The sequence below is a fragment of the Ptychodera flava genome, chromosome 14, assembly GCF_041260155.1.
Source record: "Ptychodera flava strain L36383 chromosome 14, AS_Pfla_20210202, whole genome shotgun sequence".
NCBI classification, from domain to species: domain Eukaryota; kingdom Metazoa; phylum Hemichordata; class Enteropneusta; family Ptychoderidae; genus Ptychodera; species Ptychodera flava.
This window is the reverse complement of record NC_091941.1, coordinates 8,394,758-8,510,633: the sequence shown is the minus strand read 5'-3', so window position 1 is coordinate 8,510,633 and position 115,876 is coordinate 8,394,758. Positions and strand designations below refer to the sequence as shown.

The 115,876-nt window shown below is 36.2% G+C and overlaps 8 protein-coding genes across 11 annotated transcripts; 4 read left to right on the top strand and 4 right to left on the bottom strand.

The window, feature by feature from the left end:
• Positions 1–612: 612 nt before the first annotated feature.
• On the top strand, positions 613–16,996 carry LOC139149209 (2-oxoadipate dehydrogenase complex component E1-like). The gene is made up of 21 exons (XM_070720783.1): positions 613–914; positions 2,655–2,775; positions 3,272–3,342; positions 3,846–3,949; positions 5,587–5,694; positions 6,017–6,128; positions 7,127–7,288; positions 8,595–8,668; positions 8,978–9,121; positions 9,570–9,761; positions 10,633–10,824; positions 11,198–11,369; positions 11,684–11,745; positions 12,238–12,358; positions 12,723–12,862; positions 13,180–13,336; positions 13,812–14,014; positions 14,291–14,436; positions 15,677–15,840; positions 16,222–16,307; positions 16,793–16,996. The coding sequence occupies exons 1-21, from the start codon at positions 746–748 to the stop codon at positions 16,892–16,894; spliced, it is 2,802 nt and encodes a 933-aa protein (XP_070576884.1). The 5' UTR covers positions 613–745; the 3' UTR covers positions 16,895–16,996.
• Positions 16,997–19,237: 2,241 nt separating this feature from the next.
• On the bottom strand, positions 19,238–23,747 carry LOC139149211 (ribonuclease H2 subunit C-like). Of its 2 annotated transcripts, XM_070720785.1 has the most exons (5): positions 23,443–23,747; positions 22,246–22,320; positions 21,239–21,282; positions 20,005–20,124; positions 19,238–19,448 (listed from the first exon to the last, which is right to left on the bottom strand). In XM_070720785.1, exons 1-5 carry the CDS (start codon positions 23,606–23,608, stop codon positions 19,380–19,382), a joined length of 474 nt encoding a protein of 157 aa, XP_070576886.1. In that variant the 5' UTR covers positions 23,609–23,747; the 3' UTR covers positions 19,238–19,379. The 2 variants fall into 2 exon arrangements, with proteins under 2 accessions (XP_070576886.1, XP_070576887.1); XM_070720786.1 differs by lacking the exon at positions 22,246–22,320 and having other exon boundaries at positions 23,443–23,723.
• Positions 23,748–28,949: 5,202 nt separating this feature from the next.
• On the top strand, positions 28,950–37,541 carry LOC139149210 (coiled-coil domain-containing protein 42 homolog). The gene is made up of 8 exons (XM_070720784.1): positions 28,950–29,157; positions 29,755–29,797; positions 30,485–30,661; positions 30,933–31,090; positions 31,626–31,708; positions 32,311–32,480; positions 32,944–33,054; positions 35,982–37,541. The coding sequence occupies exons 1-8, from the start codon at positions 29,072–29,074 to the stop codon at positions 36,228–36,230; spliced, it is 1,077 nt and encodes a 358-aa protein (XP_070576885.1). The 5' UTR covers positions 28,950–29,071; the 3' UTR covers positions 36,231–37,541.
• A 2,546-nt stretch (positions 37,542–40,087) lies between these two features.
• LOC139149207 (protein salvador homolog 1-like) lies at positions 40,088–51,406 on the bottom strand. 2 transcript variants are annotated; one of them, XM_070720778.1, is made up of 8 exons: positions 51,273–51,406; positions 50,474–50,698; positions 48,443–48,508; positions 47,581–47,688; positions 46,377–46,461; positions 45,954–46,058; positions 45,247–45,464; positions 40,088–43,908 (listed from the first exon to the last, which is right to left on the bottom strand). In XM_070720778.1, the coding sequence occupies exons 1-8, from the start codon at positions 51,361–51,363 to the stop codon at positions 43,652–43,654; spliced, it is 1,155 nt and encodes a 384-aa protein (XP_070576879.1). In that variant the 5' UTR covers positions 51,364–51,406; the 3' UTR covers positions 40,088–43,651. The 2 variants fall into 2 exon arrangements, with proteins under 2 accessions (XP_070576879.1, XP_070576882.1); XM_070720781.1 differs by lacking the exon at positions 47,581–47,688.
• Positions 51,407–51,737: 331 nt separating this feature from the next.
• Positions 51,738–57,930, top strand: LOC139149206 (radial spoke head protein 6 homolog A-like). 2 transcript variants are annotated; one of them, XM_070720777.1, is made up of 13 exons: positions 51,738–51,906; positions 52,057–52,348; positions 52,696–52,757; positions 53,149–53,276; positions 54,126–54,224; positions 54,575–54,751; positions 55,069–55,126; positions 55,325–55,438; positions 55,563–55,802; positions 56,175–56,284; positions 56,598–56,739; positions 57,006–57,123; positions 57,242–57,930. In XM_070720777.1, exons 2-13 carry the CDS (start codon positions 52,089–52,091, stop codon positions 57,468–57,470), a joined length of 1,737 nt encoding a protein of 578 aa, XP_070576878.1. In that variant the 5' UTR covers positions 51,738–51,906; positions 52,057–52,088; the 3' UTR covers positions 57,471–57,930. The 2 variants fall into 2 exon arrangements, with proteins under 2 accessions (XP_070576878.1, XP_070576877.1); XM_070720776.1 differs by lacking the exon at positions 51,738–51,906 and having other exon boundaries at positions 51,913–52,348.
• Positions 57,931–58,910: 980 nt separating this feature from the next.
• LOC139149208 (eukaryotic initiation factor 4A-III) lies at positions 58,911–68,257 on the bottom strand. Its single transcript, XM_070720782.1, has 11 exons — positions 68,104–68,257; positions 67,122–67,194; positions 66,780–66,909; positions 63,566–63,698; positions 63,109–63,189; positions 62,542–62,683; positions 61,547–61,685; positions 61,258–61,373; positions 60,594–60,701; positions 60,343–60,470; positions 58,911–59,856 (listed from the first exon to the last, which is right to left on the bottom strand). Exons 1-11 carry the CDS (start codon positions 68,231–68,233, stop codon positions 59,840–59,842), a joined length of 1,197 nt encoding a protein of 398 aa, XP_070576883.1. The 5' UTR covers positions 68,234–68,257; the 3' UTR covers positions 58,911–59,839.
• Positions 68,258–70,627: 2,370 nt separating this feature from the next.
• Positions 70,628–98,690, bottom strand: LOC139149204 (E3 ubiquitin-protein ligase TRIM9-like). The gene is made up of 7 exons (XM_070720775.1): positions 97,802–98,690; positions 83,613–83,708; positions 82,894–83,127; positions 80,073–80,229; positions 78,251–78,390; positions 77,401–77,539; positions 70,628–74,937 (listed from the first exon to the last, which is right to left on the bottom strand). The coding sequence occupies exons 1-7, from the start codon at positions 98,552–98,554 to the stop codon at positions 74,387–74,389; spliced, it is 2,070 nt and encodes a 689-aa protein (XP_070576876.1). The 5' UTR covers positions 98,555–98,690; the 3' UTR covers positions 70,628–74,386.
• A 2,225-nt stretch (positions 98,691–100,915) lies between these two features.
• On the top strand, positions 100,916–115,423 carry LOC139149203 (rab9 effector protein with kelch motifs-like). Its single transcript, XM_070720774.1, has 12 exons — positions 100,916–101,117; positions 102,536–102,709; positions 103,669–103,924; positions 104,835–105,033; positions 105,472–105,591; positions 106,399–106,589; positions 107,469–107,607; positions 108,022–108,079; positions 108,344–108,435; positions 109,531–109,585; positions 112,759–112,856; positions 113,089–115,423. The coding sequence occupies exons 1-12, from the start codon at positions 101,050–101,052 to the stop codon at positions 113,223–113,225; spliced, it is 1,587 nt and encodes a 528-aa protein (XP_070576875.1). The 5' UTR covers positions 100,916–101,049; the 3' UTR covers positions 113,226–115,423.
• Positions 115,424–115,876: the final 453 nt, after the last annotated feature.

Sequence of the window (115,876 nt, the reverse complement as noted above, 5' to 3'; positions counted from 1 at the left end):
TCAAGCGAATGTGAAACATAGCTGGTGCAGCTAGTCTAGCTAGATGTCTGCAAGGGAGAAACAAACCCTTGTCTCATTTTTGGCCTTGTGTGGATTTCTTGAAAATAATTTTAGAAACAATTTAGAGCTTAACTGCTTCCGTCTATGTGCCCATTATAGCCCATCAATAGTTTCCACTTTATAAATTTGTCGATTGTAGATTTGAATTTTTTATTAGAAATTTTTTAGAAACAACACAGAAGTTTAGCCTTATTCACAAAAGATGACAATTTATATTTGTTTGAATGTTGATGTTTGAGGTTTTTGATCGATTAAATTGATTATTTATTTATTCATTTATTTAGTCAGAAAATCCTAAATGATGAGCCACTATATGTTGGCAGGGATTGTGAAAAAATAAAAATCGTAATAAGTACTCCTTTACCTCATGTTATTTCAAATTTCTGATTGACCACAGAAGCGCGGCACACTTTTTGTCTTGTCATCGCAACAGATAAATTGTTATTTGCACTGCGCAGGGTTTGCCAAGCAGCCAGTGGTCCCGCTCTTGTTTACTTGAAGACCCGGAAGAAAAACAAAAAAATCCCCAGAAGATCTGCTTGGTGGCGCTCTTTTCACTGGATCATGTCGTGTTAGTAGCTGGGCCATCACAGAAATTAAGAAAGCGTGTCGATGTGAGTACTTACTAGCGAGAATTCATTCTGTGATTAGCCCATGCTTTGACTCTAGAAGTACATTTGTCAACATGTACAGAACCGCAGTTCTTTTCCGTAGACATGCACTAGTTGCAAGGAATCTATGCGTCTGTCGAAAGCATGGGCAGCTGTCTGTTACATATGGAGGGAGGCGATCGTACCACTCTAAACATGGCGTGTACGGCTACCAACCGAGGCTTCCAAAAGTTGACTTCAAAGGTAATGACAACGGGGCAACCTTACAAAACTAATCCATGTCGTACACATACTTGAATTTTCATGGCTCTCTCTCTCTCTCTCTCTCTCTCTCTCTCTCTCTCTCTCTCTCTCTCTCTCTCTCTCTCTCTCTCTCTCTCTCTCTCTCACACACACACACACACACACTGCAGGAATCACAGGCATTCGACTCAATGCAAGCAAACCGTCACTGATGCCTTACTAGTTGCATCAGTGATGGTTTGCTTGCATTGAGTCGAATGCCAGGCTTTGGCAAGAATTATTTGGAAGAATTGGAAAGTGGTTGGCCCGAACAATTGATAAACTAAAGTGGGCAATCTAGTATCCAAGAACCGTCTCCCCCCCCCCCCCCTCCCCAACAAATTTTAAGTTTCCAATCTAGTGATTTCGATTAATTCTTGGAGTTGATTCCACCTCATCTCTTGAGGCCATAAACTAATGCACAATAAACTAAACAAAATATTATCAAAGATCTCAACAGCAAAGCATCACATGGCTTTATTGAATGTATTCATGATATTCTCTCATACAGTTGAATCTTATTAACCTAAGATACGTTGTAGAGTTGCAATCACAACATAAGAAATGTACAAATTAAATGGCAGAAATTAAGTTAAATATAACCAATTGTATTATATGGATGAAACAGTCTTAAGTCGATATGAATTGTATTGTCCTGACTAACAGCTGCACTTTTTGAGTGATACCGGTAGTATTCATTTATTTTGATCTACTTAAAAATAGCCAAGTTCAAAAGAAACATAGTGTCAGCTAGTATAAAGTATCACAAACATAAACATCAATAAGTGACTCCCCAATAAGAAAAAAGTGGTAATCGGAGCCTGGCAATTGCCTTGAAAATTTGATGAATTATTCTCTGTTTGTAATTATTGTAACAATAAAGAAAGTGTGATGTTCCATTTTAGCCAACAGACAAAGTCAGAGCAAGTTCAAATTCTAATTAGCTCCATATTGGCACTGTATCTGGTACTTGTCTCTTGAAATTCAATTGAAAGTAGGAATAGTAGAGAACAATGGTTAGCAACAATGCAATTGTTTTGTTTTTAGTTCACTATTTGGTATTCCTTTCACCTGAGCTGTGACACATCCTGTCTGTTGAATAGATATTGTGTAGTGCAAAACTGGGTATTGTCTCAAAATGTACGTTCTATGGGTACAGTATACAGCATCTCTTCCTACCTCCATGTATACAGTAAAACTAAAAGTAACATATAGTAGTTCAAGTACACTGTCCAGTCAAAAATTTTGTTTGGAATTTTTCTGATGCCTACCGGTACAGCATATTAATTGCCTGATATAAGCTTGAAATCAATATGGAACAGTCAGAGTCACAGATGTTGCTTACAGTCCCAAGGAAAATGTATACATTCAGCCATTTCATAGATCTCAACAGTCTCTCCATCAGGGACTGTGATCGACCAATACATTTTTTTAACTATATACAGTGGGCCTATGAGCATGCAGTGGCCCTAAGAATTCATCCACGATGTTATGTCCAGACATGTAACTTGTGATAACAACATATGCATGAAAACCAGCATTGCAATTCATACAATGAACCTTCAGCTTTTCAGAATTTTCAAGTTGTGTAAGAACATTGATAAGAGTTCAGTGCCCCAGTTATCGGTATCAAAAGGCTGTACAGTGTAATTCTAACAAGCCTGTATTACTATGCCTAAAGATTTATCTGGTGCCCTGCAGTTTCAGATTCAGTGATTGCAAACAGAGCAAGCAATGCCAATCTTTTAAGGTTGGTAACAGCATACAGGGAAAATGGACACAAGACTTCCAAGCTGGACCCCCTAGGTTTACTTGAAAGAAGGTAAGAGGCAACCGCAGTTACAGTCTTTTTATCAAAAATCCAAGTCTGTCACAAGTGTTTTAGAACACAATCAGTGATTTCTGAGTGAGTGAGATACAATGTGCAAATTAAATCAAGTCAAGTGATGGCAACCATAGGGCCTCAAACCATTCTTTGACACAAAGTTCAGTTCTTTCATTGAAGCTTTATAATCATATGTTAAACCACAGACAGTAGAATCAGTAATATCGATCATTACAGATGAATTCTGGCAACTTTGACTAAGCATTTTATTGAAGTTTCATTGGTTGCACCAAGTTGAAAGTATCCAATACTGCAATACATTGATGAATCTTGGAAAACAATGAATGCAAAACAAGGTGGAATCTCAATTAGTTTGATTTTTTTGATAGTTTGATAGTTTCAAAATGTCATCGTGGAAGCTGGTATCAAGTTTCTTGTGGATTTAACAAATATCCTGTAACATTTTGATGTCTTTTTTTTCTTGTCCCAACAGGGAGGTGGCTGAGTTGGATCCAAAGATGTATGGCTTGTCAACAGAGGACACAACAGAGTACAATCTTGAAGGTAAAATTTCTCAATTTGCTAGAGTTTAGAATAACAAAACAGTGCTTTAGTTTAGCAAACTGAGTTTATTTATACTCAGTTTGCTAAACTAAAGCACTGTTTTGTTATTATGGACCATGCAATATTTCTGTGAAGCCTGTAGTGGCAATTTGTCTTACTCTCTCAAACGAAGAAATTTCATGCTGTGCATCACTTGATGATCATCATGTGTCTCTGCTACAGTACTTTTGTTGTACTGAAATGCAAATGAGTCTGCAGGTAACATGTCTTTGTACGATACAAAAGCCCCACAAACATTTTGAAATTCTATTGACTTTTCTCTCAATGTTATGTTAAGAAAAATGAGATTGATTGAATTAAAAGATGAATTAAGATTGAAAATTTGAAGTCATCAAGACAAAATTCAAGAATGCAACAATACAGGAAACCTGGTCACACTGTACTTTTTATGAAAAAAAAATTATTGATACAAATTTTTGTGATATATTCCATCATCTTTGTAGGCATTTTAAATATTGGAAAATCATCTGCTACATTGAAAGAGATATTGGAGCATCTAGAATCTATTTACTGTGGAACAATATCAGCAGAGTTCTCACATGTTGAGGTAAGTGTCAAGGTACATAGAAAGACAGTTCTCAAACTGAAGGGACTGTGTGTTGTAGCAAAATGAATATTAGTTCATAGTAAAGAGATTGGTCATTCCCTGTACAAAGGTTTATATTCATACAATCCAGTGGTTGTCATTCCCTGTATAAAGGTTTATATTCATACAATTCAGTGGGTGAATTGATGTATGGGAGCAGGATGTATGGTCCCACACTTACTTCTATAGTTGAATTGGACATGTTGTCATATTTAAAAGGTGAGCTTTTGTTTTGCAGGCCAGCTGTTTATATTGCGAAAGTCCACCTTCTATGCCAATGTGACACTGCCCCATATCAAGAGTATTCTCTCCTACTTAAGGTGGTTGGAAAGGCTATTTTTGCACCAATTCTTTTCTCAGAGTTAATGTCAAGTTTCAAGTGTTAGAATCAAGATATTTAGTTCAAATTTTCAGGATAACTCCCTTAGTTAATATTTTCTCCAAAGAATATAAAACTTGTATATTTGCAGCCATGATTTTGAAATATGACACCAGTAAATATTAAAATTTATTTTTTCATATTTTTTTTACATATTTGAATTTCATAATAATTGGATAGTATTAATATTACCAAATTAGTTATAAATATGTTGACACTATTTATTGTAAGATCTGTACGGCAGGATTTGTAAATAAAGTTTGTTTTTATGATTTTACATGGGTTTATATATCAAAACATTATTAAAAATTCTTTCAAATTTCAAAATGTTATTTTTCAAAAAGTACTTCAAATACAGGAAAATTGTGCCGTACAAATCTTATCTGTAACCTTGTTAATAGGCTGTAAAAATTCCATGTCCATATCTCATTTCAAAGTTGGATTAAATTGGTATACAATTATGTAGGAAAACTGTTATTCTGTCAAAAATGTTGAAAACAAGCCATATTTGCACCCCTCTTTTGAAGTCATAGAGCAGTTTTTTTGGTTAATCTCACTTTTGACACCTCTTTGACACTCAAAGAATCTCAAAATGCATTTACAATAGCAGTCACTCACTCTGAATGCCAGCACCACCTTGTCAAACTTTCCTGAAAAACAGCAAATAATGACTTTCCCTTTTCAAACATTTTATTAAAAGCTAGGGGACCTCTACCATAGTTAATACACTAAGGACTCCCCAACTTCTTCTTATTTGGTCAGTTTTTCAGAAGTTTTAACAGGCTATAACTCTGCAATGCCTTTGTGCCCAAATGTCTAGTTTTTTTTATTCCACAGAGAATGTTGACTACTTTTATATTTTAATAGTTTTGTTGAAATTTATAACTGACGCTCTAGCCTTTCCAACCACCTTAAAATCACACATACTGCAATTATTAGTATAAGGCTGACTCAAGAAAACTACATGAAATTGACTTCAAGAGTGCGCAATCTGAAATCTTGGAAGGCACACCATTTTACAATCTAAAAGTAACTCATACTTCAAGAATCATTAGTAACAATCGCAACTTGTACAGGAACAGTTTTCGCAAACTTTGCATAGATTGATGTTAGTTTGTGGTCAGTGTATCCAATGATGAAGAAATGTTGGCTGATAAAGTTTTGATATCCTGCAGTTCCAGCATGGCTGTAGAATTTTTGTAATTTTGTGCATTTGCAGGATATCAGGGAAAGGGAATGGTTATCAAATAACTTTGAAGAGCTCCAAAATTACAACTTATCTGCAGAGGAAAAGAAAGAACTCGGATTGCTTCTAGCCAAATCTCAGGTTGGTATTGATGAAGGTGTTGAATGTATTAATAATTTTTGAAATGTAGTAAAGTCAAGCAGATACTAAGAAAAGAAGTGCATTATATTATTAAGTTGAAGACACTGTTATCGTGTTTTTTTAAATGACCAAAATTTAGAATCCATTTTTGTCTTTCAAGCCTTTTTAAAAATGAAATTTCTTTAACTGAGCTCTAAAACCATAGAAGGCTAAAATTTCAAGATATTGTGCATCACGTTTGCATCACTTCATCACTGTATTTGTTTCCTCAGTGTATTTGTCACACATTGTAATCAAGACATGGTTTTTGTCTCAATCTTAGGAGTTTGATCTTTTTACGGCAGTGAAGTTTACAACAGTCAAGAGGTATGGAGGGGAGGGCGCAGAGAGCATGCAGGGATTTTTCCATCAGGTTTTTAAAGAAGCGGCACAAAGTAAGAAAAATTAAACAACACTTAAAGAATACATCATTGGTCTTGCCATTGTCATAGTTGATAGAATTTTGAGCTTTTCAAGGCATTAGCTTGGCAATTCTTTGCAGCAACGAATGGTGTGTTTTGTGTTAAGGCCTTTAAATTATTCAAACATGACAAAGAAGTGTATACAATTAACACTTAGTCTACAAAATTGCAAATATTTCATGTCCATCTTCAGTCTTTAAAAGAGTTCAAATATTTCTAGATTTTAGTGTAAACTGCCCTACTGGAGTGACGGCACATGCAATATTTTCATTTGGTGTGTTTGTCAATGTGTTCTTATCAAGTATATTATTGTACTTCAGAATTCTCACATTGCAATCACTCAGTGCATGTGAATGCATGCAAACTACTGTGTTCGAAAAAACAATTGTCTCTAGATGATTTCTAATATACTGTATAGAATGATAAATCATATTTAATAGTGGAATTAATTGTATTTGGAATTTTAAACCAAAACAGTAGTATTAGATTACAGAACATTTTTGCAGGATTTTATATTCCCCGAGGGAGACTGAAAATATATTCAATTTCTGAGCAGAAAGGAGTCATATGTCATCTCTATTAATGGGGACACCACTTTTAACCCATTGACCTTTGAACTTTTCACCCAGTTTGCTAAATAGACATACAATCAGTCTTTTGAAAATTGTTGGTTAAATATACTGTTAAAGTGTAAGGTTTATTGAGAATTTGTACAAAAATTGTGCTCACAAAATTGTATGGTACTTGCTGTTATACAAGTTGTGTGCAGCTGACAGATTAGAGTGCATCTGTGGCTGTGGGTGTGTTACACAGTAAAATGATATGTGTGTCATTGAGAAATGCATGATTGCTAATCAGCTGCTTGGAATCCCAAAGTTAACTTTACATATTTTGCAAAATTTTGAAATAGGTCCAGTATATGTACTGTAGGTCAAGTATTTATACTGATGAATATTGGTTTTTGCTGACAGATGAAATTGAACAAGTGGTGATGTGTATGCCTCACAGAGGAAGAAATAACGTATTGACAGGACTTCTAAAATTCCCGCCGATGACAATGTACAGGAAAATGAGGGGTCTGAGTGAATTTCCAGAAAATGTTCAGGCAAGCGGTGACGTACTCTCCCATCTAAGTGAGTTGAACCCTCAGTTTTAATGAATTGATTCTTAAAGTCATGACACTGAGAAAGTTAAATATTATTTTAGCTATGGCAGATATAAGCATGGTCCCTCTTGGAGATTTTATCAGACAATGGCATATAAGAAACAGTGTTTGCACTGTTGAAGTGCTGCCAGACTAAGGTCAATTTTGCTATATGTTTGGATATGGCATAGACATTACTTTTAATTTTACCGATCGTACATCCTTAAAGAAAGTTTGAGCAAATAAATTAAATTATTATACTTTATTAGCTTACAGGCCACCGGCCCATTGCTTGGAATATATGACAAAGAAATATTACATATCATGATTACACCAAATAAATGTATTACAATGTAAGGAAAAGAAAAGTATTGATCTTACACTTCCATAGCTTCTTTCCTTAGTTCAAATGCTTTATAAATAAACTTCCCTAAATTACAAAGAATTTTGCTATCTTTAGTAGTAAAAAGCCGTATGAGAGTTTGTTGTCTTCGATTTTCATTCGCCCAACATGGCAAAAACTTCTCTCTCAAATTTTGAAAGAGTGGACATTCGAAAAGAAAATGAAATTCGTCCTCAACAAGACCTTCATGACAAATTTCGCAGAGTCGCTCTGTGCGATCGAGACCCCTACTACGACCTGATTCAATAGCAAGCTGGTGACTGGAACATCGTATCTGTGATAATGCTTTACGGTATTTATTTACTGTGACAGTTGATATATAACTTTCAAAATTCGGACGAAACTTAATCTGACAAAGTAAATTCAATCGGCTCATGCTGGACATTTCCCCCCACCATTTTGTTGCCAGCTATCTTTCATTCTTTGTGTAAAAGTAAAAATAAAATTACGCTCGTTTCCAACACCTTGGTTGATCCATGCATGACCAAAACCATATCTGTTCAGCATTTCTCTAATATGCGTTACCCAGTTTATTTTACCTCTATCATCTTCTCTTAGTAACATCAAGTATGAATGTTTTGCAATGCGACTATCTGGCATGGTCAGAAGTTTTAACCACCATTTTATACAACGAGTAAATGTAGAAATAAAGACTGGCATTCTCCCAAGCTCAGCAATCACAGCAACATTGGGAGTACTCCTTTTTACACCCAAATAACGTTTACAGTAATTATAATGAACTCTCTCTATACAGGTGTACATTTGATATCCCCAAACTTCTGAGGATATGGCATAGAGAAAACAACTGAAACAGACAACTTTTTGCTTATCATCTTCATCAAGATGTCTCTTTTAATCTTTCTGTGTTCCTTTCATCATTTTTTGTTTTCAGCAAATTCTGTGGATCTCCAATTTGAAGATAAATCCGTGCATGTTACCATGATACCAAACCCGTCTCATCTGGAGGTAATGTCTGTTTGTGACTTCATGATGTCAGAATGTCAGAACAATAAAGGGAGGAAAAATTACCAAATTGCCAGTGGGATATGATAGATACTTGAATCAATACAGATAAGTATTTGTTTCTCTGCAAAGAATGTACAACAACTTTTTCCTAAAAATGTATATCTTTGCAGTGTATGATACACTATATAGCAAAATATTCCAAATTCTATATTTCACTTTTGTGTTTTCCAACTACACTGAAAAACGAATTTTATTTATAAATGTTTGGTTTGAAAGTAAATTGCAACTGTGTTTATTTTCATTTTGCAGGCCAATATTCCAGTGGCAGTTGGTAAAACAAGAGCAAGACAACAATCTCTGAAGGATGGGGATTATTCAAATAATGCCACAGCAAGGCTTGGCGATAAAGTACTCTGTCTTCAAGTCCATGGAGATGCTGCTTTCTGTGCACAGGTGAGAAAGTGATTGCAGCACAGCAGACCACACTGCAATGGGGGTCAGGTAGGGAAAACAGAGAGATATTCAATGGTCATTAAGATATTATACTATCTCATTTATTGTATTCCACAACAAATTAGGAAAAAGCTGAAATTTTTAAATCAAATTTCATGTATGTAAAGATCTTACCAAAAAACTTGTCAGCTGCTCATAAGGTGAAAGACGGAAAGGGATGGTTATAAGGTACGTCAGTGTTTAGCCACAATTGCTTTGGACAACATCAAACACAGCATCTTATCAATAATGAAATATTTAGGACCCAAAAAAATATTGGTCACCATGAACAATCTCTTGTCTCAACTTTTAGCAATTTTTTGACATTTTTAAAAATTAAAGACTGCCATTAATTTGGTTCAAGTCATACATTGCTGATATTGATAGAAATTTCTGTATAATTTTACAGGGAATTGTGGCAGAGAATTTCAACATGGCATACTGTCCACACTTTGATGTTGGTGGTTCACTGCATCTGATCGTCAATAACCAGCTTGGCTTTACCACAGAGTCCCAGCAGGGTAGATCTTCCATGTACTGCAGCGATGTCAGTAAAATCGTCAACTGTCCCATCATTCATGTCAATGGTGACCACCCTGAGGTAAAGATGACTTGGGGAAGGATAATAATGTCTTGTATCTAGTGTAATGTCTCCTACATCACTTGAAGGGGACAAAGTCACTATCTTTACAAATGGTGTCAGTCATTCTTGCTTCATGTGAAAATTTATTTATGTTGTTCTGCTTAGTGAAACATGCTGAATTATCAATCATTAGACCTCTACTGACACCTTGCCTACAGACATAACATGAAAGTATGATGATGTTGTAATTTTGGTATGTACCATAAATAATGTCATCAAAGCACTTATTGTTTTATTTACAAGACAGAAGGAGTAGAGATCTGACAACTGACAATTTAGCATGTTTTAATGAGCAGAACAACATGATTAATAGTTGTTCACATGGAACAAAAATAACTGAAATAATTCGAAACGATAGCTGTTTTGTCTCTTTACAATTCTCACTTACATACTTTTGGAGTCTAGCTTTTCACAAGTGGTGTTGCACCTGTTGTAGTCATCTCTAACTCTTTCAACTGCCCTGCCTTCTTGCGTTTCTCAAAAACATCAAAATACTAGCAGTAACAACAAGATAAGGAGGAAGAGAGAGTAATAATTGTATATTAACTGTATAATTACATCACTATCAAAAACTGAAAAAAAGGCAACTATTGACATACCACTTGTACATCATAAGACAAATCAACAAATGAAAGGAGAGGAAATTTAACCAGTCTCTTCCATAATCTCTTCATTTTGTGGTCTGACAGTACAAATGATAAAGATGGAGATGTAATAGGGTCAAGGTGCCATGTTAAATCAAAAATAAAATCGACATTTCCATCAGCACATTACCATTTTAAATGTTCCTTTTGCCCTAAACTTATAAGACCCATTCTCCCTGACACAGGATGTGGTCCGTGCCTGCAAACTTGCCATGGATTACAGGCAGGAATTCAGGAAAGATGTCATCGTTGACTTGGTGTGCTTCAGGAGATGGGGACACAATGAAATCGACGATCCAACTTTCACGCAACCCTTGATGTACAACGTCATTCATAACAGACGCAGTGTCCCTGATGAGTACCTGGATCAACTTGAGGTTTGTATCGATATTACTGAAGGGTAGATCAGCTGTACAAAGCTGTGTGTCCAAGGTGGCCATGCATAACTCATGATAGACTCAATGAGGTATATAGCCTAGGTCAGTGTGTCCTAAACTAATGATAGTGACCACTAACCAATAAATCATGCCACAAAGATTGTTTCATCTCTCAAGCTAACTAGGTAACATGTAATGATTAATTTTAATGAGCTAAAAATGTTGCATCATATTCCCAGAATTTGGCCTCATGTTACTCATTAATTGCTTCAATTTTCAATTCTGCAAAGGAAAGTGAAAAGGAAAAAAATACATAAGTTGTGATGATGATTTCATGTTCACAAATTCTATATAATTATTTTGTGGTTTTCAGAGAGAGGGTGTCTGCAAGAAGTCGGAAATCACATCCCAAGTAGCAGAGTACCATGCAGACCTGAATCAGCAACTTTCACGAGTTGATCAGCATGTACCCACAGCCAATCATTTAGAAAAACAATGGAGTGGATTTATTCAGGCACCAGCTCACATCACAATGTGGGACACAGGTAATCTGTTACTGGAAGAATATTCACCAAATTTTGCTTGGTAGGTGTGATTGAATGATAAATTTGTTTTTATGAATCAGAAAAATGTGGTTTCAATGTGATGTTCCTTTTCGTTGTGACAAGTGACAGCTGACCAATTAACCATCTGATAAATATTGCACCGTTTTCCAATCTGATAGGTTAATTTATGCAAAAAATTAAAGGAAGAAAGAGACGTACTCTGAAATTTAGGACAACTAAACAATAAGATGCACACTACATAGACTATATAACAAAGTGTAACTTACATTTTGTTGTAATTGATATATTTGCAGGAGTGGATAAAGACATTCTGAAATTTGTCGGTGGAAAATCAGTTGATGTTCCTCCTGAAGTGGTGAGTGGTATTGGGAAAGGTTAAACATATTCACAAAACAAGTAGTTTACATTTGTAAGTCATTTCTTATTGAAAAAGTAAATTATATCCACTAATTTTGACCCTTGTAGAAGTCTGAGTTATAGAAAGCATTGTAGTCATTCCATAGTGTATTAGCAAAAGGAGAATTACCCAAAGTCAAATGAGATGGACAACAATATTTAGATTGAAAATGTTGTCCGGTAACAGTGATTATAATGGAAGAATACATGAACTGTGTATTTCCATGGTTTAAAAATATACTATCATCATTATTTACACCATGAACGTTAGTTTTGCTGTTAGTCAATCATACTTTAGGCCTGTATTCAATCAAAGAAGTGTTCCCCTCTAAAAATTAAGGGAAATGCAATCTGAAACTGCAATCACACAAGTTTTTATTTTCACTCATATTGCATGTGAATAAATTAATTTCCAAAGACTCACAATTTTCTGTAATGTCTGTTATTCTAGGAAGTCCATGCAAAGCTTGCCAAGGCACATATTGGAGCTCGACTACAGAAGATTCAAGAGGGTTCTGACATTGACTGGGCAACGGCCGAAGCATTTGCAATTGGATCACTGCTCTTCCAAGGTAACTAACAAACAGCAGCTGACATAAACATTGAAAGAATGAGTGTTATGAGTTCTTGTCAGGTGTCACATTGCAAAAAAGTTGGAAGTGTGGGCAACCACATAAAGACCCCACACTGTTAACTTTGGCATTGTTGCAGACTTGAGCACACTTTAAAAGTAATTTTATCACAATTGTGAAAAACGTCATATAAATTAAAAGCTGAAAATACCAGTTTGAAAGGGTACAGTAACTCCATTTTGAAACATTCTCTATCCAGAAACACATCCTCTTCTGAAATTGTCAGGCTTCTCCCACATGCAGACTACTTTTCTACTCACCAAAAGTCAAGTCTAACAGCAGTGACATCAATATTTGATATCAGGTTTTAATGCCAGGATAAGTGGTCAAGATGTCGGCCGTGGTACATTCAGTCATCGACATGCAATGCTGGTGGATCAAAAGACAGATAAAATACATATTCCACTGAACCATATGGTGGAGGAGCAGCAAGGATTTCTTGAGGTGAGTCTGGAAGAAACCTTAAAACAGGTGATACAATTTCCCAAATAGTAATTTTGAGACGTTGACATCGACCACTTGAGTTGTCAGTCACCAATGGTTAGCAAAAGTCACTGTAACAGTAACATCAATATCGGGAACACAGTAACAGGTATGATTGTATTTTGAATATTCAAATTACAATCAAACTCTCAAGTAAAGGAAAAAAACAACAAAAAAGTTTCACTAACAGAAGAAATCCATAGTCATTTTATCTTTTTACGTTCATATCAAACAGAAGCCTTGCAAAGTTTTATGTATTACATCATTTTTCCCTCCAGGTGGCCAATAGTTCACTATCAGAACTTGCAGTCCTTGCCTTTGAGTACGGTATGAGTATAGAGAGTCCCAATTCTCTCACTATATGGGAGGCCCAGTTTGGAGATTTCTTTAATGGAGCCCAGGTCATAATCGACACCTACGTGACTACAGGAGAAAGTAAGTATTCTGATTGTATCAGAATCCATGGTCAACTTCTTCATTGGAACATGGAATGAAGCATGATTTCACCAAGTCTGTAAAATGGACACTCTCTGCGTCAAATTGTCCCCTAGATGATGAACAAGATTTCGGGATTTAAATTTTATATTTTATAATGGAAGATTTGAATTGCGAAGAGATATGTTTCCATCATGGAAAAGAAAATATTTTAGGATATTCAAAAATTTGATCAAAAGACACAGACATGTAAAGCTTTGATCGGACAAGAACACAACATGGAACAATAGATGCACAGTTCGGAACTATGTCAAAAACATACCCTTTTTGGCTTTAAACGTGAATACAAGGAAGATATATAAAAAATAATGAGAGACAGAATAAGCTTCCCCCAGTTTTCCTTTTGAAAAACTCGAAGTCTTACAGGTTATTCATACATATGTGATAAATATGTACTTTCATTTTTTTCTTCAAGCAAAATGGCTTCTTCAATCAGGCCTGGTGATGTTGTTACCGCATGGCATGGATGGAGCAGGCCCTGAGCATTCCTCATGTCGCATGGAAAGATTCTTGTTGCAGTGTGACAGCAAAGAAAATGGCATAGATGGTGACAATGTCAATATTCAGATTGTAAACCCTACCACGCCAGCTCAATACTTCCACCTCCTTAGGAGACAGGTGAGTTTGATCTCCTGAACAGCGCCCTCATGTGAAGAGTACTGACAATAATGATTCACACATGATACTCTATGAAGCAAATTAGTCATTGGGATGTGGAACATGTATTACCAACCAACGTAATAAGGTCTTTTGTTAAGAAAACTTTTAAACCTCTGACCTGAACAATGTAACCTGTAATCTGTATATCATGCAACATTGTGTTTTAAACAGTGCCTCAGCATTTCATTGATTTTTTCCCTTTTATTTTCTGTTGCATGTTTTCAAAATCATCAGATGGTACGTAATTACCGCAAACCGCTGGTGGTTGTTGCACCCAAGATCCTTCTTAGACTTCCAGCTGCCACTTCAGATTTGAAGGATATGATGCCCGGCACATCCTTCAAGCCAGTTGTAGGTGATAACAAGGTCAATCCTGCTGGGTAAGGAATCCCACTGAATAAAACTTTTGGAACAGTAACTCTCGTATTCAAATATGCTGTTCTTTTGTAAATGTTCAAGACTTTGTTTTACACATTTATTTTTCATTGCCATGGTTGAAATATCTGATATTATCACAGGAATTATTATTGGATGTTTGCCATTATTCTGCAACATCACATGCCAGCCAAGGAAGTAAATGCCAAAAAGAAATACAGTATTCTCAAAATATTAACCTGTTAGTATAAAATACAACCTACTGAAGTGATACAGTATCTTACAAATGACTGACTATTCCAATATCAGACTTAAAGGGGCAGTTCTCAATCCCAAGTTCTTGCATAAGTAGTTGTTTACATTGACTGTTTATGTGATTTTAGTCCTTTGTTCTCCTTTTAGAGTTGTGCACAGTTTTGGTCAGAAATAATAGTGATAAAAAACCTGCCCCTCTAACAACTAAAACAAACACCACAGTACATGTGTGTACAAATACACTAATATGAAAATGTTTCGAAGCCATTTAAATGTTTAATCACATAAATTATTTTTAGCTCATATTTGGTTTTGTATATAAATACCAAAAAGAGCTTATATGATGAGTCGGTGGCGTCTGTATGTCTGTATATTTGTGGGTATGTATGTGCGGATGTATGTCCGTCACACACAAAGGCTCCCATACCGCCAGAGCTACCATCTCAGTATTTGGTGTACAGGTAGATGCAGGGGTTGAGATGTGAATTTGTTCAAATGAACACGTCAGTGTCAAAAATGTGCAAATGAGGTAAGAAAAAGGGAAATCCTGCAAATGTGCAGGAGTGATGGCATGCCAGTAAGAAACAGGCAAACTCCACTGATCTTGAGTCATTTCCTGTCATTGTTTATGAACTGTTACATATTAACAGACCAGCTGCAACCATAGACAGTAGAGGGGGGGAAGACCGTCTATGGTCAAACTAAGAGGGGCTTGTTTCTGCTATGCATGTTGCTAAAGTTGACTTCCAGTACCTAAAGTTTCAGACCTTAATTACTTTTGTCATTCTTGTTTTGCTGGTTTAAATGTTTCTTGTTGTTTTTCTGGTTGTACTGTGCAGAAATCATTGTCGTAACATCAACGTAGAATTTTCCTCCACTGGACAGATAGAAACAACATTTATTGTTGATCATTGGTAACCCATACTGGTATGTACCAATTCTGATCAAATTTGAGCGACACCGTATAATTGCGGTATTTTTATTTTTCAGCGTGAGCAGAGTCCTATTTGTGACTGGCAAACACTATTATGCACTGGCTAAACAGAGAGAAGCTTTAAAAGCTGACAATGTTGCTATAATAAGGGTGGAGTCTCTCTGTCCTTTCCCGGCTGTTGAGCTCAGACAAGAAGTTCAGAAATACTCCAAAGCTAAAGGTAAAATATGTCCATGAAAATTTCTGATATAGAAATGTAGATTTCATTAGACATATAGATGTTCTGACCCATTGGCAGGTTTGATCTGTCTCTGTTGGTACAAGTTATTGGAAATAATGTGTAAAGGCTTTCTCTATCTCAAAATTTAAAAATATCCGTAATGGTGAATGTTTTTGTTTTCAGAAATGCAATAAATAAGTGTCAATATTAGGTTGGATTTTAAATCTCTCCTTCATCAACTTGATCAAGCTGTTGTGAAACAGGATGCACAATGATGCTCATGTTGAAGTTGACTGCACTTGCAAACACCATAACATTGTCTGAATATTAATTCATAAGTAATTTGTGATTATTGATTTTGCTTTATTTTGTTCCTGGCAGAGTTTATATGGTGTCAGGAGGAACATCAAAACAGTGGTGCATGGACATTTGTGAATCCACGATTCCAAAACAATGTTGGAATCAAGGTAAGAAATTCACAGCTAACAGTGTAGCCATATGTTCATCAGTATCTCCAAAATGTTTAGTCTATAAAGTTTCTATTTAAGAAGTGCATGTTAATATCACTGAATTAACTTTACGAAAAATATCCATGTTTTAATCAAGATGAATTGACCTTTTATCAAGGTATACATTTGAAAATCAGTGTTTTGAATTTTTTTCCTGTGCTTGAAAATTTGGTTTAAGTTAATCATACAACTCTTCACCAGCCATTTATCACATTTGTATCATTGTGGAATTTTCATGTATAATGTAGCTATCTTCAGTCCATAACCCCATGAAAACTATGGATTCCTATTTCAGGAAGTTCTGCACACATATGTGATTTTAATGACACTAGAAACTCTTAAACAATTCATGAGTCGTGAAATGATGTATGCCTTTGAAATTCAAGGGTCTAACTATCAACATATATCTTATTTATATTTTGAATATCTTTGTATTTCACCAGCTTGCATATGTTGGTCGTGGACCCCTTGCAACACCAGCAGTTGGCATTGCCAAGATACATCAAGAAGAAGCCAAAGATGTTATACAAAAGCCATTTCAATGATACATTAAAAAGCCATCACAAATTTTCTAGTCACAATATTATGTGGGATCTGTGTGTTCTAAATGTCAGAGAAATGAGAATGATTCTGTTTTGTGTAAAGAAGAGCTGTTTCTTTGTCTTTCCTTGTTTCTGGAGTTTCAGCGTATCATATACGCGTCACATTCTGTTGTATATTTCATTGGTTATGTTTGTGGTCAAAAGTACTTTTGGTCCTGAGGGCATTGTGACACTGCTATTATTGTTTCAAATCAAATCCAATCACTACAGAGGAAAAAACGAAAAATGCATAAATTCCCTTTATTCCTCACTAAACAAATTACTTTTGAGCCAAAAAAAGGTGAAGTTCGTTAACTTTTTTTAGTAATCTGGAAATACAGTCATCATGACTATAGAAGTATTATCTTACCAGTACCATTGCTTTATCCACACTTCATAGAGAGACTATGCTTTGTCATCCATCTAAAGAGGATACCAAGTCTGCATTCCAGCAGCGAGAGAATATAGATATGCTTGTATGAATTAAACGATTGACATGTACAGAAATTTGTAAAAATATCAAAGTGTGTGTGTGCTGTTGTTGGATATTGTATATGCAATCAAGATAAGACGTATGTGGCAGCAAAATTTTTAATTCTAATCATGTGCAAAGTTTAAATTTTTTAGTAATCATATAATGTGGATATTTCTTCTACAAAACTATTAACTTATCAGTCAGGGAGAAAACTCATCATTGACTGTCATGTAGTGTTGCATTTATGGATATCGATACCTTCTATTGTGTTTTTGTCTGTCTTGAAACTCGAAGAAATTGTTTTGCCCATCTTGAAATTCTAAGAAATTCATGTTTACAGAGAACACCACATTAACCCGTCAAGCCATTTAGCAAAATGCCTAGTGAGACAGGGAGTCATTTGGCCAGATAACAAATAAATTGGCGATCAACTTCACTGGTTGGGTACAGCAATTGCAAACACTAAAATCAGCGGGTAATCTCAATCGGTGTCAATTGTGAATTATTCTTCATTCGATTCAGTTTATTTTCTAAGATACACCATGAGAGAAATGATTTGTACCACTGTGTGATGTTTACGCAGCCTATAGTATCAGTATCAATTTTATGGCCAGAGTTGGGCTTCCTGCTGACTTTTGTATTACAATCGCTGTACCAGACCACTGGCCGAATGACTCTGTTTTACAAGGCATTTTGCTAAATGGCTTGATGGGTTAATGTGGCGTTCTCTGTAAGTTCTGTTTCAGTATTACACTACCTATGGCTCCTAGCTGTTGAATGTAAGTTTTTTGTTCCATGTGAAAACTTACACTAGTACCTGAGAATATTATATATATAGGAATATATGAAAGTTAGTGGCTTACTTATGATACAAACACAGAGGTTACATTGCCAGTGAATTTTGATTAAATATCAAACTGCCTTCAAGATGAAAAAGTGGGTCAACAGGGTTTCAGACAATTAAGAAAATATTAATACAGGAGCAGCTTGGTTTGTGAACCGTGAATCTATATTTAGAGCAATAAACATTATTTGAATGCTATCAAATCTGGCTCCAGCCTTTAGATTTTACGTAGCTGCAGGATTTTGTATGATGGGATATGCAGAATCTTGATCTTAAAATAAAGCAATAAACCAAACCTAACGACCATATATGACAAGATTTTGATCAGTTGACAATATGTGTGCCTTTAGCGCACACATATGGAGTGAACTTGTCATAACTGAGTGGTATAGCCATTGCTGATGTGTCTTATTGCTATACAGTAAATCATAATAGTATATAGAAATTCCGGCATAAAACATCAAAAAAGGAATTTTTCTCTCACAGAGCTGGTATTTGTTCAACCATGCTATATTACAGATATAGAAAGGTTATTTTCACATTTAAAGTAGTCAGAATGCTGTATTTGCACCATCAATAGACTGGTATGATATGTTCATTTAGTATGCATTTATGCTGATACTTCACTCTACCTGGTAATTAACACTGTGATCAAGGTATATTTGAAGTGGGTGTCTTGCTTGGAACCAAAATCCTCGATAAGAAATACCTGGCATGGTCAAGTTAATTTGCATGTATATGCATGATACTCCTTCACCATTCAGATTTTGTCCTTGTATGTTTGTTGGTTAAATGTGTCCACAAGTTTCAACTTCCAACAACCTATTTTGTCCATTTATTTTGATTTCATTGTCAGATGTCTGCACTTACAAATTCTGTTTAAGAGAGGGGGTTTGAGGTTAAATACAATGAGTTTTGTTTACTACGCATGTTTAGTAATCCACAGATCCTCAGAGAGTAAGGATAAAATCACTGGCAGAAAGCTGAATATGTGAAAAGTTTTCAGTTTAATCTTAAAAGACTCTTTGACAAAAGTTCAAATTAACATTGACAATGTTTCCCAAAGAAAACGAATAAAATTGCAAATGAAATGTCCGTGTAATGTGACAAAACTCTATTCTCTGATGTTGCTATCTCTTGCCAGCGACACTGCCTTGACTGTCCTGCAAATTGTTGTCTGTGCTCACTGGTGAGTGAATCTGTTGGGGGAAGTAGAGTACACATCTTGTAAAATGCAGAGTCATTGTACATCTACCGGTATTTCTCTCTGGGAACTGTTCACAGCTTAATTCTCTTCACTAAAAAGAGTACTAGTATATTGCAACCAGAAGTTCCAGAAGTTATGTGTAAAAGGATGCATTATACAATCTTTTGATGTACACGTTTGTGGGTAGCAGTATCTTTGTTCTGATTTTGTTCACAAAGAAGACTTATTTAGGATCTGTACAAATTGGAAATGCTTTGTCAAAATGCATTTCAGAGATACTGTTAATTTCACAAACTTTGAATCAACAATCAGTTGTGAGTCTGTCTATTTGTTTACACAATATTTCTGCAGTGTCTGATGACAAAACTGAAACTTGGGTGATGAAAAAAGCAAAGGTTGATGCAAGGACACTCAGAGTACGGGAAAGTCACACTGTTCTTTCTGAATTCCTGTACCCTCATTCAATGGATGGTTTTATAGAAAAGATCAATTTGATCTGTGATTGAAAGTAGCTGTTTAGTCAATTTGTAGAGATGTTCCATACTTACTGCAGCAGCTATTGTTGGCCAAACCATAACTTTATTTAGTTTGTCATTTACTGAAGGCTCCTTGTCCCAATTCCAATATTCAAACCTTTGAAACCTGTGGACAACTTTGAAATGCCGATCCTGTAAAAAATCACCATTTATAGTCATTAGCAAAATGTCAATGTGCAGCAAATAACTCTTTCAGTGAGTGCTTAAAGTATTTGACATTCTATGAAAGCATTCGTGCCAGCTCGAGGGAAGAGTTACAAGTCTTTGTACACCAACATGACCAGTACAGAATTTTGTAATGATGACACCATTCTTTGAAAGATGATGGATCTATATTTTACCATTTATGCAGCTTTTGTTGCTTCATTTGAATGGGCAACCCCTGCTGTAAGCCTATAATCCCAATTGTCTGTTTCTGTTGTCAATCAGATCTAAAATGAGCCTATCATAGACTAGACTTTGCATCTCATTTGAACAATAATTTAATTCACACACAAATTATGATTACACAGACAAAGAACAAAGCATTGCTGTCCTTGCCTCATGGTTTCAAATATCGGCATGATGATGAATCTACTTGAAACACAAAAAGGCACATGAGCTGCAACTTTTGGCATTATTTTCATGATTTTATATTTAGATTAAAATTAGTTCAGAGAAATGTTCTTATTCAGAGATGTTTACTCAAGTATAATTATCCACTGAGTGGGACTGCATGGGGAGGTTAAAGTAAGACAAATAATAAACGGGTGCTGCACCCAAATGTGGCCACCTCCATACCAGTACATGATGAACAGCGTAAATGGTGCAGGTACACGTTTGAATATTTACAAATACAACATGGTGCAACCCACTGAAAGGATGGAAAGGATTCACTCCACTTTGACCAAAAAATCTCCATTTTTCACATAACATGGAAAGATTTTGAAAATGGCGGGAAATTTAAATGAACATAAATCTGTTCAATTTCTTATTCTGCCACAAGCAAACGTTGTTGAGGCATAGTTAATGACTATATCCTTTAATTTGCAGAGTGCAATGAATATATGAGGAAATTGAAGGTACCTTGAGGTTGGACAATTTCGCAGAGTTGCAGCTCATCATGGGCCTTTAAAGCAAGCTGATTACTATAATTATTAAGTATAAATGGATTATTTCCTGTCTACCATTCGGTGTTTTAATAGTTATAAAATGTCTAAACAAACCTCTTCCTCATTCTTTAATCCTTTGAGAAATTGAACCTTACCTCATCTTCAAGGAAAGGCTTTTTGTCTTCTTTTATAACTAATCCTGTATAAAAAAAAAATTAACATATGACTGGATATTGTCACATAAATTCAGATTATAAGGAATTATAATATGCTTAGTTGGAATCCAGCGAAATGATTGGCTGGAGCTTGGGGTAATATTCTTAACAGGAAGACCTGCACGCTGTGTAACAATTTTGAGCTTGCGCAAATTTCAAACTCAAGCTTGAGAACTCAATGTGCCATAATGTCGAACAAGTCTATGGCTAGCGGTTTGAGATTGATTTTGATTGTTAAATTTTAGTCTGGTACAGCTCGATGAAATCACAAAGGAAGAGTTTCTATAAGCAGCGACGGCGATGTGACAACATAATTTTTAAAGTTCTTTTAGAGCGTTTTTTCAAGTAAAATATTTCAATTCGATGTGTAATTGCGATATCGGCGTGTTGCATTACTGTATTGTATTGAATCAACTGTGCACAAGCGCACATTCTGAAACATTCTTTTTAGAGTTTGTGTTGAGGCTGAACCCTCCTTCCAACTAAATAACGACATGGTCCACTTGTATTTAACTTTAGCATATTATAATGAGGTTATAAACTGTGCACTCGGGTATTTGGTTGCAGATATAAGAAAGACGTTTGGGTGAAATAATCACCTCGCTTAGTTCGGTGATTATTGCCCCGCCAAATATGGTAATTTTTACCCCAGAGGTCTTATATCCACAACCAAATACCCTCGCTTGCTCTTTAACCTCTAAATATATACTAACTTAGTTCACATTTGTAAAGTGTGAAGTTTCAAATGCATCATAAATATCAATAAACTTATGGAGACTGGGGCTTTTTGAAAGATAATAAGTTTGTTGCATAGGAATAATCAAAAACATGTATTCTACAACGTAAAGTTACATGTCAATGAAACTGCCCCTTAGTATGACCAAACCAAACATACAAACTGAAGTCGTCATAGCCTGTATATAAAAGTTTATGAAATTATTATATACCTGTAAATTCTTCAGGTACATCCACATTGATACCGTGTAAACTTCTGCCTCGTATAGATGCTGACATTGTTTCTCCTTTATGAATAAAATTTGCACATAATACTGTGAACCCTCTTTTTATCAGACATGACGTGGCATGTGTCACTACTAGTAAGTAATGAAGCATGTCCATTGCTTTATGTTACAACTGTACTTTGAGTTCTATGAGGTGCCTTGAAGCTTTCGCACAAAGTGAACAAATCTGAAATGCTGTGTATGATACGTGGTCGACAGATTTGGTTGAAAACTTTACTAAGTGGAATGAGTCAACTTTAAAAAGTCTGATAGGGAACAACTATAAGCACTTGAATTGTATTGCACAGATTTGATTTCCTTTTTCAAAGAAATATATGGTACTGAACAAACATCAGTTTTAGGATGTTTGATGACAAAGCATTTGTAACAAAAGAGTTATTGGTCAGGTGGCGATATTTCTTTCAAAAATATCACACTGAGATATTGCAGCAGTCAATGTAATCCCCAAGGGACCCAACCTCAGGCGATACGGTACAAGTGTGGGAAATTTGACCCTGTTTGCCATGAAACTATGCCCGAGGGGGTGGGGAAACTGCCTCAGAATCATATTGATCCCCCTAGTCACTGCGAGCAAATAAACCAATCATTATTACTTGCATGGACAAACGCAGAATCTATGAATGCCTCACCCATTGGGGTGGGGTAAATGTGGGGGATTTACTTGTTTTAGGTGGGGATTTTCCAGATTTGACAAATTTCATAAGACTAATTTCAAAATCCCCCCACTATGCCCCGAGATGGGGGGGGGGAGTGGGGGTTGACATTGACTGCCGCATAACGTATTTATCATCATCAGTCTAAATGTATTTTAAGTAAACAAAACGTAGCCTAATTTTTTTCAAGTCCCACTGAATTCCTCCAATCTGATTAAATTCCGATATGGCAATGGGTCGGGCTTTTACGCTTTCGTATTGTGTCGTTTTTTTCTTCGGTCCTCCCTGATACCTCCCTCAACGTAAAACAGTGAAAGACCAACCCATCTCTACATCGGATTTTAATTAGATTGGAATTCCTCCCGCCCCATCCTCCAGAGGTGTTTGTTGACGCAGCCTAAAAATACTTTTAAAAATGTCGGTCTTGTAGCATGTTTGAATTGATACAACTCAACTGATGCTATCTCACCTTTTTCTTGCCCAAGATCTCGTATAGAGTTACGAAAATATTCGTTCACTTTGGCTTCGCCATTGTGCTCAATCTTACATGGAATGTAGGACATTCGAACGGAGTCGGACGCTGCCCTATCAAGCGAGTGTCTGTCGATGTAGATTGACATTGTCGCTGTTACCATAGACAGGAGAAGCCAGACTACTTTACTGATTGAGCACACAACCGATCGCAGCTAGAACCACCTGATGTTTTGGTATTGAATATGGCGCGAAATAATTGACCTGTAATGATTGACCTGAACCTGTATGACCTCTACGGACTTTCTTCAATATCCCTTATAGAGTTTATGATAGGCGCGTTTTAGCAAGGCCATCGTTGCTTCTACCAATCGTATCTACTGTTACAAAGTTGACATTACCATAGTCGGACGTTAAGGGCGCTGTGCTGACACTAATACAGTTCAAGTAAACATGTTCCTGTAAAAGTTGTCTGTGTTCACGTATTATAAGTATTTATTGGTCATGAATCGCCTGGACAGAGCAAAATGGGCTCGCAGAGCTTCAGTTGTGTACGCCCTTGGCGTGTGGACCATATTGGGATCGCTTTTTTACCGATGGCGCTATGGAGACGGTTTTGCCATCACACGAACAGAGGAAGACAACATGTCAACAGAAGAGAGAGAAGAATTGTTGGAACAACGTAGTAGAGAGCGCAAGAAAAGTAAGTGGCGGAATTTTTTACTCTGATGTTACTTACACCCGTTGCCACTCTGCTGTTGATTAAGCCCACTTGATGAAGTCAGAAATTCTGTTTGTACTAAGGCAAAACTAGCTATATCTGGTGTTGGAAGTTAACCACGATTGGCACCCTGTAATCTGTATTCAAGATTGAGATACAAGGTAACATTACCATGCACTGGTCCATACACAGGGGGCTCTTCCACCTTGTTTTATTTGTGTGTGTGTTTTTTGTGTGTTTGTGTTTGTTTATTTGTTATTTTTAATAAAATAATGGCGAAAAGCTCTTTTGTTTATATTTGTCAATAAAGAGTGGTTTATTTATTTATTTATTTATTTATTTGTTTGTTTGTTTGTATGTATTTCCGATGGTTAGGGTTAGGGTTAGGGTTAAGTTAGGGTTAGGGTCAGGGTTTGGGCTAGGGTTAGTCACTCCCTCTATATTACCAGACTGGTAATATAGAGGGAGTGACTAGAGTGACAGAGCCATAACTCATAATTTCCACCAGTATCATTCAAAGTTGGTACAAGGACATTGACCTATTTCATGCATATGTTCGTCAATTTGCTTCACATCATGTAGCAGTATAATGTCAATTTTTGAAGTTTCGTAATTCGGCTGATATGTCAAGAAATACTGCATCAAATTTCATGAAACTTGGTACAGATGACATTGCTTTAACAGTGAAAAAGACATTTATCAGTGTCATTTTAATTAGTTTGTAATTGCATATGTAATGAACTTTCCTAATTAGAGTGATATATCCACAAATACTGCATCAAATTTTATGAAACTTGATACAGATGTTGATCTCATAGTGTTGTAAATACTGCATCAATCTTTATGAAATATGGTACCAGTGATAATCTGTTAGTGTTAGGATAGTATGCAAAAATGTTTAGCAACATCCTGTCAATTAATTCCTAGTTGACTCATTTAATGACCGTTTGTAATTAGGATGGCAGCCTACATTGGTTTTATGTTTTCACCACCATGGAACATATTCTTGGCCATTGAGCGCCATCTGTATCAAAGTATTTTTATCTCAGACCTAATTAATGAAGAGGACTCTATCCTCTCTGAGGACTTGTAATCAAAGTCCCCATTAACAAGTGGGGACTGTGTCATCAATGATGACGTGTTTTTTTTTCAAAACTGCTGATCAGACAGCTTTAATATTTGGTGTACAGATCCCTAGGATGGCCTTAGTGAGATAATTTCATACAGTCAGGAAATACTTAATTTTGTATCCATGGCTATAGTAGCGTCAGGGACATTGGCCCTATGTTTAAGAATAGGTGCCAATCGTTAGCTCTGATTTACAACCCTTGGCAGGGTTTGTCTTTATACAAGCAGAATTTCTGACCGTATCAAGTAGGCTTAATCAACAGTAAAGTGGCCACGGATGTACCTATTTCCATTCATGCTATCATCTCTCTTTCTGGTTTCAATTGTGTCTTCAAATAGAGTTGTGTAGTTCTGGTCTGATCATGATTCATGGTATACAAAAGTTACCGTACATGTATATTTTGTACACTGTGAATTATAGTGCTTTATAATTTTACTATGCCAGATTTCTTGCTTAGAAGCAAGCAAATCCCTCTTTTCAAATTTAACATCTTTAGTGCCTGACAATGTGAAAGTTAGTGCATTTTTGTACAGTCTAATGGTGCATATATATTTTGTCTACCAGGAGAATATTGCTGATTTTATTTATTTATTATTTATCTTATTCATTTATTTATTAATTTTTTCCACAAATGGGTACAGTTCAATTACCAGGTCAAATCTTGTTTATTGAGCACTTAAGGAACCTTTAGTTAGTGCCTGACAATGTGAAAGTTAGTGCATTTTTGTACAGTCAAATGGTGCATATATATTTTGTCTACCAGGAGAATATTGCTGATTTTATTTATTTATTATTTATCTTATTCATTTATTTATTAATTTTTTCCACAAATGGGTACAGTTCAATTACCAGGTCAAATCTTGTTTAATTGAGCACTTAAGGAACCTTTAGTTAAAACTTTTGGCCACAAGTTCCATCCATTTAATAACCTTAAATATATTTGAATATTTTTAAGATACTAAACTTGAGGTGCCGTTATTCATTGTTTTCATTGGGGAGGGGGGCACTCATAAAAAATGTGCAGCCAAAACTGTGTAGCTCTACTGTAGCAAGAATGACTGATATGTGTCGTTTACCATACACAGATATATGCAAAGTTGCAGTGATAAAATAATTTTAATATCGAAGGTTATAATATTTGTAATATTTTTGTGGACATGTTTATCTGAAAACAAGGTTTCATCAAATTCAGCATGAGCAAAATATAATCTATGTTTGAAGCAGTAGGATTTTTGTGCCAGTCCATTTAAGTATCTCGAGGAAATATTTAGAAAGGGCATACATTTAATGAACCTTTTAATCTTTCATGTATTCAGGAATTCAAGAGCTTGCTGAGGATGTTGCAGAAATATACACACCAGTTGAGTTCCTTGGTTGAAGAAAGAGTAAAGAAGACCAGTGCAAACTAAATAGACACATCTGTTTGGTCAATATATACTGGTGGTCTAAATTAAATATGGCAGACAGAAGAGACGTTTTCATTTTTCTGGGCATACTGCCAAAGATTGTGATCAGATAAAGCATACAATGCATTTATGATTTGTGGAAATTGCATGATATGGTGGTCTTTGGTAAAAGAGAGATCCTGGTTCATAGAAATTGCTCTACAATGTCTTGATCCTCAGTCTGCTGCCCTGCAACTTGTGTTTCCAACCCTGTCTCTCCCATTTCCATGTGAATGTAGTTGTCCAATCACAATCTTTTTGACCACACTACACAACCATTACCTTATTTTTTTTCATTCAAAGATGGGTATCTGCAATGGGAAATACAGTTGGGGGGGGGGGGGGGGGGGGGGGGGGGGGGGGGGGGGGGGGGGGGGGGGGGGTGGTGGGGGGGGGGGGGGGGGTTGGGTTTAAAGGTTGAGACTTTGGTATTAGACTGTGCAGGCAGTGGCTAAACTGAAATCAGTACTTTTATTGTGGCATTCCACATTAGATGCATGTTCCTATTCATCAAAGTTACCAAATGGTTCGTTGATAGAAAATGATCATGAAAGATATCAAGCCTAGATGTAAAGACGAAGAATGCCTCCTCATGGGAGCTCATGCACATTAAACGTGCAATAGAAAACATCAAATGTGGCTTATATGTGTGCTGTAATTTATTTTTTACCAAATTTTATGGTACTTTCAATCATGGAGAGGATAGATAAGTAAGTTTTGTTCAAAGACAAATTTTGATGTTTTTGTTGCTGAAAAGTAAGTGAATTGAGACTTTGAAAGAGATTTACATGTTCTTGTGTATTAACTCATATTTATAATGTTTCAAGGAAAGTTTGATAAAATTTTTAAACATTGATTTTTTGATGCAATAAAGAGACGCTATTTTTGTACTGTGAATTTGAAACTTTAGAGGTTAAAGTGATCTAGGATTAAAGTTAATGTCCTGTAGCCATTGATAATCATGTGACACCAGATTTGGGGTTGAGTTGCTCTTTAAAATGATGTGACTCAGGATTTAGGAATTTGATGTTATGTTTCTCAGATTTGGACAAACTCAAATGTCACAATACTCCGAAATTCAAGTGACAATTTTCCGTGTAGGACATGAATTGTTGTCTTGAGTAAAATTGATCACTGTTTTAGAGGACATAGTTACTGTCTTTAGACATTACCAGCAGCATCTCTAACACCCTGATAGTTAGGTCAATAAACCAAACCTGTGACCCTACTGTCAGAAGAGTCACAGAAAACCGATAATTTTTTGTTATACATTGATAATATAAATATTTATAGTCTATCTGCTGGTCTGAGAGACCTTCACCCTTGGTGTGTCAAGGACACCATAGATATATTTGATTTCTATCATCTCATCCACTGACAGTATGTGAACTTTATAGTTGATAAAACAACTAGAAAACAGCTTTTGTCGTTATCAATTATCAGATTTTCTAAAGAACTGAAGTCTGCCTAGAAAATGTATCACAAGTATGGTCAGTGTCTTCCATACCATACATGCCATTATTATTTTTATCAAAGCGAATATTCAAATGAGATGTTTTCAGTTCTTGTTGCCTTTATTGAGACTATACATTGTGAATGTTCCTTTAATGTAAAAGTAATAAAATCAAATCAGTATACATTCTTGAAATGAAGTTAACATTGGTTTCATTAGCTTATATATGCCAGTATCCTTCTCTTTCCCGATTTCCATAATCAGAAGAAAATTTTTCAAGAAATGAAACCATCAGATATACAAATTTGAAAGTGCATGTCTAATTCAATATATATATATAATGAATCAAGACACTTTATTAATTATGCCCCAAAGGTATTACACAACAAAGTTGCAACATGCATGAGTATTACAGTTTTGACCAATTTTGAAAACTTGTGAACCCAGAAAACAGGAAAGGGAGTATCGTATCCTTCCCCACAGTATGGCCATTGCAATGAAAATATAATACAGTACAGCAGCGTTTGAGTGTTGAGCACCTGTGCCCTTCCCAATAACAAAGATATTTTAACATGGCAGTTTCCAACGTGATTTTTGCTTGAAAGGTGACCCGTGTTTCGCGCGCACTTGTGTCGGCGTAATAGCCACTGCAAACAAGCGAACATCTGTCTGTGTGTGAGCAGATGTCATGTTAATCACCCATTAGTTGATCACGTGACTGCATCGGTCACCATGGTGGCGCTCACAGATCCTACCCGTACACACCTTATTTGCATAACTAAAGTCTGTTAGTACTGATTGTTATGGGTCGAGACATCGGAGGACTGCTTAAACTTTAAGAGAATTCGAAACATTTTGCGGACACTGGTCATTCTAAATATGACAACAATGGAGTCCGGATCTTACAGATTAGAACTGGATGAGCAGAAACACAACGTCTTCGTGACACAGCTTGGAAACAGAGAGTAAGTTGATAATGCACTGACTTGTGTACTGAAGCCATACAAAATGCTGTATTACAACACGCAACGTCGAGCGTCCAGAGGCTCCCCCTTACAGGGTTGCCAAGTTGTGGAAATATTTTAGTGCACGATTCTTTCCAAATCTTCGCTAGTAGTTTCTGTTGCAAAAGCGTGAACATTGTCTTCCCGATGTTAATAAACGTTCAACTCGGAGATGTGGTTTATATAGCGGGAATTTACACTGATTAGGTATGGCGGTTGAGTCAAAGACGGCAGGCACTTCGTCAGTGGACGAACACTTTCCATCTACCCTTTGTGAAACATGTTCTTGAGCTATATTCTTGTATTGAAATTGAATGAACGTTGAACTTTTTTGCGAAGCTAATATGCAAAAAACGTCATATGTCGACAGGACATTCTCGCACTATATTTTACTTTCGACATATCCTCAATTAATCCAAAATGATAAGTGTAAGGAATTGTAATCTTTCATGCAACTATTGTTATCATGGACAGCGCTTTACAGTTGAATACGGTGTTCTGTCATGAATGTTAATTTAGTTAAATGAATTGCTAATTTTTTCCACCCATGCCATTCAGGGATGAAGAGGAAGATGTCCGCAGGTATCCTGTGGTCAAAGAGGTAAGCCACTGATATCATTTATGGTATTTGTAGTATATATTCCCTTCTATACAATCATTTTTCCAGATAGAGATAAAATATGTAGTATACTAGTATTTCCTTCAAAATTACTTTGCAGAGTAAGTTTGCAAATTTGGAACGTGTGATATCTCCTTTTACTTTATGGGTATCTTTTTCATGGAAGAGGTATTAAAATTTGGTAAAATTTCCGCACTTCAAGAAGTTTGCTCATTATGCAGTGAAAAATGGTCAGGGTTGGCAAACGTAGCGGTAATAGTAAATATCATATTGAAGCATCTTTTTTCTTGGCTTAAATAGTATATGTAAGACACCATCTCATAGCATTTCAGTTTTCTGTGTAGGATGTAGTCGCAATATTTATTCAAATGATGTTCAATTTCCACTCTGAAAATAAGCTAGTTTTCAATGTTTGGTATTCAGATATATATCTACATTCTGCTATTATAGCAGTTTTAGTTTTTTTCATAATTTCAGACTGGAAATAGAGAGAATGTAAATCAGACATCAACTACTGAACAAAAAATCACAGTAAATCAATGCAGCAAATACCTATCCTCTCAAGTCTGTTAACATACAAATGGACTTTCTCTCTCTTTCACATGTAATGTGTACACAGTAAACACGGCTTTAAAATGCAACATTATTTACATTTTCTCCTATTTCAAGTCGGCTGGCAAGCTGATTGAGACCGGCTTGAATACCATGCAAAAGACCCTTCTGCTGAAGAGAGAAGTCGAAGTAGAGAAAGCTAACTTAGAACTACGAGCTAAAAGAGCAGAATTTCAAAGACGGATGGGAGAATGCGACGAAAGGAGACTGGATCTTCAGAAAAAACAACAGCGGGTGAGAAATAAAATAGAAAATAAACAGCATATCACATTGAAAATAAAATAAACCCTGAAAAACATTAATCAGCCTTTATAGTTGTTGAACAAGACAAAATAATAGATTATTGGCAATGTTTGTTAAAACAAGTGTGCTCTCTGATGTAAAGTTGTGTATTTAGCTCACTGAACAATTAAAATATTTGTTTTTGATTTAATGCATTTACAAAGGTCAGGATAATACAGAAAACCATTCAACCATCTAAATGCAAGCAACTGTTTGATTACAGATGACAGAGCGAGTGAAAAAATTTGACAAATTCATCAATGAAAATGAAGCAAAGAGAAAACGAGCAATTCAAAAATACCAGACAGAACTGAAATTAAAAGAACAGAAATCCAACGAGCATGAAGTGTTAATACACCAATTAGAAGAATTAAAAATAAGGTAAGTCATGAATTATGGGAGCTTCTGATTTTCTAACAATGCACATTTCATATTGCTTGCAGATGCCATCAAGTAAATCGTTTATGGAGATGCCATTCTGAAACAAATACTCTTTGGGGTTAACTTTCATACGATATAGAATTTGACCAGGAGATCATGACTTCATGGAAGTCAGTCAGACATCACAATGCTACAGTGGTGTTTTGGTGTCTGTTAGATACCACATGCATTCGCTCCTAAATTTGATTTTTTTATGAAAACAAAGCAGATTTCAAGATCAATAAATGGCAATAAATTGTACAGGAAAGGGTCTCAAGTGGTAAATGAACAATGACAGATAACCTCAGCGTTCAACAGTCACTGGATCAGGTGTATTATGTTTATTGAAATTTTGAGGTTTTCACACTAAATTCATTGATTCTTTTTTGTACTCTTGATAAGTAGCTTAATTCACCCAAGTCATTCATTTTAATCAATTTCCTACGGTTTGTTCAACCCTCTCATTTCAGTTTCTTTCCATCCATATTATTTACAGGCATAAAAAGTTACTGGAAAAGCTTCAGCGGTATAAAATATATGAAGATTATTTAATGAAGGTCTTGGACATCTTGCCAGAAAGTACGTCAATTTAAGTCACACCTGCAAACCATTGCCTGCGTCTGCCACTAAATTTATTACATTATTGTTACGTGCAGTACAGTGTTAATTTTGACTCTAGAATACCTTTTGTGTGCATTGTGAATTGTTTAAGCAAAGATGCATTGGCCAACATAGTAAACATGCCCATACCTTATTGTCTATAGTATTCACAATGCTCTTTTTTCTATATATGTCAATAAACTTTTCCATTTGGACTAAAGCCAAATGGACCAACACATTGTGTCTGGATTCAAATTTTGACATATCAAGAAACCAGTGCGTGATGTACGTTATTAACACCATCATTTTTGAACTAATTAAATGCAGTAACCATGGAAGCATTAATTGTTGATACTATATTTTTTGTTTATTTTGCATACATTCATACTTCGTCTTGCATTCTAACAGCTTGCGTACTATAAGTACTGATTCCATTAATGTATAATTGTAATTTATGAAACACTGTTTTATTACAGTTTTTTCTAACCACATAAAGGTCCTTATCTCATATAATAAAGTTATTAATTACCCATCACCACATAGATAATTAGATACATATATTGTTTCTATATTTTCACTAGATTACCTTGAGGTGAATGATTCCATGCTGCACAGTCTCATGGACAGACATCGAACACTCAGTGCCACAAATCAAGTCCTTGTTGAAAGGGTCGGTGACCTTTACGACCAGCTAGAAAAAGCCAGAGACAAACTAGATGATACAAAATATAAACACAACCAAAGAAAACTGGTAAGTTTTCACATACAGATATGCAATTTTTATTTTCCTTTCTCATGGTTTTATTTCTTTTCATTCAGATGCCACCTGGGTTACCAGTGAATGTCTTATCTTGTGTTTATGTATCCTGATGACCTTTGCCTAGGATTGGTTGACATATTTACTTCTGATTATTAATCATTAGATGGTTTGCAGATAGAATATATCATATTCCACTTTGGGTACTGTTATTGTATGGGCTTATATTAATGTATTGGATTCTATTATGACTCAATGAAAGCTAACATTCCTTTTTCAAGGGTTTTGATTTCAAGGACATAAAATACATCTGTTAGGTTATACTAATTTAAATTTCACTCATAAAAGATCATTTTTGGAGACTTGCTTGGCTGTATCACATTATGTACTTTATTTTTCATGATGTACAAACTTTTGCATTCTTAGTAACAAAATTCCTGATTTTTGTACCTGGCAGGTGATAAATGCAAAGCTGGCAGAGTTACAGGGCATACAGGAGGAAAGAGTGGACACAAACACACATTTAGAAGAAGTACTCATGAATGAGAGGCAAACCTACCGATCACAGGTAAGTCTGTGATGATGATGCTGTTTATTTTTGTCGTAAACAAAAGTCTCATCCATGAAAATAATATGCTTTGTTTCATTTTCATATTTTGCTGTCATAAATGTGGCATTCTGACTGACTTTGGAGTGAAAATCATATGTTTGTGATATTTTATTGAGAAATGGTTGTATTGGAGAATTTGTAAGTCAAGTTTAAGGTAAAGAGAGATGCATGACACTTCAAATTTATGGTGTACTGTGCACGCTTTCAATACAGCATTGTGGCATGTCAGTTTTGAAAAGAATGTAAAGAAAAATTTATAAACCTTCTAGAAATTAGGAGATAAAAAAACAATGAAAGTACTTAGGTAAGCAATTCAGCCACATTTTTTCATTATGTGCATTTAGTATTCATAATGGGTTTGTATTAAATTCTCATTCACACATCCACATATCCGCTTTTCAATCACTCAAGCTATTCACCATAAATCGATCGGGAATAATAAAGCCTTGCCTTAACCATAAAATCAATGCAGTAATAAAATTACAAAGGGTATTATACGCTGTAAAAACACACAGTGCAAGATGTAAAGGTGAACTGTGTGACAGCCATAATTTAATGCTTTCATTAAAAATCCCCCATGCTTCAGCACTTTACCTGTAAATTCCTTTTTAAAGAATTTCATCAATGGAAATATTGAAAGAGTAGGTTGTCAAATATATTTTAATTGTTAAGTGGATTAAATATTTCATCTTTCCTTACATATTTAATGCAGATGGTTTGGGTCATTTTGAATTTCAAATATCAGCTTTAATATTTCTCTAATATGTTTTTTATTTCAACATTTCATCAGTTCTTCAGAACAAATAGAAATGCTTGTTAGTAGTAGCTGTCCCTCATTAAGCATAGTATTCAATTGTGTGTTCAATTGTGTGCTTTACAAAAATATCCAAGCTGTTGCCCTTAATGGGTTCCAGGGATGTCTTTTATTTAAAATCTACCATCTCCTTCTGGATCCAAATTAACATTGTATTTTTGAAAGAAACATTATGATTATTAAATGTGTAGTAATTACTCAGCCATGAAATGCAACAATGTAACACTCAAGGAAAGACTTTTTAAGCTAAATGTATTGAAATAACAGTGTAGCAAAACTTTACCCTTTTCTTATATTAACTGTATCTATTTTTGACAATGGAAGTATCAGTCAGAAGAAATTGCTGTAAAAGTCATTTCATGTGGCATTTTACATCATGTAGGGTGTATTTGGTTTATATATTTCAACTCTTTGGAAATTCAATGAAAATCATTGCAGTCAATGATGTTTGCTATGTCACAGTCATGGAGTGACTTTAACTGTGTATATTTACCTTTGAGTAAAAATTAAGTCAAAACATGGAATCATAATTGCCTCAGGTAGTGTTCTCTTTGCTGTACATTTTGGTGATATTTAGAGACTGCAATACAGATAAAAACAAGGTTCAGGGTTGCATAAAAATTGTCTCCACAATACTCAGGCATTGCATAAACACTGTTAAAATCATTCAGAAATCCATCCTTCCACATAAATAGATATCTGTGATACCTCAACAGGAAATAATCAACTACTGTGTTTTTGTGGCAAGACTGGTTGCTATGGACACAGACAGCATATCACTTACATTTTATAATCACATAATGGTGTCGACCAGTATCAGTACATGTTTCTATGGCAATATTTGTCCTTCATAGTTATTCCTGTAATGTTGCAAAGGCCAGAGATGCTGTTTTTTGTGTTTACGTATTCTATGCTTGTCAGCAATAAAATGAAAAACCCTTCTTAAAGGGCCAATGGTTGTAACATTTGATGATTTTTTTCTCTATTTTATTTTTACTGTCAACTACAGTTGTTCCTCTCCCCGAAGCATGTTGAGCTACAAAGCATTCAGCTCGTTAACTCAGCCTGTACAAGTGCAAACTGCATTGTGGCTGAAAAGTGAATTCTTGTCAGGACAAGAATTCAAATGTAAACAAAAACAGTGCATTTTACATGTACAGATTCTGTGTTAAAAGCTAAATATTAGGTGTTTCAACATGCTTTGAGGATTATATCAAGAAACTACAGCCGACATTGAAAACAAAACTAGTGGTTAAATAATCAAAAGTTATCGCTACTAGCCCTTTAAAACTTAATATGAACTTAAAACAATGACAGGTATAATGACAAGTACTGGGAATAACCTTGCTGTACTGAAACGCCATGCTCTGAGAACAGCTTATAGCTCACAAATATGTGCCTGGTTTACAATAAAACTAATAAAATTACTGCTAGGTCTATTGGTTTTTTCTGCAAATGAAATGAAGATGGTTTCTATCAACAACGTTTTCATTTTGCTTCAAGATGCCAATCAGTAGAACTGATTTCTCAAATAATAGAAAGTTGGCGGATATAGCATCCATAAGACAGCTTTTTCCTTCGATTTTGGAAATAATGCCTCCTGCCTTTTACTCTTCCTACGCATAAAGTTCTGTTCATGGCAATTGCTGTTGGGTGTTTGCAGACACTTTTCAATCAGCCATTTACAATAAAGATTTACTTTGAAGGCATCTTGGTTCAGTTACTAGAGTGTACTGAGACCCACCTGTCAAGGCTTTTCATCTGAACTGATATGGAGATATGTCTTATGCCTTGAGTTAGACAGTTATTTTGACAAGTTTACAAGTTATTCTAATAATATATCACACGTTTGTCTATAATTGTACAAATGAGTTTTGGTTACTGAAATGGGTATATGGTGCCTTAATTTGGCTATGTATGTCTGCTTTCCAGTTATATCAAAATATCTGGTATTCCCAAATGACATATTGGGCATGACATAAAATACCTGAGAAATCTCATTTATCTCATATGCCTAACATCTAAAATCACTTTATTGACACTGTCTATCATTTATATTTGTGTCTTGCAGAGCCAGATATTAGGTACAATTCTAATGGCAATTGATAATTTAGCAGAACGCTGTCACAAAAAGCATGACCCACCACTGGAAACACTCGGAACTGATGGCAAACTAACATTAATACAAAATTACTTTGTTGAGAGAATTGGAGTTGAGAAAATGGCAAGGCTGTCACCGACAAGCTCACCTACAGCCTCACTAAAGGACGGACACGCAGGTGCTGCAACCACAGGAGCTATGAGAACTCATCGGAGATAAACTTCAGAACAGTATGCAAATCCAGAGAATCGGATTGTAATTCCAAAGTGTTGAATATAACAAGTGACTGACAATATTTTTATGTGGACCTAATTACAACATATTCAGTATTGGTTAGGAAGTGTACAGCAGCTCAAATGTACATTACCGTTTGTGTCAACACCCATGGTGTTTTTCAACCACGTTTTCCCTTCCAGTCAGACTCCAAGAATGAATAATTTGAGGTGACTAACATGTGTACATATTTGCTGAACACAGATGTATATATATATACATGTCCAAGTATTTGATATTAATGTAGAAAGTCAATTTTTTTACATGCATTTGTATATTGCTTTCTCAGCACACCAAAGAAAAAATTCAGTATTTATCATGAATTTGATGGCAACTTTACAAGATTCCATTCATGTGTTAAACACTTTTCATTATATGTATTTTACATAAAACACAAACTGAAATTCTGAGCACTTTATTTTCAGTCATCCTATCTCACTGTATATGTCCCATGAGATCATTGTCTTTTTAAGAGATTGCAGCTAAAACTCTTTTTATATTGTCTGTATGTCTTTGTATGTGACCATTTTATGTCTGTGAATGATATTGACAGCGATAATTAACATTGATGATAATATTTCATTACTCGGTGCCCAAAATACTAGAATGTTAGGGCCATTTTTTCAGCTTTCGAAAACCATGAGTGTACAGTAATTGAACACCACTGCAAAATAATACTGTACTTACATTGTATATGTGAGTGTTGTCAGTGTTTTTAATATAATTTTTGTATTTCTCTCAGAGGGCATATGTCAACTCGCAAGTGGTCACACATGACCACTTCATCTGCAAGCTTTACGAAAACAACTTTTGTATTTTTCAGTTTCCACACAGTACTTGCACATATAATCTCCCTAGATAGTTACAGAAAGACTTGTTCTGGAAAACTTTGACAGCAAAATATTAAAGCATGGAATTCAACAAGTGTAATTTCTGTTCCGTAGAGAAAGCTGAAAAAGCAGCATACATTGATAAGCATGACCGGACACAGAACTTGTACTGTTCCGAACATCCAACTTTAAACCGTCCAGACAGCAGCATATTTTCTGTAAATTGTTGCTCCTTAACCACCTCAAAACTTAACAAATGTCTAATGTGATGCGTGATTGCTTCAAATTTAACCCCGTCTGTGATCAGCTGAAAGCGACAGATTTTAAGTCTTGTTTTTGAGCACAATAACAAGTGTAAATTGTGAATAATTTTCTATATTTATGATGACTTCAGTGACTGCAAAAATAAAAACTCTATTTCAAGCTACTCTTAGTCCTTTGTATGATATTTGTGGTTAATGGTTTGTTTGTCCAGTATTCAACTAACTTTGGGCTGTTTTGGGCAATACTTAAGCATAGTGAAATACCTTCAACTTGAATTTTTAAAGAGCCTTGCATTTACATCCTGTGGACTGCTACTGTTGGAAAATGACCTTTTGACCAGATGTAAAGTTTAGAAAGCTTAATAGTATTTGCTACTTTGTAACAGTAAGTTAATGCAAACTAAAGACAGCAGACTTACAGTGCTACTGAGCGTTTAAACAATCATTAGTAAGGATGTATTGATCAAATAATTGGTACACCTAACATAAGTACTGACTGATTGTATAATATTGCAGAAATTACAAAATTACTGACTAAAAACACACACTGGTGATGTGTAATTTTGGTGTGCTCATCATGTAAGTTTTGACATTTCTTGGTGATCATGACTTTCTATCCAGGTTCAGTTTCAGAAATGCTTACTTTTAGAATACTCTGAGTCACTGGCAGATACATTATGTATGGTATGGTAACTGTTTGTGTTTTTATGACAATCTGTAAAATGGCTACGGGTAATTGAGATGTATTGCAGAAGGCACACGAAGCGACCAGTTTAGTCTATAAGCTAGACTTAACAGTAGATGGAAAGGTAAACAAGTGACCTAGCAGCCAATATCGTTCCGCAATGATATTCAAGATAATTTAGATAACAGGGATGGGCCAGTTATAGGGAATACTAACAAACATGGGAGGTATTTGAATATCGGCGGCAAATTTCTGACAGTACATTACTTTTCTCGATGGGAAAGGGTCCAACCAGGTATCATTTGCATAGATCAGTGCTGGCTTCAACTGCTGGTTGGCATACATTGATGGTGGTGCATTTTCTCTAAGTACTAACATTTAACCATAGCTCAACCATTTTGTTTGATTAAAACCAGGAAAATTGTGCCAAAATATAAATACACAAGTTTTATCATAATTTTAGCAAATCTGAGTCAGGTCACCCCTATGAACCTGCTTACAAAAGCAATATGAGAAGATTTTTAGAATTTTTTGACCAAAAATGGCAAAGATAACCCAAAAATAAAGTATTGTAGATTTCATCACAAATTACACAAAACTGATATAGATCATTCACATAGATCACATCAAATTTCAAAACAATCAAACAAGTGGTTTCAGAGATTTTTTGTCCAAAAATCAGGAAAACTACCTAAAAATTAGTAATATCCAAATTTCACAATGATTTGAACAAACTTGACTGAGGTCACCCTAAGGAACCTGTATACCAAGTTTCAAACTAATCCAAAAGGCCATTTCAGAGATTTTTTAACCAAAATTGGTAAAAATTTCTCCCAAAATAGATAGAGTTTTACCACAATTTGGACAGAATTGGCTATAAAGGTCAACCTAATTTCACAAGCAATGAGACAAGCAGTTTCAGAGAAAACATCAATTGTTGATGGATGACACACAGACGGATGATGAACCTGACAGACAATCAACCCATCTTGTAGGCTCCACATCGCTGACAGTGGAGCTGAAAAATGCCATCAACACAAGACTACCAGTATATGTTTGATTGGTTATTATGAAAGGCAAGTGAGATAAAAATAAACTTTGGTGAATTTCACCTTGAAAATGATGACATTAGCTTATCTGAATATCATTAAAATCATTCCCAGGATGCTTTCAAACTGTTTTTGACAATCCTTCCCCTGCAAGCTAACCATTAATTTCTCAAATAGAAGATTCCTGCACATCTGCACACGTCAACATAAAATCTGCCGTTCATTACAAATTTTAAAACCCAACATTACAGCTAGAAACGTGTGCATTTTAGAGTTTTTAATACAGCTGACAAGGCATACTTGACCATGACAGCAAAACCTACTTCACAAAGTAGGTTTTTGTTGTGGTAGCAGATCTATGATCCACTTCATAAAACAACAAACCCTGGATCCAGGGATGAATAAACTGGAAATACTTCTGAGTTCAGAGTCAAAGGTCAATGTACAGCGAAATGAACAGCTGTGCAAAATGTGGCCTATGCCATTGAAAGTAAACATAGCATATGGGTGGGCAGATAGGTTGATTGTACACATGACTAGACCTGTATGTATCTCTTGACAATGATGGTTTACCCGGCATCTATATATACAAATACCATAAAATATGTTGGTCAGAGTATATGCATTATGGAAAGCCGATAACAAGAAAACTGATTCTGATTTAATTTATAGGGTAGATACTCATGGTTCACATAAAGTACCGATAAAGACAATACTTGTGTGTACACAAAAGTAATTTGTCAAGAGTATTTGTGTTTGCACTTGTAGCCTATCAGTCGCAGTTATTGGCTTACTGTAGCCTAGAGTACACACTAGTGTAACTGTTTGTGTGGTACGTAGCTTGATAATAATATTTATGTAAGTATGCCGGTGGCATGTCATGTATACTTGTATATGTTGCACTGTACAAATCAGGCACAGAAATAATGGAACAATGAATCATTTCAAGACAGTACAAAAAATTAATTCAAGAGACTTAAAGCTGAAACATTCTGTACATATTTAATAACACTAGACCATGACATTGAAAATTAACATACTGCTGAATTATACTAGAACAATTTTGTTATCGTAAATTGCCCCTTCGAACTAGTCCAGGGGAAATCAGTCTAATAAGTAGGAATATACACATTCTGTTCAGTTTACAAGACAAAGACCAGAATTATTTTCTATACAAGTTTACATAATTCATCTCAAATTGCCTGTGACCCAATTCTGGGCAACGCTGAAGAAGACAGACCCCGCACTATATGTTTTAAACCAACATAATGCTAGGGGGTCCACTGTTTCAAAAAGGTAAAAGATGCCCCCTAGGAAACTCAATATTATTCATTTTGGCGAGTGAGCCCAGCATTCTTCAGATGTGCCCAAAGCTGGTCACACTACACAATGGCAGTAGGTGGGTTGAACCTAGACTCTTGCATCCTAAATTTTAAAGACGTTGGACGTCCAATTAAAACTGAAAAATCTTCAATTACATATCTAAGGTTGAAAAAAGTAATCATCTTTGTTCAGGAAAGGAATTTATTTTACTAATGTCAAGATGGCGTTAGCTAAAAATGACATTGGTGAATGTGGAAGCTACTTTGCGAACCAGGTACTTTTTAAACTTACAAAAAGTGGTACATAATATGAAACTTCTGCAAATAAACAGCAGATATTTCATATCCAAATATAAGGAACTACAAGGCTACACATAGAGAAGCGTTTTAAACTACCTCATTGAAGTACAACACATGTAAGTATCGACCCTTGTAACTGAAATTATCCAACAGAAAAGCAGCAATTAAGATTTTTGCAGCTAGATTCATCTTGTCAGCTGTAAGGCATGCCATGGATACAAATTAGCCCAAAGACACTGGACTGGAGTAAGTATAGTTCATCTTTGGTTCTCAAGAAAGCAAAAAATATAAGTTCAGAGGTCACTGTAAATTTTAAACTCTGCAAACACAAAGTTCTGCAGCTGTTGATACAATGAATAAACATTGAAAGTATGACTTTTCACACTGTACAGGTTTAACCCAAAAAGTTTACAGTTGAGTAAATTGAGGAAAGAGTTCGGGGCAAAATTAACAGCATCAAACACTGAATGAAAGAAAACACTTTGCCATACTGTTTCACCCAGCAACTATTGATAAATTTTAAGTAAGATGAGCTGTGCTTGAGACTGTAGCTTTTTATATCAATTTTGTAAAAATTAAAAAGAAAAATTACATTAATGTTACATGTTCTTAAAACAAGAAAATAATCTAGAGAATCTAGGTCATGTTTTGGACAAACCATCTAACAGAGAAACTTCACATCGTTTGATCACAATGCTTGGCAAGCAAGAATAGATATTCATACCCAACAAAATAATTCAAACGAAACTGTTTGACCTCAGAACTATGGGGGTGTTTGACGACTCCTTCCTCGTGCTTTTCTAGACAAAGTTTCATTGAACGAATCCTCTTTACGTGGCTTTTTAAAAACTTCAAAAAGTTAGGCTCCTAAAAAGAATACCCGGGAATTTTTCAATCCTTGAAAATCAGACCAGTTTGCTAAACTGAGCTCTTAACTTTCAAGGGTAAAGGCTGCATACTGCAGTGGAATACTGTGTTCTTCTTCGTCAGTAAAATTCCGTTTCTCAAAGTAGGACAATGTATGGGACCCAACATTGCCGTACAAATCTGAATGCCAGTGTTGTGTATTGTGATAAAATGTCAACTGGCAACAGTAGACTTCAAGAAAACAAAAAGACAATGGATGAGATTAAATTTTATGAAGAATAGTGAAAGAGACATATGTTAGACATCAAGGCACACAAAAATCAATTGAAAAGCAATGGAAGGACGATGCTCAACTTGCCTTAAAAGCAAAGAGTTATCTCTTGCAAAAAAGAAATGAATTGGTTCTGAAGTTTGGAAGCAAAAAATATATAAACTCTGTGCATTTGACAAGAATTGTAGAGGCACATCTGTTCAATATTGCACTCAAAGCATCAAAGAATAGCATACAGCTTACGTATGTACTCTTAAAATCTGTCCAAAAAATATTTGGATGTGCAAGTGTAAAATGCAGTCTTTTCTTCAAAGATGATTAACATGTTTCGTCATTTATCATTTTGTGTTTTAACATTCAAGTCTTCAAAGGTATGTATCTTAAGAACCTAGTTCACAGTAAATCAAGAAATTTCATGAACATTAAGGGAAGTAATTGTAACATTTTTCTTGACTTTCATAAAATTTCGTCTGACTTTTCACAGAAAACAGTACACTCATGGTCCAACTACTCTCTATTGACTTTCTTTGTTTTCAAAAATATCATGATCTTTGATAAAATTACAACTTGGGTATTTTAATTCACGTAGGCATATTCTGTGCTTGATTTTCTCTGATAAAATAGACTTACTTCACAGTTGGCAAGATCATGATTTCATGCTGTTGTACTTTTTCCAACAGCAGGACAACTATTTGGACAGGTAAAACAATCTAGTTGGACAGTTGTTGAAAATCGGCTGGTACAAGAGTAATGTCACCATGTAAGTTGGTTTGTAAGTTTGCATATAGTGCATTGAAAATTCAAAGCTGTTGAAAGCATGTATAAACTCTAAGCCATTTCAAAAGACAGTGAAGTACTGTTTAAGTTTTCAAAAGACACTTCTCTCCCACACTTTATGGCAGACATCATCACTACTATGTAAAGACTAACTTACATTTTGTGCCAAAAACATGCATCAGGCAAACACAAATATTGTTGGGCAAAACATAATTGCATTGCCATATTGGAACAAAATAAATCGTTGAACTCGGCAATAAAACATACTGAGATAGCTTTGGACAATAGTAAACCTCAAAAAAAGGCGAAAAAAGAACGACGTGGCAGAAATATAACCTTTTTTTCACTTTAAGATTTAGTGGTTCATATACATGTAGTTATTTATATTAAATAGTTTCTATAGAATTCTTTAAATACTTTATGTAGAATTCTTTAAATATGTTTTTACTCCATTCTAGGCTTCAGTTCATCATTTCTTCATGCCATACTTGTCAATCACACCTTCCAAGTCATTGCTGTGTTTTAACTTGGTCTTCATCCATGTGCAATATGGCATTAAATGAATAGAAAAGGAATGAAATGAAAACAGTAAATATTCCCTGTTATGGAGGTCATCTATCAATTGACCCCTTGTTCACCTTGCATTGGGAGCTTTTCTATATTAAAGTCTGCTCTGACTCTGTGGGGGAACAAGCTTCAAATTAACGAGACAACATGCTTAAAAATTTAACTTGCTTCAGATTTTTGAATATCCAGCAAAACAAAATTGCAAACATTATTTCTAGTTCAAAATGTTATCAGCAAGCTTGCAGCATTTGTTTGGTATTTGTCATATTTTAAGCTGTTCACCCATTTCACTGTTCAGATATTGGAAAACATCAAAAGGGACCATGGGTTTGAACTAAAATCTTGTGATTTCGCCATTTGAACTCAGTTTGGGGTAAATCTCTGTGTAATGTCAAAGGCTACCAGAGGTTCAGAGTTCAAAAGATTAAAGGTAAATCTAAACTTTGGTTTCAACATTATCCTGTAGTGCTTGTTCCTGCTGTTGCTTTTGTCGAAGTCTCTTTTCCATTTCTTTGAGCAGTGCCAATCTGTAGGCTTCGTATCCCATGACAACAGACTCCACTTCTTCCTTATACAGCCTCGTCATCATTGACTGGAAACAGTCCAGTTGTGGCAGTCGGAACAATTCCCACACCAGCTTGTGATCATGTTCAAATGGTGCCTTGGCATAAACTTTTAACCAGTGTGGTATTTCTGAAAAGAAGGAAACATCATACAATATTACATCTATAGTTAGGTCATATAGTATGAGCTACTTTCTGAAAATATGGTATAAAGTTCATTTTCTGGTAGATGTACATTAATATTGTGGAGGGTTTATATGAGATCCAGACATCATAGCTTTTGTAATGCTTTCAAACCTGTTCACCCCCAATTCCCTGTAAACAGTTCCACATTCACCACTGATAACAATGGGTTTGGGCCAAACCATGGTGGTGAAAGGGTCAAAGGCTGCTACAATGTTTGCATTTTATTTGTTGATGACGACAGTGGATACAAAATCATGCAACAATTGTGTTTCACATGAATGATGTTAGGCTCAGTTTGCCTCGGTGGAAAATGTGTGTGCATGACAGACTTGTTTTGCATGGACAAGTTTTGACCCTAGTCATCTAAAATAAAGGTGGATGTGTTTCTTACACGCTAGTTCTCTCTTAAAAAAGATAAACTTTACACGTTTTTTTTCTCAAAATTACAGATTTAATTTCATTGCTGATATTGGAGAAACAAAATAATTCTGGCTATGAGATCGGGCTGGCATGCAAGTGGCAAGGGGTCAAACAGAATCAAACCATGTGATTTTAGCTTTTACTGTGTGCTAGGAGGACAGGCTATCGAATTTTACTTTCTGCACATTGTCAGTTTTTATCTAATATCTACATGAGATGCCCAACACAATTTGTTAAACTAGACCAATATTGGCTTGTTATCATTATGACATTAAAATCATGGAGGCTCATAGCGATAACATCTGACCAAGACGATGACATCTGACCCCATGACCTTTACAGCTGATTTAGAATAAGTAGAAGATAATGCCTGATGGTTTACTGATCAGAAATAATGAGTAATCTTTGACCAATGAAATGATTGTACATTTTAAAGCCACAAGAGTACATTTGAGAGAAGAATGGGTACACTTGCCTAGAATTCTGACTGAATATACCAGTACTGGTTGTCACTTTGTTTGAGAATTGTGTAAACAAAGTTCTGAAATTGCACTGTTTGGGCAGTAAGGGGTCACGGTTACTTCAGAGTTGTTTAGAGCAAAAAAACTCTGCCTCAATCAGGAGCTACAGACATGCATGAAAGGTTTCTTCACTCAGATGAAAAAATATTCTCAAAGGACAGATGCCAGTGAGCATTTCACACCAGATGGTTTGACTAGCATACATATACCAGTAAATGTGAAGGCAGTGGGTATGTCTTGTCCATAGATTTGAAGGCACTGGAAATGACATTCTGGTAGTAAAAGGGCACATCTTTTCAAATGAAGTGGTGCATATTTGGTGGCAATAGATACTGACTTACCAGTGTAGAGGTAGGGATTTGGTGGCACCCAGACTGTATCTTCAGATGGGCTCTGTTCACTGTTCTGTCCCTGGTCATACTGGTAGAGTGGTGGTGGTGGTGGTGGTGGCAATGGCAGTGGTAGTTCTGGATTGCTGCCACTCAGTGCCTGTGTCGGGTTGTACCTGGCCAGGCCATGGGCATTCGGATGCCTGTATTGAGCTTTCTTTGCCATATGGCTGCAATCAAAGAGTCAAACTTTTAATATTGATCAACTCAGTAGTGTACAAAGTTTCTAAAAAGTGGGTGAACACATCTTGCCACAGCAAATTTATCTCAGACAGCTCACTTTGTCTTTATATAATTTTTCAAATGCTCTAAGAAACATTACATATTTTAGTTACATCTAAGGCACAGAATAGGTCAGAATTTCTTTGAATATTCTGTATTATGATTGCTTCAGTAGGTCTTAAAGTCGACACAAAGGTCTACATTTTATTTTATCTCACTGTCAGTCTAAAAATCACTGGTACTGATTAACTATGCCAAGATCACTGTTGAGTTTCTGGATAGGACTTCATCATGATGACACAAAACATCTGATCTCTGCATAAAAGCAGAACAAACATTCACAGTTGAATCAGTTACATTTTAATATCGTTATTTCCTGTTCCATACATCTAGAGCTAGAACAGTGGTAAGCAATGCATGAGAGCATCATAACTAACTTGACATAGTAAACTCCATGTTCAGGACTTTCCACTTTCTCCCAGCCTGGCGGAAGGCCTTCCCTTTCTAGTGGATGGTTCCAGTGAGTTGTTTTAGTGTTGTGACTGTTGAAAAATACAAATAAATATGCATCAATTAACAAGGTTATAAAAAAGACACCAGTGTATAACAGGTTCTCCTTTTCTACACTGAGGAAAATTTCAATGGTATTTGAAGTTTAAAGTCTATCATGATAATTTTCGTTTTCTTACATTTGGTTTTGTACAAAAGATTGATTTATTTATTTCTCATAGTGTTTTAGACTTTTGATGAAAAAATGAAGACTTTATCTTGTATGTGAAGTAATTAGAATTCAGTAAGGAAACACATGACTGTGGAATATTGTTACCGTGAAAGTTAAATACATGTACTGAATCACTTACTCGATATAGAACTTTTTCCCGCCGACAGTACTGCCTACTGACCAACCTGGAGGCAATGGCACATCATCATGCTGCCCAACATTTCCTAAAATCAGTAAAAGTAAACTACATCAGCACTATCAAACAACAGTAACTCACCCCTGGCTCTGCAAAGCATGCATCCATATAGAAAAACACAAGACTTTGTACTTGAATGTCACTGTGATCAGATTTGCGTTATTATTAGTTTGGTTAAGTTTGTCTCACTAAAAACCAATAAACTTTGCAATTTCAGATGTGAAGACTTATGTTCATAAACAAGCTAGTTTGGCAACACAACTCTTAAAGGGACAAAGTCAGCCATTTTTCATGACTTCTGTTTGGTACAAGATACTACTTACGGTATATTGTTTGACATGTTGAAAGATACTGAATGAATGGGTGACCATGCATATATTCAACCCCGGTTTTAGGCACGATACATGAATCCATCGCGATGGTTTCATGTAGCATGTCTAAAACCGGGGTCGAATATATGCATGATCACCCATTCATTCAGTATCTTTCAACATGTCAAACAATATAAGTAGTATCTTGTACCAAACAAAAGTCATGAAAAATGGCCGACTTTGTCCCTTTAAAAGATATTCTTTACCGTTATCATGTAAAACATAAGTTTTCAAAAAGACTGTAAAGTCAGTAAAAAACAGTTTCAGTATAGGTTACATTGACTATTGAGGAAGCAATAAATTTTTTATTAGTGAAACCTTTGAATCTACGAGTGATATAATCAGTATGAACACTAAATAGCCTATTTATGTCCTTAACAGTTCGTAATAACAATATGAAAGTAGCATAATTTGGAACATAAAACAAGATGTTTTCGGAAAGCTACATTTTATCATCGACAATTTGGGTGATTGGGACCATATCAGGCCTTGTCATTATGGATTTGGAAAAAACACTGCCTAAATCTCATGTTCACAAATGGGATACAACAATCAACCAATTGCGCTGCTCATGTATGAAAACTGTAAGTACTTCCTTCATTTGTGAAATCAGATCACTCCCTTTAAAATTGTGGGATGGTAAACAATGAAATACAACAACTTTTTGGCGATCAAGCTGGATGGAGTTGGTATATTCTCTTAGAGGATCTGAGAAAACCACCAAGCTGAACATGCTGCACAGCATACTGACAGTTTGTTTGACAGCATACACTGACCTATTGTTTCTACGCCATCATGTTCTGCGTCTTTGTACTGCTGTTCTCTATCATAGAGTGATGTCTGCATGCTTTCAAATGTCTCCTCAAAGTTACTACTGCAAGCATCTACACAATGGTGGCATGAGGTGAACACCGCAAAAAAAGGAAAAACAGAGAAGTGCAGAGAAAAAACAAACAGGATGGAGATGCATGAAACTGAAAAAATAATATTGACAAACTTGTGATGATGCAATTGCATGCAAAAATAAATAAATCATAATTATGACAGTGTAAAACTCATTGATAATGAACCAGGATATATGAAATGCCATGATTGTCAAAATGTTGAGAATTCTCTGAGGCGTGAAAACTCTGTCAGAAGCACACTATCTTACTTTTTACTTTTAATACATGATGCAAAATGAAGTTATTTTGAACATCAAATCTGAGAACAGGTGAGAAATGGATTTGAAAAACTTGATTGAGATATTTTGATGTCAATTTATGATATTTAATAGGAAATTACTGAAATCATATTGTAAGGGCTGTACATGAGCACATCACCATTTAGCAGATGAGTATCGACCTTTGCTTGGCTAAATTCAATCAGGATAGTTTTGCAAAAGAAAAAATCTAATGTTTGTTCAAACACAGAAATATAAATTTTATCAACAGAACCTACTAGGAAGGCGCTAAGCTTATGATGTCATACAACACTAGAGTGCCAGGCTGAAAGAAATGATGAATCATGTGACCAAGGAAAGACTAGGTAAAGTCCACAGAAATGATAATTTAACACCAAATACCAGTGATGTGTGAAAGCTGTCTCTATGCAGGCTTGAAAAAACACACACTAATACTACAATATCATATGGCATACCTGACGTTGGGTTCTGTTGAAAAAGACTGTAAGTACTGCTTGTCCTGCTGTCTCCTTTTGAGTAAGCTGTAGCAATAAACAAAATTACAAATATACGTGAAGCAATTATCAGAAGCTTGGAGTATGCACAAAATGTCTGTGTTAGCAGGTTATTTTATAAAACAATGCTGGATACATACAATCCTAACCTTTTAATTGATTAGTTTGCAATAAGGTATTTCCACCAATACAAGACTGACACAATTTCAGTAACAGTTTCTGCTTCATTTCAAAGGAGTAGGTGATATATATTTGGTAAGTTTGAACAATGATTGTTTACATTTTGTGGGGATTAGTTAGGCAGCTACTGAACAGAGTCACACAACAAAATAGGTTGCCAGTCTTGGACAACTTAATTCCTCTTCTGACAGCAATACTTTGTTGGACAACTTAATTCCTCTTTTGACAGCAATAATTTTTGCTAACTGTTAATACATGCCAAAGACATGAAAAAATATTCAATACTTGTCCAAGTTGAACTGAAATATCATTTTGATAACTAGTGGTTTAAATTTTGCTACCCCAAACAGAGTTACAAATAACTACTGTGAGAACAGCAATGGATGTACAGAACCTATGGAGAAATGATAGTTTTACTTTTACTCAAAATGTTTTGAGCAGCAGATAACTAATCTACCTACCCACAATGAACTGGAAAAAGTTGATCAATTCCTTATTTACATTCATCTGCATGATAAGTTGGGAGACCATAATGAGACATCAATAAAATAGGGACCCCAAGATTGATTTCTTGTTGATATTCTTGGATGATTACAAATTGTCATGTATAAGGAACTGTAAGGATTTCAATTTCAGAAATTCACATTTATGAAGTGCTCTGTGTTTCACTTCTGAAAAATTTCCATCCACTGTTTGATAATGTCAGATTTGATAACCTATGACCATTATTAGTGGCAATATGCTGACACTCAGACAAAAGAACCCTAGATATTTTTGCATTGACATGTTTACCATTTTCCATATTTATTTATTTGAATTGCTTCGTTTTCAAAATTTGTCACATGATTCTCACATGAACAATAGTGAGGATCAAAATACGGCTGCCTACATGAGTCTTCACAAAAGAGGTCACAAATGGCTAACAAATGTAATAGCAACAACATTCTCAGTTTTGGAAAGGTTACTAAGCTCACATTACCTATCTTTTATGGGTCTCTACTGTTGTTTGTGGACAATTAGTGGACACTTCAGGTATTTTATGACTGTACAATCTATGAGTACAATAATAAATGCTTGTATTTCTGAAATTTGAAAAAAATTGAGAATATTTGTACTACAGCTTGCTCCAGTACAACCTCTATGTATGTTGCTGTTTGGAAACACATTGAACCTTGGCATATGGTTAACAATTATATGCTCCCCCTTGAAACGTACATTATCGCCATGCATTTTAATAAAGGAAACATTTCATGGACAAATTAATCTTTGATCCTGCTGTGGAGAGTAATTTGCTTATTAATTATTCAGAAGGAATATTACTTGATAGTCTTACTATATCACGTATGAAGTAGCTTGAGTAATTGCTTGACAATTTCTTTTATGCTTGAAGAGTCATTTGAAACATATTTGTTATAAATCCTTCCCAGGCAGTTTTTACCAAGTTAATTATCACTTTATTACGTACAATATAAAATGTACCTTTTCGGATATCCAACGTGCATACATTTTTAAATGCACAAAAATTGATTGTTCATCCATACATAAAGCTACACTTACAATTATTTCACATTATTATATACAGCCTGGGCATCATACCTGGGCTGCCTACAACTGTTTAATTGTAATAACACTTTTGCATGCTTTTTCACCTGTCTGAATAGTTATTCCCAGAGGATGACACCTATTCTAACCTATTACCATGACAACAGGGACATACAAATCATGCCTTCACTAAAAGACATAGAAGGAAAAGAGCAACAGTTGGCAACATTGGCTTCTGCATACATGCACATTCAAAAGAGACATTCTTACCATTGCTAGCACTATCAGGAACCCTGCTACTCCTTGGGCTTTCTGAAGGGCCTGGTGGATGTGATGCTGCTGCTGACAGCATATCTGACATTGTTGTCTTTTCTATACCAACAGCTCTGGAGTGAGAATGCTGTAACACCTGTGGAGTGCCTGGAGTGGAAGAATCACTCGAACTGGACGCAACACGACGAGTTGGACCATGACGCACAACTGGTGACATGTAATCTGTAAGATAATATTTTCAGCAAAAAAACGTGCCTTTTCAGCCAAGATTTGTCATGACATGGCACTGTGACAGAAAAAATTGCACAAATTGTTCAGAGAATGGAACATGTTCTGAATGCTTTCAAGGGTAAAGAAACAAAGTCCTGAATGATGCTTCAAAAGAATACTTTAGTTTCTTTGCAAGGCTATGGATTATATCACTGTTGATGCCATGTTCATGAAAACTAATACTGTATCAAAATGTGAAGGACACCAACAAATTATGCAAGGTGTGTGTGTCTGTTCTTTTTTTACCTCCAAGGTCTGTTTCAAACAGGTGTTTGCATTACGTGGGTACGCCTACTAATAAATAAGTGTAAATATTCATATACAGGGCCAGGGATAACCTTTAACCATGGATGTAAAAAAACATCCATGCTTGAACTAAACTTGAAAATCATTTCATGCAATAGTTTTTGTATGTTTTTCACCCAAATTCTACCAACTGTTAGGTCAAGAATTCGACAGGGTCATCACAGCAAGTCTCCATTTATCCACTCTCACTGATTGGCCTATATTTATAAATATTACTCACCTTTGAGCCATGGAGATGTTTCCTTTTTGATGTATTTACCGACCAAACCTTCGCCTATACTCGATTTGGGTTCCTTCTTTCTCGATAGCATCTTTAACGATAAACTCCCGCTAACAGGGAGTATATCTTTTGATACAAAGACGCAGACCAAGCTTCGAAGCCTACTCAACGAGTGTTTATATTACCGTTATATCAAGGTCAACAGGACATGCTATGTTTCTCTGAAAAGCATAAAAATGGGCACATCTGTTGCGGTTTCTCGCAGCATCAAGGCGGTGTTTGTCTTCAGCAAATCGGTGTGATTAACAAACCGAAGTTTTCAGCTCTACTAAATGCCTTTATCCCATTATCTTTACGTGGTTACCCCAGTTGAGGACAAGGCATTATAGATTTACAGAAGCCGCGTACTTGTGTGAAGACTCAGAAGTCTGCAACCATTTCGATGAGAAGGCAGAGCTCGAGGATATGCTCGATCGTCGTGAGGTTGTTGTTGTAGTGGTCAGTGCGCCCTCATCGATGTAGGAATTAAATGAGCACAGAAATCGATGACGAAACATTCAAAATGACGTGTAACACAACCAGAGTTCTATTTACCGGACGGCCATCGCATAGCAACTGTACTGCAAGCAAACAGGTAACACTCTCTCATTGACGCTCCTCGTTGCTGCACGTTTATTCTCGATCATTCTAAGTATTTTACACGTAGTATCAACTATCAGTTCAAATTGCACTGTTTAAGATTGTCCAATACCAAGTTCAGTGACATTTCGATCTTATTCGTCAGATTTTTTAACATTGCTTCGAAGACCCGTCAAAATGTCGACGACGGAAGAACAACCAGCAGAGGCAACAGCAACCCCAGCCGAAGAGGCTCCAGTAACAAACGAAGCTGCAGATGAGCCAAAACCAGCAACTCCAAAAGCTGCTACACCACAAGCTGGAACCCCTGCAGGAACGGGAACACCCAGAGGATCTGTAATTTCTCCGCAAAATATGAATCTTGGTCCCAAAGAACAAGAGTTTATGAATGCAAAGGCTTTTCTTCTGACAGCGAGCACCAAAACAAATCTTAACTTGTAAGTATAACAACTTTTTAAAAACATAATCACCAAAAGAAATAATTGATGCATACGGTATTCATATCACGCATCTAGCTGTTTTGATTCCGTACAATGTTCAGAAAACATAAAAACCAAAAAGAACACACATTGTTTTATTGTAAACAGGGGTTACCAAGTAAACTTGTTCTGTGGTAGATACAACATGGTATTTAATTAAAGTGAAGTTTTCCAATAATGCAGTTATTACTATGTGATTCCACAGATAATTTAATGCAAATATTTTAAAGTTACTTTTAAAAGATTATTAATATTTTTTTGTGCGTGAATATACTATAATGCTGTGTTTTTGTTTTTTCCTACAGATATGATCATCTTAGTGTAGTACTCTCAAAAATATTAGATGAAAGACCACAAAATGTTGTTGGTAAGCACAAAGTGAAAATCATTTCCAGTCATGCAAAATCATTGTATTTTAAACCACCAGAGAAAGCAACTATTGATAAAGTATGACATCCATTGTTAAAATCCCTTGAACAAATGTGATCTTTATCATCGTAGTTCTTTTCACTATGATAGCAGTATTTGCATCAAAAACTTACATATTCATTTCAGCCCAACAGAATGATACCACATCTCTATGCAACTTTATCATGTTGAATGACCAGTAAATTTAAAACACTTGAATGACAAATGTCTGTGCATAAATTTTGTTTAAATCCATTTATGCACTGAGAGAAGAAAAGTGACGTATAATTCTTCATTAACATATTTTGGGTCATATTAACAATATGTGTTGCAATTCATTACTTCTTCAGACGTCTTTGAAGACATCAGCAAAGATTGCAAGAGGGACAAATTTGTGTCCAAGGTTGACACCATCCAGGACAAAATTGACCGCTCCAGTGAAGTAGAATTAGCTGAGATCCAGAAACCTTTATTTGAGGTAAGAATCAACAACTGTTTGTGTTTTCCAAATGAAAATTCTATGACACGCCATTTTGAATGTTTATATAATCATAGAGGTGCAGTGAAGGACTCATTTCCATTTAAGTTTGTATGCATTATTTCATAATTATTGAACTTTACGTTTGAGATGAGAATGCAATGAGAACCTCAGTCTACAATTTCTTTGGGCCTCAGAAATATTGATGCCTGATGGAGAAATGTGGTTGTATACTGAGGTTTTTTGTGTAATGTTTGTCTTAGTCTGTCTGAAGGTAGTGTCATTAGTTTTGTCTGAAATTAGTGTTTTATTATGTTATGCCTGTGATACCATTTTGTCTGCAAGTAGTGCTCATGTTTGTCATCTTGTAGTCTATATAGTGTTCTTGATCTAAAAATACTTTCATTCTTTGCATGCTTACAAGCATTTCAAATAACATTTGCATTGCAACCAAAAAATATACACTTAATGTAGGCTTCTAGACTTACTCTCACTCATTTATTAGGCTGGCGATGGAGAAAATCAACGTATTAAGATCACGGATAAATACTCAATATCAGCTTTTCAGTACTTGAAGGTATTTTCAAGCCATACTTGACCTGTGCTATCTCCCTCTGGAATTCATTCAACCACTGATCCATTCTAGCTATATGTAGTTGCATGCTTTCCTCCCAAATCCATGACAGATTTACCATAGACGTGACCGTTTCACGCATGTCTCATCTCACTATGTCAGATGTAACTCATGCTGATCTCTGTGACAACAGATACTCTGTTGGGATGTCAAATAATGATTCAAAACTTCACTCAGTAACTTTAGAAAAAAATCTTTTCTTCTTCCAATCACAGAAAAATACAGAGGAAGGTGCAGAAGTTGAAAATGAAGAAGAAGTCGATACTCCATTACCTAACCTGCCAGAAATTATGTACCATTTTGAACAAGCAGATGTAAGTTAATGACAATACCAGAGTATCCATAGTGATCACAGTATATTCTAATTTTTTAACAGTAAAACAACTGTGCCTTTGCATGTGGCTTCATAACTAATGTGGAAGATTTCTATCAGTTTGAGCTTACACAAGGGCATATTGTCATTTCTAATATCAAGACACAGAATAACTTTCATATAATGTGGCTCTGATAAATGTATATTTGCATTTGTTTTTTTCCCCTTTCTTTTCTCTGAAGAAAAACACAGTCCCTGCATATTGAACATAATAAGAGGTCATCACTGTATCATGATGTCATATATTATTTGATCCCTAAGTATTTACCATTTCTACCGATTTGTCATCAGATTGGAGTAGGCAGAGAGGAAATGATGCGTATATATTTAGCATTGAAGAACCTGGTAGACAACCATCCGCTACAGAATTGCAGGTTCTGGGGTAAAATGCTTGGTACAGAGAAAAGCTACATCATTGCAGAAGTTGAATACAGAGAAGGAGAAGAGGAGGAGGAAGAAGAAGAGGAAGTGAGTTCACTTGTCATGATTTAAAGTGACTTCAAAAATTTAAATCAGTGTTTTGTAAACAGCAGCCAATAATGATTCATACTTCTATCATCATTTTTTAACATCAAACATTGAGCATACTCTCAGTCTGAAGTCTGTGAAAGATACTCAAATGAGACAAGTGATTTTTTTAATTTTCCCCATGACAATTTCATCATGTAATAGTTGAAGAGAACCTCAAATTTCTGCGTTTGATGATAAGTGGCGGTATGTTTTCTAAATACAGAAGTGGCCCTCAAGACTATTTTTGTAAAACACATTTTTGTTTGCTTTTTCAGGAAGCAGAAGCAGAAGAACAAACAGAGAAAGAAGACGAGGAAGCTGGTGAAGAAGGAGGTATGAATACATATTTTTTTTTTTCAAAAATATTGTAAAAATACATTTTTTGAGCCATCGTTTGAAGCTTCTGCCAAACACAATTAGGCATTATAATGTTTAGGTACATATTGAAATGTGGCGGTCAAAGTTGAAACAAACATTCTGTTTTACTATTGCTCCTCTTAACTCTTATCCCCATTTGTTCTGACCTTTCAGAGGAAGCAGAGGAGGATGACACCCCAAAACCAGACTGGAAACCACCACCAGTCATTCCCAGAGAGGAAAACCGCACTGGAGCAAACAAGAAAACATACTTTGTTACAAATGAACGTAAGTTAAAGCTACCCATATTAACATAACATTCTGTAGATATTTTTCACAAGTCCTTAAATTCGTGATAATATTCAGTTTTTTGCCAAAGTTTTCACATCTCTTTTGGGTTTTAATTTGACAGCTGGAAAGATGTGGACAAAGCTGCCCCCTGTTACACCTCAGCAAATTGCAGTCGCCAGACAAATCAAGAAGTTCTTCACTGGAAGATTAGACGCCCCAGTTATCAGCTATCCTCCATTCCCTGGCAATGAAGCAAATTACCTGAGGGCACAGATTGCCCGTATCTCTGCTGGTACACACATCAGTCCCCTCGGATTTTATCAGTTTGATGAGGAGGAAGAGGAAGAAGAAGATGCAGAAGGTAGGTTTTGTTTTTAGAAACAACCCCCCCCCCCCTCCATCTCATTAACAATTCATTAACAGAATAGTAATGGTATATACCTACTGCAACTGACAGCCTGTGAGATATGAAGCTATGGTTTTAGTTTTCCAAATTTTTGCCTAAGCCATATTTGATGGAGACATTTTACCACTTACCTAGTACCATCCGGAAAGTCAAAATAAATATGGACATTGAGGAGTCTGGCATTACAAAAAGGTTAACTACAGGATTCCTATCATGCTGATGTCAAAATAGTTTCTGATTTACTGATGACAGTGTCAGATTGACAGACACACAACACCATTCCATCCATGGCTTCTAACCTTCACATTGCAATTCTGTCTTTCACAGGCCGTGATTCCTTTGTTGAAAACCCAGAATGGGAAGGTATTCCAGTTAGAGATCTTATTGATCCAACATTGTCAAACTGGGTGCACCATGTACAACATATCTTACCACAGGTGAGAAATGAAGTCACTTGAAATTATACCTACCAATGATATCCCTATTTGCATTACAGTACATAGATTGTACGTTACGCTCATTGAGAAGTATCATAAGTAATGAGGGAGATTGCTTCAGGACCCTCTGTTCCATATTGTTACTGTAGACACATCAAAACTTTTTGCAGTGTGTTGAAGGTGTCAACCAAAGTTTCGGAGATAGGTGTTGTGACGGTTGATGTTTCAATACCTATATGATGTATTCACAATTCACATCTCAAATCAACCAATGTTATTTCTCTTACTGAAATATGTTTGTTTTCAAATTCAGGGTCGCTGTACGTGGTACAACCCTGTGCAACAGCAGGAGGATGAATTTGAAGATGAGGATGAAGATGAGGAGAGGGAAGAGCCAGATGAACCAGAACCAGAACAAGGACCACCACTCCTTACACCATTGTCTGAAGATGCAGGTACGACCACACTTGTACCTCATTACAGTAAATACCATCATATCACTGGCAGAGGAATACAGCAACATTTCTGTTGTCCCCTTGTGAATTGTTGTTTTTGCCAAGCAGTATTCTTATGAATTGCCTAAGTAATATGGTATTATTTAGAAGCTTGCCATTCTTAACAAAATGCCAATGAAGGGTTAAAATAATTGGATTAACCCTAGAAGAAAAGTGCTTCCAAGGTTCAGAGTTCACAGCATTTCTTTGTTCTTCTCATATTACAGAAATTGATAATTTGCCACCATGGACAGCAAAACTCTCTTCCAACCTTGTTCCTCAGTATTCAATAGCTGTTCTCCATTCCAACCTGTGGCCTGGTGCACATGCATTTGGAACAGACAAGTAAGTCCAACTACACCTTTTGTGTTCATTGATACTGAAATGTACAAAGTGTGCACAAAGTTTGTATCACTATCATGGTTGGTTACAAGATAGCTAACACTTCATATGGCATTTACAGGAAATTTGAAAACGTATACATTGGCTGGGGACACAAATTCCTGACAGACAACTACAGCCCGCCACCACTACCACCAGCAATGGAAGAATTCCCAAGTGGCCCAGAAATCACTGAAGCTGAAGACCCTACAGTGGAAGAGGAGGCAGCACTGAGAGCCGCACAACAGGAAGCCGCGGAGAACGCAGAAGAAATGGAAGATGTCGATGAGGATGAGGAGGAAGACGATTAAACTTTGAAAAAAATGAAACATTTTATACATAAAACATATAGAGACTCAATCCAACTGAGACCAGACATTTTAACATCGCTGCCTGCATACAACAAATCTTACTTTTGGTCTAGGACCAACTCCTGATGCAGAGGAAATGTGTATATATGGAAACTGGTGACATCTTACTGTATTGTACTACTTAGAAAGTACCTTGCAGTTTCTTGTATATTTTTCTCATCCATTTATTGAGTAATTTAATAAAAAGCTGTGTCAAAGGTAGAACTGTGAAATTCCACACTTCAAATTCATTTGTAAATATTCTGAATACTTGGGCTGATCAAATAAACTGCAATAGTTACTGTTCAACGTTGTATTAAAAGGACTTTTCCGTTTTCCATAGTGACTGTGTTCTTATACTCATGTTTTGTATCAATTACTACTACAACGAAATTGATAATAAAGTTTTACATTTACCCTACACCTTGTTTTTATTTGTGTAACTTACACACAGCGCCCTGTCTTGTATGTTTTTGAAAACATGGGCACTACAAGCATAAACCACAAGTGACTAATGATTTAGCATTTTGGGAATATTAAATCTGCAAAACATAATTTCTTATCCTTGTATTCAGGTTTGTAAACCAGCTGCAACACTGAATACAAATAATACAATAACAGAGAAATACTGAAAGTTACTTTACACAATGTTATGCTGGCATCTATTACTTGTCCACCACTTCCTTGAAACCACAATACTGGCACAATAGAAATAGAAGTAGGCAGAACAGTATAAGCAGGCCAAAAACCGTCATTCTCATATCAGTTGACTACATTCACTGCCCTTTCCTCCCAGAAGGGTCTTCAAAGTCCATATTTCCATTTCAAGAAAATTAGAGGTGAATGTTCACCTACAAACAAATGACTGATAGTGTAACATTTTTGTGTGAAACACTCCTCAATGTTGGACTTGAGGTGTATAAGGCTCCGATTTCCAACACAGAGGGCAGTCTTCACAATTCCATTTTTCACACCAAATCATTCCTGTGATTAATCAGTGTTTTCCTGCAGTGCTCCCATAAAAATTTACAAGCCCAGTTCTTAAGCGAAACCCTGGACAAACATGATGTGTTTTGTCTGCTTGCCCTCAATTGAGTGAGGTCACCAGTGGTAAAGGGCTTTCTCTATTTTTATCAATTTTTTTTTCACTCAGCTACATATTAGGTCATAATTGGAAAACACAGGTCATATATGAAAAGAATCTGATCAAATGCAGGTAACAATCACCAGTCACTATGTATGTTGCTGATGTGCTGGAGATGTAACCATATTCAATGTACGACATCACCAAGTGTGTGTCGTTTTCTGAATGGAACCATGCTGGCTGACTTGCCTTACTACTTGTGTTGGGTTAATTAGGCACAAAATTATAGCCAAAGAAAATATACAACACAAAATACATTTAAACTTTCATCAAACGTATTGTCATGTTTAATTATCCATCAAAATCTTTATCCAAACTGACAAATACATAGAAAACTACTTAGATAAAAAAAAGAAAATTCTGGCTAGATAAAATTACAGGACAAAGTTGTTGATATTCGATACAGCAAATAACATGAATGAATGTCCTGTGTATAGCTCTGCACTAATAGTGTGTTTGCAAAGGGTGTTACAGAAAACTGTCGTTGCATTCATCATAACAAGCACACTGGAAGGGAATAAGGGATTGAAACTGGACACTTACATACAATAAAGTATGAAAATGATTTTTAAATTATCACTATGCAGTATTGTACTTTTTGTCAGGTCAAAAGTGTTGTGTACTATGATTCTTGGACAGTCTGCTTTCTGTTGATTACGCCAAAAGTGAAAATACTGTACAGTTTGAGTCTTTGTAGGCAGCAGAAATTTCTGGTATATATTGGATAATACATTTGCTATCAGTAAGACCCAAATGAACTGGAGGGAAGGGGGAGCAGAGGTTACATCCAAAGCTGTTCAGCCTAACAATAAACAACTGCAATTTGACAATCCCTAGTTTTGTAAAAACTGTTATGAAATTTTACAAGTGTGAATAAAATATGGATCCCTCTATGATAAAGCAATGTAATATGGTAGGTTTTGAAAATGTTACAAAATGCATGATCGTCTAGTTATAGAATTTCTTATACATGAACCTGACAGGTATTTCATTACTTCAGAGAAATTACACTGTTGTAATGTGCACTGAACTTATTATAATAAACTGATTCTCAATGGATGTAGACAGTAACAGAACTGCCCCAGCAGAACAACGAAGAAATCTTGGAAATCTTCCATTGGAGCATGGTGCAAAGCTTTGCTGGTGGTAAGACTGCTTTTATAGTCCAGGGTTGTGGGTGTTCCATTTAGATCAAATCAGCAACTAAAAAAAAAACAAGAAAAGATTTAAGAAAATTCATCCTCTACTCTTTTGCAGTGTCCACCATCTCTTTAGCTTCTTATAAAGTCAAAAGCATTAAAATGGTAATTTGATGAAGTATTCATCTGATGAAGGAGACGGCATGTCTTTGAAAGATGCATGCTATATTACTACACTGTTGATTTCATAGTGCTACCTCTCTTTTAGTTTATCTTGTATTGAAGATAAAAAGGCTAATTTCTGTATTGAAGCATTCAGTTGTTTTCCACAATCATAGTTAATTCAGATGTTTTCAACAACGGCATAAACTGAGAAGATATGATCAGAAGCAGACATGAACAAAGAGTCAATCTGATACAACGGAGCCTTTTGGTAACTGAAACTAAACAGCTTGATCAATGCAATCAACGACAACTCATGCAGCAACAACATCATACTTTCAAGTTGCAATGGCATTTTGAGGTTTAGTATTGTGGCTAGTTTTCTTACCATTCATGGGCATTTCATCAATCTGTGTACTGTAATACTGTTCAATATCTCTCAGGATACGGATGTCATCGCTCTTTACAAAATTGATTGCAACACCTTTACGACCGTACCGTCCAGAACGACCAATTCTAGGATGGAAATGAAGAGGGTTTGTGATGATATTAACAAATACATTTACAACCCTTGTGAAAGTGTGGTATTTTATATCTAAAACAGTATAGTAGAGATACCATTTGGAAAGTCTTACATACCTATGTATGTACAATTCACGATTGTTGGGGAGATCATAGTTAATTACCAATGAGACCTGCTGTACATCAATACCTCTAGCCCACACATCTGTTGTTATCAATACACGACTGTAATGGTAAAAAGAAAATATGTCCATCAATAAATAAATATAATTATTATACATCTACCATCCAGAACAATAGAATTTTGCATGCACTCAAAAAGCCGTACAGAACGCCTGTTCCGTAAAACGTAAGGTTTCCAGGCGCTCCATCCCCTGTGGCTATGTCTGCGCGTTCACTGTTGAACGGTTTCAAGGACATGTCTCGTGCAACTCTGTACGTACAACTTGCAGAAGCGCTTCCGAGATAGCATTCCACAATGGCACGATAAAATTGGAAGAAAAATTGTTGACATTGCACGAAAACAGACGCTACTCAGTCAGGAATGCGAGATGTATAATAAGGTTATCATGAAAATATTGCAAAGAATGCACTCGGACATTGGCACCGAGCATCGCCATCTTCTTAGCATCGGCCGATATTAAAAGCTGCCCTAATATCCTCGTGCATCCTTTGCGGTATTTTCGTAATAACCTCATATTGTAAGGAAATAAGCCAGGAATAAAGAGTTGTCAGTCTAAATATCACTTTTCACATTTGAAGTTCAAGGGTTTCTACTTACCTTGCCCCTGATCTGAATTCTTTCATGATAGCATCCCTTTCTTTCTGTGGCATGTCACCATGCATGGAGGATACTGTGAAATTGGCTTCTCTCATCTTTTCTGTGAGCCAGTCAACCTTTGAACAGGCAGAACATAGATCAGAATTATGATCACAGCATTCATATTTGGTATTCTTTCAATAATCCGCTACTGCTGAAGGGAAAAATACAATCTGTGTGTCACTGCATGCATACTATTTCTTCATTATATGTAAATATACTTTGTCATTTGACCTTTTCTCTGCCTTACCTTTCTCTTTGTATTGCAGAAAATGACTGCCTGTGTGATGGTGAGTGTGTCATAGAGGTCACACAATGTGTCAAACTTCCATTCTTCTCTCTCCACAGCCACAAAGAATTGTTTGATTCCTTCCAGAGTCAATTCATCACTGTGGGTACATAAATAGAAACCACACTGTGTACATTATGGAAAACTTCCTTTGGAATCGTTGCAATCATACCCTGTGGTGATCAATTCTGCATCCATTACGTTACAAACTTTTCATTTCATCCTAAATTGTGTCTGGCAGGCACTGAACTTAAACAACATTATCAAAGAGTTGTTAAGTTAATATCCAGAATGATTTTTATGTTTAATTACAAATTTACAATGTTAAAAAAGCCAAAGTTTGGTTTTCACAGCTTGATAAATTTATTACGTAATGTATATGATTGTATAGGTAGAACTTTTCATTACAGATTAGAGTTTTGTAGATTGTAGTAGCAGTCATTAATTTAGTAAATGTGCTTCTGGTAGGTACAGAAAATAGGACTGTTCACAGTTTACGTCACTGTTCTCTCATTAATATGCAAAAATAAATATTTGTCCGCATTTTTAGATTACGCTTTTGAAAATTACACATACAAGAACGACGAAAATACATCTCAGTGGGTGACTGCTAGTGTAGCAATGAATACTAAAAAACATATTAACGACTCAGACTACAAGCTGCAAAAACAGCTACGCATGCAACATTGATAAAATTTGTCCGCATTTCAAGCTGCGTGTCCAATGTCGCGCGCGTACAGCTATATTTAGTAACAAACCTGTAACCGTGAACAGCGCTATTGTGATAGTTTTCCAGTATCTGATATGTCTTGAAGTTGGCTTAACAATTTTTTTTTACGTCTCTTTCAGCATTTTTTAAGGTTCAAAGCAATATCACTTCTTTGATAACTAAAATTGATAACAATACACATGAAAGCAACTTTGATCCTTTAATCTATAAGCAAAAGGGTATTTACCGTTTGACTAAGATTCGTATGGGATCTGTCATGAATTTGTGGGTCATTTCAAGGATTTCATGCGGCAGTGTGGCACTGAACAGGACTACCTGTGTCGCCGGTGGCAGATAACGATAAACGTCATAGATCTGTTCTTTGAATCCTGTAGACAAAATAGCATGTGCCTGTCAGTAGCCTTGCTTCTTGTCATACACTGATGCATCACAAATATATATACATCTACTAGCAGTAATCACATAAATCTAGAAAAGTACTAGGTAAGAATACAGAAAATAACAATGGATGCATCTGAAAGTGCAAGATTAGAAATATTTATGAATGAGGTTTCCATAATAGGGTTGGGCAACATAAAAATCTATCCAGTTACTACATTCCTTACAATCAAAAATCAATTTGACATGCCAAAAATCACTTTCTTGCAATTCATGGGTGTAAACATAGATGTACAGTAATCTTAAAACCAATATGACATAATGCTCCTCTGAACTTGTAAAAGGGAATAAGATTCCTGAAAAATAATACTACACTGAGGTTTGATGGCCTTTGAGAACAACACCCATGTCCTACCTTTGTTCAACATTTCATCTGCTTCATCCAGGACAAGTAACTTGATGGACCTTGTCCTGAGGTTTCGTCTTCTAATCATGTCTGAAGTTTGTGTTAAAGTCATTTGACATGTGTGTATGTATTAAAGACAATCATTTTCACTTGCAAGAAGTAGATGTGCCCTTTAACTTTTCAGATTTCAGCTCTCTCTGATTCCAATATAGAACATCTAAAATTTCCCAGAGGCCCTATGGGTGTACCAATACATGTGATTAGCAAAATTTTCCAAGAATCAAAGACAAAATTCTCAGTGCACATCAGACTGACTTGCTGTCGAGGACAACTGAGTGGCATATTTCAATCTTAAGGTGTCTGCTTATACATGCATCCTAGAGCGTATGTACACATTCAAACCAACACAGCTAGACTACATTTCTACATTTCTAGACTACATTTGTTGTACATAAACAAAGGATACCAAATACTCGACCGGGAGTCCCTGATACCACATGTTGGCCATAGTCTAATTTACGGATATCTTCTCCAACATTTGTACCACCAATGCAGGCATGGCACTGGACACTCATGTAATCACCCAAAGCTAAAATGACCTGGAAAACAAAAGATTAAATGCAATGTGACCACATGTTACAGCACTACAGCCAGTAATTAAATTGCAATGTTTTTGCACTTATATACATTTGGGGCTTTTGTCCTTTCACTCAGTGACTGGGAATTACCATACAATACATCAGGGTTTTACATGACGCGCATTTCTGCGTCCTTTACGCATAAAACCGGACGCAGGACCCCTCAAAAACTAACCACGCGTCCCTTGGGACGCAGCAATATCTGTTGCTGGTGTACACCTTGCGAAGCTGCTGAACACGTAAAACACATCCCAGTAAACCTTACCGACCCCGTACTTTAATGGAATGCTCCATAGTGCATTGGCCTCCACTGTTTCATAACCATGGTAACCGCGGAAACAAATTCTATTGCTGTAAAAAGTTACTTTCAAAATGTAAACTGATTCTTAATTGGTCGATTCTTGTTTGTGTCGATTAACACATGTTTATGCATCATGGCGGGTCGTGTCAAACAGGCCGATCTGCGAAGGTTTTTCGGCGGCCGCAGCAACCAGCACCATGCAGGTTTGGTCGAGGCCGAAACGGCAGCTACGTCATGCGATACTGATACATCAGGTCCCCCGACCAAGTCAGCAAAATTACGAATATTCAACAGAATTGACTCAATAGATTTACTATAAATGGCTTCGATATTCTGAAGAGCGAAACGTCATGGAATGCGGTGTATGTTTGAAAGCGAATGTTACATGCCCGTTCATGGAAGGTTTTTGTAATTTTCAACATTCAACTCTCACTCGTCATCAGGACTCGAAAAGTCGTCTCACAAGCGTTAAAATCCTAATCATGAGGACCGGCAGTTGCAGGGTAAGAGCACAGTTACGAGTGGACGAGTGGAGTGATACGTAGCGGTAAGAGTAACGAACTCGAGGCGTACGCTGCACAATTACGTATTGTTTACCTGATCGCTAAACGTGACCTTCCATGCGATGTATTCACTGACATCATGCATCTACAGAATCTGAACGGCTTAGACATTGAATATTACAAACGTCCTCAGATAGTTATGGAGTTTGAAGAGTGTATTCAACGTGCGATCGAGAAGTCCCTGATTGATAGCATACATGCAAGTGACGTCATCGGTATAATGTTGGATGAGAACTTGTGTTGTGACATTTCATTCATAAGAAACTTGCAATATATGTTCGATATATTCAGAATGGCGAGGCGAATTTTTCTTTCCTCTGTAACCAGCAAATTACAGATGCCACTGCTGCAGAGATTGAAAACGCCTTGATTGAATTTTGACTAGGAAAGAAATCTGTGACGCAGCCGTGGACAAAATATATGGACTAGGAACAGACGGGGCGGCCGTAATGACCGGCCGTTTGAACGGGTTGGGTGCAAAATTAAAAGCCAGAAATCCCAACCTTGTTCAAGTGCATTGTGTTGCACATTGATTGAATCTTGCTGCTTCCCAAGCAGGCAGAGATATTGAATATTGCAAAGAATATCATAATATAATCCATTCATTGTATAAATACTTCATGACTCTAGTGTGAGATATGACAAACTTAGGGAAATTCAAACTCTGTTGAATGGAAAACAAAACAAATTACTGAGGCTACATCTGTTCGCTGGCTGTCGGTCGAATCAGCTGTCAAGATGGTTTTCATCAGTTTTGAGCCAATTGCCTTGGCACTTGCAAGTGACAAAAAAGGGGGAAAGGCTGATGAGCTGTTGAAATTTATCTCTAATTCATTGTGTCTGCTATTCACTGCCTTATTGATTGATGTTCTTACTGTCATTGGAATTTGAGCCTTACATTTCAGAAAGATTCTGTCACCTCTTATATCAAAAAAAGTGTTCAGTCTACTAGGGACACATATAGAGACTATGACACACTGTCAGAGACGTCTTTAATGATTTGGGTGATGTTCCTGGCAATGGTCAGAAAAACACATACAAAAACATTCAAAATACTGACAATCAGCCACTCAGACAGAGGTTCTGTGATGCAAGAGAAAATTATATCAAACAAACTGCTGCAGAATTTAGATAGCAGATTTCCAGATGATGAGATGAATATTCTGGAGTGTTTTGATGTGATTCTCAACCCACACAGATATCCTGAAAATGTGGCCAACCTACCTGACTATGGGGTCAACCAGCTTGATCAACTGTTGATTCATTATAACAATACACCAGGTATTGATGGTGATAGAGCTAGGGCACACTTCTTGTTTACAAACACTTCACAAGATCTCATAGGGAGGCACTGAATTTTGATATGTATTTCAAGCTGTTGCTAACTGATTTTACAGAGGAGTATCCTGATTTTGCCATTCTTGCTAAAATTGCTCTTGTCATACCAGTGTCCTCTGCCCCATGTGAAAGGGGCTTTTCAGTACAAAATGCCATCAAACAGAGGGCACGAAATAGACTCAATCCTCAAAGGCTTAATAGACTAATGTTCATCAAACTGGTTGGCCCCATCATAGATGATTTTGACTTCATGAACACTGCTACTGTAGGTTATTTGCTGAAGGAGCTGCTGGCAGAGTGTGAACTCAAACCTACTGGACTTGCTAGGTGTATGCCATTTCAGAGTATGAAATTACTTACCTTCTTGTCAATTTGACAAATTTGAATATTTGTTCAAATTTCACGTTGTGAACTTGTCATTAAAGTTATGAGATAATATCATGAATAATGTTCTTTGAATTGATTAATGAGGGCCCTCAGTATGAACTAGAATTTTCATGTAGGAATATTTTAAGAAATATGCAACTATTTGCTGTGTGTTTTAATACTAATTGAACACAGTGAAGACCATGGCATTGATAAACTATAAAACATTTTTGTGAAATAAATTGGGACCCCATATTTTGATGTAGGACTCCCATTTTCTAACACAGGAGTCCCAGGGACTCTCAAAAGTTAAAAGTGATGTAAAACCCTGACATGAATTTTTATTTTAGTAATTTCACTGAACAAGATATAATGCAGATCACCTTTTGAAAAACCAGTGATTTCAAATATCCCACTGACTACCATATCTTTCTAAGTAAAAGGTATAGCACCACATAGTCATCAATTACAAACCTTTTGTATCTGTACTGCCAATTCTCTTGTTGGTGACAGGATGAGGGCTTGTGTTTCTCGTACTTGTGTGTCAAGAATTTGGAGAATTGAAATTGAAAATGTTGCTGTCTTTCCTGTACCTGACTGAGCCCTGTTCAAAAAGGGATTAAAAAGATGATTCAACAAATCAATGTAAGAAGAGAAAAACACTGAGATAACTACAATACAAACTCCACATATTATCTTACACAAATTGCTGTGTTCACTGTTGCAATATCTCACCACAATATGAAGGTTTCATGTGCAATCTCCAAATGTAAAACGCACTGATGTAATAAATGGACAAAAACTTATTGTACTTACTGTGCAATTACATCTCTGCCTTTTACAACAGGTTTGATTGCTCTCTGTTGAATTGCTGATGGTTTTTCAAACCCTACAAATGTGGAACATCAAAGGAACATTCATGAAGGAACATGGACAAATTTGTTGCCCCTTTCCATTTGTGTCAAAATAAACCCCTGTAAAATGATTCCTTGATTGAGTTATTGGTAATATAGACAACTATGAACTGTGAAGTAAAGGGATGAATTGATTTAGGGGAATGTAATATAGCTTCAATCCTAGGAGTAAACAAGCCGTAATTATTGATGAAATTACAGTTCTATACTTTGTTTAACTGTATGGTTAAGTACACTTCAAGTCTTGCTTGTTTGATCTTAGTAAAACTCAAATTGTTATGGCTTTCCCTGTTTATATACATATGAACACACATACAAAACATTAGGAAATCATCTAAATAAATTGGTCATTGACAATGCTGACTAACCTGACGATGTCACAAGTAACAGAATAGAAACATGAATCAAACCTGTAATTTCTACTATTTTGCCTTCAGTAATCGTACACGTTTATTTCACACATTTAAAATTAACGTGCTTTCTGGATAGTATTTTTTCAAATAACCATAGGTGTCTGCTTCTGACAAAATTCTGCCACAGTGACTTCTACAGTCACTTTGTTAGGAGCAACACTGTCACTTTTTTCACAATGAAGTGCGCCACCGTCGCTTCAGTTTACAAACGTCGGCAATGGTACTCGTTCGTACTTCGTCATCGGCTTGCAATGCATGACTACTGTTGTCGTCACGAACCTGCATTTAAAGTATCATTGGCCACATATCTGCATGATTAGTTTTCATCTTGAGTAGAAAAAGTTATGATTTTCACAATCTGTAGTACAATGAACAGCAATAGCCATACCACGCACACACGACGTTCAATTGACGTAGTCAGACACGCAAGATTGCGTGGTTCTAACGAAATAATTGGCGGGTGGTACTCACCGTATGCGTATATACCCCTGAGGAGATCCTCCCTGATCCCCATATTGTCGAATGTAGGGGTAACATCGACCTCCTCGCTGGTCTCAAACTCAATATTGGTCGCTTCAGCAGTCAATACACGCCGCGCCATGTTTAATAGCTTTCCGGAAATACCGTGGAATGATGGGAATACAAAGGGGTGTCCTCGTTCAAGAACAAACTTAAATTTCCGATTGACGCTCTCGATTGGATTCCAAGGCTAGGGCTTGATTTATACACGCCAGCATGACATTGATTTCAATATTCGTTGAAAAAATCTTAAACACTCTTTTAGCCACGATCCATTTTATGGTGTTAACACTTTGAGTGCTGTAATTTTTCCCACCAAAATTTTACTGCCTCATTTTACTAATCTTTTATGAATTTTTCTGAATTTTTTTGATAATTTAAGACCAAATGGACATCATATTTTATTGGCTACATTTTTGTATCAAAATTTTGACAAAAATCTGAGAAAAATTGACAGTGGTATATTGTATAAAGGTGAGAAAAATTGACGCTGGCGCTCAAAGGGTTAATAGCATTTTAGTCATTAATTTTTTTAATTGATATTCAAGGTGTAGTGTACAGACGCTTGGGATACAGTTTAACCTTGGAGTTGAATGGTTTTGTTGTGAGCTATTCATTCGATGTATTTTGCTAATTCCCTTACAGTCAGTGCCATTATTCTTCGGTGGGGCAAGTTGGTAATTACCTACCAATTTAGCTAGGGATATTGCAATATACCAAGGGAACTTCCTAAGCCAAACTCTGTTTTCCTATCTGGAGCGGCAAGATGAGATCTAAACAAACACAGCGGGTAATGAGATTTTACAGCCAGCAATGGTGATCTGATAACTGGGATGAACCATTTTCATGTAGGTTCGTTAAAAGGGGACTGGATTGGGGAATGAAAACTACAAGGAATAAAACACGATCTTAAGAGATCATATCGTGCCTTGTCTTCTTTTGATAAATATTACACATAACTAGGTTTGAAAAAGCTGCATGAAGTAACATCATTACAGAACATGGTATTTTGTACAAAAGTTTGAGATCACCCATGTACATTGATCTTTCAAAAGCCGGTCTTTACTGTGTGGTTCACAGGAGTCTAATTCAAAAGCAATCAGCGACTCATAAAAAGTCAACTTTACAGTCTGTCTTGAAAGCTCCATCGAAATTCGAGACAAGATGACAAAATTGTACAAAGCTACATGAAGTTGAAACTATGATAAATATCGCTCAGAGAATAAATGCACCACAGACGGCACTTCAGCATGTCATCGCCCATCTCATTCTCAGTACCATTGCCAAAAACATCCTGGAAGGCCACAATCAAAAAGTTTGACATGACCTGCACAACTAGTTGCTTAATTTTTTGTGGGTGAAGAAACCTTTGATAGCAGCCAGTAAAATATTGACAAAATACTTTTTTAGAATACTTGTACTGTAAAAAACCAGCCGGCAATCAGAACAGTGTTCAACATACTACACGATGAACTGAGCCACACATACAAAATCACTACCAAAGTTCCGTCTGACCAGCTAAATTACTGAAACATAAAGCGGACAGTGGAGTACATTATGGTTCATCCCGGTATCAGATCACCATTGGTGGCTGTAAAATTTGTTACCTGCTGTGTTTGTTTAGATTTCATCTTGCCGCTCCAGATAGGAAAACAGAGTTTGGCTTAGGAAGTTCCCTTGGTATATTGCAATATCCCTAGCTAAATTGGTAGGTAATTACCAACTTGCCCCACCGAAGAATAATGGCACTAACTGTAACTGTTCTATGATATCATTTCTTGTCTGAATGAAACCAAGGTGTACCAGTTTGGGACACTAATACAGCTCTATTAGATTGCCTCACCATGGTTTCAAAAATGTGTTCGTAGTTGAGCTCTGGTGAGAGCCATCAGACACAATAAATAATAATAATAAATTGAACATGTCAGTCCCTATTAATTTGCAAAATCCATTTAATTTCACCAAGATACATTTATATTCCAAGATTTTATCCACTTGCTCTGCCATTCCATGTCCAATATACCGGCTTGAAATTCGAAAATTATCAGTAAAAATTTGCACATGATCAGCACTGTATATCCAGGGTATCTTTCATACAGCAGTATGAAAGATAAGTGGTTGGGAAGCAGGCTGACTGAAATGTACACTGTTACACCAAAACATGAGCTAGCATAAACTTTGCCAAAATACCACAATATCTTTATATCCACACAATTGTACACAATATTCCTGAGTTGTTTGTTGTTGTTGCTCAACATGTTTATAATGCACTTGAACATGATGCAGGAAATCTATTTTATTGTAAGTATCAATAAGCTTTGGTGGACAAGAATGCAAGTCATGAGTGTTATGAATCTGTGACACCAAGCAGCTATTATCTTCCAAAACCATAGAGATTGGCAGCTGTGGTCAAAAGCTGTCAATGAAAATCCTGTAAATCATGTAAGCATTAAACAAATTCACATGCACACTAATGTATGAAAAGTTCTCTGTATTGTTTATTTGGCTTTTTTTATACTTCAAGAAAAAAATATTCAATACAATTTACAATGGTACATTAACTGCAGCTCAAAATCTAAGCAAACACAAAATACTCTTGGAGTCAACAAAATACATAAAGTTGTTATTTTACAGCAAAAATTTCTTCCTGACAAGAAATTTTTTCACTTCAGCTCATTTTGTAACAAAAATATGCAGGTCTGACCTTTTGTCAGATATTTGTGCATTATCCACAAATCAAGTTTTGGTACACTTGCAACATGTTTTCTTTTGATAATTTCATTCAGTTTATCATATTACATGGTTAAACCAATAAACTCAAATTACATTAAATTTAATGTGCAACAAAATATCTTGCTGATTGGCATGCAAGGTATATCTACTAGTATTTGTGTTCATTCCAAGTGTTTAGTTTTTGTCATGGTTTGGTTTAATTGACAAGAATTCCAACACCATTAGCATTAGTACCTTAACCTCCATCTAAGCTCAACCAGTTTTTATTAACAGGTATGTTTCAATCAAAAATCTTTCTTCTGTATCTTTCTTTCTCACAGAAAAAAGAGCAAGTTGTCATAACTAAATCTCCTTATATAACTGGGAAGTATATGTATCACACTATCAAAGGTATTTCACTGTCATTTTGAATTCCTTAACGTCAATGCAGCATTGACTAACAAAAAAATCAAATCACTGTTTGTCACTGTACTCTGGAAGCTGTTGAGTTTGAAGGATTTGAGATAATTGTACATTCTGAGACAGAGATATCATATTGTAAATATTTTAGAAGCATGGATTTGTCAATGTGACTGACCTAACAGAATAATATAACATTGTACACCATGATGTCATGGTGCATGCCTTTGATCAATGGAGATATTCCATATCACTCTCTATAAATGGTGAATGGTGTTTACTGACGATCACACCACTGTCAGGTTTCGGTGGCTCCAGCTAGTGTCAGTCCTATTCACAACAAAGTTGTCTATCTCATCTGAAATACTCTATCTTTAGTAAATTATATAAACCTTATTTCTGTACTAAAGTATTACTCTTTATTGGGGAGGGTCTTTTTGACCTTGGCCTTTGAAGATGCTAATAGTATAGAACTCTCTAAATAACACTTGGCAGTGACCATCTATTCTACACCTACATACAGATTGTCTCTAGCAACACTTCTACAGCTTTGCACATTGTGCATATGTGCGCACTATTTACATGGCAGATTTTTGTTAAATACAAAGCAATGCAACAACAGAGGAATACACAAATCATATCTTAACATATTTCTCTCCTGCTAAAACCTGCCATAAAATTGTCAAGATGATAGTTTACTTGCATTAAACTGGAATTCTTACACATGTGCTATCTAATACATTTAAATCAAAAAAGTGTTTCTGCACAGGAAGTATGTGACTAGGTCAACATCCTTTTCAATGTTTCTGGATTGAGTGAATCTGCCCTGCAGTTGCATAGCATTGCAATGTATTCAAAGGTTTGCTCAACAAAAGTGAAAATGGCTTCAGTAAAAACCATTCAATTCGATACCATTTTCTGTTTGGAAAATTTTGCAGTTTTTCAAAGTGCTGATGTAAAATCAGAGTTTTATTTCACATATGCAATTCCCATCTGACTCATTTGTGAAATAAAAGCAAAAACAGCTGACTCAAAACTTCACAACACGGCACATGACGGCATGTTTTCGTTTCAGTTTATGACCAAGAACTCGTCTTGTCATGCATAGTTCGCTGTAGAAATACTTGTTTTGTGAAAAGCATGCACCAAAGTAGACTGCTGCTAAATTTCAGTCTAGACTGTAGTAAATGGCATACGGTTTTGGATGAACGAATAAGTTTTGTTGTTCATGTACATATGGTTGCCATAAAAAGTCATACAAATATTTCGCCAAATGAGCAAATACATCTACCCTGATACAGCACCTTGTATGATGTCCATACATACTGCCCTCACTGGGCAAAGTAGGAGAAGGAAAACTTTTGTTGCATTGACTGATCACTGAAGAGTGAGAGCGGCCACACTGTCAGAGTATCCTCTGTACTGGAATCAAAAGTAACAAATGGATAAATGGCACTCGTATTCAGCCTTACTGAGCAGACTCAGACATGACCATGACAATGGTACAGAGAACAGCTGTGTTTCTCCATGAAAGACATTAAAGATATATGACACAAATTTTACAGCAACTGGACGAATGTGAAAAGTGTGAAACATTCAGGCATTAAATACGATGTTTGGATGTTTTGGCTGTATTGTACTATGGTCAATTTTTAAGTCAAACATCACATCAAATGCTCAGCTGAAAACGTGGCCACTTGTGCCAATGATGACATTACTGCATAACATAAAATACCAATCTGACATATTGAGAAGATACTAACACGAAATGTTAGTTTTTAATTCCCTAATTCCTTGTTTATGATGAAATTCTTTGTGGCATCATGATATCAACATCATAAAGACTGAATTACCAATGCAGCACAATTGTTAATGTCATTGTGATCCACAGCACCCTACTTGATTATTCATTCTGACAGGATAGAATACACTTGAATTTAGTACAAAAGTCAAAACACCTCCTCTTCAAAATGCAGCTTATCATCAATATTTTTAACACTAACCTCTATATATGAAAAAAGCATGCATCCCAATCTTCCCAACCAGTTTCTTAATCTATTCATTTTTGACAACTAAATTCCCTTTTCAAACTCCCTGGTTGCCTACCCTAATTTCTGTTACTATCAAATTATGTCAACAGTCACCCACCCCTCTCACTTCAAATCATGCCAAGGTAAACACACTCATCACTTTCCCTTTCCAATTTTATCAAAAAACAGCTCTGCTAATTAGCATATTGCATTCCAAAGATACCTAAATTATTTCATCAAACTTGAAAAAACTTCATTCACCAAAGTCGAAAAATATATCAGTATCTCTAAATCCATGGAACCAAAAATAAAATAAACTTTGTGTTAGGAAGGTTTCAATCAAAATTAAACTGAGCTGTATTTGTCAAAGTCCTTTGATTCTGTTCAGTAAAGAAGTCTAGAACCGTATTATTGATGCATGGATAAATACGAGAAAAAATAAATCTCTTGACCTTTGAATTGTGAACTAGTAGAAAACTAAACAAAACTTTCTTCAACACAGAAAAGCTTATTTAACATTTTTTACTAAAGTAAACCTTAGAGGTAGGGTACTTGAGAAATATTACAGAGAAGCAAACCAAGCGACAGATAATATCATCATAATTACTGTCGTATTACCTCTGAATACCCAAATCAAGGAAAACAGCTTTTACAGGTGCTCCAGGGATGTTGTCATGTAGATGCATAACATAAATTGACAAATAAAAATGTATAGAGTAACCCTCTTGTCAACAGACTTTTGTTCTTTACGTACATCATGCGCCTAACTACATCTAAAACTGGTGCACAGTTACAAGTGGCATTTTTGGAGTCACATCAATGAAAGCATCTCAGATGGTTTGACACTGAACCATCAACTTGATTTCATTTAATAAGCACCTTTAATTAATAAAGTCAGGTATACCATTTAAAGGTTTTTCAAAAGCACAATGCAAGTTAATTCATTTTTCCAGAGAGGGACAAAGTTGCTAGTGATGAAAATTTTTAAGGCATTAACACTGACACAGACACAATAACATGGCTGAGTAATACACTACGTGCGGCAATTAATACAACATTTGTGACAAACTGCATTAATTTAATTCTTCTTCTTCTTCTTCTTCATCATCCTCAGTGTCCGAGTCCACTGGGATTTCCAAGCCAGAATGCACAGTGACTTGTACATTTCTATTCAGGCTAATGGCTGGGAAAAATACTCCCTGTAAATTTTGGAAAGTTATCGGTCCATGAGGCCTGCTGTTCAGATAAAAGCACAATGTGTGTTTCTCTAAGTCCAGCAGCACGCCAACCACCGACTTGACACCGATACCACCTTCAGTGCGGTCTGAGTGCTCATTATTGTGGATGAACCAACTCCGAGTGTTATCAATGTAAATTGACCATGCCTTGTCATCTTTTCCAAGCATGCAATCTTTGCTGACATCGTAGCGTGCGATACCGAACGCTGGATCCGGATGGTTGTCGTAGCGGTCGATTACAACTTCCCAGTAGTGCACACCCTTGGAGAAACCGACATTTCCAATGACGACCCTGTCATCATAACTGTTGCAGGTGATGGTCATGTTGTCATTGGACAGTATGATGTCAGGATGAGCTGTAGATGGATCCAATGAGAACCAGGCCACTGGAAAGATACAAATAAGAAATACACAACATTCAACATCTCTTGATTTGTAAAAGAATCAAATAATGTGTATCCTCATTTTCACAGTGGCATAACTACCACAAATCATATGATACCGTATAAGAATTCAAGTGATCACAACATAGAACAACTGCCGTTCCTTTGTCTTGATGGAGATCTCCCTAAAAATAGAAACTCCGCATCATTGAACTGATGTCATTGAAGTCATGTTGCACAGTAAACATAGTCATTGAAACTTTCATACAAACATCACATCAAATCTATTTATAAACTTAAACAGTCTTAATCATGTTTACAATTTCTATACAAGCAATCTCATTGTTTACTTTCAAAGGGTCTGAGTTTTTTTTTGCTTTGCAAGCTGATGAACTTTATGTCCAATTTTTCTGCACAGGGTGAAAGTACAACTGGAGATTATAACTTATGTTCCGAGAAATGTGCTTTGAACACAAAAATTAATGATCTACATTTTTGTCAGACATGCGTAAACCACAATAGCAGTAGTATATGAGAGCACCTATCATGGTTATAATTCACATACAAATGATATGCTGCAACAGATCACGGACCATCTACAAACAAGTCTTTCAATGCTGTGAATTTGAAATGGCTAGGTTTTCACATCCAATGATTTTATGACAGCTGGGCTTAGTGTGGCAGAAACGTCAGCCAATCAATGCATATAAAAATACCTGACTTGGCGATGAGTGACACTGTGAATTTTGATATTGTGACAACTGACTTGAGAAAAATGAGGTATCAGCTGCTGTAAACAAAACCATTGAAATTACGTCGGTCACCTTATATCAATATCTAAACTGCGCCCATAGCCCCTAAAATTGTTAAAATGCTGCCCTCAAATGAGTAAATCAGCTCTTTTTCATTGGAATTCTGAAATGTTCAACTAAGACTGCATATATTTTCTGTTACAATGCTATACAATATCATGTAAAGTTATTTACATTATACCAGTACATTAAACCATTTGCATCCTAGGGTCAATTTCTTTTTAAATAATGTAATCAAACCCCATCTAAAGCTTTTTCATCCAAATATTTTCACTTTGCTGTTTTCTAAAAGTAAATTATATATTTCCACTGAGAATTATTTCACTTGTGCACTTTCCTAACATCAGAGACACAGACAGACAGGGAAAGCATAAAGCAATTCTCATTAAATTATGGTTTCCAAAAAAACAATATCTGTCAGAAAAATTAGTGGACTGAAGAATAGGAATCTATTTACTAATTATAAATGGAATGTCTCAATCTTGTTCACTCAAATATTTGAGATCTTCTGTGTGTTTGAGTGTTAATTATTTTATAAGTCTTTGCACTACACTGGCCTTACTCAATACAGGAACTGCTGGGAGCCTTTCTTTCTGTAATCTATTCTTTTCTAATTGCTAATGCTCATTATTGATCACCCTCTGCCAATGATTACAATCTTAATTGTTCCATAATTTATTACTTCCAAGATTACCGTAACTAGGGACCATTTAATGGTCTGATAAATTCTTTTATGTTGACTGATGAGTCAGCTAAGTGGCCTTGGTTAATATTGGAGACGCTGAATGAGGTATTTTTATAATTTGTACACTTCTAGTCGATATACCCTGTGAGTATTATTGGATTAGTTCTGTGTTGTGAGGCATAGCTTGTCATAATGCAGAAGTCAATACCGTTTAGAAATATTAGTTACTGGAAACCTGAGCTGAATGTGGACAGATCCCTTTTAGAATTTGTCAGCAGTTATGTGAACCGCTCTCCGATGTTTCATTCACAGAGACAAAACGCTGTTACCATAATTGTACTTCGCCTCTAGGGTATGCATGATAATACATTCTCTGCTGGAGTATCTCACTTATTGAGTCTATACCATCTAACTGACTTCACATCGCACCATGGAAGCAATATTCAAAATTCACTGACTGGTACCTATTTCTGATCAAATCTCATTGATTTCACTGATCAAGCCAACAGTACATTCATTGTGCAAATCTTGTAGGTCAATAAATACCAAAAGCACGCAATTAATACTCATACTTATAGCAATGCCTTAAAATTACATAACGAATTCTTGATTTATCAGTAGAATGTAAGCAAACTTGTCCCTGGTTCATAAGAGATATTTCACAACTGCGTGGAAAATTTAAAGGTTGTTGGGTGATTAAAGCCAGTAACCAGGTTCCGAAGTCATGTTACCTAAGGTTCACTTGATGTGCTAATGTGATCACAACAGAGCATAATAGGAATGCTACAAGGGTTCTGGAAAGCATTTATCTGTTTTCCTGAACATAAATAAAACAATGGTTGATATCTTTACCCATCTAACAGTGTGTAAATTGTTTTTCTTCAATGTGCCGTGGTTAGATATCAGTGCTAACTAATGGCTAAAATAATCAAGATGTCCTTTATACAAAAACATGTGAATTTAACCTACCTTCAGCTGTTTGCAGACACACAGTTTCACTGTAGGCGCCCTCTCCAGCATGGTTATATGCTTTGATTCTACAGTTGTACGTACTGTCAAAATGCAAACCATCCACTGTACAAACTGTCTCCCGTCCACAGTACACCTCCTGTAAGACATAAAGTAGAAATATTTCAGACATGTTTTCTTTTTCATGTGGCAAACAAACCGTCTGGAAATGCCTGTGAAAAATAAACTACATGTAGATGGCCATGTAAGTCATAAACTTGGGTAATATTTTAATATTATAGTTGTAAGGCAACTGAGGCCGACAGTGAGGCCTCTGTATGGCATATTATGATATCACTAGGTTGATGAAATGTCAAGGTAATGGGAGACTTTGAGTTAAATAATAGTGACTCCAGACTCAATTAACATAGCAATCCTGGTTGCATATGACATATGTCACTATTGACATACACATTCAGCTATTATACCTACTTCAAACACAAAGAAAGTAAGTACATCACACAAAAATCCAATAAAAAAATTTCATTCTCTATAAATTTAGTTAAAAGCTTCTTTGTGCCCATAACGAAGGGCACAATATCATTTCAAGTATGCTGTTCATGAAGAATCTTCCATCAAAATAGGAGAGTACATGAAAAGAGTGGAATTTCTCTTGGGCAAATGTGGCATACATAATAGTCTTTGTCGACAACCAGCCCCTTGAGCAGGAAATACTTGTTTGAGTGAGCTTAAAATATTTATTTGAGATTATCTCAATTCAGCCTAAACTTTTCAGCTACAGGGTTTTCCTTTCACTAGTCTTCACTTTCACTGGGAATTCCACTCAGCAGTGAGAAATGAGAACACTTACTTTAAACTCTCCCTGACAGCCATCATCCAATTCTAATACAAAACCTTCCACCCAACTGATGGGATCTGGTTGCCATGCTATTGTTACACTGTTATTTTCAGCGCTACACTGTTCTGTCAGGATGACCGGTGGCCCTGGTGCTGGAAAACATACAATAAAAATAAGGAAAGAATTTAACCTTCCTTTTCCAAAACAATGACGTACGCAACCATTTGATAGTCAAAACTGACAGTTCAGATCGAGTATAAGAGAATTCAGTTGAAAAGCCGCCTCAAACTGAAGTGGCATTGCATCCTGGTAAATTTATTTGGTTTATTGCATAGTAAGACTGAAATCAAATAAATGTAGATTTTCTTTCATTGAATTTCACTAAATTCATTTGAGAATTGCGTGTCTCAAAATATTTTGTATTCAAAAATTATAAATTTAGAACCAAAAAAAGACTTTCACCAAATTCAGATTCAGGCATGTATTACATGTTTAGTTGACAGTGGTCCTTTCACTCATTGGTTATTTTAAATCTGAAGTCGCAAAACGACACAGAAGTATTTAATATTCAATGTCCAAAACTCCCATTAATTTAGTAGAATGACAATCAGGAACACTAATGCTCATTTTCTCCACAGTAATAAATTCTTCTACAGGTCTGTATTCTAATATACCAATATAATTTGATTTTGGCAAAATCATATGAATATATAATAATATTTGCCGTCTCAGGAGAGTTCAGAGTATGACAGCATCAGACACATGAACTGTACTGCCTTGGCTCTGACATCAGACACATGAACTATACTGCCTTGGCTCTGACATCAGACACATGAACTATACTGTCTAGCTAGACATAAAGGCTCTTATTTTGTTTAATCACTGAAATGCTTTCTTTGTTCTGTTCTAGTTCAGTGGTACCATTTGAATGCCATGATTTCTATGCAGTGTGACAGTTAGATGACCGAAGTACAAGCATGGCTGGTTTTAATATCTTTATTATGCTGCAATTATCTGGTTGGTTTGCTTGAATGTTTAAGTTGTGCTGCAAATACCAGTTTAATCTAGCTATTGACTAACAGCACTTCATTAATAACAATTGCAAATTTCAGTATTTCTTGACAGTTTAAAATTTCTATGAAGTCATATCAAAATATATCAAAATTTATAAAAATCCATATTCGCAAGTCCTTCCACTCTTAACAGTGGTACAGAAAAAACATCTTGGAATAAATTCAATGTAATATCACTTCACTTGGAATTTTTTTATGGTTTTATGATCTGAAAATGTCAAATATATAGCCATTGATAGCGGCAATCAACACCAGTTGGCTGAATATATGGTCACATTTGTATAACCATGTTTTTCACAATCAACTTACTTATCCTATGTCTATTTTCAATTTACATAATTTTTTAAGGTTTTTTGGAGTGCAGTTTTGTGTAGCTCATGTCTGGATCAATTCATATAAACAGGGATTCAGAAACTGTCCTGGCATTTGATGTATAGCCATCTTAAAAGCTGACATCTAGTTTAACAAATAAAATACATTTCTTGCAGGAAGTCAAGTCAGGGAAAGCGGAAGGCTTGACTTCAATGTCAGTACTGGTCATTACTCATTGTTGTGTTAAAATCTCCAGTCAACTACTTGTATCACCGCAGCAGAGGCACTGATCAGAAATTTCCTCTGTGTATTCAACAATCAGGTGGACATTTCTGCTATGTAAACCTGTAAATGATGTCTCTGTCTGCCTGAAATGTCTCCCCTGACATCTGATACCGGAGCAAGTACTCAGGGACTGGATTATACTACCATTGTAATAGCTCTTGTACCTTTCATTTGAATGAAGTTAAGCTGCTCAATAGCTTGTAGTACTGTAGTGTTATCTAAGGTCAGATCAAATTCAGGCACAACACGGTGTTCCAGCAACATCTCTTTCTTCCATGACTTCTCTGTTGAGTGAACTCTCTTCAATAACGCATTAGCAACCTTTGGTTTTGAGAAAGAAAGGAAAGAGAACTGACAATCAGTGGGCTGGACACATTCATTCACTTTTTCACTAAAGCTGGATTATTTTTATCACAATAGAATTCTCTCAGTTATTCTCACGGAAACGTCTGGGAGTGAGGCAACGGGTGCAGTGAAACCGTTGTCAACTCATCAGATGTTTCACACCAGTTAACGAATCTACAGCTATCTTTTTATTTCAAAATTTTATCATAGTATTTGTTGAAATATTTGGGTCATGGTCAGTTCAAGGTCATCTGCTGAGAATAGGGTTCCACAACCAGTTTCAGTTCCTGCTGTCGAACTCTCAAAGGGACCAACTCACCACTGAAACAGGAATCCTAAGTATATTTAGAATCAAAATAGGATTTCCTCGGTCCATTCATCTCATACTGTGGGTATACAGTACAAAGGTATGCACGCTATCAATTGAGAATGTAAGTTGAAAAGGTTGAATAAAAGCTTCGGATTGAAAGAGGTTATTATTTGATTTCTAACTGGACAAAAATAAAGCAGGTAGCTTTATCAGTACGCCGTCTACCATGGGCTGGTGTTGTCTAAAACAATGTTTTTATTTACATGAAACAAAATTAGCATGAAGGAAAGAATATAGGCTACCTGAGACATTAATAGGCAACACACACAAGATTTAATACATTAATATCCTATGTTGAAATCGATAGGTATCATGAGAATGTGTAAATTGTGGTAGATAAATATAAGCTACCAAGGCCTATTGATATCTGAGCTATGCATGTACAGAGTATGTTTATGTGAATAGCTTGATTCCAATGGTACTTCGCAGATGCCCTATGGAGAGATATAATGTAACATAATGCCAATACCTTCAGTTATACATCTAATCTTGCCAGTGAGTAGCAAACAGCATGTCATTTTAGGACATTACTGACTTTCAAAAATTAATCCATGATTACATATTACTAAATTATTTTTCAATAATTGGCACTGGCACATGCATCAAAATATTTTAACATGCAGTACTATAATGTGCTACTATTTTTTTTCAAAATTTTATCAGAAATGGACCTTTTCTCACCGTACAAAATCATTTCTTAAACAGGTAAACTGTCCAACATTGGGCAACACGGCATGTATCAAAACATTCAATTTCTGAGTCATTATAGTCCGTCGCAAGAATTATGACATTCTATAATGTAACTTTGGAGCAGCAGGAGACAGGAGAGCAAAAGAGGGTCAAAGATTATACACACAATGATAAATGACATAGGATGACATCAAATTTGACGTTTCATATTTTTGACAGCACAGCTATATAACCTGTTTGACAGGAGCATTATCAGCTGTTCCTGATTCCCCTTTATGGCAAAGCATTTTCCCTTGAAGTCAAAAACCTGTGACAGGTTCAGGGGAGGGGTATTTTAATACAAAGAACAAAATTGAATCATCAATCACTGAAATGATCATGGTTTCATATAACATGCACATAGATTACGTGCTCAGTCAGGTGCATTTCACAAAAACTGACAAGGAATGACATTCACAAGGCAAGGGTCAAAAAATGGAGTACGATAACCTCCGTCAATGCCATGATTCCCAGGGAACTTACTGGGAAAATATCCCTGCATTCCTTTCACCTGAGACCATCATAATTTTTGTGCAACTTGCTGACATGGGTCAATTCTTACTTTACATGCCACAAAGTATTGCCAAACATAAAGTCTGTGTTCCATACAGCATAATGGGTCATATTCAAATGTTAACTGCCTGTTTTAGGAGTGTTTCAGAAATTTTATCTGCTTACATATATGTCATTCATAAAAGTAAACTCTTCACGTTACAACAGTCCTGATTATTACATATCATCAGTATTTAAAACTTGATTCATATTGAACCTACTCTGAAAATCAATCTACAAAACGATTCCGTCTTGCAAATTCAGAAAATATATAAAATACAGCTACTTGATACTGAATGGTAAACATAACTCAACATGTGTGACGCATACTGGATGAAACTCCCAGCTTTCCCTTGCCTGGTATCTGAAAATCCCCATGAGGTCTGCTGAAAATATTTAAATAATCCAAAATATCCTTGGTGATTTGGGGAAAACTGGATTTGCATCTCCGGCGCCATCCCTCTGCTTATAAAATGCACCACATCACTCATGTTGGCCATCAAAGATGTTAGAAACGGCAAACAGCACGGCCAATATCGTCTGATGCCTCTGGCATAAATACGTTCCACTCAATGTGTTTGATTAAATCTAAATTTGAGGGAAGTGTGCCGACATTTGAGCCGACAGCCTGTTTGATAATTAACAACAGAGCAGGACAGCCAATGTTAAATATTCACCCAGTCACAATCCAATTTACTCATAATTTTTGCATAAAAATATTCAATTATTCAAAGTAATGACTTCCTCATCACAAGCATCATAAAACTTTCACAGTACAGCAGTCAAATCATAAAGTAGAAGATGACAAATTCTGATAGGCCAATTAAAGTAAATATATTTGTATGTGACTTGCTGGGGAGACGATATTTTTTTACAGTTGTTTGCTTTGGCAGAGCATGATATCATGTGGACTGCACACGCTCTATAGGAGGTGCTAAGATCAACATCTACCTATATCATATATTCTGAGACAGTGTAGATGACCTTACCAGTAGAAACGAGGCAGGGTCTGTCTCCTTCATCACCTCGATGCTGAACTCCAGCAGACCTGTAGTCTGCCTCACCTTGTTGGTGCACTGACTGATGTGGTCTTTCACCATCTTTATCTTAAAGTCCCGTTCATGTGATACATCACTTAGCAGTTGCTCTTTCCTTAGCTTTATGGCATCTATTAGCTGGTCGCACTGGGCTACTAAACTGGCTTCAAATTCTACTGTGTGAGTCTGCAGAGTCGCAAATAAAAACGGATGGAAAAATGCTTGTCAGCTTGCAATTTATGACCGTGCTTTGAGTGGGATAACAGTCTCACAACGTCCTTCAGGTGCCTTCGCTCTGTATTTTAATTCATTACCATAAATTTCGATTGAGGTCATTTTTCATTTTTCTCCCTGATATTTCTTACAACCACAATCAATCTAATGCAAATAACCGACCAATAATTCAATATACTAAACCAAGGCACAGAATCATATTCTGCACACATAGGCTTTCGTCAGAAACAATCAGTAGGCAGTCCGCTTAATAATTTATTGGATGTCCTTTTTATTTTCTCTCTCACCAGGTATTCTATTTCTGGGTGAGTCACCCTGTGTTGATGTAGAAACCAGATCAATATACACTGAAATTGCTAAAATAAGAAATATGAAGCAGCCTCTACGTCTATGTCATGCTGCTTTACCCTTGTGAGGATATATTATCACAAACCAACCTGTACGTCATCGATGACTGTTCGTAATTCCGCTATGAAGTCTTTGGCTCTTCTTGCTTTCTCAGACAAGGTTGTCAAGGTTTGAGACAAGTCACCCTGTTGAGAAAAAAAAATGATATATGTGTGAAAGATGATGATGATGACGATGATGATGATGATGATGATAATGATGATGAAGCTGATCATTATAATGATGATGGACCTACTTATTGGAAGTACAATCCCCTACCCCACTCTCACTCAAAATCTGTGCTCTGCACACAACTCTGCAAATCACAAATCACAACCAGAAAAATTCTTAAAAAGATAATTTTTGAGCTGGTAATATCATAGAACATGGGGCTGGTAATATCATAGAACATGGGGCTCCACTAATAACTTCAAGTCATGAACACGTACCAATGAGAACTTACAGAGAACAACAGATTCAATGAATAAAGTTGTTTACAATCTGATGATTCCTGCTATTTACAAACATCTTTCAGGGTCAATGAAGAACACTTGTACATGTGATAACAGTGACTGCTGTAGCTACATTCATTTTGAGTAAACACTCAATGTTGAAGGCTTTAATTGTTTTCATACCGGTATCTCTGAACACTGATGGAAGTCATTAAAAGTCCTATATGATATGGACCCTTGCAGGGAAAGAGAAGAATCATATGACTTCCATACATGAAAACCATTCAGAAAATTTTTACATACTATAGGGTCAAAACTACTTACATACAAAAATTTTGGGCACAGAGGAATCACAACTTTGGCTTGCATTACTCTGAAACAGTACTTCAAATTGAAGTTTCAACATTTCAACCCAATGATTTTGAATTTATTCTTTTCTCTAATTATAAATTATAGTTTATTTGTTCATGCATGCCTCAAAGACATAAAGCCTCCAGCAGAATTTTATCATGGACATGCAGAGTTATTTTCATGTTGACCTTACATCATTACTTCATAACTTCCAACATTTCATCATGACACAAAATGGGTCAGGAATGTTAGCAAAGCAACTGATCTGTGAGAATATCACAAGTATTTGGCATCTGTACCAACTCAACTTGGAGGGTGAAAGTGATACAGTGATCCATAATGATTCTAAGTGGCTTATTTTAAAATATAAAATCTGCTGACAGGAAGCCCTTTATAGTTGGGATATCAGGCACATTGGCTAAACATGGGTATAGATATTAAACCTGCAGATGAAATTACATTGACAAAATAAGCCAGTTGAGAATGACAGATATCTTCTGTTTGATATAACTTGCGATGGAGTTATCGGTGGTTTTCACCAAAGTTGTTATATCACTCACACAAGGCAAAATGTGAATACCTGAAGTATACGGACATGTTGAAATATACAGATAACACACGTTCTGTCATAATTTCATTTTCAAAAGATGGCATATTACATTACAAGAGAAGGGTACTTGTGACATGCACATCTATCTCAAGTTTGTATTTACGAACACAATTCTCACAACCAGTAAAGCTGTTTATTCAACGTCTTGTGGTCTTCCCTAGCTGCTAAACTGGGATTTGTTGCCATGGCAACATTCAGAATTCAGTGCAATGTGTATGTTGAGGGCTTTACAGCTTTCGATCAATACAACTAGTGTTCAGTGGGCGACATGATTGGCACATTATAGCTAGCTATAATCCAGTTCACAGCCACACCTGGAGCAAAGGGATATATTTAGTTTTAAACAATGTAAAAAATTTATTTGTTGTTTTGTTTTAGCGTGATTAATCGTTTACCAGGCCCTAAAAGAGGCAGGGGTGACAGGATCTGAAGAACAAGGGTTTGTTTCATGGGGAAGAGAATTTGTCATCACAGCAAGTGGAACTTGTTAAAGAATTACTGACCCTTGTTGTACCTAGATAAAGGACGGGTGAACTATGGGGTTAGAATTTGCAACAGCTTGGTTGTGGTAAAGCAATCAGCAGGAACACGAACACATGCAAGTGATTATTAGGAAGTAAATTTCCTGATGGCTGTTGTATTTGTCAGGATATGTAAATCAATTAATGTGAACCCGATAAAAAATTTTTCCTCCTATACTGGATGGATTTCACCCCTGAGGAATATCAGAATGAATGGACCAAGAAGTAAATTTGCCTTTGTGAAACTCAGCCCTGCAAACAATGTTTCTACAAATACATTCCAGTACACCACAGGCAACCATGGTGAATAGAGTCTGTGGTATCTTCATGTCTTTGTTCTGACACAGGCTCCTTTTGACGAATGCTGCCACCAGCCAAAACAGTTTCTCCAGGGTCTTACATGGCTCTTCTGTTGAGATTTACTTCTGCAAGATTTCACTGAGAAACTAGCGGTGCACGACACCAGCATGGAGATAGGCAAGATGGGCCTGATGAGAAATAGTGACCACGCACAACGCTGCATCATGTCCCGCTGACAGTGCAAATCATCTTAACAAAGTACTTCCACCGGAATTACACACGGCCTCTAGACACAAACTGTCCTGACCGGTGACAGATTTTATGGCATGAAGTCTCCATAATCTGATAGGCACCATGCACTGCCTAAATTAATCTCAAGAGGGTGTGGAAGACTTTCCCCAGCAGGCAGCCATCAGCACCCAACCTTATTTTACAGTAAAGCACAAGATCACGTTACTCTGTAATTGCTTTGTCAGCTGTGTTTGGCTTGTTTCCATAATGTCCTAATGCCCACTTTCTAGGTATAGGAATCGGTGGTAGCAATACCCGTAACATTTATCCAAATATTTATCAATCTGAGGATCTTCTGAGTTTTCTATGGAAATATTCTTGGTCAATCGAAGAAAATGCCATCTGTCATGGTTTGAAAAATTTGTAGCGACATGTAGGTACAGTTTTGAAGTTTGTCTTTTGAATCTTGTAACATGATCCCTGACAGACTCAAAAATTTATGAAATTAGCATCAATCAATATCTAACTCTCTTTGTGCATAATTACGAAAACTATGCACACTTACTTTGTGAGCACTGAAATGAGTTCAGCTTGAGATCTTTTCATACAACCATACAATATCAGAAAGGTTCCTAATTAAAAACTCACAAAAGTGGGAGAGCTTTGGTATGCTGGTTCAATGAAGATTGTTGTGCAGTATTTCAAAAATGTCCCCTGTTTGATGGACAGCTCTGGCTGTTGACACAGGGGTACTCTCTCTTTCCTCTCACCGATCCTATCAATCAAACACAGTGCCACCCAGGACAAGGCTGGTACCACCCAGGACCAGGCTGGTACCAGCAGTACAACTGCAGAAAAAGAGGACGAACTTTGAAGAAACAAACATATCCCCACACAATGTACCTTTTTTAATGACAGAACAAGTGATGTGAAGGCAGATGCATGCTGCACTTGCATCTCACAACACTACTGGAAATATTTTCGATGAAATAACAACTCAAAACTACATCTACCAGAAACATCTCAATAATTATGACATGAACCTTGAACTCTGAACACGTAGTACTAAAGAAGTTTTCCAGTTTATCGTAGACATGTTTCCAAATGATGATGGTTATGATGAGACAAGCTTCTAAATACACCACGATAAGGTTACTCTGTATTTCAGAGTAAAAAGATTCAATCTTATTCCACATACTTTAAATGAATAAATTTCTTCCTCAAACAAAAATTCCAATACATTTCACAAATGCGCAATTATTCGCAAGAAAAGTTGAAACAGTTGACAAAACTTTCAAAATGACAAATGAGAAACATATTTACTTATCCTTCACAGACATTGTAAAACACAGTCATTTTCTAGACCGGTAACATTAAATCTTGTTATGACCAGCTGTTGTTGCATTTTGCTTGAATGAAATGATGGGCTGTTTTCAATAATTAACATAGCCAAAAGGTCACTTAAGTACTTGCCCCTCCCACAGTACATTTAATGTTTGTTACACAATGTTTGCATTACTGTCTGATCATGCTCCAGTAAGTTCATAATCACACCGTAATGACTGTTACATCACATTTACTACAGTTATTGGAAGGATTAGGCAAAGTAGCTGTGGTTTAAAACATGAATGTTGGCACCTATCAATCATTCCCCATATCTATATAAAGCCATAGATCTGTTAGAACAGCTTCACCTGTCTATACACTTCAATGTTAATATTCCAATGAAAGATATTAACTGAATGCAGTGTTTCACTTCTCTGTCCTACCCATTCTTCTCCTTGCTATCTCCATCCTTTTTAGAATAGGGAAGAGCTGTATAGATAGACAGCAATGACTTCCCATACAGTACAGGGTATGTTTGTCAGTAATGCATTGCTGCTACACAAACCCAAATGCATATTAATATCATCCATATATGTCTCAGCAAAATTCAAAATTCACTAAAGAATTGCTTGCTTGTAAAACATTATTATAAATCTGCATGCTATAGGTGTCTGCAGCCTTCCAACAAATTTTAAGAAATATATTTGGATAGAAAAGCTCCTTCCACAATATTTGTCATTTGTCAAGATAATCCTGATCAGCTGGTGATGTTCAGAGACACAGAATGCAGGTCTCACTATCAATCCTCTTATGCAATCTGTCTGTGTCTACATCAGTAGTTTTATCTGCTGGTAATATCATGTCCTTCACAATTATTTGTCTTGACTCTGACAAACCGTTGGCAGAAATATCTACACTTTTGTTCCAGTTCACCATTTGAATTTCTGGTAGTTTTAGCAGTAATTGATGCTGAATTCCAGACTTTATCATGATAGACAGTATTAGTAACAAATGTTGAACAAAAGATACATTGAGAATAGCTACATTAATTAGCTCAACATTAGTATAAACAATTCAATACTGGTGATGCATTAATTAATATTCAGGTCTGTTACCATTCCATCAATATTCTAGATTATTTTGTAAATGAATGTGAGTTCACCAAGTCTGGACTTTGCTCATTCTCTTGATCCCACTAAAACATGACTCAATTGATGACTTTGCTGACTGTCATTTCAGAGTATACATGCTAATATCTAAACCATTCAAACTGTTTTGTATGCAAAAAAAACAAATTCATGTAAAATACTGGTTGTCTAGATTTTCCTCTAAAACAAAGGGCCTTCACTTTCCAAAATGTTATATTTTCACAGTAAATGTACATTTTGCAGGCAATTGCATTATTGTAGATGACACGGAAACGCTTTTATCACCTTCAGAAAAATGACAATAGAGACATACAGAAACGGCACTAATCCTAACATGTATACCACAAAAAAACCCCAAATGTATCAGCCAATGATATGGCTTCAACATGCAGAGACTTGAAATTCAAACAAAAGAATCAATGTTTGGAAAAAACTACAGTTCAAACCTTTGTTGTATGTAATTTAATATAATATATTAGATTAAAATATAGTTCACTTGGAAAGCCTCAATGTCGTGCGTGATGAAGTGGTTGTGGTAGTCTTTTAAATATTCTAAGTTCATAAATGATCGGATCACTCAGTAATTACTTCTACAAGGTAAATATGGAAATCAGGACACCAAAATTTCAATATACTGAGTCGCAAAAAAAAATTTGGAGCTATATATGGAGCTTTGGAACCAAGTTTTACCAAATACTGTATTTAGGAAATATGATGAGAAGCTTGAAGTCAAATCTTGGTTAGGCCACCATCAAAATAATATTCCAAATACAGTTTGTTGATATCACACCTGATATGAATATTGCACACTTAATGTTGAAAAAGCATAATCCAATTTATGACCTATAATCATGTTTGTGTGAAAACAATGACGTATCAGACAGTTATAAACAATGCAAATGAGAGAATGTTGGAAAACCTCACCAGACCCCCCAAAAATTCATTGGCTCCCATGTTTGGGAAACTATGTTTGAAATCATTCTTCCCTACCTCAACCTACAGAATGGCCTTGTTCTTCCATATCTAGAAAGGAATCCTGGACACTTAAAAACTGTTTGAACTATCCATTTGAACCCTGCATTTTACCAATTCATTTATACACAGTCCCATGATTTATATGATGCAGGATAATTGACTGTTAGTTTGCATTGACAACCAATATTATGGAGCTACTAGCATTCCTTGCTGGAAAACAATCATTTCTCACCATAGAGCCTGTCTGCTTCTCAAGAAGCTCTTCCATTTTTATGAAACCCCACATGAATTTTATTCAATAGAAAAGTTAAATTTTCCAGCAGTTGGCCCTTTTGCTGCTGTTAATTTATTTTGACTAAAGGAAAGGGTCAGCTAATCTGTTGTAATACAAAATTTCTTAATAAAGCTTTGTAAAAGTTCATATTTGGTAGAGTTCTCCAGCTCTTAATTAAGAGTACAGAGTACGCAATTGAGTAATTGTGCAGGATAGATAATCATCTGATATGTCATAGTTTCATATTGAAAGTTGGCTTATGTAAATAAATGACGCTGTTTATATGACTGACATGGAGAATTGTCAGATATGACTCATCTCTACAATATCTATCCATGTTGCAAAGAACTGGTTCCACTGTGTTGTACAAAACAAACCACCATGTATCTGTGAGTCATGATATGTTCTTGTTGAGGATTGGGCCACTGTAACATTTTGCTCAGAGTTTCTGCATATTACAAACCTTGCAAGAAAATGGCTGACTGGAAGCCATATTGGATTATATCCCTAAATAAGATTTTCATGTATGCTATGATAGTGTGCATGGATTTTATTTTACTTCAGGTTTGAAAGAAAGCGTCTGGCTTACCTGGAAATACAAATGGAAACAAATGTCTACATGTAAATGACGGCAGACAGCTGAATGATTGTTAAAGGATATAAATTAATCAAAGTGTACTGCATTGGTGTTACATATTTGACAAAAACTCTAGCAACCAGTGTCTGAACAGTAGCTGTGTAAAGGTAAATAATGTAATATAGTCTACCGGTATCGATAATAAAGATTTTGTAAGATTTTGAGAATCCAACCATCACTTAAAGATACAACACAAAAGTTTTAAATGTCTGGCTATTTCATAAAATTCTGTAATGTGGAGAGCAGGTTGTTCTGTTTCCTCTGAACACAGCCGTAGGTTAATCCTGTCAAGGATAATAAATAAAAATTTTGAACATAAAGAGTGAACCAGAGTGGCCTGTTGAGTCGTAAAAGCTAGACACATTAAAATACCACTAAAATACAGTGGTTGTAATGGAATACAAAAACTGTTACCAGTATAAATGATAACAAAGATTGTAATCGGCAGAAATATAGCCAAAGCAAATCAGAAAATATGGTACAAATGTTCAAAAGGAGTTGTTGAGGATGCAGCTTCTGGTATAAATTTGCAGCCATTTCATGAACAAACTTTGGTCTGATTCTGCCGTCTTTAGAGTTCTTTGGTAACTGTTTGAGCTGTGAGGACCTTAGAGTGTCCCATTTTACAAAGTTTGCTTTTGTCAGATTGGTAATTTCAAAATTTCAATTGGATGCTTCAGTTAGAAAATCATATCATAGCAAACACAGAATTTGTAGATTGGGGAAACAGCCTGGATAGGCAAAATATGGTTGATCAATACCCCAGTACATCAGAGTCCCACCAACAGATGTTTTGGACTGTCTGACAGCCAGACGGAAACTGTATCCAGAGTAGTAATTTATCACAGCTTATAATCATCAGCTATGAGCATTTCTTTGTCTTCAATAAATGCTATGGCTCCAATAAATTCTGACATTGCTGTTTTCTCATTATAAACAGCTTCCCCAATGAAACAAAACTGTTGCTCACTTTCACCAATACCCAAACTGCCAAGGGGATATGTGTATTGCATTAGCATGGTACAAAACATGTACATAAAACAAGTCTTGGGTAAGACTTAAAATACACACTGTGATACAGTCCATTGTGCTGCCAAATACCCAAGCTGAGATGTTTTTCTATAGATTTGGGAATACAACGTGCAACTCAGCGATGACCATGTTGACCTTTTTTTAAATGGAAAGTAATAAAAGTGCAGGACGGTTTAACCAGTTCTGTTGGTAACACAGTAGCCAAGGTTATATGCAGAGATTGCCTGAGGGAAGTTAGAATTGAGGAAAACAGAGCTACAACATTGTGAATACTGGTATTCAGCTCACTTGCTTGAATAGTCTGACATCTTAATAGCGACAGACTGGGTGGCTGTGTGACCTGACTACAGAGAGGGATTCGCATCATGATTAAGTAATACATTTAAAGAATAGATTACAGACGAAAGAGTATTTATTTTTTACACTGAAGAAACAAATTTCTGTATATTGTAAGTTTTTTGTGAAGCGTCTGAAAATGCTGGTCAAGGAATGATATGCTAAGTTTGCAGTTTAATGAGATGGAAGGTCATGGCCACTGTTTCTGAAATACCAACCAAATTCACGAATGGGTATCTGATACCATACATCACAACAAAAATGAAAAACCTCAGATTTCAACTTTGATCTGGAATCATTCCCAGTGGTACTTGACCAGACAGAGATAACAGACCACTTCAGGTTATCGGGATATCAATCTATATCTCTATGATCTACTAATTGATCCAATAGCAAATTAATTAGGTTAGAAAAGTGTGAGAATGAAGATAGCAGAATGGGCCAATTATTGGTTACAATCAACTTTGGTCATTTATCAAGGTCACAAGTACATGACTCAGAGTTACCTACTGGGCTTTCACAGTTGTCACAAAAGACAGGAAGTTGTAAATATGGCAAAAAGTGGCATGTACATACACAGTGATGCACAGATGCACAAGTACAGTGACACTGTTACAGTGCATCAGATGTCACATGCAAGCCGTTACCAGCGCAGTTATTTTGGGGTTTAGTGAAAGACTCAACACAGTAGTTTGAGTATTGTGTATAGCATTACATGACACAACATGTACAATGCTACAATTTATGTAGCTGTGGTTTCATACTGGCAGCTAGCTTTACCAAAGGGTTTCTACATGCGCACGTAATCTGAAGCAAACAGTGGCGTATCTGCAGTGTGGCTAGAAATAATATACAGAAAGCCTACACGCACCATTTCATGTAGTCATGAGTTAGCGTTGTCGGTACAAACTCAGAGTAACAAGTACACATGCAGACCATTTATTTACACTAATGTTGCGTGACTACTAACAAGGGCCAGGGGATGTCTTACACTATCTCCTATATTTCACCATTATCTGTTAAAAATACACTGGTACAAAGGACAGCTTATCATACACTTTCATGGATACTACTTAGCTGTAGTGTAGGAGGCCATGTGCCAGCTCATGTATTTTAGAAAACGATTATTCAAGTGTTTCTGTGTGCTACCAGTCACTTTGTAAGACACTTCTTTCTTCAGCTACGTTTGTACACAATAAATGGTAAAACAAGGTTTACGGAACAATGCACGTACAATAAACAAACTTTGGCTGTACATGAATTTCAAATGCTAGCTTTGCACTGTTTGTAGGTACAACGCACATATATGAAACATAAATATACACTTGTACAACGTCAGTTTGTCAATGAATATACAGAGAACATGCAAGATCACCTTGGAAATACTAACATTTTCAATGGAGAATTAATGAGGCAAATTTTTACAAAACAGAACATCTTAAAGTATTTTGGAATAACTAGAAATACTAATGACATATACGACAGCATCTGAGAAATTGGTAACTTCTCTAGGAAGCAAAGTATGGGTACATTCGGAATACATATACGGGACATGTTATATGTCTCTTTAAAAACACAGCCTGTCTGCTTGCATTAATTTTTATCTTTTAATCTTCTCTCAAGGGTTATGTTTCAGGGTTAAGGAGTATTTGCTTCTGAAGGGGAAACTTATCTTGTGTATACTTCCTCACATTGTGTCTTCTACAAGGGTACACAAATCCCATAAATTTCGCCAATGGACATTAAACTTGAATGATGCATGCTGGCAGTCTGATATGATAATTTCACGACAGATGTCGACCTCTTCCGCTCCAGTGCATCCTTTATGCTTCATTTGTCTTGACTTAAGCCACAGAATCAGAGATGACACAAAGCTCTCATTTGCGTCTATGTTGTCTCGGGATTTTCTTCTCTGCTAATTTTTAATGTTTTGTCTAACACTTCAACAAGGCTACTCAAGACATCCTGTTTGTTGTCACCACAAATGTCAATAATTTGACAAAAACCCAACCCTGTGGTCATAATCTAATCAATAGGAAATCTCAATAGCAACACAAACAAAAGAATCAATGGCAGGGACATCGTCCTCTCAGAACAAACAAACTGCCCAAAGTAATGCAAATGACCCTTACACTATAATTTCTTTTCAATTCAATAATAATTATGAATTTTGATGATAGGATAGGTCAATAACCCCAAAGTCTAGCTCTCTCATATGCATAAGCCCAGAAAAAAAAACCAGTAAAAATGTTGATCCAACTTATGAAGATTCAAGAAAAAAGCTGTGTGTTGTTCACCACCTTTCTTTCCGTCCGCTTGCCTCCGTTTCTCCGTCCCCACTACCGTCTAGTCTCGTGAGCAGTATTTCGAGCTGGAGTTGTAAAAAACTGCTCATTTGAATGTCAATGGTCACCAACTGAGACCATGACGTCACCAGCGTCCCTTTCAAAGTCAATCACTGAAAATGACCCTCTCATGATTGGCCTATGACTTGGTTGGGCAGAGCTAATTAATATGACGTCAAATATGTTAATTGTGTTGACACTGCAGCTCTGCCCAACCAAGTCATAGGCCAATCATGAGAGGGTCATTTTCAGTGATTGACTTTGAAAGGGACGCTGGTGACGTCATGGTCTCAGTTGGTGACCATTGACATTCAAATGAGCAGTTTTTACAACTCCAGCTCGAAATACTGCTCACGAGACTAGACGGTAGTGGGGACGGAGGTACGGAGGCAAGCGGACGGAAAGAATCTAGAAAATAGCTGTGTGTTGTTCACCACCTTTCCTTTTCATCCTTAACAGTCATTTCACCTTACACACTTCTCTCATTGTACAGATGTTCAATAATTTCTATTTTCTCTGTTGATAATCTTTGCTGATTATTGGAGGTGGCCGTGGGAGGATTAGAACAATTCTGACAGAACAGAGAAAATGTTCAATGTGGGGATTTAAACAGTGGACATACTGATAATGGACACCTATCATTATTATTATTATGATTATTATTATTATTATTATTTTTAGCAAACAAAACATTCTCCTTTTTGGTTGAACAGGTACTAGCAATTTTTGTTTTCAGATCTGGCCCTACACACATACACATGTACACTGGCAGACAATGGGATGACTGTGTTATACACTGCTGGCAAACGGTGCATAAATGGGCATATGCAAGAACAACGACAATGTTAGTGATTTGCAAATACTATGATGAGAATAAAGTGTTCCAGAAATGTGAAGTTTCGTCAACATGGGTTTAAGGTGGTGATAATAACCACACAGGCTTGATGTTTTTCATTACACAAAGTACCAGTTAACTGTTCAAAATTGACAGCAACATTGTCATTGCATTTGATCACAATAGATTGATCATTAAAACTTGCCATTTTCATATTGTGAGATTAAAAATTTATGGTCTAGGAGCCAGAAAGTCTGACATTAGGTTAAAATATTGCTGTACTGATTTTGAAAGATGGTACTGACAATTATGAAGTCAGTGATAAAATCAAAGATTACTGATCCACTGACAGCATAATGATGCACTCACACAATAACAAAACTAAACCTTTAAGACCTGAAACTCATCAATGTTTCCTTTGAAATTTCCCACATTTTTTTTTTTAAGTTTCAGCAAATAACAATGTGTGAGTAGACCTGATAGATGTGGTGAAGACAAGCAAAGTAGAGCTTTCATCAGTTTATATCTGTAATCTATTCATCTCTGCTGATGAAATTGCAGATATGGTGGCCATTGAGATTGCATATAATCCTCAGGAGTTCCTTTCCATTGTGAGATATAAAACCTAATTTCAAATAGGACATTTTGATTTTTACAAGATTTCTTCCCATGAGAAATTTGTGTCAGTTTTGCCAAACAAAACTATTTTGGGATCCATTCGTAGAAATAATAGGCTTGTACATAAAAATTTGATTGATATAACCTCAACACTGAACACATATGCAAACCTTGGAGAAATAATTGTTATTTAACATTAAGATAATTCAAAACCAATTTTGGCTTCTTGTCTCTCTGGATCTAATTTAGATTATTTTTTCTGTAATTCAATGACCTTAAAATGATTGAAGTTCTGCCACAATTTGCAAAGCTGACATAATGTATTCAAATGTATGCGCAGTAACGGGTATGAATTTACCAGATAAGACTCCACCAAAGACCATAATGACATCTATCAATTACACACAATTAAGAAATATTTTGTGAATATAACAGATATATATTTTTGGAATGCTTAAAACCTAATTAAAACTTGAACATCAGTTCATTAGACTAACATAGCCTTGTAATCAGAAATATATTACATAAAATTTGAGTCATATATCAAAATGCAGTGACAATTTATTCATAATTGCATCGGTTTCTTTAATTAATATTTTCCCTACCTTCTACTTTTTAACTCCACGTTACTGTTACATGTCTAAGAGGTTAGTTTGCAGTAATCTGGGTTAAAATCTTGAAAATGCGATCCAGAGAAAAAATTTTGCTGCCCATAGTTTCAGCTGCATATGATGTACATGTGGTCAAACCATTGCACTTTCACCTAGATCAGTTTGTATTGCAGAGATCAATGTTCAAAAACTCCTGACCTAGGATGTCTTGAAACTTCATTTCCAACATTGAGACAGCTGCATAGTGATGTATGCCAATCTCCTTGTGATAGCAACCAAGGACAAAAAACTATCAGAAACACCAATTTTACGAAAATGAAAACCCACTCTTCATATCTACAGGTACTTCTGTCACTGAACAAAGAACAGAAAATCTCCGTCCGTCTTTGGCAGAGATGTCTTCATGAAAATATTATGAAATATCATACAAAATTTGGTTTCGTCTCCCCTAGTTGCCTTGCATTTGAAGTCTGCAGTGAATTACACAAGTTAAAGTGTCCCTGGGTAATTGATACCACAGCTTATAAACAGACTGCTTCAGTAATGAGCCGTTAACAAGCTGAAAAATACTTCAAATTAGATGACTTTAGAGAAACTGTACACAACGCCCATAGCAGAAATTCCAAGAATTGTTGACCAGAAAGAAAGTTCATCACAGAATATACACAACTGGTGTGAGTTAACATAGCATTGCTAAGCTTATGGACAGAGAGTGGATGGTCTACTCAATGAAATATCTGAATCACCATTATGGCTGTACTGATATTAAACATGCATTTTTATTGTTTGGAGATGGGCTCACTCACTGGCTGGCGTCTGTCACTGTATGTTATACAGGTTGTATATCATCAGATTTACAACACAGGAAATGATCGACTGTGGCCTTGGCAGCAAGTCTAAAACTGAATTAAATATGTACCGGCACATAAAATGACCTGATACACTTCAATTAAAATATTTTTAGTTGATTCAAATTACTCATAGTAAGGAAATTAAGCGCTGGAAATTTTGTTGAAAATAGGAAATTATTCCCTGAAAATTGCTAGAAGAATATTTTAATGGTAATGTGATATCAAATCAGAATTTGAGTTATTGATTAACAAAAATAAAGTTGTAAAAATGATCATTGTGCACTGATGATGTGGGTGTTTATCAAAGTGTGTAGGTTTCATTGTTAATACAAAAGAATATAAGCCAGCATGACTTCATCTCTTTGGAATGTGTATGCTACCTGAGGACTTGTAATCAAAATGAATCATAATACCACAAAACCACACTTGAAAACGACAAATTACAACTATTCCATCTCTTTCGAAAGTTAAAATCACTGTTCATAACAGAGGGCTTTCTTTCAACAGTGTGTCTTCACTGATCACGGTGCAATGTCATCTGTATGTACGTAGTACAGAGAGCCCTGTTTTGATCCCTGACCTCCACTCACAAGCGTCCCTTCCCTTGCTTTATTGGTATGCCATTCACGGCATGAAGTGGATTTACCGCACACAGAGCACTCGATTGTATCGCCAGCATCCCGAACACCCTCTCTGCCTGTAAAACAACCCCTTATAATCTCATAAATGTGTGTGATAATTCTACATTCTTTTTTGTTTGGCAGGAAATCTGATTATAGATTTTACCTTCAGGGCTTTTGCCATTGCTCCCAGTGCTTTGACATCGTGATTGTAATGCTTCCCATCTTCGAGACACTGATAACACACAGGTATTCTGCAAACACCACAGAACATACTCAGCGTCTCTTCGACATGTTCACTGCACGTACTCGGTCGGCCACCTTTGAATTTTCCGCGACCAACGTAAATTGATTTTCCAGACGTGGAGTTTGGCGAGAGTAGATTGTGCTTAGCTAACGGTCCGCGACTAGGGTGACAGCTTTCACGGCATTTTTCGCAATAAAACACTTCACACTGTTCGCAATACACTGTCGCATCAGCAGGATTATTTTCGCACAACTGACATTTCACTTGCAGATTTCGGCCATCGCTATAACGCGTTACGATAGCTTCCAACGTCCTGTTTTTTGGTAGACCGGCAACACCTTTCTCGCCTAAGAAAATGTTTTTGTTACAAACTGGGCACGTAAGCTTTAAACAAAGGCTTTCTGAATGTGGGAACAGGTTACCGGTACTTCTTGAGTTCATGGACCCACAGTAGTTCACACTCACACCGCTGTCTGTTTCACTGTACAGACTAAAACGATCCGCTTCGGGACAATCTGGAGCAGCAGACAAATCGTCAACGTGGACAGCCAAAGGCTGTCCGTAGCTTTGGAGGCTCTGGGAACATGTCGCACATAAATTGTGAGAACAAGGCAGAATCAATGGGTCGGTATAAAGTCCTCGACAGAGCGGACACCTCAGTTCTTCCTCCATGATCTAACACAAACGGCTGCGTTCAAAAGGTATAGTACGGTTTGATTGAGAAGGTGCCAGTGCACTCTTGTCCGTCCCGCTCCCCACTTGCTTTGTCATTAGACTCTATGCGATGTTCTGTGTACTGCAGCAGCTTGCAAAATGTATATGGCTAGACTCTCGAGAGGGCGCTATAAGCCACCTCGGCGCGGCCTGGTACTGCTACTGCTTATTTGTTACTACTCCCATAAGTTTTAGTGTAATTATAAACAGTAGCCCTTTCTCAGGGGTACCTAAGAAATCGTTGTTTTGGCAGACAAAGATATGCTTCTATTGCCTATGATTTAAATAATCATCTCTTGTTTTGGTTTTGCTGTGCATATTTGTTGTTATGTTGAAATGACGTTTAATACCGACGGTGACACATCTGCCATAATGTCTTAATTTTATGAATAAACTTTAATAACTTTTCGAAAAAATACCTAGCGTTTGATTCACATTCACTGTACTCCAGGCCTGCAGGCAAGGCTGGGTGGGTTGATGGATGAATCTAGACATTTTCGAGGCAAGTCCCTTCTTTACATACTAGTAGGCCTAGCCTATATTCTTCTCTCTATTTTATGGGAGTATGACTGTGCAGCAAGTTCTTGTTAAAAAATAGCAACATCCATCGACGACTACAGATTTAAATACTTGAAGTTGCTATATATAAATAACATGTAAATGTTGAAGTGAAAAAACGGAATTTAGAAAACCACAAGCTTAAGAGAAAACAGTAATTTTGGCAAGGATTGGACACCATAACATCATAGGTTGGAGGAGTGTTCGACACAATATCTGCACGCAGAGTTAAGCGTCTACGTGTGCAGAAATGCCGGTAATATTAAATTTTGTAAAATTGGGAAATGTAAATGATAATAGTGCAAACTTCTGAAGTTTGTGAGGAACGATTAATCAATAAAATGATGGGCATAGTTGGTGTTTTAAAGCGCAATGTGAGTTCCATTTCGATTGAAAAACCTTGAAAGCGAAATTTTCACCTCTAGGCCTATTGGTTAACAACATCGGAAGAACTTTTCACTATACTCACGCTAACATGCGACAAGGTATTGCGCACTTTCCCAAGCCTCAATCAACGCACTCCATCTTCTCTTCTACAGACAATTGCTCAATCAAATAAAGCTGTGAAGAGGAGGCCTTGGCGCTGGAAGGGACCAAGGACGAAGCCCGGTGGTTGTGGCACCTCAGGGGTATTGGGTATCCATGCGTGCTCCAAAAACCATGGAAATGGGAGAGGTTTTGTTCGTTGTCACTCTCCGTGAAAACAGGGGAAAGGAACTTTTTCAACGGGCAAAGAAAACCTGGCCCATGAAATGAAAGGTTAACTGTTACTCAAATTTCCCAAATAAGTAAAGTTTGAATCTTCTAATTGCAAAACTGATGCAAAAAAGGGGTTCGAAATGCAGTAAGCTCGTAAAGATAACAATGATGTGTTATTATTGAAAAATATCTAATTGCTCTGTACATCATTGAGTGTAATATAAATATCGTAATATTTAATCTCTTCCTCTCCTAGATTTTGTAACTTAGTTCGGTGTTTTTGGTCTAATATGCTCCCAAATTTCTCAAAAAATGTAACGGATAGCAGTATCTTGAGATTTTGCGAAAACGAACATGGATACCCAGCCATCTCGGGAGTGTTTTCATCGGGGGGGGGGGGGGGGGGGGGGGGGGGGGGGGAGAAGTGGACTCTCTTCATATCCGCAGACATAGAACACAGGCGGCCCAGACATATTAATATGTTTATTATTGAGTTTTTCTCAGTTTTCTCTATCAGTTCCTCTATTTTTCTTCATGCTTTGACTGATCGTAGTAAACAAACCAAATTATTAAAACTAATTATGATAATCCGTGGACTTATCAGCGATTTTATGGGTTGGTCAACATCGCGAAAGATAGGAGAGGTTACTAAAAACTCCTTTTTCATTTACATCTCTATCTTTCCAATGTTGACCAACCCTTGATAAGTCCACGGATTAGCATAATTAGTTTTGTTGACTAATTAATCATAAGATGTGTATATGAGAGATAAACGTCCTTGTAATGGGGTGTAAAATGAATAAAGAGTCAAGAGGCTAGGTAAGGTTATATAACCGTTTATTTTATTTACTCCGATCAGTCAAAGCATGAAGACACAGTCCCTATATCCATAGAGGGACTGTGATGAAGAAAAGGAGAGGAACTGATAGAGAAAACTGTGAAAAAAACTCAATAATAAGCTTATTAATAATGTCTGGGTCGCCTGTGCATAGAACGCATCAGAAATGTACATGTGGGGTCCCATAAGCACCTATAAATTATGCACAAATGCAAAAATGAAACGACTTAGGGGTGCTTGCGCGCCATTTTCAAGTGTCAAAAGCTGAGGCGGTCCTGAGCTGCTGCTGTGTTCGGGCGTTCAGTGTAACGCTGTGTAAGATATTCCCGCTAAAGTGCGATACAAGTGCTCAGAGACCATGGGAGACGAGGAAATTAGAGTTTTCGCAGTGTTGTCGGCGAATGAGAGCCCCAAAGAGTTGTTCAGGTGAGATTATTGAATGATATATTATGTCCTTGTCGAGTTGTATAATTCAGGTCACCATGTGATACTGATAGCGTAGGATTCAGCAATGATTACTCCGATACTCGATTAGGAAAGTGGTAGAATGAAAGATCAGTCGTTTATGTAGGTCAGTGTTTTAGTCAAGGAAAGTCGTACAAGTCTACCACTAGTTCGGTCGTGTCACCGATCCCGTCCTAGCATGGACGTAGAAGCGGGAACAGATCTCCATGGTCCGACCAAAATTAATGCTCATATACTATATGATATAGTCTTGTCTCTTTTCTTATACAGCCTTGAATCATGATAGGGCAAGCTTGTGTTACACAACATGGTGTGAGTTGCTACGTACTTGCCACATTTTCCAGTTGTTGTACATTGAGTTGATTCAATTATGCGTACTGTGTACTTTATTAGAATGTGATTATCATACTACTTAGAGGTGACAATTACCGTTTGTATTTGATGACGCTGCTGACTGCATATTCGATAAGCAACATATCTATCACAAAGTTGAATGCCAAGTCACTACAGACTACAGTACTAGTACAAGTGTACAGTCGGCAGGCGATTTGAACATAAACTAAACGTTATTTCCAATAAATGTCTTGACTTCCCATTTAATGAAATAAAAATAACAGAATTATTTAGTACTGACTGTTAATTGTAAACCAGAAGCATATCCGGCTTGTTTAGAAAAAATACCCACTAAGCCAGAGAACAAGTGGTGATTCAGGAAAATTTTCTCTGACCATTGACAATAAACAGTGGCACTGATTATTGTATGCAACTTTGAAAATAATATGGTCAATTTTACTCGTGTTTTCATGAAGGAGACTTGTCAGAGTATGTATTTGTTGTATTTTATTAATCATGCAAATGTATTTATTGTTCATTAATTATGGAAATTGATATTTGAATAAATGTGAAAATATTATACATGTCTCATCAAAATTATCCCTTCAAGTGTTTGTGGGATAATTTTATGTATGTCAGCTTTGAGATTGTGATTTAATGATTATATATGTAAGTGAATAATGATTATATATGTAAGTGGAATATAAAATGTAACTGATAAATTAAGTGTAATCTGAAGAGAAATGAAAACGATCTGAATCATGTGTTGAGAAACAACAATATGATTGTACTTCATCGTTCATCATGTCTATTTCAGAAAAAAACTCAGTAGAATACATGGAATTAACAGATTTTTTAAGTAACTGCATGACTATACATGTATCTCTTAATCCAGTCATATTTTTATGATGTGATTTCATGTCACCTAGTCATTGCCAATTAAAATTTGAGAATTCTAAAAAACTGTAACATCTGAGCTCACAACATGAACGTTATTTTTTAAAACATTTTTGTGATGATTCATTGATTATCTGATTGACATTCAGGAGTGAAGACCGAGGTTTTCACTGTCGTTTTGCCCTGCCACTCCCAGACTACATTGTTTGCTATGCTGTAGGCGCTTGGCACAAGTACAAACCAGACAGTCTCTTGTCTGTGAAGGTACTGCTTGATGATGAAACAGAACCAGTTCAGCTTGGCTTTCTCTCACAACAAAACAGGTCAGTGTTACAAACTAACAATGTAATTTTCAAACCTAATGAAGTATTTACAGCATTGTCGACTGTTATTTGTGTATCTGATCATAAAAATATGTACCAATATGAAACATTCAGCAAGCAGTCATGATCTTATAGTAAGCACATTTAGAGTCAAGAGTAAAACCACAGTGCAATTAAATATTGTCCTAGGGGATGCATTTACTACCATAGTATTTAGGTATGGATGGAAGGCAATTTTTCAGGACATTCCAACAAGCATGCTACTCCTATTAGAGATTTTTACTGGATATTTTTCAATTTTACAAATGCACTGACAGAGTTTGCATGTTGTTTTTATAGTTGTAAAACTTTCATTTTCCTGCTTTTTCCCTTTTAGAAGAAGTAATGGCTACAAAAAGTTTCAAAAATATGTATTTAGCCTGCCATGTTCCTGCTCGAGTTGATCGGTAGATTCAATTGCAGATATTGTGTCACTTTATCATATAGATATGCTGATCAGCATCCATCGCTCAAATATGTCAAGATGTTCTGATTTTGCATTTTTCAACTTCACCAGCACTTGTGATAAAATTGTATTTACTATAGACGCCATACCTTCAGTTCAGAAAGCTTCTGAATGCTCTTATGTCAGCTCCTTGAAATACATTTGAAACTTTCATGATTGAACTGTGCAATATTCTTTGGGATCTGCATTTTCATTTGCATAATGATCATTACAAACTCTCAAAGTCAACATAGGGTATTTGGATGTAGTTTCAGCTAGGAATCTTTCAGTACTCAAACTTGTAAGGAAAGATTTCCAGATTGAAGGCCCTATCGCAAACTTCCTTTTTCAGGTGGGATATCCCCTAATTAAAGCGATTTTGGGAAAAAAGAGGTGCCCTGAAGGAATTCATGCCTCTTAAAAAATCATAGTTTGCCCATGCTTATTCTTATAAACACTCTCGATGACATTACAGAGCCTTCTGTTGGCAAGAAGACTGGAAAGATGACCTTTTTGCCAAGAGTTTACAGATGCAAGTTCAAGGTCGAATGGCAAAGTTGCAGGTCAGGGTAGAAGAAGGTCAACAGAGTATGTCATCCATGGCTGACAGCGGACTTGACTTTGAACTTGAATCTGAGAGAGATACAATGGCATCACAAGCTGAACCAAGCAACACAAAGGTAGACAGGAAATTTGGAGAAAAACAATCAGATACATTTATCACACCAAAGGTAGGGTTTTTTGTTTTGAAATTTCCTAATTTAATTTATGTGTTGATCTCTGATATTGCAAAAAATGTCAGATTAACTGCAGACACTTGACAATCTGTTGACGAGGGTTGGAGTAATCTTATTGAAGTGCAGGTTGGATGCAAATGCAGCAGAGAAATGTAGAAGATACAAAGACAGATACTTGACATAAGGAAATAAGGTCTAAACGATCTTCGAATTATTTCCTACAATTTTTCATTCTATCAGATATTAATGCAAGACAAAAGTAAAGATGGTATTTGAAACTATCATTTTTTCTGCAGACTTTGTTTAGCACAGCGTAGAAAGTTATCTCACATCGCTTTTACCAACAATAAAAATGTTGTCAGAGACTTGCTGTAACTTATAGCCTGCAATGATATTTACAGTACAGCTGTGATGGTATCATAGTACCCAAATAGCTGTGGTTATAATGTGTGCCACACTTATCAGTTGTACCAGTATTAGGTCTCTAGGTCATTACAACTCCATACCAGCTTCCGTAACAGGACATTTAAGGTAGTATGCACCTCGAAGGTGAAAGACTTAAACTTTTGCTCTAATTTTCCTCAAGGAATCTTTCAATCATTCTCTTTCAAAATCAAGAATAAAAATAGGGGGTCACCGTGCAAATTTTGGTACTAGAGAAACAATTTACTCAAGATTTACCGATATTAGAAATTCAAAATGGCCGCAATCCCTGTGTTAACTCTATGGGGAAAAATAAAAATTTTCGAATTTCGAAAAACTAAGCCGGTTAAAAGTTTTCTTTCACCAAGAGCTTTAAAATGAATCCCCACATGTGGTATATCAGAAGAGAATTGTAAAAGTTTGAGAGTCCGAATGTCTGTCCCCGAGGTGCGTTCTACCTTAAATCTTTTTGTCACCAAAGGCTGAAAAAATGAAGGAAGAGTCTAAATCAGCCAGGGGTAGCAATAAAAAGAAAAGAAAACCAAGTACTCCATCTCCTGAATCAACTCCAACATCAGAATCCAAAAAGTCCAAAAGTACATCAAAGCAGAGGAAGCTACAAGAAGAGTGGAAACAGCAGAATTCACAGTCACAATCCAAAACTAACAAAGAACCTAAAGGTAGTTAAATATGTAAAAATGTATTGCTCTTCATCCTATTATGAGAAAGAATTCATAAGATAGAAACACTGCAGGAATTCATGGCGTATTCATTGCATGAACAGACAGTCTGATGTCAGTATAATGCATGCGTATTTGTTAATTTCCCAAGGGAGACACATGATATCTGTATCCATGTCCACTTTGAGTGAGTCAAGTAAACATGAAACTATGTGCATTAAGCACTTGTATCTCACAGAAGACATGATTACCATACCATTTCTTACAAGGTTTGTCCATTTCCATCCATAATTGGTATACAAGATTTTGCTAAGCATAGTTCTGTCACTAAACATTGTCTTTTTAATAAGACATTGTGGAATTCAATTTCAAGAACATGTTAAATTACTTGGAGTATGGTTATAACAAGAGCACTGTTTTTATAATCATTGATTTCAGCTCCAAGTGAGAGATGGGGTCATTCCCTGTGTATGATCGGTGATGACAAAGCTTTGCTGATTGGTGGACAGGGCAACAAGCAGCAACTGAGCAAAGATTCAGTATGGCTTCTAGAAACAGGTCAGTGATTGACATGACAAGATTCAATAAATTCTTTGACAGACATGAAGTCAAATGTTTGAAAAGATTCAAAGACAGGCACCAACAATTCTGTCTGCCATTCTTGTCTGTACAGGCCACCCCTACAAGCAAAGAAACAAGATCAGTGTCCCATCTTAGTGGACTGTTTCTGTCATGTCAAGCAATATTTATTCATCCATTCATGTAGAAAAGACAATGTTGTTCAGCATACCTACATGCAATTGAAGCAGAGTCATTGTTGTGGATTAGACACCTATGCTTCATGAAATATCAAAGGTTAAATTATGGTGAAAATATGTTTGCTGTAGTTGGTCCAAGTTGGTCCCAGAATCACTTTTTTAACCCTTTGAGCGCCAACATCAGTTTTTGTCCCCTTTGTAAAATGAAACTCAAACAATTTCCTTCAGATTTTCACAGAAATTATCATGAAAAACTGAAGCCAATAGGATATCATGTCAATTCAGTCTAAATCCATTACAAAAATTACAGAAAAATATACAAAAATTTACAAAATGTTGCACTAAATTTTGGCGGGAAAAAATATGGCACTCAGAGGGTTTTTACATTGTATATTGGATATTTGAAAAGTGCTGAAATACTCCTAGGACAAAGTTGCAAGTCTTGAAATTTTCTGTGATCATAGTGTAGCATACTTGTACTTACCAGAATTTGATCTTCTGACCCCAACGCCCTGCAAACAAGTCCACTTTTACCATTGATAACAATGGGTTTGTGACAAACCATGGTAGTGAAAGTGTGTAACATCTAATTTATTATTTCTTTCAGACAAGAAAAGTTGGCAGACCCCATCAATTCTTAAGCAGGACAATAACAAACCTCAGTTTAGAATGGGTCACACTGCAACTTATGATCCATTGGTGAAGTGTGTCTATGTATTTGGTGGTTCCAAAAACCTACGATGGTACAATGACGTCCATGTCCTTGATGTTGAATCATGGACCTGGTCACTGGTCAAGGTGAGATTTCTTAGACCCCTGCAAAATTGACCACTGATGTGCAGCAGCTGAGAAGAGGTTGTTTCTGATCGATAGATTGTAATTATTTTTACAGCGACTTAAGGAGTCTCAAACTAGGGCTGTTGTGTGTCTGCTTGGCTGCGTAGAAATGATTCAATAATAACAATGAGTTTCGGTCAACCAATTGGCTAAAAGCTTCTGAGATGTACATTGGCTGAAAATTTACATTTTAAAGCTAGAAAAATGTGCCACATACTCACCATTCATTTTTCTCTGTCACCCCTCAAAGGGCCAGTAATGCTTTAACTGTGGATGATTTTTTTTCAATATTTTTAATGTCAACCATTATTTCTTGTTCTACTCCCCAAAGCATGTCGATATACACAGTATGCAGCTTGTCAACTCTCCTTGTCCCTGTGTAAACCGCATCGTTAATGTTGACAAATAAATTCTGGTCGAGCCTAGCTTGCATTTCATGCATCTGGACACTATGTTGACCACCTAAATATTGCATGTTTCAACATTCTTTTGGGAGTAGAATAAGAACTTGCAATTGATATGCAAAATAAAAATAATGAAAAAATCATGAAAATTAGCATAACTGGCTCTTTAGTAACTCATGGGGAAAATGTGTGCAAATATGTAATAAACAAGAGTCATTCGAGTTTGCTGTCATCATAGACATCCAAAAAAAGGAATCTATGCTTCAAAAACAAGAGAGACAATAATTCATTACTTCCTAGCAAAGCATTCATCGAAGACATTTTTTAATTATATAAAAGAAGAGTACAGCTTTTGCCTTTTACTGATTGAAGTGTAAAAGCAGAAAGTAAAGAAAGGATTCTGTTCTTAATGTCAACAATTTAAATCTGTCTTTAGACCAATGGTAAAGCACCAACCAGAGCTTACCACAGTACTACTCTATACAGAAATGAATTATTTGTCTTCGGTGGCGTCTTCCCAAATCCTGACCCAGAACCTGATGGCTGTAGCAATGAACTTCATGTATATAATCCAGGTAAGGCAACAACCTTCACTACTTTCCCTGTCATCTACCAGGTATCGACTCTCTCCACAGTGGAACATGTAGCGTGTGCAAATCTCCATACCCATAATGACGTATCATTATAAGTACATCCACACACCAATTTTAATTAAAAATGTCAACTCTAAGACTAAAATTAGCATTTTTCCTTTCGAAGGGCATGCAGTTTACTGTAGATCAAACCTTTTTACGTCATACAGTTGATGATTGATGGCTAAACGTCATGCAAGGAATTGTGAATGTTTCCCACAGATGTGATATCACATTAAAGCACCAGACAACATGATTTGTGTAGATTACCCTCACAAAAATTACGCATTAATTATCTTTCCCCTTGAAATGTTCATTTGTTGATCTTTTTCTTTCTTTCGTGTTTTCAAAAAACAGCCAATGAGAATTGGTATGAACCAATTGTAATGGGTGAGAAACCATGTGCCAGATCAGGGTGAGTTATTCTTATAATCTGGGTAATTTAGATTTTGTAAGCTGGAATAGTGAAACATCTACCAGTATTTTACAAACTTGAACAATTTGCAATTATAGCTGGTGTCTTGTAACAACTGAACTTGTTACTTACTTGATGAATGTTGTTACACTGAAGAGAATGCCTTTGTAGACATGAAAATTTTGACATATACCAGCATATCAGAATTTTTAAACTTTCATCATTCCACTAATTCTAATTTTCATGGCTGTCCGTGAATTGCAGACACTCTGCAACACTTATTGGAGAGAGTCTTGTCATCTTTGGAGGCTGGGATGCTCCGGTGTCTTATCAAGACCTCTTTGTTCTCGATCTCTGTAAGTACACACACAATCTCCTATTCCGATTGTCATGTGTTGTATGTCTGTCTTTTCATGTGGGCACCAAATATGTTGCATGTTGCATGTTTCATTCATTCATGACTAATATTTGTTACAAATTTCACATAAGGTATGTTATTGATTTACAGATCCTTCAATTATTGGGCTAATCATTTCATAATTTCTTGATGACTATGATTAATTGCAGTTCAGCATATATGCTTTTTTGGGTACTGAGGGCGCTGTTGTGCAGGCTGATAAAACAGGCACCCTAAGTGTCCGTACTTTATTGGAATTAGTAAAGTCATAATAGTCAGTAATATCTTCAAACAACCATCATCAATTCAATATAACATCAGTTGTCATGGTAGACTGACAGATCCATCTCTTGATGGCGCTCTGTACGCTTCCCTTCTTGGGGGAGCGTCGAGAGTGCTATGAGTGACAGCCCTTTGAGTCTATCATGGATGCCATTGACGTCTTTATTTTCATTTCTGAGAATTGTACCTGATTGCCTTACTTTATCTTTTGGGTCTTAAGGGGAGGGAGGTACAGGGTAAGAAAATAGCTTTGGAGGGTATATTTCTTCAATAATTACACCGGTGATAATATTACCTTAACTTACAATGTTTCTCTCAAAGTTCTCTATGATGGCAATAAAAAAAACTATACCGCTCTGTCAATCTACATCACCCACAGCTTGCATTTTGTGAGATACAAGAATAAACCGTGGACTTGACAAGTCATGGCTTTAAATTGCCTCAGAGTCTGTTGTAAACTTTCAAGACAAGCAGGCCGATGAAAGAAAGGGAAAGAAAATTAAACTTTGATGACTCTTGATTGTAAGCTGATGAAAATGTACTATTGTAAAGAGGATCTTTGTTTTACAGAAAATATTATGTAATGGTCAATTTATGTAAATTACTCTGAGTTCTTGCAAATTAGAAAAACACTGCTGTTGAGCGTCCTATCTGACTATTCAGTCAATTATGAAATGCCCTTGAATTTCAAATCATTTTATGCAGAAACATGAGTCATTGACTTTTGCAGTCACCTTGGCACATGTCAAAAGTCTTCCATTTCATCCCTCAGGTATAATGGACTTTGTGAAACCCAATGTCATTGGCAAGCCACCATCTCCAAGAAGGTAACTATCATACATATTGTCTGTGACAATCATGGTTGTAACTTTACATTTATTAAATGGTTTAACATTTCTAAAATTCATAATTTGTATCAAAAAATCATGTTTGTAATTTTACTCTTTCTTAGTTTCACTGAGCCTTCTTGATGCAATGCAGGCTTCGAATCCTAATACAGAATCTCCCCATTTTTGCTCACGTGTGAACACGTGAGCATATGTCGCAGCGATGTCTGTCTGTCTGTCTGTCTGTGTGTCTGTCTGTCTGTCTGTTGGTCCATTTTCTCAAAAACGGCTGAACGTATTTCAGTCAAATTTGGTAGACATCTTCAGAATTCAAATGGCTAGAACTGAAAAGGTTTTGGTGGGCGTGGCTTGGATATTAATGAAGTTATGAAAGTTTTAATTTTTCTGTTACGCCGCGTATGACAAGTGAAAACAATCGACTGTTTGAGGGCGCTGTGAAATGTGCTTGTCCAGGTTGGCTACAGCTGGATAGCTCTGGTTTCAAACACGGTCCCTCCGTGTTTCAACCTCGTATTGAACATTAAAAATATGATATTTTATTACTCATTCAACTCACTATTCAAGATAAAATATCGTTTAGCAAATTAGCTTTATCCTTGGTAATTGATTGTTTCCCTCGCTGCTCGATCGCCAGAAATGAGTACATACGTTCTCTACCTAGCCTCATGGCATGGAAGTGCTGATGAATAATAACTTTGGGTCAAAGGTATTGAAGTGTCCAATCAGGTTCGTGCACAGAGTCCAAGGCCATGACCTACTTCATGTACTTCTGCACTGTTTTGATTTTGCTTCGCCAAGAAACGTGTTCGTCATTGTCCATAGAAGTATGTTTGCTCTCCTTTGAGGTTGTTTGTGAAACAAATTCCGGGATAGGCCTTGGAATGCATACGATCGGCATCGCGGCAGTGCATGTAGCTAGCCCTACGAGTATGACGAGAGTGTCCGGCTTTGGCTACGCCGCCTCCCACCTCCGGTAGGCGGCGTAGCCAAAGCCGGACACTGTCGCCATACTCGTAGGGCTATGCATGTAGCGTACCATGCTTGTGTAACTGCCGAGCTCAACGTGCATTCACGGTTGATACTCGTGTACATCATGATGTGTTCAATTCTGATGAAGATTCATAAGTCTACTTTTGCAGTCTTTTTTCCGTACGATAATCCCGACAATACGTGTTACTGTTAGACGAGGTGGCCATTTTATGATAAGTTTCAATGCGCCACAGCTACATAGCGTCACTATCGTGTGATCGAGGTACAGCGTTGTTGAACGGGATACAGAAACTCTGCAGAGGAGAAACGATCGTTGACATGAACAGTCAATGTACTTCAGCACGTAGTCCGCAGATAGCGGATCGAGAAAATAAACGTGTCCCAGTAAATAACAGAATATTTATGTACATTAACTCGATATTAATCAAATTTCCAGCTCATCGCAAAAAAATGTATTGCAAAGATTAACTGTCACTGACAAATACTGCACTGTATGGAAAAAACAGTCTGTAGAATAGTTCAACTTCAAGTGGTATTACCCGAGACAAACACTTGTGTTGTCAATTTTGATTTCATTTCATAAACTTCATACTTCATCGAGTATCGTGTATTTCAGCCTTTGTGAAGCCATTTTATTGATATTTTCAATTTTTGTCTTGGCTTTGTTGTGGAACATGTTGAATCGTCTCCGTGGACATGTAGGCAAAAGTGTGACGGGGTCGAAGTGACTTGGGTACCTGGGGCCGACCAAAACCAGTGTGAATTACTGGGGTCAAAGCGGACAGCGGCCGGGATGACGTGTTCCCCAAGCGAGCTACCTTCAGAAGTCTGTTTCATCGCAAAAAACGTCAACTTTTAAAACCCGTCATTTGTTTACTGATGTTATTCTCAGCATCACAAACATATACGCCTCTGCTATGTATCACAGCAAATAGTTATATTTGAGCGCCCCGTAAATGGGATCCTCGTTTTTTTGCGAACCCGGAAGTGTGTCTTGCTCAATGCATTTCCTACCCATAGCGAGGGAAACTGCCCGCGTTCCCATGCTCCCATGCACCCTTTTTCAATGCCAGTGCAACGCCATCTGTGCAAAATTTGTGGTGGTATGCTCCCGTGTGATGGAAAACCTCTCTTATTCTAACAATGACGTAGTTGACTTTGGACTTCGATTTCGTAAATGTGATGTCCATGCAGTGAGTTTGGGTTGGCGCGCTTATAATGCAATCTTCGCCCGCCTGCGGCCCGATATCCCGCATTTATTAGCGATATTTATCTGTTTTGACTTGACCAAAGTTGGCAAAACTTGCTATGTACATTAAAGATACTATGATACAAGATTATTGAAAGTCATTTGACATTTTTTTCAGCCAATTCCCAATATGCATATTTAATGAACCTTCCAAATTAGGGATATATACTGGCATTTACTTGATAAAATTTGGCGAAACATGCTGTGTACATTGATCATTATACCAGGTTATAACAGTATTGAAAGTCATTTTGCATTTTCATGTCAGCTAATTCATAATTTGCATAAATAGCTAACAAGCTTTCACGGTTTGGCATATAGAGCTTGAAGGACTTGACCAAAGGTAATTACACATGCTATATTGTGATACAATGACAGTACTCAAAGAAATTAATTATTTTTATTTCAGCTAATTACATATTTGAATACTTAATGACCTTTAGAATTGATCTGTGGTGAAATTCATTGTGTTGATCATAACACTTTAAATGTAGCAAAGCATGTAGCAAAGGTTCAAACTTGCACATAAATGCAATATATAATGAAACACGTGAGCATTTCAGTTCATATCTGGTCTCTTTACCTGGTCTTTCCACAGACATTAAAACTGACAAATTAAAAGTTTATTCTCCGTCTTTAAAATTGTTCAACGGATTTACTTAGTAGCATTATTATGCCAGCACTTTTTCTTAAGAAACAGAAAATAATTTAATGTCTTCACCATCAAATCATCGGTGTTCATTTTAATAATTTTGATCTCATCTGTGTGGAAATTAATTGCCTCAGTAAGCATGGTATTTTGAATGTTACAAATCCAGATCAGGTGAATGTTGCAAATGCCAAGCTAAAGCTCTTAATTCATTTTGCAATACAGACCAAACTAATTTTCTTTTATCTCTATTATGTGTTTTAGTTGGCATGCAGCAGTTGGTTTGTCAAACAATCGGATTTTGATACATGGCGGATATAATGGTGATCAGGCGCTTGGTGACTCTTTCATTTTCCACCTTGGTAGGTGCCTCTATTCATAAAATCTATAGTATCATTTAGAGTTATTGTTCGACTCGACAGGTGCATTTTTAATTCTAGTCATATTTTCCATAATATGAATGTACACTCTCAGTCACCTTTGTGCCAATATTTCAAGAATACATCTCTGTTACAAAGAACCATTGCAGTGTTAATTTTGTGAAAATGCCTTTCTTGTCCTTCTTTATTTGGACTGCATTTCTTTTCCCCTCAGATACCAACACATGGTGTGGACTACGGAATCCCTTGCCAGTGACTGCCAGGGCTGGACACACCATGATCTGTACAGACAGCAAAGACAAGGAAAACACTAGACTAGAGCCAAGAGATCATTGTCTTTGGCGGTGGTAACAACGAGGGCGCTTTTTACAACCAGCTAACAATATTCAGGGCATCTGACCAACTCTAAGACCTAGTTCCTGGCAACTGTCTGAAACCTACGCAATCAGTTTCATATTGTTCTTCCTATTACACAAAAGGTTGACATCCATTTCTACTGAATACACAGACCCAAAAAGAATGTTGTGTGCAGATTTTAGTTTTATGCCGACAGACAATACAGGATTATAAAAAGAAGATTAACTTTCCTGAACAGCACTTCAAGCTAGAAAGTTTTGACTAATTCTTGCCAGCTTCGTTTTAGTTTTCCTTCAATGTAGCTAGAGCTAGAGTACAATCATTGGTTTTTTTGCAGACTTCAAAATTTCTTCAAACAAATTCATTTCCACATCACATAACATTTGACGTGTTTCTTTTCGCATGTTTGTGAATTTATTTGCAAATTAAATGAAAGGATGTCTCAGCCAAGTATAAAAGTATAAAATATGGTTGTATTGGTTAGAGAATGTATCAAACATTTAACACAATTAGAACTAATTTGGGATAATTGGATAGTGAAGTGATGTCGGTTTAATCTGATAATGTAATCTCATCTGCTTTTCTGTATAAGTTATACACTTGTTTTTATGAGTACTTTGTAATATGGCAACATTCAGCTATAGGGCACCTAACACTTTTAAGCAATTTGAAAAATATGAAGAATCCAATTCTCCCAAATTAGTTCAAATTATGTTGTTTACTTTTGACTTTTTTGAAGATGGCAAAGTGGACAGTCTATAAGTAAATAAAACCTTCAGACTTCTTTGACAATTTCTTCCACCTTCTTTTGAATATATGCTGCTTTCAGCTAGCAATATGTAGAAAAAAAAACATTTTATTCTCTTTTCTGGGTTCAAAGAAAATGAGTTTTGATTATACTTTTAACAGTAATTTCAGACAGAAGTAAGGCCTTCGTCAGTAATGCTGTAGGAGAGACTGGCAACACATGTTGTCCCCTGTAGCTGCTATGAAAATCGTCAGCTGACTGTTTTTCAACCAATCAACAGAGTTTGTGATCTAAAATCCTAAACAAGCACACCTCGGAAGCTTGCTGTCTGATAATCGCATCATTAATCACTGTAGATGATCATCTATCTGTGCCCTGTGAATTTCCGCTATTTCACAGTATACAACTTGTCCTACAGTAACACAAGACAAGGCTTTTTTCCTGCAAAGAACAAGTGTAAAGTGTGTATATATTCTTGGATTTGTTAGCTTCCATCTGCAGTGTTTGGTAGTAGATTATTCAAATAGCTGTCAAAAAGATGACACATGATAAGATACCATGATGCAAGAATAATCCCTTTCATTTGCATTTACCTTTTACATGTCACAATCACGATGGAAAAACTAAGGTTAAAGGTCATCTCTTGCCAGTGGAAGCAGCTAATCCCTTCACTCATACATATTAGTTACATTTATTGAAGTTTTAAACTCAGTCCACCACGGAAAGCAAGGCTGAACGATCTTTACATTAACTTGCTTAACCCTTGGAATGCTGAAATTTTTCCCACCCAAATTTAAATGCGACATTTTACCAACATTTATGAACTTTTGTGAAATTTTTTTGATAATTTTGGACCAAATGAACATCACATTTCATTGGCTACAGTTTTTTATCAAAATTTTGGCAAAAACTTGAAAAAATTTGACAAGGGTGTATTTTATAAAGGTGGCCAAAATTGCCTTTGGCGCTCAGATGGTTAAAGAGGCTTTGGACTCTGTAAGATTATTGATTTCACATGCACAAGGAGTGTTAACATTGTTGAATACCAACATTCAATACTATATATGAACATGGTAGAGATAAAGATATGTATGTATAGATGTTTTACTACACTTTTTGTATATTTTGCCAGTTTGCATGTACAAAGTTTGTACAAGTAATATAACATGTTGCATTTTAAATATGTAGACAGAGAAAAAGAGGTGTCGTCAATTTCAGAATTTTTGTCATGTATAAATATGTAGTTTTGTCATACATAGTTGTTTTTGGACTCAAGTAGACTAGAAACATTTAAGACCTCACAAGTTGTGTTTGGATGCTGTAATATGTTGAATCATCAGACCAACACATTTCTAGCATTGTATTGTCATAGTTTGTAAAAATGTTTTTTTTTTCTTTTCATATCGCAACCCAGTTAATAAAATCAATGATATTGCTCATCAAATATAGAAGTGGCATGATTCCAAACAGCAATGTTGATGTTATATGTTGCAACGATACTAAGTTAACAAATATGGCTGAATCAAACGTTTATCATAGTGACATACAAAAAAAATCAGAATTCTAATATGTCAAAGCTAAGAAACTGAAGGGCCATTCACATTAGCCAAAAAAGACTAGGCCCTTGTCCTAGCCAGGTTCGTGGCCGACCAAAAAAACAGGTGTGAACGGTTCTGGCCGGCCACTGTCCGGACAATTTCTGTCCTAGTCGAGAGCACAGGCGACCCATAAGTTCTGAGTTTTCCACACTGTTTTCTCTATCATTTTCTCTTCTTTCTTCATGCTCTGAATGATCGGAATAAATAAAATAAATGGTTTATATAACCTAACCTAGCCTCTGTGACTCTTTATTTATTTACACTCCATTGCAAGGGCGTATATCTCTCATACACACATG

Bases quoted from the DNA above. Each gene is read 5' to 3' on its own strand.
- LOC139149203 (XM_070720774.1), top strand. From the start codon at position 101,050: ATGGGAGACGAGGAAATTAGAGTTTTCGCAGTGTTGTCGGCGAATGAG. The intron at 107,608-108,021 runs GTAAGGCAACAA...TTCAAAAAACAG, and splicing joins ACTTCATGTATATAATCCAG to CCAATGAGAATTGGTATGAA. The intron at 108,436-109,530 runs GTAAGTACACAC...TTCATCCCTCAG, and splicing joins CCTCTTTGTTCTCGATCTCT to GTATAATGGACTTTGTGAAA.
- LOC139149208 (XM_070720782.1), bottom strand. From the start codon at position 68,233: ATGGCGCGGCGTGTATTGACTGCTGAAGCGACCAATATTGAGTTTGAG. The intron at 61,374-61,546 runs GTAAGGCAGAGA...GCCTGTTCAAAG, and splicing joins TCTGCAATACAAAGAGAAAG to GTTGACTGGCTCACAGAAAA. The intron at 60,471-60,593 runs GTATGTAAGACT...TTTCCATCCTAG, and splicing joins CGTGAATTGTACATACATAG to AATTGGTCGTTCTGGACGGT.
- LOC139149210 (XM_070720784.1), top strand. From the start codon at position 29,072: ATGACAACAATGGAGTCCGGATCTTACAGATTAGAACTGGATGAGCAG. The intron at 30,662-30,932 runs GTGAGAAATAAA...GTTTGATTACAG, and splicing joins TTCAGAAAAAACAACAGCGG to ATGACAGAGCGAGTGAAAAA. The intron at 31,091-31,625 runs GTAAGTCATGAA...TATTATTTACAG, and splicing joins TTAGAAGAATTAAAAATAAG to GCATAAAAAGTTACTGGAAA.
- LOC139149211 (XM_070720785.1), bottom strand. From the start codon at position 23,608: ATGGTAACAGCGACAATGTCAATCTACATCGACAGACACTCGCTTGAT. The intron at 22,321-23,442 runs GTGAGATAGCAT...TTATTCATAAAG, and splicing joins AGATCTTGGGCAAGAAAAAG to GAGAAACAATGTCAGCATCT. The intron at 19,449-20,004 runs GTAAGTATGGAA...TTCCCCCAACAG, and splicing joins GGCCAACAATAGCTGCTGCA to ATTCACTCACCAGTGAGCAC.
- LOC139149206 (XM_070720777.1), top strand. From the start codon at position 52,089: ATGTCGACGACGGAAGAACAACCAGCAGAGGCAACAGCAACCCCAGCC. The intron at 54,225-54,574 runs GTAAGTTAATGA...ATTTGTCATCAG, and splicing joins ACCATTTTGAACAAGCAGAT to ATTGGAGTAGGCAGAGAGGA. The intron at 56,740-57,005 runs GTACGACCACAC...CTCATATTACAG, and splicing joins ACCATTGTCTGAAGATGCAG to AAATTGATAATTTGCCACCA.
- LOC139149204 (XM_070720775.1), bottom strand. From the start codon at position 98,554: ATGGAGGAAGAACTGAGGTGTCCGCTCTGTCGAGGACTTTATACCGAC. The intron at 83,709-97,801 runs GTAAAATCTATA...TTTTCTCAACAG, and splicing joins CAATGGCAAAAGCCCTGAAG to GGTGACTTGTCTCAAACCTT. The intron at 83,128-83,612 runs GTTGGTTTGTGA...GCGACTCTGCAG, and splicing joins CAGTCATCGATGACGTACAG to ACTCACACAGTAGAATTTGA.
- LOC139149207 (XM_070720778.1), bottom strand. From the start codon at position 51,363: ATGCTATCGAGAAAGAAGGAACCCAAATCGAGTATAGGCGAAGGTTTG. The intron at 48,509-50,473 runs GTAAGAATGTCT...TTATTGCTACAG, and splicing joins TCCTGATAGTGCTAGCAATG to CTTACTCAAAAGGAGACAGC. The intron at 46,059-46,376 runs GTAAGTGATTCA...ATTTTTCAACAG, and splicing joins GGGAAAAAGTTCTATATCGA to TCACAACACTAAAACAACTC.
- LOC139149209 (XM_070720783.1), top strand. From the start codon at position 746: ATGTACAGAACCGCAGTTCTTTTCCGTAGACATGCACTAGTTGCAAGG. The intron at 2,776-3,271 runs GTAAGAGGCAAC...TTGTCCCAACAG, and splicing joins CTAGGTTTACTTGAAAGAAG to GGAGGTGGCTGAGTTGGATC. The intron at 14,437-15,676 runs GTAAGGAATCCC...TTTATTTTTCAG, and splicing joins AACAAGGTCAATCCTGCTGG to CGTGAGCAGAGTCCTATTTG.